Source organism: Bactrocera dorsalis, chromosome 3 (assembly GCF_023373825.1).
Source record: "Bactrocera dorsalis isolate Fly_Bdor chromosome 3, ASM2337382v1, whole genome shotgun sequence".
Taxonomy (NCBI): Eukaryota; Metazoa; Arthropoda; class Insecta; order Diptera; family Tephritidae; genus Bactrocera; species Bactrocera dorsalis.
The window spans coordinates 51,557,563-51,681,400 of NC_064305.1; the positions used below are offsets into that span (position 1 = coordinate 51,557,563).

At 36.2% G+C, this 123,838-nt stretch overlaps 3 protein-coding genes across 16 annotated transcripts; all 3 read left to right on the plus strand.

The window, feature by feature from the left end:
* Positions 1–9,930: 9,930 nt before the first annotated feature.
* On the plus strand, positions 9,931–22,103 carry LOC105231727 (putative phosphatidate phosphatase). Of its 9 annotated transcripts, XM_049452896.1 has the most exons (8): positions 10,014–10,172; positions 10,322–10,445; positions 10,940–11,353; positions 18,775–18,926; positions 20,368–20,586; positions 21,481–21,657; positions 21,723–21,899; positions 21,959–22,103. In XM_049452896.1, the coding sequence occupies exons 2-8, from the start codon at positions 10,385–10,387 to the stop codon at positions 21,974–21,976; spliced, it is 1,218 nt and encodes a 405-aa protein (XP_049308853.1). In that variant the 5' UTR covers positions 10,014–10,172; positions 10,322–10,384; the 3' UTR covers positions 21,977–22,103. The 9 variants fall into 9 exon arrangements, with proteins under 9 accessions (XP_049308856.1, XP_049308860.1, XP_049308858.1 ...); XM_049452899.1 differs by lacking the exon at positions 10,322–10,445 and having other exon boundaries at positions 9,931–10,081; XM_049452903.1 differs by lacking the exon at positions 10,322–10,445 and having other exon boundaries at positions 9,943–10,047.
* Positions 22,104–25,631: 3,528 nt separating this feature from the next.
* On the plus strand, positions 25,632–62,277 carry LOC105231008 (putative phosphatidate phosphatase). Of its 2 annotated transcripts, none has more exons than XM_011212091.4 (7): positions 25,632–25,742; positions 27,008–27,957; positions 52,208–52,359; positions 54,614–54,832; positions 58,807–58,986; positions 59,050–59,226; positions 59,565–59,830. In XM_011212091.4, exons 2-7 carry the CDS (start codon positions 27,579–27,581, stop codon positions 59,637–59,639), a joined length of 1,182 nt encoding a protein of 393 aa, XP_011210393.2. In that variant the 5' UTR covers positions 25,632–25,742; positions 27,008–27,578; the 3' UTR covers positions 59,640–59,830. The 2 variants fall into 2 exon arrangements, with proteins under 2 accessions (XP_011210393.2, XP_011210385.2); XM_011212083.4 differs by lacking the exon at positions 59,565–59,830 and adding an exon at positions 61,044–62,277 and having other exon boundaries at positions 25,633–25,742.
* A 10,771-nt stretch (positions 62,278–73,048) lies between these two features.
* Positions 73,049–113,305, plus strand: LOC105231026 (hillarin). 5 transcript variants are annotated; one of them, XM_029553124.2, is made up of 11 exons: positions 73,049–73,208; positions 90,714–91,357; positions 92,514–92,655; positions 92,978–93,171; positions 106,890–107,441; positions 107,525–107,967; positions 108,021–108,232; positions 108,309–108,583; positions 112,471–112,584; positions 112,703–112,866; positions 112,921–113,305. In XM_029553124.2, exons 2-11 carry the CDS (start codon positions 91,169–91,171, stop codon positions 113,069–113,071), a joined length of 2,436 nt encoding a protein of 811 aa, XP_029408984.1. In that variant the 5' UTR covers positions 73,049–73,208; positions 90,714–91,168; the 3' UTR covers positions 113,072–113,305. The 5 variants fall into 5 exon arrangements, with proteins under 5 accessions (XP_029408984.1, XP_011210413.1, XP_049308827.1 ...); XM_011212111.4 differs by having other exon boundaries at positions 108,024–108,232; XM_049452870.1 differs by having other exon boundaries at positions 73,097–73,489; positions 108,024–108,232.
* The last annotated feature ends 10,533 nt before the right edge of the window (positions 113,306–123,838 follow it).

Genomic DNA, 123,838 nt, shown 5'->3' on the forward strand with positions numbered 1-123,838 from the left:
TTTTCCATACAAATTTTTTTATTAAATTTTTTTGTTTTGTTTTTCAATTATTTAAATCTTTCAAATTTGGCGTTTGCTTCAAAAATTTTATAAAATTATTCAGTGAAAATGTTATGTGTTTTTCACACAAAGTGATCAATTACAGATTGAAATTTGTCACGATGCCATGAAGAGGTCGCGCTAATATCGGTCGGCGTTCTTTTTGGCATCAACATATATTAGCAGCCCAAGGCACATGAACGAGTACTCCCAGGATGCGATGATATACGTGCGGTATTATGGGTCGCGATCAATCAGAAAGCGATTGTCACGATGTCACAGCAAGACTTTTCAAGCAACAGCTTCGATGGACATTATCTTGAAGCAACGCATATATGGTGCTGTTAGGTGCTAGATGTACTCTGTTGAGTGGCAAAAGAGAGGTTTGCCGCACGCACACATTCTTCTTTGGATGGTGGAAGGTGGTTTCACCAGATCAAATTTATGAAATCATTCAATAATACGGCAATTCCTGATGCAAAGATATCCACTCTATCGGCGTCGCTCACCAGACGACAATGGCAGAACATTTAGCAATCAATTTAGAGGCGGGAGTATCGAAGTTGACAACACATGGATCGTACCATATTCGCCACTGTTGTCCAATTCACATTCAAAAGTCATGTCAATGTTGGTATTGCAGTTTGGTGTAATCGATAAAATACGTTTGTAAGTACGTCGCCAAAGGAAGCAGCTTGGCGATTATTGGTCTTGAACGATACGGTCGATACGTGAACTGCACGCTTTGTAGGATATTTACTTTTTCAATTCATGAACGTTTTCCGACTGTTGTGCGTCTTACAGTTAATTTGGAGAATGGCCAAAGAATGTATTTCAACCCAGAGAATACAGTATAGCCAGTGGAAAGACCGCCAGCAACAAAATTAACATTTACGAGTTTTTTCTCAACTTTCGTCAGTGATGCGTTTGTGAAAACAATGAATTTGAAAAGAAAGCAAGTCCAACCAGTAGATTGACATCCAGGTGTCTTATCAACTAATGCATTAGGACGAATTTACACAATCCACCCGAAAAACAACGATTGTTTTTACCTTCGGTTGCTATTGATTAATGTACGCGGTTCAACTTTATTTGAGTCATTGCTTACTGTGAATAAATGTAATAAAATTCGATGTGTGTTCAAGTTGTGGAGAAGTAAGCCAGCAATTACAAATGCTGGAACACGTTAATCACTGGAATGAAAATGAAGTTCGCATACTTTTCGATATAAACATCGACATTGTCAAAGACATTTTACATCGTCTTCGCTAAAAATTGGAAATGGTACAATTTCGGTTGATACTTCCGGTGGTTCGATATCAATTCCATCTTCCCTTTACCAATTCACGAAAGATGAACTCATCACAAATGTTCGGAAATTGGCCAAATTATCGTAACTACGATTCCTTAAGTGCACGCGCAATGTTAGCCGCCAAAAATACCGATGTTGTTGACTTCAACTGGAAGATTCAAAGTCAAATTCCAGGAGACTTGCGCTCATACAAATCGATCGATCGTCTTGACTATGAAGACGACGCCGTGAATTATCCAGTGGTATTCCTAAATTCTTTGGATAGGCTTGGTATGCCACCGCATCATTTGCGTCTCAAAGTAGCATCCCTCGTTATTATGTTTCCCAATCTTCACGCGCCGAAACTGTGCAATAGAACCCGACTGATTGTGACGCACCTATTGAATACAAGAATACAGAATGCTTGATCCAACGAATTCCTTTGAGTTCTAACGTTTTGCCATTTCAGTTCAAACGTATTCCGTTTCCAGTGAAAATTGAATTTGAGATGACAGTCAACAGGACCTAAAGATAGTCGCATAGTGTGAGGTATAAATTTGGAAATGCTATGTTTTTCACACGGCCGTAGCGTGCTCACGAGTTGGAAAACCATCTTTTCTGTACACCGGAACAGAAACCGAAAAATGTTGTTTATAAAGCTGCGTTACATTGAAAAAAAAAAAATGAAATGATACATTTAACTTTCTTTTCATTTCGAACTATATAATTTCACACAGGACAACGGCTGCGGGGTCAGCTAGCTTTTAATAAAATAGAAAAGATTTATCAGTATTGTAATACAATAAATAAAATTTTAATCAAAACTAGGTAAACTTAATCTTTATGAATTTAATAATCGAAATATTTTTGAAAATTTAACAAAAACGTACTTAAAGTAATAAATTGTGTAGCATAACACGGCAACACACTCTTACCTTTTTTAAGGAATTTGGCCTTTTTAGTAGTAGAATATTTAGGAAACCCTAATGAAGTGCCTAGCCTTTTACCCTGAGTCTCCCTCATTCTATGGCATTCTTAATGTAACTTCTGTCATTCTACGAGTATAAGCTTTCACTTGCGAATATGTGGGATAAAATCCTGCTTTTTACCTGCAAAATTTTCTTTTTTACCAGTAAAGGTATTTGCCGGTTTGGCTTTAGCTGACATTTCCTCAGCTTTTCCTACAGCAATCCACTAGTACTGGTGATACTCGGAAGTTCCTCAGGATTAGATCCCTCGGGGATTTCTCTTAATGTTCATAGGTCGTGGGTTGTGGGATCTATTGTTTTAATGGGAGGGAGAGAGAGAACATGCGCCATTTGTACAAAATAAATAAATATTTAAAATACTTATATTTATCACTCACGTCTTTTGATATGAGCATTGTGTTTTCGAGTACTTGGAAAAAAATTTTGCGATATGTATGTTGGGACCATAAGCAGAGCACCTGAAAAACACTTTACTTCACTTCATATGTATGTAAATACATATGTACGTTCGTGCCGTAATTTAATCACATCACATCGTAAATCACATATCTCGGGACCCTATCGACCGATTTTGTGTGTTAATGGCATTGCTCTTATATTCTTAAGGCACAGTGTGAAAATGGTCGAAATCGGAAAACAACCACCATTACTTGCCATATAACGCAATTTTAAATTTCGCTTGATATTCTGTCGGTCGGTGTATGAGTTATGTATGTATATATAAAATTACTTAGATCCCAATTCTTTTTTTTTTTTACTTTTTACATCTTAAGATATTATCCTGGCTTTGATTCTTGCAAGTTGCAAGATTATGAAATGTTCGATTGTACCCGAACTTAGCACTTTCTTACTTGTTAAACGTTCCTTTTACTTTAGTCGATATACGAATATATTGGTGATGATATGTGAGGTAACTTGAGAAACTCAGAGAGCATGTTCAAAATATGTAGTAACGCCAAAAATAAATATAATCGGTGTGATACTAATATAAGGTTTTCAAACTTCCGACTCTCTTTACACCGTCCAAATCGGTCAATACGTAAGATATATTTGTAAAATTAACTGAACGTATAATGACTGAGTGGAGTCATGTGTAGAAGTTCACGCAAGTGAGGAAAGTTCTCTGATTGCCATTCACTTGGGAGTGGCCAGAAACGATTCTTTTACATGTGACTCAAGCAGCTCACGACTTCCGGTCTTTGACCAAGTATCCTCTGGGTAGCCTAAGGACATCCGTTTGAAGGCGAGCTAACGTGAGAAGGCGAAACATCCCCTGCATAGGGTTGTGCGCTGGGTTTGGGACCCGCCACGTAAAAAACACCCCCCAGTGAATAGTCATAACCAGCCTCGGATGAGAGACCCCCCTTTTGATGACGACCATGGCAAAAGAAATAAGGACTATGATTTGAGGGCATACACCTGGAATGTCCGGTCCCTTAACTGGGAAGGTGCCACTGCCCAGCTGGTTGATGTCCTCGTGAAAACAAAGGCTGACATCACCGCCGTCCAAGAAATGCGATGGACGGGACAAGGACAGAGACGAGTAGGTCCTTGTGACATTTACTACAGTGGCCATATAAAGGAGCGCAGGTTTGGTGTGGGATTCGTGGTGGGAGAGAGACTCCGTCGCCGAGTACTATCATTCACTGCGGTGAATGAACGTCTAGCCACAATCCGCATCAAAGCGAGGTTCTTCAACATATCGCTGATTTGCGCCCACGCCCCGACGGAAGAGAAGGACGATGTGACCAAAGATGCCTTTTATGAGTGCTTGGAGCGCACCTATGTGAGATGCCCCCGTCACGATGTAAAAATCGTGCTTGGTGACTTCAAAGCCAGGGTGGGCAAAGAATGTATCTTTGGTACTACGGTCGGTAAATTCAGCCTCCACGAGGAAACTTCCCCAAATGGGTTGAGGCTGATCGACTTCGCCGGGGCACGAAATATGGTTATCTGTAGTACTAGATTCCAGCATAAGAAGATCCATCAAGCTACCTGGCTGTCTCCGGATCGAGAAACTACCAACCAGATCGATCATGTTGTGATAGACGGAAGGCACGTCTCCAGTGTTTTAGATGTGCGTGCGCTCCGAGGTCCTAACATCGACTCGGACCACTATCTTGTTGCAGCTAAGATAAAAAAAAAGCACGCCAACAAACACAAGGAAGGTTCGACGTCGAGAAGCTGCAATCGCAACAGACAGCCGAACGATTCTCTACTCGGCTTGCACTCCTGCTCACTGAGAGCACTCGTCAACAACTCGGTATAAGGGAACTGTGGGACGGCATTTCAAACTCCTTACGTACAGCTGCAACCGAAACCATTGGTTTTCGGAAAGTGCAAAAGAACAGCTGGTACGACGAGGAGTGCCGTGTCGCAGCGGAGAGAAAACAGGCTGCCTACCTCGCAACGTTACGATCGACCACAACACGTGCGGGATGGGATAGATACCGAGAGTTGAAGAGGGAAGCGAGACGCATTTGCAGACAGAAGAAGAGAGAGGCCGAAATGCGTGAGTACGAGCAGCTTGATAAGCTGGCCGACAGGGGTAATGCTCGAAAATTCTACGAAAAAATGCGGCGGCTTACAGAAGGTTTCAAGACCGGAGCATACTCCTAGAACCCTCCAAGGTGATCTAGCCACCGATGCCCAGAGCATACTTAAATTATGGAGGGAACACTTCTTCAACCTGCTGAATGGCAGTGAACGCACAACACCAGGAGAAGGCGAACCCGATACCCCAATCGATGACGATGGAGCAGACGTTCCATTGCCCGATCATGTAGAAGTTCGAATAGCAATTGTCCGCCTGAAAAACAACAAAGCGGCAGGGGCCGATGGATTGCCGGCCGAGCTATTCAAACACGGCGGCGAAGAACTGATAAGGAGCATGCATCAACTTCTTTGTAAAATATGGTCGGGCGAAAGCATGCCCAACGATTGGAATCGAAGTGTGCTCTGCCCAATCCATAAAAAAGGAGACCCCACAATCTGCGCCAACTACCGTGGGATAAGCCTTCTCAACATCGCATATAAGGTTCTATCGAGAGTATTGTGTGAGAGATTAAAGCCCACCGTCAACAAACTGAGTGGACCTTATCAGTGTGGCTTCAGACCTGGTAAATCAACAACCGACCAGATATTCACCATGCGCCAAATCTTGGAAAAGACCCGTGAAAGGAGAATCGACACTCACCACCTATTCGTCGATTTCAAAGCTGCTTTCGACAGCACGAAAAGGAGCTGCCTTTATGCCGCGATGTCTGAATTTGGTATCCCCGCAAAACTAATACGGCTGTGTAAACTGACGTTGAGCAACACGAAAAGCTCCGTCAGGATCGGGAAGGACCTCTCCGAGCCGTTCGATACCAAACGAGGTTTCAGACAAGGCGATTCCCTATCGTGCGACTTTTTCAACCTGCTTCTGGAGAAAATAGTTCGAGCTGCAGAACTCAACAGAGAAGGTACCATCTTCTATAAGAGTGTACAACTGCTGGCGTATGCGGATGATATTGATATCATCGGCCTCAACACCCGCGCCGTTAGTTCTGGACAAGGAAGCAAAAGAAATGGGTCTGGCAGTGAACGAGGGCAAGACGAAATATCTCCTGTCATCAAACAAACAGTCGTCGCACTCGCGACTTGGCACTCACGTCACTGTTGACAGTCATAACTTTGAAGTTGTAGATAATTTCGTCTATCTTGGAACCAGCGTAAACACCACCAACAATGTCAGCCTAGAAATCCAACGCAGGATAACTCTTGCCAACAGGTGCTACTTCGGACTAAGTAGGCAATTGAGAAGCAAAGTCCTCTCCCGACAAACAAAAACCAAACTCTATAAGTCACTCATAATTCCCATCCTGCTATATGGTGCAGAGGCCTGGACGATGTCAACAACAGATGAGTCGACGTTGCGAGTTTTCGAGAGAAAAGTTCTGCGAAAGATTTATGGTCCTTTGCGCGTTGGCCACGGCGAATATCGCATTCGATGGAACGATGAGCTGTACGAGATATACGACGACATTGACATAGTTCAGCGAATTAAAAGACAGCGGCTACGCTGGCTAGGTCATGTTGTCCGGATGGACGAAAACACTCCAGCTCTGAAAGTATTTGACGCAGTACCCGCCGCGGGAAGCAGAGGAAGAGGAAGACCTCCACTCCGTTGGAAGGACCAAGTGGAGAAGGACCTGGCCTCGCTTGGAATATCCAATTGGCGCCACGTTGCGAAAAGAAGAAACGACTGGCGCGCGGTTGTTAACTCGGCTATAATCGCATAAGCGGTGTCTACGCCAATTAAGAAGAAGATAATACTGAGTATATTATAATTTAATGCCGAAAATATCTGAAGTTATATTAAATGAGGAAGAGTATGAAATGTTCGGTTACACCCGAATTTAGCCCTTTCTTACTCTTTTTTGCGTTAAGTTGTCTACTCAAAAAAGCCTGGGGGATTTCCGGGACTACCAGTTAGATTTTCTGCATTTCAGATGTTACAGTTTTGCAATTTTCATTAAGAACAAAAAAGAATCGAGCAAAGTTGAAAAGAATTTTGCATTAATATTAAATATGAGTACATTATTTAGTTTTGTTCACCTAACGGTTGTTTGTACCACCTGAACTAAGTTGAATTCCGAATAAAAGTCTCGCAATCCATCCATGTAAGCGTTCGTGTAAGCAAAAGTTTACATAAAAAATTGAACACTTTTATGAATTTTGCTATACATGTTCCTTGACACTCTGAGAAGGTTGGTAAAGTATCGAGGTGCTATTTACCAAGTTCCTTGGTTTATAATTTTTTTTTGAATGACGATTTGATTTCTATATTACACTATTTTGATTTCCATTCAATTCTTTCAAGTTATCGTGTATAAATCATGAATCAACCAAAATATCAGGACTAAACAAAGGTTCAAATTAGTCCAAGTACCGAATATATAATAATTATTAAATTTAACTCTTTTTACACCTTAATTAGTTTTGGATATGTTAGCAGGAATGTTACGGAAAAATTTATTTTAATAAGGTAAGAATTTCGAACGATCTAAAATGTCGGCTGAACTTAACCTCAGTTGTTCATACGTGCAGTCGCAAATCTGAATTTTTTGTGCCACGGTTTTTCAGTTATTTAATAAGATATTATTTAAGTTTAAAAATAAAAATTGTAAAGAAACCTTCATATTATTTGATATTCCTGATTTTGGAGAATTAAATTGTGAAACTACTAATGTACATAGAGGTCAATCAGCATGGCACATAGATGGAGCCACTAGAATTACATCCATATGATTTTTAGTTAGCCCTAACATTCAAAACGCTCGTGTAAAAATTTGATAGCTGTCGGATCATTAGTTTGTGAATTAATAAAATAGAATTGCGCATGTTGATAAAATATTGATGACGAGTTTTCGGACACTGTCCGCGGAAAAACAACCATCAAGAAATTAGGACGTATTGAAATGAGCACTAAACACGGTGAACGCAGTGGAAGCCCAAAAGTGGTTGTTACCGACGAAAACATCAAAATAGTCCACAAAATAATTTTGAATGACCTTAAAGTTAAATTGTTTGAGAGCAGACACTCTAAAGATGTCAACTAAATATGTACATAGTATATTATATCATTAACGAATACTAGGGTATGAGAAAGCTCTGTGCAGAGTGGGTAATGTCTTTCCCGTTATTCTTCAAGTTTTGTTCGGTTATACCCGAACTCTATAATATTTTGTTTATTAATATATGTATCTTAGTTTACAATCTGTCGTAAAAAATTAAGTAAATGTAATTCAATATTGTGATCCACATTCATGCATTAAGTGCAATTTGGCCTTAATATAAGGTTATTTAGTAAATAGTAATGTAACTTTTTGAATTGGTTTTATTCATGGTTACTGAGTACTTTCTTACACTGGAAAGGTAGAAATGTTTATTAATGCTCTTCTGAGGCCACGTGGTCAAGGATGACCATCGTATAGAGGTGTCATCTCAAATTACTCCTACTATACCAATTTAAAGGAGACAGGAGAGGAATGTTCTTTATTACGACATCACCCATTTCCGCCGTGTGTCATCCCGGCAAAATTAGGTAGCGAAATCGGGCCATGAAGACTGCAAGTCATTAAGCTCTGCCCAGAACGCAAGGCTAAGAGACGAAATGTTTCACTTCTTTCAATAGTGTTTATACTTGTGACTAGATCGAATTATGTACCTATGTACATATGTATGTATGAACATTGTAACGTAGATATGTATGTATGAACATTGTGACGTATCTGTCGCAAAAATTCTTCAAATAAATGGGTACTGTTGTGGAGTAATTATAAATTTCGTAACATTCCAATGTATAATTTCTTTGATTCTTATAAAGAACATCGTGGCACGACTTGTTTGAGCCAATGCTCAGACCAGAGATAAAGAGATGTTTAACTTCAATTGCTAAACGTCAAAACCTACTGTACTTTGACAGCTAATCGAGTTCAGTAGGTTTTGACGTTTATCACTTTGAAACGAGCGATGGCCAGATTGAAATCTTGCCAAAAAAATATGTGAACGGAGGGACTTGTTGCATCGTTTAAGCCCACTTATATAAATGAAAAACAATGAAAATTAAATAAATTTGTGAAATTTAAAGGTATTTGATGAAAGGTTTTGTAGTTTGAAGCATCATAGTATTGTTTTCAATGGAAAATGATTAAAAACATTTAATGATTGAGAGCTAACAAGATTAAATCCTTTTATTGGGTATTGAAAGGTCAAAATTCAGTTCTTCTAATATACTTTAAAAAGATTTAAATAGTTTCTCCATATATTAAATAACCACTACATAGTAATTTTTATTCGTACTAAATGTTGGGTGTTTTAATTTAAATTGCCAAAAATTCTTATTTTGTTCGATCTGCCCATAATGGAAAATGTTATAAAAAACGTTTATTTTGAGGTGCTCTCACACTGGAATAAGTTGAACATCCCTTTATTCCTGGCTCAGACACCAACTGAAGCAGTTTGGCAACAAAAAAGAGTGTGCTGTCAACATTTTCTGTGGAGAGCATGTTGCAGAAAGATCTGTGGCAACAATCCCAGAGACTGAAGTGCTGAATACAATGCTGGCGACAGACGCCAAACGACATCTGTCAAATATTAAAATACACACGTTCTTATGGGCACTGTTATTTTGACAGCTGCACGACTACACGACTGCAGGCCGACGGTTCTCCTTCTCGCTAACTTCAATGTTCTCCCATATTTGACAACGACAGTAGGACGACAGTAGAGTTGACAGTAGAATGGAAGATAGAGAGATGAGGAAGAGTGGTGATGCCACTAATAAACTTGACGTTATTTTACAAATAAGAGCATAAAATAGCTCTATTATACCATTTGTAATAACAATTGATAATTTAAAACAAATAAATTTACTTATTTACTTATTTTTTGCATAAAAAATTTCACTTTGAACAAAATATTAAAATTTCATTGGAGTGCAAGGTATTAGTATGGCCACAACGAAATTGTGTACATGCGAAATGGACAACTGCGTTGTCTTGTGTACATGCGTTCATGTAGTAGGATGCACAACGCCGTTTTCAGTTTACTATCGTGTTGGCATGTCGTGTCGCGAGCATTGTATTCAGCATATGATCGTGCAGTCAGAACAGAAATATTCTTAATGAATTGGAATTTTGTGGTTGTTGAATAGCAGTGGTTATTTTGTGTTGTGGCAATACGGTTCGTTTATGTCTCTTGTGTCTTTACAGTTCTGGTTTGTAGTATTTTGAATGCGTACGGAAAAAATATATTTATCTGAAAATGAAGACGAAACAATGTGAAAACAGAAACTTAGAACAAGCATGGTACAATTTTCCATCATTTGAAAATAATTCTATTTCTTTATTCGTGCCAGCACCACCTGAGTGAAACACGAAGGCGTTTAAAAATTTGAAAAAAAAATAAAATTGTGCATACGTTTTGTTTATATTTACATACAGTCATATGTTTGTAGGTTTATTCGTTCTTGATGTTTGAAGATAACTCCATAAACAAATAAAAACAGCAAAAATAACTAATGACCACAGGCTTCGAAATACTTCCTGCCACAGTTTGGTTGCACATATCTACATACTCATGTATGTATATATGTATGTATGTACATATGTATGTGGAAATATAAATAAAGGAGTGTGTTAATCCAAAATAAATATTTACGTGCATTAAGAAAATATTTTGTTGTTAAAGGTGCAAAATTTCGAGTGCTTGATTTTTCTAGATTGACGTAGTGAAAACAAATTACTCTCCCCAAATTATTGCTTCATGAATTCAAAAAGTTTATTGATCTAATAATGCCTTGCTGAGTTTTAAATTTATTCCTAGCCGCATACAAGTTTCTGTATGTTTGTTTAAATTTACGCGATAGTGTAAAACCTTAAATCTTACATAATCATAAATTTACTTTAAATTAAATTAAAACTACTACCCCAAGTTAACACTACTCACATCACCTTAGTTCTCTGAAGAACTACGATATGACAATTATAATAATTTTTGTAGGACGGTCGAAAACACATACATATGTATAAAGCTCATCTAACGGTTATTTGGTCAAATATCAAATGAAATTTAGGCTTAATTGCGGGACTTGTGTTTATTGAGAGGGATTTGCTGATTCAAGAAAATAACATGAGTAGTTTAAGACCGACAAGCTTATCAGACGCCGCGTTATTACAGCGTCTGGATAGCTTAAGCAGTAACAGTGAGCCGTCGTCTCCGACTTCCCAGGTGGGGGTGGTACAAACCACTGTGACTTTTGCACCGGCTCCAACCAAAAACAATTTTTCGACAAAACCATTGCCAATTACAATCAGTAAATCTCAATATAAAAACAACAATAATAACGTGTCTCTGCCCTTTAATGGTTACTTAAATGGGAGCGATAATGCCCCGAGTGAGCCAGTAAATGCAGAAAATATGGATTCTAAAAATGGAATGAGTATAATTTGCTGTCGCATTATTTCGGACTTCCTCATTCTGGGTTGTGGTGAGTAATAATTACATATATACATATATGCACCTAATAATATTTAAAAATTTCGAGGCAACAGTGTAAAGAATTCACCGAAGCGACCTGTTTACTGTCCGATGATTAGAATCGGAGTTATGATCAAAGCAAAAAACAAAAAACAAAAGTATGCATATTTGATAGGCAGGGTTGATTTTCTTTCCAAAATCATATGAATGGTAAATACAACTGATTTCATAACGTTTGAGTAACATAATATATACATATGGTATTAGAGAGGGTAAATTTTTTACTATACGAGTATAATGCGTATGCGGGAAATGTTTTACGAATCATTCTGAATAACTTTGCTCAATGAATATACATAGGTCTAAAACTGGTTTCGAGCCTGCAATTTTTAAGGCGAAATTTAAAAGATCTGAATAATGGGTTGTACATATATAAGAAATGTAATATAGTCCGATTTTGACGACAAATAATCGATAGAATGTCAAAATTTAATTTGAATTTAAAATTTAATTTGTTTGGGGATGATGGTGATGGTGAATTCAATAGAGCAGGTCGTCCAAAATCAGTATTACGTAAACTATTGATGCTGTGCGCAAACTGATATTGCAAGATCGTCATCATCCCTCACAATTTGCCAATCGCTCAAAAAAGTAAGTCGTGTGCATTGATCGCGAAAAATGTTAAACAAATACGATAGCGGTGTTGCGAAACACGTTTATAACACCTATATACTATATAACGCAACGCCTGATGAATCGTAGAATTAAGCATATGAGTCCGAAAGTAAATAGCTGTCGATTATAGGCGTGTTTCCAGACTAGGCGACCATAAAAATTGCTCGTTCACGAAGAAGTTCCAAGCAAATGATTCCTCGTTTTTTTGGGAAAACTGGACATATCGCAACCATACAACTGATTAACGCAGAACAGTAAATTATGAGTGGTACACAACAATTTGCTTGCCTGTTGTCTTTCAAGAAGTCAGAAAAACCAACTGTGGAAGATGGATCACTCTTCACCATAATAAAACTAACTTTCACATATCGAGTGAAACAACGGTATTTTGAGCACTCAAAACATCGATTTAATGATTCATCCTCCGCATAGTTTTCACTTGGCACCACATGACTTTTTACCGTACGGAAAAAGTAAACTAAAACGCCAATCTTTTTCGTCACCTGAAGAGACGGTGGGAGCGTCCAGAACCCATGTTTTGTGTTGGTAAAAGTAAGCCCGTTCATACTGGAAAGATTGCCATTTGTCTGTGACGCAAAAATATTGAAGTGGCATTTTGTTTAATTTTATTTATTTGTTTATATATTTATTTTATTTAAATAATAAATTACAATAAAATTCACATTCCATTCGAAAATATTTATTCATAACTTGTTTTTATTATATAGTAATCATTATGTTACACCTGGAATATGAGTGCTTTTTAATAAAATAGCCTGAATAATTTTTAAAAATTATAAAATTGTTAAATTTTGTTGGTGCGCAAAATAGGCTTGCAAGGGGCGGAGAATTTGTCACTTGCCCAGGACTATAAATTGTCTCAAGCCGGCCCTGATTTTAATGGAGAGTATTTTTAAAGACATTAAAGAGATTTTCGCGCAGATATGTCTATGCTACAAATCAAGTATTGCCTATTGTCGCATTGTGTATAGGTGAGTATACATACCAAATTCTAAGTATGCATACAAGTATGAAAAAAATTGAAATCTTTCTGCAGTATGCTTACCGATCTCGTTCTTGTTAAAATTTTGTAGTGAAATGTTGTACGCACATCAGTCACATTAGTCATTTTTACGATTTTGCTTAATTTTTAAACTAAAAAAACACTAAGAAAATTCAAGTTTGAAAATATTTTTAAATAACATAAGGCATCGGCCAATTGCTTCCTAAAGGCAGAATATCAAAGATTTCGCATCTAAAAAAAAATTTCCGGATGATGTTTAAATATGTATATACATATCTATAAACCCTAGAAATTTCACTTTAATCAATTATTTCTTTCCCTCCCAAAATAATTATCAAAAAATCGATTTTTATAGCCTCTGAAGCAGGCGGCCCCTTAATGCCATGCGAAATTCCTATAGCTGAGAGTTGTGCAAAATTAAAAAATCTGAAATGTCTGGTGCTGGTGGAGAAGACATATATGTATGAGCCAACGCTTTGGTACTTTCACCATCTAGACATCCTTAGAGAACATGAAAAGGTAACAACAGGAATAAGTACGCTGGAAGACTCAAAAAGCGTTGCTTTCGTTTTGTTGCCTGTTTTGCTTCTCATTTTCCGCGCACACCGAAAATACAAGTAGCGCCAAAGTTTCCTCTTCTGAGGTCTTGTCCGTTCAGTTCAACGATTACAAGGAAATGATGTCTGAACAACGTGTCGCATAAGTGCAAAGTGTATTGACTTGCGACACGGTATGCATATAGTACAAGTGTAAAGTGAAGTAAAGTGATGATTTATTGAATACGAATATATGTTGGAACACACACATGTGCAGGTCCTATTCTGGTGGTGCACACGCATATGGATATTAACCTCTGTGTGCTCACATATATATAGGTAAGTTGGTTATATATTTCGGGATTAGAGAACAAAAACAAATATTAAACATCGAAAATCACTTTTTTGTTTTTCAAAATATGTATTTCTCATTAAGATCTACACACTTTCAGATGCGTTTCAACCAATTGTCGAAGCACTTTTCCCACTCTGATTGAGGTATCTCAAAAATATGCGTTTTGAACTTGTCAACGGCATCTTCAGTTTATTTTTTATAGGAATAAAAAGAAGTCATTCGGTCCAAAGTAAGGACTCTAAGTAGATGAGTCATCACATCGATGTTTTGAGTGCCCAAAAATGCATTTGTTTCAATCGATGTGTGAGAGCTAGCATTGTGTTGGTGATATGAAGAGTGGTGATCTGTCTTCGGCGGTAAGTTTTCCAGTTTTTTTGAAAGACAACTGGCAAAAAATTATTGTGCACTTCTCAGAAGTTCAAAAGCTTTAAGGCATCACATTTCAAACGACAACGACGCTAAGTTTGCTCCATTATTACTACAGATATTATTAAATCTCCAAGCATCATCCTATTTGAAACAAGTTCCATACAGTGTTGCCACTGACAAAATATTTTCTGTATCCAAAAGTGTAGCAAACCGAAACTTAATGTAGCCATACATTTTTTACACCTAAAAATTGTAAAAGACAGTTATTTTATAGAATTTCTTTATTCATATAATTTTATTTAACTCAAAAAAATAACCACTTTATGTTAACATTGTTTTTTATGTATTTAAAAATTATTGTATTAAACTTAAAGGAACACATTTGGTGATAAATATTATATAATTAAATATCATTGTTATTATAAAAATAATAAAAAAAACATTTCTTGTGTTTAATTGACAAAGTTGTAAAAATAATGAAAATCTTTTTTTTGCTGACCAAACAATATTTCTATTCGTTAGTTCTTTACAGGTCATTATCGCATGTAAAGTACTTACTTCCAACTTATTTCTAATGCTGGTTTTAATTAATTTAAGAGAAGAGAATTTTCTCTCTGCCACTGCAGAACTGTGAGGCAATGACAATAAATTAAATACAAAGCCACTTAGATCTGGAAATTTTAAGTCGCCCAGTCCATCTTTCATGGAAGCGACTTTCTCCCAAAATAAGTCTATATCCTAATTACTATTTAAATTGTGATTACTTAATTTAAATAAAGTCCATTGCGTAATGATTTTATCACAGCCACATTCAAATAAGTCTGCATATTCCAAAACTAAATCTAAAATATTATTGTCATTTGCTGACATCACCTCCTCAGGTGTTATTAATTTTAAAAGTTCTAAATCCTTCCTGGAGAAATCAAATCTTAATTTTATTTGATCTAAAAGCTCTATGTAAAATGCCAGGATGTTACCTTTTATTGATTTGTTTTATTATTTTCCATTTTTTCAGCCAATTGGTTTGATCGAATTGCATTGACTTCTAATTTTGCATATATAAACAAATTTTTAAGGCGTCCCATTGCTCATTTATTCGGGAAACAACTCCCTCTAAAGACAGCCGGGTATTTTTTTAGGGGCATAACTCACACACAAATGCAAAGAATGGCAAGTACATTTCAAATAAAAAATATTTGTTTCTGACTCCAGTAACGTTTTTACGCCAGATAAATGGCCAGCCATGACACTTGCACCATCTGTTGCCATACCTATAATATTTTTTAGCGGAATATTGTTGTCTAACAAAAACTTTTTTACAGTTCCAAATACTGAAGCTGACTCACACTTTGGTAGCTCAATAAGTGCTAAAAATCGATCCTTTGCAATAAAGTTCACAACGTATCTCACGACCATTACCAGACATTTTTTAATTGAGATATCCGTCGTTTCGTCAATGATTATTGAAAACTTACAGTTCTTTTGTTTTGCTAGCAATTTCCTTGGTTATGTTTGTTGCTTTAATTCTGGCAATTTGCAAACGTTTGGCCACTTCAGAGTCCGGACAACATTCAGCTAACAGAGCAGATAAAACAACCATTAATAAAAACGGCAAGTTGTGCGTTATAAGAAACATGACGAGTGTAAATTCTGCATATTGAACCTTTTTGCTCATCTGCTCTTTTTCGGTATCCAAAAATGTCTCCATCGATAATTGACTCTTTTTGGTTTCCATATTTTGTACATGAGAAGAACAACTGGCGTGTCTGTTAAGATGTGACAATATATTTAAAGAGTTCTTGTTGCACGCTTTGCAAAAAGCGAGACCATTTTTGTTTTCCAGCCACAGGAACTTTTTCAGCCACTCAGTTCTGAACTTTCTCGTTCTTTTGCTCTTTTTACTAAATAAACAAAACATTTTTAATAAAATTCTGGGATTGGCAAAATTCTAAACACATACGGCTCATTGTTATTTCCTTGTTCTTTTTCTTCAGTAATGTCTTCTTCAGTAAAGTTTTCTTCATTTTCCTTTTGTTTATCAATCCGTGACTTTTTTACTATAAATCTGAAATATAACATTTTTAATTATTCCTTCTTATAATTATTAACATTAAAATTAGCTTACCTAACCATCATCAATGTATCAGCAGCCAACAAACACTCAAAGCAAACTTCATCAAGCCACCATTTGCATGTAAATAAAGGGTGATTTTTTAAGAGCTTGATAACTTTTTTTAAAAAAAAAACGCATAAAATTTGCAAAATCTCATCGGTTCTTTATTTGAAACGTTAGATTGGTTCATGACATTTACTTTTTGAAGATAATTTCATTTAAATGTTGACCGCGGCTGCGTCTTAGGTGGTCCATTCGGAAAGTCCAATTTTGGGCAACTTTTTCGAGCATTTCGGCCGGAATAGCCCGAATTTCTTCGGAAATGTTGTCTTCCAAAGCTGGAATAGTTGCTGGCTTATTTCTGTAGACTTTAGACTTGACGTAGCCCCACAAAAAATAGTCTAAAGGCGTTAAATCGCATGATCTTGGTGGCCAACTTACGGGTCCATTTCTTGAGATGAATTGTTGTCCGAAGTTTTCCCTCAAAATGGCCATAGAATCGCGAGCTGTGTGGCATGTAGTGCCATCTTGTTGAAACCACATGTCAACCAAGTTCAGTTCTTCCATTTTTGGCAACAAAAAGTTTGTTAGCATCGAACGATAGCGATCGCCATTCACCGTAACGTTGCGTCCAACAGCATCTTTGAAAAAATACGGTCCAATGATTCCACCAGCGTACAAACCACACCAAACAGTGCATTTTTCGGGATGCATGGGCAGTTCTTGAACGGCTTCTGGTTGCTCTTCACCCCAAATGCGGCAATTTTGCTTATTTACGTAGCCATTCAACCAGAAATGAGCCTCATCGCTGAACAAAATTTGTCCGAAAAAAAAAAAAAACCGAACACTGATTTTGGTAATAAAATTCAATGATTTGCAAGCGTTGCTCGTTAGTAAGTCTATTCATGATGAAATGTCAAAGCATACTGAGCATCTTTCTCTTTGACACCATGTCTGAAATCCCACGTGATCTGTCAAATACTAATGCATGAAAATCCTAACCTCAAAAAAATCACCCGTTACTTGCGATGGTTTGCCAACCCTACTTTTACATTTGTGACATTTACACCTACCATGCATATATGTATATACAATGCAATTAAGGTATGATTACAATGTAATTGTGATATTTTCTTGTGGTATTGAGTAGTATGATGCGATTATTTAACAAAGAAGAAAAAAAAATTAAGTAAATTTGAAAATTTTAAGAAATAGTAGCCATTTAGGAAGCAGTGTAGCTTTGTAGCCTTATATTTTAAATGTAGCCAAATGGTTCCATATGATAGTTATTGCCCTAGTGTCGAGTCATACTTATTTAAAAGATCGTGTAGCATATGCGGCCTATATTTTCTTCATATAAAGCCACCATTCAACACAAACAATCACATAAAAACAAGAGTTGTTACCTATCGCAAAAATTCGCCCTCAAAGAATTGCGGCTAGACGTGCCCGAGAGAATTAATGAATGATGACGATGCTTTATGGATGGAAGAAGACGATGTTGATACGAAAGGTGTCCCTGACATCCAAATTCAGAAAGAAAATGAAGTGCCTGATTTACCAGTAATGCATGATATAAAGGAGTGGGTCAAAAGTCCATGGACACAAGATGATTAAGTTTTGTATTTTTAATTAGCATAATTAAGTGTATTATTTCTTGGCTTTCTTTCGTTGTTTCTGTACTTTAATATTTAACTAAATGTTGATTTTATTAAAGATTACTCAATAAATATAAGAATAAATAGAATAACCTTTTTTTATTTCTTTTTTGATAAATCCATAAAATGTGTGACGTCACCAAAGGGGGGGCGGGGTTGAGTTCAAAATGTGACAACTTATGACAAGGACGGGTTGAAGGGTTAAAAAATCCTTAAATTCGTGTGCCGTAAATACCTTGCAATATTAGTTTATTTAGTGTATTGTTTATGGTGGCGGTCAATTACTGCACATTTTCTCGCCAAAAGAGTGTTTTTTTTTTTATTATGCCCAGTTGATATCATCACCCTATTTTAATTGACTACTCAAATTTAAGACAATTACGACTGAACTTTAAGATCAATATTCTTTCAACTTTGCGAACTCATACGTTTCTTTGGCGCTTGAAGTTTGCATTATTTCAAAAACTTTTATTTGTAAACAATATGTGTGGGAAAAACAGACGTACTTATGTATGTAGCTCGATATTTTGTGAAGCTTTTGCTTTAAAGATAATTAACGAAAATATCAAGAAGCTTAGTAAATACAAAGAATAAGATATATTTCTTATTACTACATATGTGTATAACACTATATTGTATGAAGTTGCCTAAAATCTGACTTACAATCGAAATTAAAAAAAATCATATTTCTACATACATAGTTGCATTACCAGTATTGGCATTTCATCTTTGGGGCACATCATATAAACGCGGATTTTTCTGTGGCGATAAGTCTTTGAAACATCCATTCAAAAAAAATACTGTGGACAATTGGATGCTATTTCTGATGTGTTTCGTAATTCCAATATCATTAGTAAGTACACAAATGCATAAACTAAGGTTATAACTCACATACTTGTATATACTTATTTGGTTAGTTAGAGGTTTTTTTTACTTTTAGAAAAAAACCGAAAATATTGGAATAAGGGTTCAAGTAGGGCAATACTTTTAGGTTTTGAAAAATTTTTATTTCAAAAAATGGTAGGTACGGATTATTTAATTGTAAATGAGTTAGCCAAATCACTCCATTCATCACCATAGTGTCATTATTTGTACTAAAGAGAGATATAATATTGAAGTAAATATTCTCGCTTAATTTTGTTGAGACATATTCCATTGATGCTGGAGCAAATGGCCAACGAGAGGTACTTAACTTAAACGCTTTAAATTTTAACATAACTAATCAGGGGTGTTGTGGAATCTGATAGTTGTTGGAATCAGAATTAAAACCGATAAAAAAGTAGATAGGTGACATGAATTCAGATATTATTGGTTTGATGTTCGAAACAGAATATGTATCGGTTTTGGGTATCACGGTTGTTAATAACTTTCAAAGAAAAGAGTAAAATTCCAAAATTTTTTAAAACTGAAAAAAAGTGGTTGTTTAAACATATGTTCAAACCTAACTTTTCCTAGTTTTTTTTTTAGTTTGAATAGAAGATAATTTAATGCAAAATATAATAAACTTTGCCACAATTCCATAGGACGTTTAGTTTTCTATCCTGCCCGCCAATTAAGAAAAATCGTAAAAATGAGAAACCGAGAAGCCGAGGAATGACGCGTAAAGTTTTCACATTCTGCCCAAGCGCTTATACTTGTATACTTATAATATCTGCTAGACGTTCGGTCACTATTTCCCTTTTTGCTTTGAAAATATTTCGAATTTCCATCTGTAATTTTTGGGATATATTCTTAGATAATATTTAAAGAGATATAAGCAAAAAAATAGATTTTTTGAAGCTTCTAAAGCAGACTACCCCCTTAAAGAAGATTTACAAAACGTAATAAACGTAATTTAACATTCAAATGTGTCGTTCGATAAATGTTATCTTCTATTCAAACTAAAAAAAAAAATTCTTTAAAATCGGAACTCATTAAAAACTTTAATAGGATTGCTTCCAAATGTATTCATTTGCAAGTTTTGTCACATTAGTAAACCCACATAGGAAGTTGTGCTCGAAAAGGCCGTTTGTATTTATAGACAAGTATAGTATATTTCTAAGGATTTAAATAAAATGTGATACTTACATATATGATGTATATAAAGGTAAATAATTATTAACATTCTCTGCCATCGGAAATTACTTATTTAAAATTAGAACTCAAAGCATGACGATCGATGTGAAGCAAATGAGCCATCAAAATAAGCTCATATAGGAATACATATATTTTCACTTTGGTCTATGATATAACATGGAATTGTCTCATTGAAAATATAAATTCACGTAAATTATAATAATTACTTTTTATTTTAGATCACCACTGTCGAGTTTTTTCTCTCCCACTACAATAGAACCCGTGGACTCTGTAATGTGACCTTCCAGCGTTACTTTATTTGTCGGTTGGAAATTGCTGACTGGATCGTGGAGAGTTACAAAAAAATTGGGCTATTAATTTTTGGTTCCGGAGTGGGTCAATTGACTATGGATATTGCTAAGTATTCAATTGGACGTTTACGGCCACATTTCTTTGCAGTACGTATAAGTTGCGTCGAGCTTAATTTTCAAATGAAGGGGAATTTTTCAAGGTTTCACTGAACATAATAGCATACATATGTATATTCAAATAGAAGTACTACATAAATTTCTCATATATGTACAAGTATTGCTACTGTATCTATGTACGTACAAAACAGGGACATGTGCCCTTAATAGAGCGTCCATTTAATACAGTTTTCACTCTATTTCTTATTTATGAATTGCTTTGACTATCCTATCTTCTAAGTTGCTTCAAACTGGACACTGTGTGCTAAATTTTGCTAAAACCGGTTCAGTAGTTTAGGAGTCCATCGCGGACAAAGAACGTGACACGTAACTTTTATATATAACGTAACTTTATTATATACACAACGTCGTTAAGAGTTTTATAATATTTGCGCTCAGCAAATTTGGATATTATAGCTATACTCGTAGTAGTTTTAGAGATATGTACATTCAACATATAAGAGAGCGGGGCCATTCCCGATTTTTAAAAATGTCCTGCCCACAGTTGCCCCTTGCTACTGCGATTACGTGCACCAAATTACAGTTTTATATTTTAATTTAGTGCTTAGTTATGGCATTTTATAGGTTTTCGGTTAATGGCGATTTGTGGGTGTGGCAGTGGTTCGATTACGCCCATCAACGAACTCGTATTTTTTTTGTATTTGCATACCAAGTTTCATCAAAATCTCTCAATTTTTATTCAAGCTATAGCTTGCGCGGGCGGTTTTAGGTGATACATATAACCGTTAGACGAATAAAACTATAATACCCTGTAGCAGCAGGTTGCAAGAGTATAAAAATAATGAGTAATCGTCTTTTCTAATCTAATAAAAATTAACAATTCGTTCAAGTGTCTTATTGGTATGTCTATGCTTTTATTGTCAGGTATGTCAACCCGTCATGACCGATGGTACTACTTGCAATGACACTGTAAATGCTGACCGTTATATTGAGGAATTCATTTGCACTGGCAATGCCACACCCCGCATGCTTAAGCAAATGAGCTTATCTTTTCCCAGCGGTCATGCGAGCTTCGCCTGCTTCGCTATGGTATACATCACGGTAAAATGCATCGGCGGTAAAATTGAGTTTCCTTATGATGTTTGTATGTTTATGTATGTTAATAGGTTTATTTAGAAAAACGTATGACTTGGGAACGGTGCAAAATGGTGAAGCACTTCATTCAATTTTTACTTCTTATGTTCGCTTGGTATACGGGGTTAACACGTATCTCCGATAGTCAGCACCATACAACGGATGTACTTGCCGGATCTGCGATTGGGGCGTTTTACGCTATTGTGTTGGTACGTTTCCACAACAAGAAAGATATTGTCGCATTAACTAAACGCTAAGCTCTTTCTAGATACGAACATTGTGGTGACCAAAGAACCAAATACTCACCTCCGATGGAACGGAACTAGAAATGCCTAATATTTACAAAATAATTTATTTTAATACATACTTATATACATTTACATAAAATAAATAAAATAAAAATAATAGCGATACATCCGTTTTACTTTACTGGGGTCGACCTTTCGGCTCTTTGAAGATCAGAAAAAAAAAATTTCAAACATCCAGGTTTAAAAATTATTGAAAAAGAAAGCTGCGTAAAAAAAACGATGCAATCAAGTTTCCTCATATGGATATATCTTTGTCATACGGCGGCCGATGACAGACATCTGACCCAGTTGAATTGGCACGTGTGTACTACATTGTAAGTTTGGCTCTGGAAGTAAGTATTTGTTGTTGTCCATCGCTTTGTCAAGCGTTTCATCTTTGACCTGTTCTGTTCTGAAGCACATTATCTAATTATCTTGATACATATAATATGTTATCGGTTATATTTGATTCTCTTCAAGCAGTGGGAAGACAATTTTTAATTCATATCAAGTAAGAAGGGCTTAGTTTGAGTGAACTCGAACATTATATACTCTCGTAATTTATAAGGCTTGTTGACCGACATGAACCGTTTGAAATAAGGTTGATAGTCGAAAACCATTGTGTTGTCTATAATGAGGCTAGGGAATGTGTGGACTGATTCCATTAACTTTTGACACTATTCTGTTGTACTCGAGAACATGTTTAAACGTAAGTAAGTGTTTGAAGATAACTCACACACTGGTCTATATATAAGGCAGACGTTTCATCATTTACAGGATATTGAATATTCCAATTTCAATGATATAACGATAAAAAGTAGTTACAAAATTGAATCAGTTAATAATTGTACGACATCGTTGGTTGATTATTCCGCAATTTGAAGAAAGAAACAGTAAATAGATCTGGTGATGAATAATTTTGTGATATGAGTGTTCTCTTCCATTCGGAACTATGTCAAAGTCGCCGTACAGGCTCATCATTCCATCAACTGCGGTACTCGCCGTTGTCAATGCGCAATGGACTATAAATTTTCCTCAAAACCTTTTTCTCTCGAACACTCCTAAGACTGCCTCATCAGATTATGTCATTGTCCATGCCTGCGCACCATGTAGTAAGACGGGAATGATGAGAGACTTGTGGAGTTTAGTCTTTATTCGTCGAGAGAGGACTTTAGTTTTCTATTGCCTACTCAGTCCAAAGTATCACCTGTTGGCAATAGTGATTCTGCATTGGATTTCAAGTAGAGATGAGCCATATGGTGATTTTTCGATATCTGTGATTTCAGTGATTGCTATTTTTAAATCACTGTGATTTTATATTCCTATTGCGATCGCAACTAAGTCGACGTTAAAACGTCGTTGTTGTTGTTGTAGCGGCAGATTCTGCCAATTTGACACTGTTTGGCCGAATAAAAGTCCTGATCTGTTCCACTTACGTAGACCCGACTGTCGTGGAAACGACGAAAACATTTTGTCGTTATTGGCGGCAAATTCTCTTTTGGCTCCTGTAACTCGAGTCAAGTTTTTCCGCCTTTCTTTTCACTACATTTTTGCAAATGTTGGAGCGGTTCGGCTACCTGACACTTAGACCGTATAGCATAGTTCATTTGTATGTTGGTATGATGGTTTCACACATTTCTTAGAAGGAATTACCATTAGTGTGGTGATAATTTGTTTGTTTAGAATACCCGCTTTCAATATTTTCAAGACCTAATAATTAACGGGAGTTTCCTAATCTTTGGGAAAATATTAAAACCCCGTAATTTTTTTATTCCATAATTTTTTCTGAAATTAATTAGTTACAATTCTTGTTTTCATCACAAAAAGCTTTCATATTTGGTTTTAACAATAAGTAAAATTAAAAATTTAATTAAAACAAATTAAAATATTCCATAATTCCATTTTGCTTACATTTCATCTACCACTTCAAACATCTGCTATACTTCACTTCTTTTCCTTGATACATTTCCTGCCATTATTAAAAATTATAAGAGCGTTACACTCAAAACTTCAAACCGCTATGACGAAAAATAGCATATACGATATATATGTATATACAATACCCTGAAGAAAGTTGTTACTTTTCTGCTATTTGCTATTGTGATCGTAATTCACAGGTTCGAACTGCTATCGTAAATCACAGTTCGAACTGTGATCGCAATTCACTGGTTCGAACTGCGATCACAGTTTCGAACTCCGATCGCAATTCACAGGTTCGAACTGCGATCACAGTTTCGAACTGCGATCGCAATCGCAGTTCATAGAAGCGAACTGCTATTTATAAAATGTGATCGCAGTTGCGATTTGCGATTTTTCAATCACAGTGAAAAAATCACCGGTAGTGAAATATCGCTCATCACTAATTTCAAGGCTGATATCATTGTTGGTGTTTATGCTAGTTCCAAAATAGGCGAAATTATATACGACTTCAAAGTTATGACTGTCAACAGTGACGTGCTAGCCAAAGTGGAGAATGCGATGACTGTTTGTTTCATGACAGGACGACATACATATGTCGTTTTGTCCTCGTTCACAACCAGACCTATACGCTTTTCCTTATCCAGTCTGGAAAGAGCACAACTAACGGCGCTGTTGTTGAGGGCAATGATATCAATATCATCGTCACACGAAGGGATTATCCTTGTCTGAAACCTCGCTTGGTATCTAACGGCTCGGAGAGGTTCTTCTAGATCCTGATGGAGCTTTTGGTACTGCTCAACGTTAGCCTACACAGCCGCATTAGCTTTGCAAGAATACCAAGTTTAGACATAGCGGCATAGAGTGCTGTCGAAAGCGGCTTTAAAATTGACAAATAGCTGGTGTGTGTCGGTCTTCCTTTCACGGGTCTTTTCCAAGATTTGGCGCATGGTGAAAATCTAGTCGATAGTAGATTTTCCAGGTGGGCTTCAGTCTTTCACACACTACGCTCGATAAAACCTTATATGTGATATTAAGGAGACTTATTCCACGGTAATTGGCGCAGAATGTGAGGTCCCCCATGAGGTCATCATAGTTGAGCAATGGAACATCTATTCATTCGCCATCAGAAGTTTTACATCGTGTTCGTGGCAGTCATCATAAGCGCGCTCCATTCACTCATAAGAGGCATTTTTGGTCATATTGCCCCTATGTTAAAAATTAAGCTTCCTCTCTTTTAGCCATGACCCCAGGCTACCCCAGGGTTGGCTACCGCTTCTTACACAAGAGTTACTCACATTTCCAAGGTGCACGTCGAGGATGTAAGAGTAAGAATTGGGTATAGCTCTACAACTGCAACTGCTTACCCAGAAGCATGACTGCACCCCATTAAGCACAAAATTATCAACCATAAGGCAAAAACTAGTGTGTCGTTCCTCTCCATGCAGAAGTTATTTGTTAGTTTTTTTCTTGACCGAATTCATAACACAAGCAGAAAACGTAAAATTAATGTATGTACATGTGGTTATAACATAAATTACCATCTATTAATTAACTTGCATTTATCCATTTATTTGCTAACACACACATACATATGTAAGGATATAATAACAATAAAGTATTTGTCAGAGAGCTAACTAACAACCCACCAAATTTGAATGCGTTCTAAGCAACATGTTTCGCAACAAACCGATTGCCGAATCAACATTGGACTCTCTTGTTGTCTCTTGGCACTGATTTGAAGGGTGTGTTTTTCAGTTGTTGAATCATATTCATTGGTGTAAGTTGTAGTTATATTCGCTGCTCTGTGTGTGCTGTTAATACTAGCGTTGATGGCTATTCAGTAATGTGCGTACATTTTTCCTTTTAAAAATTGTCCGAATATTTACTTGAAACGCTAATTCGCAGATAATTTGGGTTTAAATTAAACGAATAAAATACGGATTTTGTGTAAAAATATAAGTATTCCGAGTTTAACATTGGCTGCAGTGCAGAATGAAGTCATGACACTTCGTTATCAGTTCTGCCAAAGCTTTCATAATACGCTTGTCATAGTTATTGGCATAAAATTACTGTCGGGTCGAAAATAAGACTGCAATATTTTGTTGGGAAACTTAGGAGTGTTACGTGCTGATATACATATGTATGTATGTATGTATGTACAAATGTAGGTCTGCATTTAGTTACGGTAGTTTATTCGAGGCCATTTCTGCAATGCTAGTAAAATCGCTGTCAATAACCTGAATGGCGAGGGTAGAAAAGCTGTTCAATTGTAAATATAAGAGCCAGAAATGGCTTGTCGAGATTTTTGAAAATAGTGAAATCAAATAAATACTCGCAATTTTAACTTCGGTTTATTGTTTACATTTTATTTGTGTATGTATGTATAGGTACATACATATGTTCGCACATTTTAATTGTTTATCTACCAACCAGAAGGGGCGTTAACAATATAATTTGTATATATACATACATATAAATATATACACATATTAATATAAATATATAAAACTCTGAGAAATCAATAATATCGTCTTGACGACCGCCTTGTGGGTCGTACAGACACGATGTGAAGGTCAAGGGCCTCGAACGCTACATATGGTATATTGAATATGCGGCATATTATTATAAGATATTAGTGTGTACATACATATGTATGTATGTATGTATATATGTAGAGTGTGTTCAAATAGCATCTTTAATCAGACAATAAATATATGTTTCAGTAAGTGCTTTTTTAACTATTATATGAAAGGCTTGCTTAAATATCGAATTTGCTACCTTGTTAAAGTGTCAACCTATTTACACAAAATTGGGAATTATACCTTTGTAAGGTCTAATTGGTTGAGGCTTCGCAATTCAAAAACTTTAGCATTCCTCCTTTAGCCCGGAATTCTACCACAATGATCCCAGCCAATTTCTGATTCTTTTAAGAATTTGCCTTAACACGCACTTTGACATCCTAATGTATTTATTTATTGTATATAATATTATATATCTAACATAATCTGTAAATTGAGCGAATTGGTATATAAAGTTCGGTTTTGCTAAAACGCATCTACGTATACATAATAATTAATAATAACATTGAACATATTTTACTCTCTTTGCAGAATATGTATTGGAAAATCGCATCATTTTGTAATTAAAACGTTATATTCCTTCTAATTTAAAAAACCATTCGGACGCTCAACTATACATTTTCGGAGGTGATTTCTTTGAGAGTAAAAAGAAAAAAGTTTACTTAGAGGAGTCTCAACGATTTACACTAAAAAAAAACTGCAAGTGTCCTAACTCTGAGTAAATCTTAGTGTGAATTAACAGAGTATGCGATGGAATAAACAACAAGAGCAATCGTTGTCAAAACGAAATTGATAAGCATTAAATATTTCTATGGTATATGTATAAAGTGAAAAACGTGTTCGCTTTCGGATATCTCATTGGTTTTTAGTGTATTCAAGCTTTTCAAAAGACGCGTTCGTTATTGCTCTTGCTCTCTAAATTCGTTCAGTGTTTGTGTACGATTTGAGTATTGGATAAGAAAACGCGGCGCAGACTAGCTTGGAGTGAGCTTTTTCGTAGCATATTCTCCCATCGATAATATAAGCAGAGAGTCTACATCGCGTCGGTAACGTTGGATGTCCGTCCATAGCTATTTTAAAGTACCACACAACTGCCAATGAAATGAGTAACGAATCAGCTGCTATTGAGGCAACACCGCTGCGTCGGCCGGAAAGACAAAATAGTGCAGACGTGTCGTCGTCTTCTTTGTTGTTGGTAAAATCGCGTGACGTGGAAAACAGCTATCAAAATCCGAATCACAATTGCAACGATATTGGTGGCATTAATTGCATCTGCAACAACGGCTATCACAGTAACACTAATGTTACCCCATCAACCACAGTGGCAATCGCAAATTTAAATAACAACAACGTGGAAGTACGCCTAGGCGCTGGGTTGACGTGGGAATCATCGAACGAGCACACTTCGAAAATAATCAAAATGGATCACAACAAACGCGTTTTATATCGTGTGGCATTGGATGTGTTCATACTGCTCTGCGGTAAGTCTTCACGAAACAGTATTTGGCCGCCAATTGCTCGGTGATAAATCGGTTTAGCCTTACGCATATGCGGGGTAATCGAAACAATGTGCACAATGAAGTAAATATTTTATATACATAAGCTGTGCACACACATAAGTACCTACAATAGCGTGTGCATACACACATAATTCGTAGTAGGATGTGTTAATTTAGTGTGTGCTCATTTCAAAGTCGCAAAAACAACCTGTTATAGCCAACAGTACAACAACGTGTACATACTTACATACTTGCATATCAACATTCTTACAAACTCGGTTATTCGAACGAATGCGTTTATGACTCAATTTGCGTCTAAATATAGGTGTGTGGTGACATATGCTCATTTCATTTGTATCTTCATTGATTGTGGCTGCATAAATTCGCCGGTTACTTTGAATTGCATGCGAAAACCCCGGTAATAGTACCCAAATTCAAAACTGCATATACATACATACATACATATCCATATGTACATATGTATGTACCCTGCCAACCATCAGCGGGTAAAAAACCAGATAATCAGTGGGTAACATGGGGGTAAACGTGGGGGTAAACATGTGGAGTTTGTCTTAGGCCGAGCGAATATTTAACCCAATCACGTACATATACAGAGAAAAAATGTGTAGTTGTATTGAAATATTTGTCACAAGCGGGTAGCCGTGGTTGGCTGGGTATGTATGTATATACAGCCATGGTCACGCAAATAGCACACTTAGTCGTAAGAAGCAATAAACGCTTATACAATGGACAAAGTTTGTTTAAAGAGTAAAAAGGGCTTAAAATATAATATGATTACTTGTTTAGAAATTTACCCATTTAAGTAAAAAACAGCAAATAGAAATTCACGAATAAATAGTATTAATTGAAAAACACTCCTTATAATTCTTTTGCAAACGAATTTTCACTTTCTAAAAAATGTGGTATTTGAGTGACCAAGACAAGAGGGAGTTCAAGTTTTTCAAATAATACTAAATATTTGTGAATCGCTATTTGGCTTTTTTTACTTAAATGGGTAAATTAATAACATGTAATCATATTTTAAACTCTTTTTACTTTTTTTTTTAAGATTTTTGTCCATTATATTAGCGCTTATTGCTTCCTATGACTAAGTGTGCTATTTGCGTGACCACGGCTGTATGTATTATTGTAATATTCTTACCTTCGTACATATTATACATACATTATACATACATTTGTATACAAATGTGATTAAACCAGCGAGAAATTGTACGCGAAAACGTTGCTAAGAATATTTGAAATGCTAGAAGCATTTTTCTTCCAATAAATAAAACGTTGTGCTCTTTAAAAGTTGAAATCTTAGTTCTTCACACTTTTAGTGAACAAACTATCCGTTCTTTGGTATGGGAGCAGAGATGACATTCTCCAGAGATATTTGCGTTTAAAGTTGACAATGTCAACTATTTAAAGTACATATTTTTCAGTTTATAATGTATTTTACATTTATATTTTATTTATTTATAGTTATTAGTCAATTCTGTATATTAACACAATAATTTCTTCTATCTTCCTATATCTATTTTATCACCGAAATCTTGGGACGGTATTCCAAAGTTTTCCCGTTCTTCTTTGCATACATATGTATGTATGTATGTACTTAAATAAATGACATGGCTCTAAGGGACATGTCTTGGCAATCACAATAGTTTCATTTAGTCGGAAAATTCGATAATATACACATAATCAGCGGTTTTCTATATTGTATTGGATTCTTTTTTACGTAAATATTTCTTAATACATATATGTACATACATACTTCTTTCGAGTTTTTAATGGGAAATTAATTGTTGAAGATTGATTTAAAACAAAAAATAAAACTAGGCATCAATTATAAACTTAAAGCAATTAGGGGGAGCCTGGTTTAGAGGCTTCAAAAAATCGATTTTTTTGAGTATTTTTATGGGAAGGAAAGAAATAAGTGATTAAAGCAAAACTTCTAGGGTTTATAGTTATATAAGTATTTAAACACCATTCACAATTTTTTTTGGGTACGAAATCAATTGCCTGATGCATTTCGCATGTTCATTTGTCGGACGGTGGGCAGGATGCAGGTCGCAATTTCTTTCGGAAACAAAAAATTCAAAAAGATTCATATTTTTTAATAATTTATCTTCTAGTTAAACTAAAAAAATTCCAAAAAAAAGTGTAAAATTTTAGAAATTTTTTTAAAAATTAAAAAAGTGGTTTTTGACCAAAAACATTTTACTTTATGTTGTTTAAAAATATGTTCAAACTTGACTTTTGTTAGTTTTTTTAGTTTAACTAGAAGATAAGTTAATACAAAAGATAATAAACTTTGCCCCAATTCCATACGACGCTTAGTTTATTTTTCTATTCTATTAAGAATTAAGAAAAATCGTAAAAATTAGTAACAGAGAAATCGTCAAAGTTTTCGCTTTCTGCCCAATGGTTCATATTTCTGCTAGACGCTCGGTCACTATTTTCCTTCTAGCTTCGAAAATATTTCAAATTCTCATCTAAAACTTTGAGGACATATTCTTAGATTATTTAGCAAAAAAAAATCGATTTTTTGAAGCATTTAAATCAGGCTCCCCCCTTAATGTACTATATAGAAGTCTAACCGGAATAGATAAGTAAAAAAATGATGCACCAGTCACCCATCATAGACTTGTTTTTTCATAGCCCAAAATAAAAAACAACCACACCTTACTCTTACCATTTGTATTATTCAAAAAATATTGCATGTTTTAAGGGGGTATTCTACTCTAGAAATCAAATTTTGGGCAGTTTTTTGAATTTTATTAAAAAAAAAAACCAAAAATATTTTTACTATCCATTTTTTATTGATATCTTAAGAATACAGAAAAAAATTTTACAAAAATATATTAAAAATTAAAATAATGGACGGGGGAGAGACAGGTGAAAAAAATGACGCATCTTGTTGACATTGATCCTGACTCTCCTGGTTTTCTGAAAAAAAAATCAAAAGAAATTCTTAATCAGTAAGGATGCTGTTATAGTCCCCACCTCAGGGAACACGAAATCTAATTTTTTACGTTTTTTTTAAATTCCTGATTTTTTTTTAAATATTAAAAACAAAGGATTAAGGATTATATAAAGATAAAGGATTATATAAAAAAGGTTCACACAAAATTTAAAGTAAATCGGTTGTATAGAACTTGAGATAATGCCAGTACCGCGTGAAAAAAAGATTCTACCTACCTACCGGGCTAGGTACTGCGTCACTAAAGTAACTGTAGCTCTTAAAATAATTTTAATTTTTAAAAATCCTTTGGAGGATATGTTCTTAAGGGTCTAAACTTTAAATATATGAAATTTTTTCGATTTTTTCAAAATTCTAAAGGAGAATACCCCTTTAATAATTTGTACAAGTTTCTGTGGTAAAAATTTGCACCGTTGAGTGTGTGTCTGTCTTCTAACTGATTTTTGGAATTTATTTAATACAGTAACAAAGTAAATGATTCATAAAATCGACTAAATTTTTTGCGAGAGCGTGTGCCGATTGAAATTTTTTTATAAATAAATGTAATATAATATATTATATATTACAGGTATAATTTTTGACACTAGTCATCAGTTTTTGAAATTATACCCATTTAAAATACGTAATTGTTATGTTTTACCTGAGAAATGAAATGTGTTACACTGATATCTTTGATAAGATTACGACTTATATGGATTTCTAATGCTGTATAAATAATAAGAAATAAAAATAAAATAAAGTTTTATACTTATACTACTTAAATATTGAGTTAAACTCAACTTCTACAGTGACCGCTTCACTCAAGTCAGGCAAGTTCTTACCTTGCACGCGGAATTTCTTTTCCAACTACGATTAGGGCAAAACCATTACTTTTTTACACTTTACAAAGTATGTACATGAAATTGAAATAAATTTGGTGATTTATCGAGGCTATGAAGTTATTCTGAGCAATTTTTCGTCTTATGCAAGTAGCACTGTGTTGCTAAGTATAAACCTATACATTTGCATGGCCAAACTTTCGTATTTGTACAATATTAGCTTTAAAATGTCTGACCAACCAATTTTTGTTTGGTATTCGTCACTCTTGGCAAAGAAATTAAACGCTCATCGTTGAGAAGCGTTGTACACTCTCGGCACATTTTGCCGACTTAACGTGCAACTTGTGAGTTCATATACATAAGTACTCGTGTAATGTTTTAATTCATGTGTCTTCTTTTTATTCTTGAAGTCAAACTGGTTTTCTCGCATTTTTCATTGCTTGAACGGCTGCCTTAGCATGTTGAGGAATCACAATCCTTACATGTAAAGTATTCGGACGATTAACAGTATGCGCATACTTACACTACTTTTCATATTTACAATTGGTTTTTGAGTACTAATTAGTATATGATTTAAAAATAAATATTTTAATCTTACCACTGATTTTATTTCGTATTCCCTATTTCATAACCACTTATACATATATTTTAAAATTGCCCTTATACATACTACTTATGTATATTTGATAAAAACTTTTGTGTTGACGTTGAATTCGCACATGCACCAAAAAATTTTGTTAAATAACATTTTCATTTTTTGTACCACTTTAATGAAATCGAATATTACTTTATCTCATGAAATCGACATTTGAGACTTGCTGAGAATTAGTGAATTTGTGTTCTAGTGTGTTTGATAGCTTTGTAGCAAGCAACGAAATATGAAAGCAATCTGACTTTCTTGCCAAAATTTATAACTATACATTTGAGAAGTAATTACGGTTTCTGTTTGCAGTTTTTACTATAAAGTCTGCTCTTAGTAGGCCTTATTTTTTACAAAAACTACTTTTGTCTTAAGTTTTTAGGATTAAACTCCGACGCTGAGTGACTAATCAAGGTGTTTTATAATTATGTAACTTTACAAATATGCATATGCTTAGGTTTCTTGGAATATATCCAGCGTCAATTTATTGCACAATAGGAGAGTCTTAAAATACATTTCAATTCAAGCCTTCGCATTCTTATTTAATTATATACACTTATTCGTGCGTGTAGCCTTGGTCAATTATGGTACCTAAATACCTATACGAAAATGATAATACTTACTATGTTTACCAACGTTACACATATTACCTTTTATTTGGAGTAGTTGCGTTCGAATTTTATAATTTTAGCACTTTATGTAGAATCTTAAGAATCCATTGCAGACATAACGAAGATGATCCGAATCGTAAGTTTCTTCGGCTTCTAGTTGGCAGTAAACAAAGGTGACATTAGTCATGCTTTATACGAGTACTAACAAGCTTATAGCTTTGTTGTTACATTGCATACATAACATACCATACGTATGCAAACCAACATCCATTCTCAAAACAGCAATGACAATACCTTTGTATTTATTTACATATGTACATGTGTTCGTGAGTATGACAAGGTGTGGAGATTGTGAATGAGTTATAACGCAGGTATATCGATGCATTCATCGGCAGATTGCTTTCTGAGTCATTCTGATTTAAGCAGAAAATTTATGGAGAAAAAAATCTAAACTTCAACCTTGATCAGTATCACAATAAAAATTGATTGCCAAAGACGCTGGCTTATGTTTGAAACTAAGACGTGATGTCTTGCCTAAGTCAAAGTACAAATTCTTAACAAACGCTATTCTAACTGATTAGCAAATATAAATTATACCAGTATCTTGTATATAGACGCGATAAGATAATTTTAGCGAAGCTTTCAGCGATCATTTTAGGGATCGTCGCAGTGTGAAATTTACGAGAAATCGATTTTTGCATTATCGGATAGTATACACTATAATAAACATTCTCTCAAATTTTGAAAACGAAATTCAAATTATTACGGTCGCTACAGGGTTTCTTGTAGAAAGGGCACAGAGTGGGGCACATAGCGACACCAATTTTTAAACGCGATTTTCTCAGAATTCTGTTTTTCAAAACGGTTTCCACTCTCAAAGAATGAGTTTTGAAGATATCTAGTTCCAACTTGGATTTTTTAAATCTTCCTATTTTTTCTTACGAAAAACTGTCGAAAAAAGGGCCAAATACGATACTTTTTGTTGAAAAGACTGCCATTTCGTCAAATTTCAAAAAAAACAAAAAAAAAATTGCGGTCGCAGTCGTGGACCCGACAGTACCTTTTTTTTAGTATAATTTCAACAAGTTATTTACCTATAAGTATTATACACCCAATAAATAAACATAAAAAAATCACTTTGTATTTGTCATGAATTATTTATGAAGAAAAAACCGGACCGATTAGTCAATTTCAAATTTAAAAAATCGCAAAAATCAGTGATTTTTCGGAGGGTCACACTGAGACGATCCCTTAATGATATTTCGGTGCAATTGCAGCTTTGTGTCGAGTGTGCAATTCATTTTCTAGCACATCCGAATGAATAGTCGTAAAACAAGTAATGTGTGAAGTTTCAGCGCGATGGCTTACGGTGATATTGGAAGACCATCTACCTTGCACTTTTTCTTAAAAGTGAAGGGAGTGGGTATTGCTGATACCGCTAGAGATATGATAGATAACAGTCGTGATCTCTACTACAGTGGTAATGTATTTATTACACCTACTCTAATAGAAAATGTTAACTTTCATTAATTCTGATGTAAAAAAAGTGATTTCTTCCATTTCAGCGAAAAAATTTAATTGATTCTCTTTTTTAACATGATGTAACAACTGTCATGTTTATCGATAGATTTTTTGCGCCACAATTAAAAACGATTTTTTTTCATAACCGTTTAACACCGCGCGGCTAAATTTACCGCACATTTACTCGATACATAGAAATATAAAATATAAAACAGGTGGGCTATCATAGAAAAAAATTTTTTTGATAAAATTTGATTTTATAACTCACTATATTTATATTTATATTCACCCCAATCGATGACGATGGAGCAGACGTTCCATTACCCGGCCATGAAGAAGTTCGAATAGCAATTGCCCGCCTGAAGAACAACAAGGCGGCAGGGGCCGACGGATTGCCGGCCGAGCTATTCAAACACGGCGGCGAAGAGCTGATAAGGAGTATGCATCAGCTTCTTTGTAAAATATGGTCGGACGAAAGCATGCCCAACGATTGGAATCTAAGTGTGCTCTGCCCAATCCATAAAAAAGGAGACCCCACAATCTGCGCCAACTACCGTGGGATTAGCCTCCTCAACATTGCATATAAGGTTCTATCGAGCGTATTGTGTGAAAGATTAAAGCCCACCGTCAACAAACTGATTGGGCCTTATCAGTGTGGCTTCAGACCTGGTAAATCAACAACCGACCAGATATTCACCATGCGCCAAATCTTGGAAAAGACCCGTGAAAGGAGAATCGACACTCACCACCTATTCGTCGATTTCAAAGCTGCTTTCGACAGCACGAAAAGGAGCTGCCTTTATGCCGCGATGTCTGAATTTGGTATCCCCGCAAAACTAATACGGCTGTGTAAACTGACGCTGACCAACACGAAAAGCTCCGTCAGGATCGGGAAGGACCTCTCCGAGCCGTTCGATACCAAACGAGGTTTCAGACAAGGCGACTCCCTATCGTGCGACTTCTTCAATCTGCTGCTGGAGAAAATTATTCGAGCTGCAGAACTGAATCGAGCAGGTACAATCTTTTATAAGAGTGTACAACTGCTGGCGTATGCCGATGATATTGATATCATCGGTCTTAACACCCGCGCCGTTAGTTCTGCTTTCTCCAGACTGAACAAGGAAGCAACGCAAATGGGTCTGGCAGTGAACGAGGGCAAGACGAAATATCTCCTGTCATCAAACAAACAGTCGACGCACTCGCGACTTGGCCCCCACGTCACTGTTGACAGTCATAACTTTGAAGTTGTAGATAATTTCGTCTATTTAGGAACCAGCGTAAACACCACCAACAATGTCAGCCTTGAAATCAAACGCAGGATTACTCTTGCCAACAGGTGCTACTTCGGACTGAGTAGGCAATTGAAAAGTAAAGTCCTCTCTCGACGAACAAAAACCAAACTCTATAAGACGCTCATAATTCCCGTCCTGCTATATGGTGCAGAGGCTTGGACGATGACAACAACCGATGAGTCGACGTTGCGAGTTTTCGAGAGAAAAGTTCTGCGAAAGATTTATGGTCCTTTGCGCGTTGGCCACGGCGAATATCGCATTCGATGGAACGATGAGCTGTACGAGATATACGACGACATTGACATAGTTCAGCGAATTAAAAGACAGCGGCTACGCTGGCTAGGTCATGTTGTCCGGATGGATGAAAACACTCCAGCTCTGAAAGTATTCGACGCAGTACCCGCCGCGGGAAGCAGAGGAAGAGGAAGACCTCCACTCCGTTGGAAGGACCAAGTGGAGAAGGACCTGGCCTCGCTTGGAATATCCAATTGGCGCCACGTAGCGAAGAGAAGAAACGACTGGCGCGCTGTTGTTGACTCGGCTATAATCGCGTAAGCGGTGTCTACGCCAGTAAAGAAGAAGAAGATATTTATATTCGATGGCGATATAACGATTAGTTATGAGTTAAAAAATTGCAATACCATTAAGCCATAGCTTCTGCGATTACCACTCATTGTTGCTAAATTTCTTTCCAGCGAGCATTCTCTTCAGGTCTGAGAGCAAGGAATAGTCCCTGGGGCCAGATTTGGAGAATATCCACCGTAGAAGCAATCCACCGCAGAAGCATTTCGAAGCCCAATTCATGAAGTTTTGACACCGACATCGTGTGATGTTGATGAAACAGAACTTTCGTCTCCTTCAAGTAAAGTCGTTTTTTCATGATTGTGCCCTTCAATTGCTCCCATAACATACTGTAATAGTCGCTGTTAATGGTATTTCCCTTTAGAAGATAGTCGATGAATATTTGCAGTCGGTTCATCATATGCAGTTCATACGACTGACTGTCAATTGGACTCCGGTGTGAAATAGTGGAGCTACGTTTTATCCATTCACATATCGACAGAAAAATTCGGATTTATTTCGATTAAAGAGTTTCAAACACTCCTCGGAATCAGCAATTCGTCGTTGTTTATGTTGGAGTGGTGCTTGCGCGGCACCCACCGCTTACCCAAATATTCATTCACTATATATCCAATATGTTCCTTTTATATCTTTCGCAGCTCTCTTGAAAAACTTAACTTTACGGGCATTCGAAATTGTATTGGCCTCATTCAAACTTACCAAATCTCTTTTCAACGGTTGATTTCCTTAGCGCAGAGTCCAAATAATGTTAATCAAACGAAACCAACAATATTTTCCCCCATTCCTCTGATCTACTTTTTGTAAACCAACACCCAAAATACTATATTTCATAAACTAATACTCGTAGTTCGACAGCTGTTAAATTTAGGTAGGGGCTAACTAAAAGTCGTATGGATTTAATATTGGTATTGATCTTCATATGCATCAGTCTACGAACCTTTTAACCCACCTTTTACATGTAAGGTCAGCCAAAATTAATGCAAATACAGGGTGTCCCAAAATCAACGCAATAATTAAATTTACCGCCATTTATGTAGTCAAGTGTTGACAACCTTAGTTGACTTAGTAAACATGGAATTGGTAAAAATAGCATGAATATGAAATTTGTATATTTTAATGGAATAATATTAGTAAACAGCAAAAAGAAGCAAGCTTCCTTTTCTTCCATAGCACAGAAAGAGAACTCTATGGATTAAGAGTTATGATCCTGAGCGTGTTCGTGGCCTAAGGCCGCAGGGCCGAACGTACAAAGGCACCTTTCATAAAATAAAGTTTTTTTTTAATTACTCAAATGAAAACCGAAATGTCCCTATCGATTAGTATCGATTAGGATTTTTTTTTGGGATCTAGGAACCATATAAACCATTTATTTTATAAAAATATCGTCTGTCTGTATTTCGAATTGTCAGCATTTTGATTCGTCGGTATTTTGATTTTTCGGTGTTTTAATTTGTCGGCGTTTTGATGTGCCGGCGTTTTGATGTGTCGGCATTTTGAATTTCGATATTTTAAGTGTATCCCCTTACGTTAATTTAGAAACACCCTGTACATATGTACATAAGTTGGTATTTAATAAAGGCGTTTCGTGCTATTTTTGCCTGTAAGAGATAACTTAATCCAGCGATAAAACCACTTCACGAGCACATGTACAAAGTTTTCGTGTACATCCGAGTAAGTGTTTTATTAATATCGCGTGTTACTTTGACGTTGGCGTACCATTTAGAAGGAAACTTTATTGCTTCTATAAATACCGTGCAAAATGATTATAGTATGTATTAAGGAGCTACGGTTCAAGTAAGTCTCACTCACTTTTTTGACATAATGTGACAACCATTTTCGGGTAGGCCCAAATTTATTCTAGTTGGAAAACTCGCAGTCTATTGCATTAAAATACTCTTGTGACAATCTCACTCCCTAATGGATTTTCCCAATAACACTTATGCAAGTATGCACACATATGTATGTAGATTCGTATATACATACATATGTACATATGTATATTTAAGGCATTTAGCAGTGAATCATGAACCCCCCAATAAAGAAACGACTGTCTGTCGTCAATTTTTAATTTATGTGATTTTTTTATTTGTGCTCTTCCAATTTCAGTATTTTGAGAGTGCACAATTCTGAGGGGCGTTAAATGTTTTACGTCATAAAAGCGGTATTGATCTTGGATTGTGTTGAGAGGTTTGGTGTATTCGTTTGCAAAAATTACGATTTTCTTCATACTCCTGTGTATATCACAATAGATTAAATACAAAACCTCATTTTGGTCAGTTTGTACGGCAGCTATCGGTAACGGTAGTTCTGACAAATGGGAAGTTTCTTGGGGAGAAAGGACTTGTGCAAAATACTAGATCGTTATCTTAAAAATGGAGGAACTTGTTCGTATATAAATACTTACGGACATAGCTAAATCGACTTAGCTCGTCATGCTGATCATTTAAATTTTATAGGCATTTTACAAACTTTGTGTAAAACTTAATATACCCTCTTTAGGGTATAATAAATGAAATGAAAGTGAAACCAAGTGATCACAACAAAATTCTGTTACAATATAAGCATAAAACAAAAAAGGTTTGAGAAAATTTTGTAAAATTTTTTTTATTAAACAAAAAAATTTTAGTATCGAAAATATTTACCGCGGATATTTTTTTAATGTACATATATTTTTATTATAATTTTATACACACCTCCTTGAACCTCACGAACAAGTTGTAAAATGTCTTTTGACTATTATGAACTCCAAGCTGAACTGATTTATTATTATTTTCTTTTACAAAGGGAAGTTCTCCGAGATGCAGTATTCGAAGCTTATCAGTCTCATACCAATGAGAATAACTTTTTTGTAATATTCAATCGAATAAATCATACCTAGTATGAACTAATTTTTTTATGCGGGATTGTTACACACACACATATTACTATGAGCAAAAAATAGTTCAACTTTGTTCATACTAATTTTAAAATTGTCTTATTTATTCTTCAAAATGGATATCGTCCACCTCGAAGTAGTCTCCCTTGGCACCAATATAGTACTTGTGCCAACGTTTTTTCCAATCTTCGGAACAGTTGTTAAAGTCAATTTCCAGAATAGTCTTCAATTCGCGTAGCGATTCACGTTTAATGTCTTCAATTGACTCAAAACTGTCAACATAATCTTGGTTTTCGACCTTCTTTGACGTGTTTTTTTCGGCTTCGGTTCATCTTTGCCACGATATTCGGCCGTATGTATCCGAGTCGTAAGCGTAAATCTAAGATTTAGCGCCAGTAATAATACTTTTCATGAAATCATGGTTTCCTAGGCGTTACCGCGACGCTATTTTTCGAAAAAATTTAGTGATTTTTGGAACCTATCGTGCTTTTACTTTTCTTAGGTCCAAATGATTTTTCAAAATGGTTTCAAATTATTATTCCGATATTTCGATGATGCCAGTAAGATTTCTGACGGTTAATCGTCGATTCTGAAGCACCAATTTCTTTATTTTTTGACGTGTTGATTATCAGTTGATGTGGATGGCCAACCTTGTTCGTAGTCAACGCATTCTCGACCCTCTTTGAATAAATTGTACCAATGAACAAGTACGTAAGGGCTAAGTTCGGGTGTCACCGAACATTTTATACTCTCGCATGATAAAGTGATAATCGAGATTTCATTATCCGTCATTTACATATTTTTTTTATTTTGCTGTAAAATTAATTAGATTAGTAGTTCCTGAGATATGGTTTTTGGTCCATAAGTGGGCGACGCCACGCCCATTTTCAATTAAAAAAAGCCTGGGTGCAGCTTCCTTCTGCCATTTCTTCCGTAAAATTTAGTGCTTCTGACGTTTTTTGTTAGTCGGTTAACGCACTTATAGTGATTTTCAACATAACCATGCCTGAAGGAAACGACTCTATAGAGTTTGCTTGACATAGCTATAGTAGTTTCCGAGATATGTACAAAAAACTTAGTAGGGGACGAGGCCACGCCCACTTTTCCAAAAAAATTACGTCCAAATATGCCCCTCCCTAATGCGATCCTTTGTGCCAAATTTCACTTTAATATCTTTATTTATGGCTTAGTTATGACACTTTATAGGTTTTCGGTTTCCGACATTGTGTGGGCGTGGCAGTGGGCCGATTTTACCCATCTTCGAACTTAACCTTCTTATGGAGCCAAGAAATACGTGTACCAGGTTTTATCATGATATCTCAATTTTTACTCAAGTTACAGCTCGCACGGACGGACGGACAGACAGACATCCGGATTTCAACTCTACTCGTCACCCTGATCACTTTGGTATATATAACCCTATATCTGACGCTTTTAGTTTTAGGACTTACAAACAACCGTTATGTGAACAAAACTATAATAGTCTCCTTAGCAACTTTGTTGCGAGAGTATAAAAACAGCCTACGTACTATGTTTCACATGCAATGTTTGTCTATGCAGTGCTGTACATATTATGTACGCATAACTGAACCTTTGCGCAACAAATTCTTACAAAATTAAAAAAATATTTCCACGATTATCATCCTTGCAAGTTGCGAGGGTTTAAAATGTTCGGTTACACATAAACTTACTTTCTTACTTGTGTTGATATATGTATGTATGTATGTACATATGTACATAGATAACTTTTGTTTTGTCTCCAAATATTTGATATAATATTAAGTTAACGTTTTCGGTAGTAGTTCTTTTGTACTACCGACGTTGGACAAACAATTATTGGACAGCAGCAAATATTTTCTATCTTAAAAGTACCGCTTTTGTTAATTTTTTTTTATTACCACATCGAGCTTTAGATCTGCCAACAATATATTGGTTGATATAAGTATACAATCTTCCTGTCCTTGTAACCAGATCAAAATAAATGTACCTACTATACATACATATGTACTTAGCAAATAAAATGCAAGATTATGTCACATATACAAAGAATTTTCACGTGTATGAATGGGGTCCACATTCACCGAAGTAGATTAACTACATATAAATAAATTATTGTTTTGGGAACAGAAAAGCAATAACCGAAAGTACAGGCATTTCAAAGTACAGTCCAATATAAACTAATATGGTCGTGTAAATGCTTTCATATGTATATTATGATATGAAATAATCTTCAGGCAAATATGTATGTATACAAACACCATTTTAATAGTATGTTATTTTCATAGAATTACTTACATAAGTACGTACATGCATATATCAATCCCAGATTATATTGCAACTGTTCCCACTTTTTTACGTCTGTCGCGAGGTGATCATGGTATACGCGGAATTGGCGGAGGTAAGCACCTTTGATGGTGCCAAGTTCGTTGCAATGAACGCGCAACTGACTTAAAAACAAAAACAAGATAAATAAGTGCTCACCCCAGTTTTTAACTAGCTCGATTATCGAATATAAGAGAAACGAACTCCCGCGCTTTGAAGAGCAATCTAGTACCCGACCCAGCCGCATAATTTACAATAGAAGTCGGGAAAAGACAAACACGTTGGTAAATAAACAATTTTTGTGTTGTGCAAACGTATTTATGTATGTATGTGCAGGCATATGAATGTTTACAAATGAGTACAACCCATTGCAATCATTTAAGTGGAATGCGTGACACGAGGGTTCATATCTTCTAAATAGCTGGCGCAACGTCGTACAACAAAGTTTATTAAATATTTACAGAGATTTGCGCTAAGCGTCCTTTATACATACATATGTATGTATGTATTTACTTGCAAAATATCAACAATGTCTATTATTTGTACATAGTATGTATGTATGTATGGTAACGCATAGTAACCGTGCCTCTTCACTTTAAAATTACAGGAAATACACATATTTAATCACTTGAATCAAGTAAATTATATATTAACTATTTTCTACCCTCTTACTACTGGCACAAATCTGCAACATACTATATGTATAATTTCGACCCGTCATTGGGTGATTGGTCAAAATGGCGTACATAAGTACATAGTATATTTTATGAGTAAACTCAGTATTACTTATTTATACTTACATACATACATATATGTACATACACATGTACATATATACATGTGCACATAAGTACATATGGGATGAGCATATCTAATACATAATTATATCGTCACCTCAAATGCAATATAAAGTATGATCAAAAAATTGTAGGCCTACATACATATATCCAGTAAACTGACATAGAATAGGTTCGATTCAGAATAGAACCAATATTTCTCTGGGAACACACTTGTGACATACCAAAATATTTTTCTGCAAGGTGCAAGACGATTGCTTGTGTGCAAGCATTCACAGGTCATCTCGTCCAATTTTGCCATTTTTCATCATCATCAGCACTCGCCTTTTTGTTTATTTGTTAGAATTCTCGCTGCAAATGGCTAAAACAGCCCCAGTAAACATGACGCGAGAGAAACCTGTGAATTCCTAGAAATATCCTCATTTGTTCGCAATGCCAATTAAAAGAAGAATGCCTGCGAACCGCAAAGGAATTCGAAACAAACAAACAAAATCTCATAGTGAACGCTACAACACACCATTTAATTGTACTGGTAAACCTTAACTGAAAATGCATGTACTACTGTGGTCAAATAATAGAAAGACTTTTTAATTTAAATTTCGCGCAAAAACCAATTCGTCGTAATTTTTTCTAGGTTTGTATGACTGTGTTGATAAGTTGAGAATGCCTTCGGCGGTAATTGTTTGTCGTAAGAAACTGTTTTTATACTCTCGCAACAAAGTTGCTAATAGTTATAGTTTTGTTCACATAACGGTTGTTTGTAAGCCCTAAAACTAAAAGAGTCAGATATAAGGTTATGTAAACCAAAGTGATCAGGGTGACGAGTAGAGTTGAAATCCGGATGTCTGTCTGTCCGTCCGTCCGTCTGTCCGTCAGTGCAAGCTGTAACTTGAGTAAAAATTTAGATATCATGATGAAACTTGGTACACGTATTTCTTGGCTCCATAAGAAGGTTAAGTTCGAAGATGGGCGGCCCACTGCCACGCCCACACAATGTCGGAAAACGAAAACCTATAAAGTGTCATAACTAAGCCATAAATAAAGATATTACATAGCTATGTCAAGCAAACTCTATAGAGTCGTTTCCTTCAGGCATGATTATGTTGAAAATCACTAAAAGTGCGTTAACCGACTAACAAAAAACGCCAGAAACACAAAATTTTACGGAAGAAATGGCAGAGGGAAGCTGCACCCAGGCTTTTTTTTAATTGAAAATGGGCGTGGCGTCGCCCACTTATGGACCAAAAACCATATCTCAGGAACTACTCGACCGATTTCAATGAAATTCGGTATATAATATTTTCTTAGCCAAAAGCCTATGATGCTAGCGCTGCGTACTTTAGTTTATATAATAATTTGTTTATTATGTAAGCTTTAATAAAATAAAAATATTTTCTTAACACCCTGATGAGATGTACGAAATATGGGTGAAATCGGTTCACAACCACGCCTTCTTCCAATATAACGCTATTTTGAATTCCATCTGATGCCTTCTTTGTAATAATATATATGTACATTAGGAACCAATGATGATAGCAAAATAAAACTTTACACAAATACGCTGTTGGAGCTGAGGTATCCCTTGTGGAAAAATTGTCGTGATCGGACTATAACTTTTCAAGGTCCCTTTTATCGAACACGAAGAACTCAGTGCCTAACCTAACCTAACCTAATTTTTACCGAAAATATCGGTAAATCTCTCAGAACTTAATTCTAATTAATTTTACAAAATAAAAAAATATGTAAATGACGGATAATGAAATCTCGATTATCACTTTATCATGCGAGAGTATAAAATGTTCGGTGACACCCGAACTTAGCCCTTCCTTACTTGTTATATATCAATTTTGCAATCTGGAAACTCACAATTTTTCGAAAAGTTCTCGTATGCATACTCAGAACGTTTTGACATACAATCGCTATTTGTGTTGTTTACAGTAACTTAACATACTACGTAGGTCAGCAACAGTGCTTTGATAAACTTAATTCAACTTTTTACTATAAAGCTCCAAACAAATGGTTCTCTGTTTTCTTTTGAAAAACTAGACATGTCGCAACCACACCACTCGAAAAACGCAGAGCAGTCTGAGTGCTACACAACCATTTTTTGCCAGTTGTCTTTCAAGAAATCAGGAAAACTATCAGCCGAAGATTCACCAACACAATGCTATCTTTCACACATCGACTGAAAGGATGGAATTTTTGAGCACTTAAAACATAAATGTGATGAGACATCTAGCGTAGAGTCCTTACCTGGCACCGAATGTGCTCCTTTTATTCTCGTTCGTAGAAAATAATGCGTTCAAGAGGTATGTTTTCGAGATACCTTAAGCAGAGTGGCAAAAATGCGTCGACAATTGGTTCAAACGTACGCAAAAAATTATAGATCTTAATGGAGAATATTTTGAAAACGAATATACTTGTTCTTTAATCCCGAAATATAAAAGGCAACCTACGTCCTCGAGTTATACTCGTACCTTACACAGCGCATAGAAATTAGGTGTTTTTCTAATGTATAGTATATGAGAGCCTGCAAATTGAAGGGCAGGGGTTTTCGCCCTAAATATAGGGGTTAAAATAATCTAATGGGATTTTTTAGAGGTGTTATATTTTTAGGGATATTTTCAGAGGTTATCCTCACCTGAATATTAATTTAAGATATATATGTATATTTATTTTAAATTTCTGAACGCTTGGTGCCAAAGTTTTATCCCGATAACTTCATTGGTGTTTCATATACATATATGTATGAGTATACTGCCTTTTTACAAATTAAGATATAATAAGGAAGGTTGGCGTGGATATAATTCTATTTCCCTCATATTTACAACTGGTCGGATATACCTTCAGATATTAGACTATTAGTCCTTTCGAATCATTTGGTTGGTTTTCACATTATTCTAAGAAGATGCTGGATGGATTTATCCTCAGCAAATTTGATTAATACAGTTTTTCACTTATGAGATAAGTATGTACATACCCATAACCTTGTAGGGAATTTCAAACCTGCTGCAGTTCTCTGTAACAACTTACACTTTTGTATTTTAAAATGGTTTTAACGAAATATATGAGCTAGTTAGTCTAAAAGATCACCTTTTGTTTAGGTTATATACATACATAAATATTTAAAAAATGACGTTGCATGACAGTTTCTTTCTGAGAGCTGAGTGCGTCGTGCCTAAATACTCAACTTGTTAAGACTCATACGGAAAAGTACCATCGAAAGTAAATACGTACATACATACATATATATAAAAATGATCATCGTGACGAACTGGATCGATTTAGAAATGTCCGTTTGCCCGTCCGTCTGTATAAGGAGCTACTCAGTTGAGGTGACATTTTGATGAAATTTTTCATGTGTTATTGTTGAAAGCAATGGCGCAATCTAGGAAGAAATTGTATAGATCGAATTGTTTTAGCATACGAAGTGTGTTCAAAAAGTATAGCGAATTTTGTGTTTTTTCAAAAATTATTTACTTATTCATGAATATCTATTTTGTCTCCTTCAAAGTAATCCCCATGAGATATTATACACTTGTGCCAACGGTTTTTCCAATCTTCGAAGTACTTCAAAAATCATTTTTTTTATCTTCTTCGGCTCCTCCTTCGATGCCGTCTTTATCTCGTCAAGAGAAGCGTAAGGTCGTCCTTTCATGGGCCTGTTCAGTTTAGGGAACAAGAAAAAGTCACAGGGGGGCAGATTTGGGGAATACGGTGGCTACGGCATCATTAGTGTGTTGTTTTTGGCCAAAAAGTCGCGCACAAGCAACGATGTGTGAGCAGGGGCGTTATCGTGGTGCAATTTTTTTGATAGGTAAAAATCGAAGACGATCCAAAACACGTGCAAGCAAAGCAGCTGTCAACAATTAAATGAACATTCAAAATGGCCGAGCTTGTCGGCATTAGTGAGTGACATGGTACCAACATAACGCCACAAAAAATTCGAAATTCGAATATATGTACGTAACCCGCGAAAATTTTTGGAAGGAATATTTTGTATTTATAAAGCGTATTACAGCCTCGGTACAACCAAAGTTATAATTTTTTTATATACCGTTTTAAGTGCTGAGTAATTTTCTCTATATATATGTATGTATATAAATATGTATATATAGCTCTATATAGCATAATTTTAATTTCAGTGCGGAGGCAGAATAAAAATATTAATGATGTTTCCAACATTTCAAACAAAGGATGTGTTTGGTCCCACTTTGATGTCAATCCCGATACTTTCTAGCTCTGAGGCATTGTTGTCTTACATATACATACTACATACCTATAAATGCCTGTAAATACCCAGTGGCTTTGTATTTCACCTGAAAACAACAGATACACACAGGTATAAAGATTTTACCGTGTCACGGATGGGATGCAATAAAAAATTTAAACCGAAATATAGATCACTTTTTGTACATAGCTTACTTTTATTGTCCATGTGCATACAAATGTAAAAATATACATGTACATACATACGTACATAAGTATGTACATACAGATGCGTGCAACTAATTAACAACGACGGCAAAACATACTGCGCGTGGTAAAACACAATGGTTTCAGGAAACCATGGTGCTTCTACATATTAGACTGGCTTTCATGCATCCCAGACTTAAACTTAATCGAAAATCTTTAGACACATTTGAAAAAAAGTATTCGTTCCCATAATGTTTGAAATTTCCAGGAATTATACTAAAAGGTCAAACAATAATGGAATAATACTGCAAAGGACATCTTGCCAAAGTTTAGTAGAGTCAATGCCTCTTAGATATCAAGCCGTGATTGACTGTAATGGGTTTGTAAATATTAACTTTTTTTTTCCAAAAAAAGGAAAGCGTTGTTAATTAGTTGCACGACCTATTTCTGACTTTGAAGTCATAAAATGCCTTTATTTTAAAAAACAAACAAATGCCTTTATTTTTTATAACAAAAAAAAAAATTAGCTAATTTACAATAACTAAATATGCACAATTTATCTTTAAAACACACAGTTGAAATTTTTTTTTCGAAAATGAAAATATCAACCGATTTGGATTTTTCCTACTAGCGTTGTTAATTAGTTGCACGCATCTGTACATATCTATTTTAATACAATAGCTTGACACTGCAAGATAAGTAGCTCGACTTAATACTTTTACTTCTTACTCATTACCTACTATGTATGAAGAATGGATGACTATAATCCCTTATGATCTATGGTACCAGTTTCTACTTTTTTGTTGTAATTTTTTGATATTTCTGCTTTCTTGTGGTAGCTTCTATGGATAAATTGTGCTCTTCTAATTCTCCATACAACCTAATATGTGAATATATGTACATACACTCAGAGATACATACATATGTATATACTCGTATATATCTCTGCTCATATGAGGCACTACTTCGCATAGACTTCTATGAACGCTGCCGATTAGGTACGCATTTGGTTGTCGCGACTTTTGTCATTATGGACATTACCTTTGTGACGACATTGGCGAATTTTCGATCCCTTCTGATCGCCTTAATTTTTGGCTATCATTTATTACACTGAAAATGAGTTTTAACAACTCATGAACACTTATTTTATATTTACGTTTTCTTGAATGAAATCTAACCCGTTGGGAGGAATCTTCTTCTTTACTGGCGTAGACACCGCTTACGCGATTATAGCCGAGTCAACAACAGCGCGCCAGTCGTTTCTTCTCTTCGCTACGTGGCGCCAATTGGATATTCCAAGCGAAGCCAGGTCCTTCTCCACTTGGTCCTTCCAACGGAGTGGAGGTCTTCCTCTTCCTCTGCTTCCCCCGGCGGGTACAGCGTCGAGTACTTTCAGAGCTGGAGTATTTTCGTCCATTCGGACAACATGACCTAGCCAGCGTAGCCGCTGTCTTTTAATTCGCTGAACTATGTCAATGTCGCCGTATATCTCGTACAGCTCATCGTTCCATCGAATGCGATATTCGCCGTGGCCAACGCGCAAAGGACCATAAATCTTTCGCAGAACTTTTCTCTCGAAAACTCGCAACGTCGACTCATCTGTTGTTGACATCGTCCAGGCCTCTGCACCATATAGCAGGACGGGAATTATGAGTGACTTATAGAGTTTGGTTTTTGTCTGTCGAGAGAGGACTTTGCTTCTCAATTGCCTACTTAGTCCGAAGTAGCACCTGTTGGCAAGAGTTATCCTGCGTTGGATTTCTAGGCTGACATTGTTGGTGGTGTTTACGCTGGTTCCAAGATAGACGAAATTATCTACAACTTCAAAGTTATGACTGTCAACAGTGACGTGAGTGCCAAGTCGCGAGTGCGACGACTGTTTGTTTGATGACAGGAGATATTTCGTCTTGCCCTCGTTCACTGCCAGACCCATTTGCGTTGCTTCCTTGTTCAGTCTGGAGAAAGCAGAACTAACGGCGCGGGTGTTGAGACCGATGATATCAATATCATCGGCATACGCCAGCAGCTGTACACTCTTATAAAAGATTGTACCTGCTCGATTAAGTTCTGCAGCTCGAACTATTTTCTCCAGAAGCAGATTGAAGAAATCGCACGATAGGGAGTCGCCTTGTCTGAAACCTCGTTTGGTATCGAACGGCTCGGAGAGGTCCTTCCCGATCCTGACGGAGCTTTTGGTCCCGCTCAATGTCAGTTTACACAGCCGTATTAGTTTTGCGGGGATACCAAATTCAGACATTGCGGCATAAAGGCAGCTCCTTTTCGTACTGTCGAAAGCAGCTTTAAAATCGACGAATAGGTGGTGAGTGTCGATTCTCCTTTCACGGGTCTTTTCCAAGATTTGGCGCATGGTGAATATCTGGTCGGTTGTTGATTTACCAGGTCTGAAGCCACACTGATAAGGTCCAATCAGTTTGTTGACGGTGGACTTTAATCTTTCACACAATACGCTCGATAGAACCTTATACGCGATATTAAGGAGGCTAATCCCACGGTAGTTGGCGCAGATTGTGGGGTCTCCTTTTTTATGGATTGGGCATAGCACACTTAAATTCCAATCGTTGGGCATGCTTTCGTCCGACCATATTTTACAAAGAAGCTGATGCATGCTCCTTATCAGTTCTTCGCCGCCGTGTTTGAATAGCTCGGCTGGCAATCCATCCGCCCCCGCCGCTTTGTTGTTCTTCAGGCGGGTAATTGCTATTCGAACTTCTTCTTGGTCGGGCAATGGAACGTCTTTTCCATCGTCATCGATTGGGGAATCGGGTTCGTCTTCTCCTGGCGTTGTGTGTTCACTGCCATTCAGCAGGCTGGAGAAGTGTTCCCTCCATAATTTAAGTATGCTCTGGGCATCGGTGACTAGATCACCTTGGGGGGTTCTACATGAGTATGCTCCGGTCTTGAAACCTTCTGTAAGCCGCCGCATCTTTTGGTAGAATTTTCGAGCATTACCCCTGTCGGCCAGCTTATCAAGCTCTTCGTACTCACGCATTTCGGCCTCTTTCTTTTTCTGTCTACAAATGCGTCTCGCTTCCCTCTTCAACTCTCGGTGTCTATCCCATCCCGCACGTGTTGTGGTCGATCGTAACGTTGCGAGGTAGGCAGCCTGTTTTCTCTCCGCTGCGACACGGCACTCCTCGTCGTACCAGCTGTTCTTTTGCACCTTCAGAAAACCAATTGTTTCGGTTGCAGCTGTACGTAAAGAGTTTGAAATGCCGTCCCACAGTTCCCTTATACCGAGTTGTTGACGAGTGCTCTCAGAGAGCAGGAGTGCAAGCCGAGTGGAAAATCGCTCGGCTGTCTGTTGTGATTGCAGCTTCTCGACGTCGAACCTTCCTTGTGTTTGTTGGCGTGCGTTTTTTGCTGCACAGAGGCGGGTGCGAATCTTAGCTGCAACAAGATAGTGGTCCGAGTCGATGTTAGGACCTCGGAGCGCACGCACATCTAAAACACTGGAGACGTGTCTTCCGTCTATCACAACATGATCGATCTGGTTGGTAGTTTTTCGATCCGGAGACAGCCAGGTAGCTTGATGAATCTTCTTATGCTGGAATCTAGTACTACAGATAACCATATTTCGGGCCCCGGCGAAGTCGATCAGCCTCAACCCATTTGGGGATGTTTCCTCGTGGAGGCTGAATTTACCGACCGTAGTGCCAAAGATACCTTCTTTGCCCACCCTGGCGTTGAAGTCGCCAAGCACGATTTTGACATCGTGGCGGGGGCAGCTCTCATAAGCGTTGGGAGGAATACCAATTCAAAATAGAGAGATCAAAACCGGTCAGATTTAAACAAATTATACAACGATTTATTCTTTTTCTATTCTCTATTTGAATTTATTTCACAGCAGGAAATATGTATATGCACTACATGAACTATAATTTCTATGCTCTTTTGAAAATTAATTAATTTTTTGTATTTATTGAGAAAATGTGATACAAATACATCATAGAGTGTTTCATTAAAGACTTTTTTATTTCTTGGCGGACATATACATTTTTTACGTTGAAAAATAATCCTTGAAAATTTGAGTACTTAAATTTGACTTTAAGTACTTTCTTTTTGATTTTTCATGTTTTTCAAAAACATATTTGAAAAAAACTGAGTGAACATCTGTTTTTAATAAAACTTACAAAGGAAAATTTATGGGAACTTAAATTTATGACAGAAAAGGTTTTAACATCAGTCTTAAAAGAGTTTTGTTACAGAGCTATAAGCAATTTAATAAATAACAGTAAAAACATATATACGTTTTGAAATCTATATATCTAAAGATCAATTAAATGACCTTGTATCAATTTTTTATTTAATAATAAAGAAAAAAGTTTGTAATAGATACGAGGCATGTTATCCGACCTGAACACTTTCTTCGGATATTGTATAACCCTTGCCAAATTTCGTGAAGATATCTCGTCAAATTCAAGAGTTTTCCATGCAAGCATTTGATTCCGTTCATTCAGTTTGTATGCCAACACATATGTACATACTTATATGCTACAGTTTTTGTTCCGACAGAAAACATTCCTAAAGTAAATTCGCAGAATGGTGCCGAGTTGATAGTATTTGTTTAGTTATAGTTCAGCTGACTGTCATCGAATAGTTATCCGATCTGAACCATTTCTTTGGAGATTGTAATATAACCTTTTTCAATAACTCACGTCGACCTTTTTGAAGATAAAAATAAAACAGTTTTCCATACAATCACTATATTCCGATTATTTAGATTGTATAGCATACATACATATATGTAGCTATAGAGATCCGATCTGAATAGTATCTTCGGAAACAAATCCGTGCGAAATTCTTCAACTTATCTCATACGTTTTCTGTGGCCAGAAGTCGACTTCATGTCTTAGACTTAATATCCTCTGTGTAGCCAAAAAAACATCCGTCCCCAGGGTTGTCCGCTGGGTTTGAGTCCCGCCACGTAAAAAAATCCCCCAATGAAATCTGGAAAACATCTTCGAATGAGAGAGATAAGATGAGGATGGTCCCCTTTTGATTCCGAACGCTAGTCAAACCATAGAAAAGATAAAACGGAAATTTTGTATGGCACAGTACATAAATAGTCTTTATCGAGGGTTTACATTTTTTAAATTAACCTAAACAAAAACTTTTCGAAAATATATGGTATGTAAAATCTGAGAACGGAAAGAGATTTGTGTAAGTATGGTCTCTGGTAAAAATTTCTTCAAAATTGAATACGTGTGTTTGCTGTTGTGCCGGTGCACCAAGAGGAAATATCTGCAATTCGTGCACCGTGCAAGGGTTTTGCAAGAGCAAAAGAATACCCCTAATTTGTTGTTTAAATCATAATCTTTGTAATATGGACCAACTTGTTTTTTTTATTTCAGTGGGCTTTCCGATCTTATGCTTTTATTTGTGGGGCACTGCATATCAGCGTGGATTCTTTTGTGACGACGAATCGCTGAAACATCCTTTCAAACCCTCAACAATTCGGAATTGGATGCTATATTTTATAGGACTGGTCCTTCCAATTGGATTGGTAAGTGATGGGAATCCCAAAGTTAAGCTCGGTAAAACTAAGAATGTTATTTTTACATCTACGTAAGGGTGTTTATCTATGTACGAGATAGAGGAAATATTTAGAATTTGAGTAATTCATCGCAACCGACGTCGATTCGAGTTGAATTGAGTTTATATGAAGCTACAAATATTGGCAGCCATTTGTTCTCAATTGAAGGCGAAATACTTACATTTGTTGCGCAACTTTGTATATGCTCAATAGACAAATAAAATGCCGACACTATTTTTGAGGGCAATTAAAGATGAGGAAAATGCTGAGAAGCAGATGTTCTAACACATTTGTTCGTACGTTCCGTTAAGTATGGCACATTGTTGAGGCGATCAAATCCAGTGTTTTCAATTTAATTCGCCTTCACAATTAGTTGACACATATTACCAAGTGTCACCAGCTGTCGATTTGTTACAATTCAAAATTCGTATAAGCAGAATCATAGAAAAGCATCTCGCCCATTTTTCACATTTTCAAAAGTACTTGTTATGCGCATCCATAAGTGCACGTATGCACTTACATTTTATTAAGTACATAAGTATGTATGTATATACAGACCATAATAATTTACAAACAACACAAGTTTTGTATTGAAAGTCGTGAGAAACACATGCTGCCATACACAAAACTAGACATCATTTAAATTTTAAAACAATTACGGATGAGCTAAGTTCAGGTGTAAGCGAAAATGTTATATTCAAGTGATTTTTGATACAAGCGCACATTATTACCAGTAAAATAAGTTCTCTGAATTTCAATAACACATCTCACAAATTGATTGCCGTATTCGGTATATGGGAATTGAAAAGTTTTTGTGCGACTTCAAAATTTCTTTGGCGTGAGATGGCAAGGCCTAAAGGTACTATTCTAGTTTTATTTCGAAAGTAAAAGAATCATACGGTACTTAAAGTTGTGATACATGGGAAGAAGGCGTGGTTGTTATCGGATAGTGTTATTTAAAAAATTTGGTCGAAATTAGTCGTGTAGGCTCTGGGACATAGGATTTCATCTAAACGTAGACGGTTTACGTCCAATTTGAATGGTTTCTGAATCGTGTAAGATCTGAAATTTAATGCTTCTCACGCATTTCTTTATTGAGATATTTATTTCAATATAATTATTGAGAAGTATTTTTTATAGTTTTCGCAACAACCGTTACATGGTGTTTTTGGCAACCCAGAGGATTTTTGGTCTAAGACTGGAAGTCGTGAGCTGCTTGAGATAATATGTAAAAGAATCGCTTCTAGCCACTTCCAAGTGAATGGCACATGAGAACTTTCCTCATTTGCGTCGAGGAAATGTTGCTGAAAACTTCAAAGCCAAACAGGTGACAATATTTTCATAAATATTTTTTATCTGGCAGACAATTCGCAGTTAAAGGAGAAGTTCATTCATTACATCGGGTCTAATTAACAGCAAAATATTTATGTAAAATAGATTGCTTTCACTTTAAGGTGTCCACCTTTTTTTTTGCCTGACCTCGCTTCATGTCACTATAGCGAAACAAGCTTAGAGTGGTTGAAACGAAATGGAGTGATTTTAGTACCTACAGAACCGAATCCACCTGACTGTTCAGAATTAAGGTCGATTGAGAGATTAAATTTAGTAAAAAGGGAGACGAAGGCAACAAAAAAGTGACCCAAATAAGACTTTAAAAGAGCTAGAAGAGGATCAAACACTACCATAAAAGCACTGATGGACGGGGTTCCAGAAAAATTAAAACTTCTAATTAATAAAACATAATTCTTAGTTTCTTCTACAATTTTTTCAAATCTAAAATAAAATATTATAGTTTATAAAAATCTGACTTTTGGTTTAAAAGATTTTATTATTTTTGTACAATTTTATTCGACACAGTCCTTCCTACTAGAAACGAAAAGGTTATGAGATACTTAGTGTTGAAGAAAACTCAATTTTGAACAACAACTTCCAAATGTGCTGATGAAATCCGACACCGAATTATCATTAAATATTATGAACGATGAATCAGCGATTAATTTCAATTTCGAATAATATAATTCTATAAGATTATTTTTGGGTTCAGGAGACTACTTTTTGACCGTTTTTTGTTTTAATGGTCAGACTATAGAAATATTTGGATAGGACTAGGAGGCGAATGCCTTGTAGAATAAGATTTGCCCCTCTCTAATATTATTTATATTCTTAATCTTCATTATCATTTTTAGAAACTCGTTTTTTACGAATTTTCTTACGACTTTTTCAGATTCTTATAGTTGAAATTGTGAAGGCGAATAATGCCAAGCCTTCAACGGACGATATTATTACACAACGTCAGTATGTCTTCATGGACTATGAAATTCCTGTTTGGATGGTGCAATGCTACAAAAGTATTGGAGTTTTCGGATTCGGAGCAGCTGTTTGTCAGCTAATGACTGACATTGCTAAATACTCTATAGGGCGACTGAGACCACATTTTTTTGCTGTAAGTAGAAGCTCCATTTTTGTCGTGCGTCTGTGCATGTGTGTAGTATTATAATAAAAATGGGAAATATTGAGCAATTTTAGAGGCAATTAATGCAATCAAATCATACGAGAGTGGTAATATATAGGCCAAAAGCCATATACAGATGTACATATTGTACGAATAAATGTGTGTTTCCATTTGTACCCATAAAACATGTGCAAATACTTACATACGAATAATGGCTTGGTTTTATGTATAGAGACGAACTCATTTCATTTTATGTTTCCAATGTTGAAAGGGGACTTCAAATCTGCATTTCTGTACATAACAAGTATTCTAAAAAAAATAATAATTTGTAACACATGTGGCGACAACAGCGCAGCAGCGACAATGTCGTAATTGAATGGTAGAAGCGCAATGAATTACGCTTTGAAGCCATTAAAGGGATAATTTTTCCATAAATACATATGTAAGTATGTATGTAGCTATCTACAATATTGCGTTATCAATAGTGATATTAAAATTTCAGAATTTCATAAACGCAACCATCTGAGGGTTTATGGCAGTGTCAGTTAAGAAAAGCTAATATCTATATCTTAAACACCCATACACGAGTACATAAGTACATACATACATATGTATGTAATTATGTTTTGATTGTATGTAGATTTTTAGTACATACGGATCGTTATTTATTATAATTCAAAATTACATGAAAAAATATATACTTATATATCAAAAGTTTTAGAATTTCTTACTTTAGAAGCTTGTAATAGAAGAGAATGGACAGATATTCCAGGGCGCTTGTAAAACTGATAATGGGTGGGGCGACCAATAGTGTTATGTCAAATAACTACAATGTTATTATATAGCTCTATTACCAATTAGATTATTAAAGAAAATTTCAGATGAACTTATATAATTAAATGCAGCAATTTCGAGAGTGGTACCTTATAGCCCTGACAGACGACAGCGCTAATATGCATTAGCGGGCTTAATTTACATTTATTTGCGCATTTGACCCATGTTAATGCAAGTTTGTAATGCACAAAAATTCCGTGCATTTGGTTGATTTTACTGAATTTGAGTAGGCAACACTGCTCAAAAATGGCCGATTTTTGCTATTTATTCACAGATGTCGCACTTTTGCTATCCATTTTTCCAATATTCTTATCTTTTTTGCACACTTTTTCCGCATTACAATCAATTATTGCTATTAATTTCACTCTATTATCTTTTAACGTAGATAATAATAAACGAATTTTTTCGTTCAATTTATATTGATTTTCCAAAATTACCAAAATTTCTTTTAATAATTTATCTTATTCATTTTTGTTTCACTTTTTTTTTTTTTAATAAAGAAACAAATTTCACTATCAGCAGTCTAAATGCACAAGCCGTCTGTCACCATAAAATTTCAATTCGCATTAGCGTTGCTTAAGGCGCATAAATTTTGCTCGTCTGTCAGGGCTATTAGAAATGAGGCTTCGCAGAACTTTTTTGAAACAATCCATATCACTCTCATACGTTCCGACGTCATGGGTGATGAAATGGAATACTTTTATACTATATAAAAGTTTCGAATTATTAAATAACAATATACAGTGACGGAAAAAAAGTCTGTATACACCCTTAGTCTTCGTGGTTCTGAAAGTTCAAAAACGATATAAGTACATACATACGTTCTCTGTAAGAAATGAAATTTCGTTAAGAATTCGCCAAAGAATGTAAAGAATGGGGGATGAATTTCTGGACCTCTGAAGTTGGCATTTTAGTTTTTGATGAGGGTAATATGGATCGTTACAAGTAAAAGACGCTGTGGAACATAAATTGATACCTTTAGTGGAAAATTGGCTCTCGGTTCCAGTTTAATCTCCCAACAGGATAAGAATAGGGTTTAAATTATTAAGGATTGACTGCTTTATTTATGTCTCAAACACTTAAACATATCATCTCAAACCCCAGTTTAAAATATTTTTGAAAATGTATAGGAAATTTTGGTGGGAAGCATTAGGAGAATCAGATTTTTACCGCTGTTGTACTCAAAAAACGCATATATGGAGCTACATATTAGCCAAATTTGGTAGAATCGACGTCAAAGCGGCTTCAAGCGGTTATAGGTGCCTACTAAATATCAATATATGTGACCTGGTCTACGAAAAGGGAGCTAACGTGCGAAAACTATTTTTTCTGGGAAACAGCTGTTAAAAATAAACAATCTCATCTTCCATCCGAATCAACTAAAAAGTGAAAATTGATTTTTTGACACCTAAGCCCCCTTTCCGTAGACCAGGTCACATATAACTAACTAAAATTTTTGCACTAAAATTTGTTATTTTTGTACAGTATGTAGACTTTTTTTTAGTTTATAGAAGATAAGAAAAATGCTGTATATCAATACATTCTCTAAAGCATTTTTGTACTTTCTGGCCAAAATTAAGTAAAAAATATTTGGAATATAAAAATAACAAAACACAAGTAAGAAAGGGCTAAGTTCGGGTGTAACCGAACATTTCATACTCTTTCAACTTACAAGACTCAAAGCCAGGAAAATACTTTAAGGTGCAAAACGTTCAAAAGGTGTTCGTTAGGAGCTAGGTGAAGTTTTCGCTCACATTTATCTATTTTAGCCACAGAGATAAACTGTTATGAGAATAGAGGCTTTTTCATTATCATTGACATAACTCACATATTGGCCGATATATGTGGCATAAAGTCAGCCGGAAGTTCGAAAATCTTTATATTAGGTATATAGGGACTAAGGGAAGTATTGGCCCGATTCAACCCATTTTTAAAAACATAATAACTCATTTTTTTGGCCAAAAGTCAACTAAAAGTACTGGGGTCCAAATATTCGGTATCTAGGGGCTTGAACAGTTTTTCTTGAATTTCGACAATTTTTGGTTATAAGACATTATTCGTGCAAAGTTCTATCCCGTTATATTAATTGTGAAAGAATCAAGTGGAATTTAAAATTATGCAATATGGAAAGTAGGTGTGGTTGTTGTCCGATTTCGTCCATTTTCACACTGTAACACGGGCATATAAAAGGAATGTCACGCACCAAATTTAGGCGGAACAGTTTTGGCGGGTTCCGAGATATGTAATTCCTCCAAAAAGTGTGCGGTGCCAGGCCTATCGTTCAATTTTCACACCATCTCGGAGGTAAAATTTAATGTCTTTAGCGTGATTAGTTAATGATTTATTTCGCTGTTAGTAGTTTTGAACAGCATCATTATATGGTAGTGAGTGGGGTCATCTTTCGATTTCATCCAATTCCACACTGTCGATAAGAGTTCTTGAATATTTGTCCTTAGCAAAGTTTGTTGGTGTAGCTTTAGTGGTTTAGGAGTTATGCATATTAAACGTATTCTTCGAATCAGTTTTTTATAGCTAAATATACATATGTATATAGATAGTATAATATAATTGAACAATCTATTGGTACCTTTTTAATTTCAATTAAACATTCAAATACATATGTATGTTGTTGAGTTCTTGCTAATTTTAATGTAAAAACATGCTTTCTCAAAAGGTCACAAAATCTTTAATTCTTGTGCCGTTCAGACGGTAGTTCGATAGTTTTTGAAAGTACCCAACAATCTCGGCTATTGAGAATATAAGAATGTAGAGAATATAGCTTCTCTGCAGGCGTTGACAAATCTATTTGAACATTTTTGGTAGCACTGTCAATTTCGAAAGCGTTGCGCCATCTATGTGTGAGTTTTCAAAGTGATGAGCTTTGCTATGGAAGCACTCTGGATATAGAGCAACAAGAGAACATCAAACAATTTGATATTCTCAGTAACAACGGTATACATTCTATATAATTAGGAAGGACCTTTTAAAACATAAAATGAATGAGTACTCTTACTATATCTCAATCCCATAAGTAACAATAAATTTGTAAGAAATATTTAATTTAAATGAGAACTATATGTATGTAAATAAAAAATGTAATCACGATAAACATTATACAATATGTAAAACAGGTCTGCCAGCCTATCATATCCGACGGCACCACTTGCGATGATGCTATCAATGTGGGAAGGTATATTGAAGATTTCAGCTGCAGAGGTGACGATTCCTCGAAGCGCATGCTAAAAGAAGTACGCCTCTCTTTCCCCAGTGGGCATTCAAGCTTTACATTCTATACAATGGTTTATACCGCGGTAAGTATGAAATATTATCATATTTTTTGGGTTATGAAGTAAAATTTGTCTCTTAATTTACAGTTATATCTACAATCGCGCATGAACTGGCATGGGTCGAAGCTGTTGCGACACTTTCTGCAATTCGTTTTCATTATGATCGCGTGGTACACGGCCTTGAGTAGGGTATCCGATTACAAACATCATTGGTCTGATGTGCTGGCAGGTTCTACAATAGGGGCTCTTACTGCCGTCATTGTGGTAAGTTTTCCTAATTTAATTCTGCCTTAAAATCAACGTGTTGTGAAGCCAAAATACATAAAATATGTATACCAATTAAAATTTTCACTTATTTTATTTCTAAAAAAGAAGATGTTTAACACATTAATTTCAGTTTGCATGTGGCTTTGCTTATATAAAAGTAGTTACGTTAGTTTTTCTTAATAGCGTTCACCACATTCTTATGTATTTACATATGTACACGTATGTGTGTTTAGGAAATGTAAAATTTTGTGTTTACATTTGTTTGTATGTATATATGTATGTACATATAAGAACACATCATATTCACTGATGCCATATCTCCTTAATTCTTCTAGCGTTACTTTGTTCCGAAGGATTGGTTCGATTGGAATACATTGGGACCCATTAAGCACTTAAAAAAAACAGATTAAAACTATTTACAATTTTATGCATAAAATATACGAATATATGTATATTACCAAACATACTGTAACCAACATTTACGCATTTGTCAACTTGATTTGGGATAATTATGGGGTAAAAAGAAAAGATAAAGCTTTTAAGCCGAAGTTCAAAAGCTGAGACTTGAAATAAAATACGAGAACTTTAAAGAGCAATAAAATTAGCAGTCGTTTTATTTTATTTGTCTCCAGTGTATTTCCTACAAGTCATTTCCTTTTCAAATCCGAAAGCCGAACTTTTTCGTCTTAAATCAAGAAAAATAACATTAACGTTATCTATATATAAAACTACCTAATTTAATAGCGCACTTCTGTAAGAGGACAACTGATACTTCACTTACAGATACCAACATAGACGTTAATCGATTGTCGTTTTTTTATATTTTGTGAGCAACTCAAACACGAAAATATAAAAATATATCAATTTTACATAAATTTATTTACATTCAAGTTTATATATTTCTCTAAATAATGAAATGTAAAAGCTGTTTAGACCTTTTCGTTTCCAATTGAGAGATTTTTGTGATTTTTGTACTGAATTGCGCAATCGACTCAAGTCTCAAAAATTGTCTCTAATTTAATTAGAGACTTGTGACTGTGACACAGTACAAACTTCCGGTATAATAAAAACTTAAAACTGAGTTGCCACTTTTACTAAGTATCGGAATAGGTTCAATTAAATAATAAGGTTTAATGGTTTTTATATATATTTTATATATACATATATTTTTTAATTTCGATTCAAACATAGAACCGGCTATCATTTACTTTTTTAACTAGCAAATTTAACATTTTAATAAAATATTCACATAAAATTTGTCATGCAGAAGTACTGGTCTAAAATTCAATTAGATTCTTATCTGCATATACTTGTAGTTTAAAAGTATTTCGATTTCCCGATTTTAATGCAGAAGATCTAGTACAAATTTTAAAAATTTGTTTGACAATTTATCCGTTTTGGTAAAATACATATGTATTTTCGAAACATTATCTGAAGTCAATAAACTTTCTACTCATTTTATGAATAGCATGACGAACTGATTTTCCTAAATAAGCATTAAAATTTGATGCGACTGAATAAGAACTTAAAAAATATTACGTATATCATCACATAAATTGTTTTTTATTGTTTGAAACTAAAACTTTGTTTCAATATGAGTGGTTTCTATTTTATCGTTTTTCCTTCGCCTGTAAACTTATGAAAAGTGATGTTACGTTATTTTGCAATTTATGTGACGATATTTCAAGAAATAGTGTATTGATTTCTGATTTTGATTTTAATACACACTAAGTTACCAATGAACAGTTGCATCAACTGCTTCCAAAATAAAGAAAATGTTTAACAAATATCTATCTTTTCTCTTTTCCTTGCAGGCGAAATACGTGTCCGATTTGTTTCAGCGAAGATCCTCTCAACAATACCTGCTACCTCGTACATCTCAAGACGCACAACCGCAGACGGTAGCCAATAACGGGCTTTAATTTTCGGATGTAAATAAAACAGTATTTCGCCTTTTATCCACAAACGTGTTTTAAACAAGTTAACAATATTACTAAAATTATGTGTGTATGTCTTGATATGCAAGTGATGATAGCGCCAATTCATTTAAAGCCTTTGTACTATTTATGTTATCTAATACGTAATAATTAAGAGCAGCAATAAATTTAAGTGAATATGTATGTGAACATATGGTAAATAGATTTAAGGACATAATAAGTTGAATATATACATGCTAATATACATACATATAAGTTATGTAACGATGCTACAATAACGTACACGTATCCCGAATTTTGGAACAAGGATCGAAGGATCTAATCGAGTGATGAATTAGTTAATGTGTGTCTTAAATGAATTTTACAGTAGCGATCAGCTGAAAACAATCATTAGCGTTCAATACGTAATAACAATAGTAATTGCTTTATAAGAAAAAAACCAAAAATTCAAAAGAAAAAACTGTGAAAGAAAAAATTGCATATGTATGGTATATTATATGTACGTACATATGAACCAATAATTAATGAATGGGCAATCGTAGCTTAAAGCTTTCATATCACATTCGCTGTTGAAGTACAAAAGTAAGCGTCGTTAGAATTTCGCTATTTTATTTAACAATTAGAAATAATAAAATATAAGTATTAATATGTACTAGAGATTTCATTGATGTTCTTTAATATATTATGGCCATTAAGTAGAATGCTTAAGTGTGGGGCTCCACTCAGATCTGAACTATTTTTAGAAAATTATTGTGCTCATAAAAAGTGATGGATTTCCGCTTAGTCCGTGAAGCCAAGACTTAGGACGGCATTAAAACTTTGCAGCTGAAGAAATATACCAATCGCGCTAACTGCTAAAACGGCTGTAGAAGCTAAAATAATGTGAATATCCTTCCAAAAATTTTACAGTATATTTTTAAAGGACCATACTTTCGAACTATCAAAAAAAATCGATTTTTTGAAAATTCTAGACCCCTTAATAGAAAAATCTTTGTTTGCAAAATACTACATACCTTTTTACCTTAGTATATTGATGCAATTGTTAATATTTTTTTCTTCGAACATAATGTTTAAAAATATAAATTAAGAATAAATTATTGAAAACTGCTAAGCGACTTTTTTTCAGCACAAGATACCAAAGAAGCACAATCAAATCCTTTTTTATTGCAAGATACAGAACTGAACGAAGCGCAATCAAATTTTTCTCAATCAGAATAAGAAGAAGAAACGTGGTCAACAATTGATATTTTACGGTACAATTAAGTAATTTCAACGAGGTTCTGTAATAATCGACTAACAGGATTAACCGGATATGGTATTATTCGAATAATACTCGTAATATTCTGTTTGCAGTGTATGGATAGTCGTAAGCCGTTGACTATTCGATTAACCGTTCATTTTCGACAATTGTTGACTATTCGAAAAGTAAGAGTTCATTCATTGGTATAATCAAATTTTTAAAATGATTCATTAAAATGGTTTTTCTTTGTAAATAAGTTTATACATATGTAGAAACTATTGGATGGATAGAGGAGGTCCTCAGGATTAAAAAATGTATACTCATATACCGTTCTCAGACTCATAGTTTTTGAGATATTTCACTTTAAGGTTCCACAATTTTAAATGGTACAAATGGTTTTTGTATCTTATGTTATTTTATAAATAAAGATAAAAATAATATTCCTTTGTGTCGAACAACTATCTGCAAAAGCGAAAGGTAGAAGAGCAGGCGGGAAAACGAATTTCGGTATAAATGGGGTATGTGCGGATAGGAAAATTTCTCCAGAGGAGGAATAAAATATTCCCGATTAAAAATTCAAAAATTTGTTGCAAGACTTCGTCATCAAAATCCAATCGCCAGCGGTTTGCGTCAACACTCTGACTATAGTCTTGGTAGATTTTAGCTCAAGATCTGTAGTGTGCGACTCTTCAGAGATCGGCCAACTACTCTTGTTCTCATGCAGATGTTGGCGACCTTGCCACCAAAGTTGATGTGCCCTTGAAGCGCAATCAGCGGGATTAGCAAAACATCTTCTACTTCAGCGACGCGATTGGCCACGAATACAGACCAGCGGTTAGGGTTGCCTTGTAATCACACCAATATAACCGTTAAGTACGGTCAGGCATATAATTTGGAGGTGTAGTACAGATTTGATTTTACTTGCTTCACTAGCTCTGGCCCGGAATAAGCCGCACAAAGCTCGAGTCGTGGAAACGAGGTAGTTTTCTGAGGTGATACTCTTGTTCGCGCTGCTACTAGTATGACCTTAATCGTACCGTCCGTAGATTGCTTGCGACAATAAAGTGCGTAGGCGACTTCTGTTGCATCGGTAAAAATGAGAAACTGCGAATCAGTAGTTTTGCTAGTCCCAAACCAGTTTAGTCTTAGCGTTGACGGTTGCGGTAACTCACAACGATGTGCCAACGCTTCGTTTGCAATTTCTAAGGGTCTTGGTTTATCTCAATCCATATTTGAGCGGCAAAGTTTTTGTAACCAAACCTTTAAGCGGATTGTATAAGGCGCAATAAAACTCAGTGGATCGAATGAATTGCTTCAGTCGGAGAGAAACGTTCATTTTATAAGATTATGAGGTAGGTCGTCAAAATTCACTGCTATAGAAAACCAATCAGAAACACTATTCAGTTATTGCTAAAGAAAAGAAGAATAATTAATAAATGGATAGATAGTTTTGAGTCACCATACCATAATAAAAATATTGGGTTTTGCCTGGCGCAGACTACAATATCTATGGTTGTTAAGGTTTTAAATATTATGCATATTTGCGAAGTAGATAACACACATATGACTTTAGAGGAAAAAACGCTCCAAAATTTTAATTTTACTCAAAAATATATTAGATTGTACAGACAATTTTTGTTCGCAACGCTTCCCACAGCTCCTTAATGTTATATTTGCTGTCTCTAAACACAGTAATGTTCAAAAACAACTGATTGGTAGCAGGGACAGAAATAACAGTTATGTAATAATTTTTGAGAATCAGTATGAAGAAAGTCGGATATATGATATAGTAATAGAAAATGGATGAATAATACAAAATGGAATGGAGGATGGTGTCATGTATAGAAGTTCACGGAAGTGAGGAAAGCTCTGATCGCCATTCATATAGAAGTGCCCAAAAACAACAACAAAGGCGAGAGGGCTAATGGATTGCCGGCAGAGCTTTTCAAACACAGCAGCGAAGAACTGAAAAACTGAACAGCCTCTTTGTAGAATATGGTCGGACGAAAACATCCCCAACGATTGGAATTTAAGTGTGCTCAATCCACAAAACGCAAGATCCCACGATTTGCGTCAACTACCGTAGGGTAAGCCTCCTCAACATTGCATATAAAGTTTTATCGAGCGTATTGAGAGAAGGTACCATCTTATATGTATATATTCTATAACAGTTTACTGCTGCTGGTGAGATATTAATTTATCCAGAATAGATAAGTAAGGGTAGCAAATTGGTCTGGTGGTGAACGAGGGCAAGACGAAATATCTCCTGTCATCAAACAAACAGTCCTCGCACTCGCGACTAGGCTTCCACATCACTGTTGACAGTCATAACTTCGAAGTCGTAGATAATTTTGTCTATCTTGGAACCAGTATTAACTGCAAAAACAATGTCACAACTCTTACCAACAGATGCTACTTTGGACTGAGTAGGCAATTGGGAAGTAAAGTCCTCTCTTGACGAACAAAAACCAAACTCTAAGAGGTATGGACGATAACAATATATGATGAGTTACGCGTTTTCGAGAGAAAGGTTGGGCCGAATATCGCATTCGATGGAACGATGAGCTGAGTGAGATATACGACGACATTGACATAGTTCAGCGAATTAAAAGACAGCGGCTACGCTGGCTAGGTCATATTGTCCGAATGGACGAAAGACTCTAGTTCTGAAAGTATGCGACGCTGTACACGCTGGGGGAAGCAGAGGAAGAGGAAGACCTCAAATTCGTTGGAAAGATCAGGTGAAGAAGGACCTGGCTTCGCTTGGAATCTCCAATTGAAGGCACATTGCAAAAAGAAGAAACGACGGGCGCGCTGTTGTTAACTCGGCTGTAACCGCGTAAGCTTTTTTTTACGAATCAAAAGGTAATTAACATAAGAAATACAACTTTGCACGAATAATGCCTTTAGAGTATGCTGCCTTATGACCAAAAATTGTCCAAATTCAACAAAAAATGGTCAAGTCCCTATGAGCCGAATATTTGGACTCTACTACCTATAGTTGACTTTTTACCTAAAGTATTGGTCCTTCATTTTCTTACAATACTATGTCTGTGTGTCAAAATGGGTTGAATCGGATCAATAGGGAAGTAATGAGTAGCTATATACCTGACACAAAGATTTCTGAATTTCTAGGTTCCTTGATATCGCATATATTTGCCGGCATGTGAGTTATCTCAATGAAAATGTGAGATGGAGTTTTACTCATAACTGAACATAATTGTTCGTGAAATAGGTAAAATCGAGGAAAAACTTGACCTAGCCCCCATATAACAAAAATATATAATCCGTGAGACTTAACTCCATATGATTAGTGATAGTATGTGAGGTACATCACTGAATCTCAGGGAACAATTTATTATATGTATAGTATGTGGTACTACCAAAAAAATAATGTATAAAATCCTGTCGATATTTTCCCAAATCCCATATAATGCATACATATGATCTATATATAATGATTTTAGTTTTTCTAAGAGACTTTATACCGAATATGTACCTAAGTATATAACTCACACACTGACCAGGGTTATATAGGTATATACAGAATATTTATATACAATATATAATTGCAGGAGTATAAAATGTTCAGTTTTTCTGACGCTGTGACTTTTCAGTTAGCGTTCTCCGCTAGCTACGGACACAGGTAGTGGTAGCAACACAAGTATTAATTCTTTTGAACAGATATAATTCGAAACGTCCAGTGGTGTAGTTTTATGACTAATTTTTCTCTAATAGCTTGTATTATTATATGTAAGTAAAAGTTTGCAGTTGATCAATTTAAATGCATCCAGAAGTTTTAGTAACTTGTTTCAGCTGATCGCATCTTTCATCGATTGAAAACAATGCGGTATAAATAATGGCAAAGAGTAGTAGTTTCTTAAAATTTTGCTTAGCGTCCCGAATTGGCTCATCTTCCCTCTTGAACTGCCGTTTCTAATCGAAACTACATACATATGTACATACTAATTAAATGAATACTTACAATCAACGCATAGCAACATATGTACGTCACACAACAACAACCACTTCTGCTATTAAAAAAATTGATAATACTCCTTTTGTTGTTATAATTTGTATTCGAATGCAAAAATATGAAACTATGACTTTTATATATAACTAGCTGACCCCGCATACGTTGTCCTGCGTGAAATTATGTGTTTTGAAATGAAAAGAAAGTTGAATTTACGTTGTGCTAAAAATATTTTATTTTCGATTTTTCTAAATTTGATAAACAACATTTTTTGGTTTCTATTCCGGAGCGTAAATGTACAGAGAAGATGGTTTTCCAACTCGGGAACACGTCACCTATAACTGGCGCGCACTCATTCCATCGTAGTTACGATAATTTGGCATAAACATTCGTGATGAGTTCATATTTCGTTAATGTGAATTGACAAAAGGCAGGTGGAATTGATATCAAATCTCTGGAACCGGAATTTTCCTATTTCCAATTCTTATCGAATACGATGTAAAATGTCTTCGGCAATGTAATTTTGTTCGTATTCCAAAATTGACGCGGATTTGAAGGCTGATATGTCGAAATGACCATCGCGAAAAGTGTGCGAACTTCAGTGGCATGCGAAGTAGCTATCGAATCGTCCATCGTTTGATTACATTTATTATCATGTTCCAGCAATTGTAATTACTTCTCAAAAAGTTACACACACTCTACCATTCACAGTGCGCAATGACTCAAATGAAATTGAACCACGTACATTTATCAATAGCAACCGAAGGTATTAGCAATCGTCGTTTTCCGGGTGGATTATGTAAATTCGTCCTAAGGAATTAGTTGAGAACACACCTGGATGTCAATCTACTGGTTGGCTTTGCTTTCTGCGAAACTATTTCTTCGACGATGCATTCCACGTATAATATCAAGGCATTTCCGAATAGAGCAATGTATTTGCAAACGAATCACTGACGCAAGTTGAGAAACAACTCGTCAATGTCTATGTCAATGTTGTTGGAAGTGTTTCCGCTGGCTGTACTGTATTCTCTGGGTTGAAAAACACTCTTTAGCCATTCTCCGAATGAACTGCGAGACGCACAACAGTTGAAAAACGTTCATGAATTGCAAAAGTAAATACCCTAAAAGCGCTTTATTGCAGTTCACGTATCGAGCGTATCGTTCAAGACCAATAACCGCCATATTGGTTCCTTTGGTGACGTACTTACAAACGTATTTTATAGATTACACCAAACTGCAATATTAAATAATGATATGAGTTTTGAATGTGGATTAGACAACAGTGGAGAATATAGTACGATCCATATGTTGTCAACTTCGATATTCACTACTCTAAGTTGTATGGTCGTCTGATGACCTACGACGATAGAGTGGATATCCATCATCTCCAGTTCGCGATTCCGAAAGAAAAGCAAGTGGATAGTGTTTCGTGCATTTATTGTTAGACATACAAACCGAAGTGGGATTGTGGTGTCCGCAAGGTCCATAAACCATATTGGTTTTCATCACTTCGTTTAATACTGGAACTTTCTCTGCATCAGGAATTTCCGCAGAAATGATTTCATCAATTTGATCTGGTAAAACCACTATCCACCATCTAAAGAAGAACATCGTAACTGTTGTTTGAAAAGTCGTGCTGTGACAACGTGACGATCGCTTGCTGATTGACCGCGACCCATAATTCCACACGCATGTCATCGCATCCTGGGAGTACTCGTTCATGTGCCTTGGCGTTGATGGCAAAAAGAACACCGACCGATATTAGCGGGACCTCTTCGGGGCTTCGTAACAAATTTCAATCTGTAATTGATCACTTCGTTTGAAACACACATAAAGTTTTCACTGAATAATTTTCAAAATTTTTTTTTTAAATAGCCGGAATAAAATAGCAAGCGACCGAAATTGAACGATTCAAATAATTTACAAATCAAAATATAGAAAAACAAAAGAAAAAAATAATTGTATGAAAAAAGTCAATTTTTGGAAATTTCCAATTTTTCGACTTTTTCTTATGAAAAGTTTTTTTTTATTTCTGAACCTTTCCAGATCCACAGCGAACAAATTCTGAAAAGTTCATGAAGATTGGTTTCGCCGTTCTCGAGCCTTAGCGTTACTAACAAACAAACATTCATTTTTACTTACATATGTATACATACATACATATGTACATACATACAAAATAAAACGTTTGTATGGGAAAAAGAAAAGGACTGTTTTTAGGCGTTTTCCGGCAACTTTCGTAATTTTTTTATACGATTTTATTAGCTTCACTTGTATGAATGTATGTACATATGTATGTATGTATGTATGTTTGTACATTTTTAAGTGGTACTGAAACGTAGAATATTTGAGCGACACTGTAGGGAGGCGATAGCAAGTTTAAGCAGCTCACTAAAACGATGCGCTTAAAAGTATGCAACATATACATAAAACTAGTTTTGGTGACATTTAAATAGCATACTGACTTGGGCGTCAACCGTTCATAAGATGGAAGGTTGTACAGTAGAGGATGCAGTAATTTATCTGGGCTCTCGACTGTTTGCTGCTGGACAAGCTTATGTAGCACTCAGTCGTTGTAGATCTTTGGACGGTATTCGAATTGAAGAACTAGACTGTTCAAAGTTGACAGGTAAAACCCCATGTAAGAGTGAAGCTTTAGAAGAAATGATTCCATTAAGAAGTAATAATTCGTAAAGTCGTCAATAGAACTTGGTCGCAAATAATGTAACAATTAGTCAATGAAAGGTTACAAGTAGATTTAAATGCTGCCTAATTATCGATTTACTTAACCAATACTAAAGGTGGGCCATCTAACGTTTTAAATTTAAATTATCGATATTTCGACATTGGAAACGTCAAATACCATTCGAAAAGTGACAGATATTCAGTAAAAAGTCTAAAATTTACGAATGTGTCGCTATTCACTAGAAGAAAACTGAGAAATATTGAAAAAAAAACCGAGGATGGTCAATTTTACCGAGAACTCATCTTTTCGGACGAGGCTCATTTCCACCTCGATGGTTACGTTAACAAGCAGAATTATCGCATTTGGGGCACAGGACGGCGCTACGTGCCATACAGCAAAGGCTACACTCAATCTTTTACGCCCTATCTTCGAAAATCGCATAATCAGCAAAAGAGGTGATGGGAATTGGCCTCCCAGAAGCTGCGATTTAACTCCGTTGGACTATTTTCTGTAGGGAGCTGTTAAAGATAAATGTTACGCCAACCATCCAAAAACAATTCAAGATCTAAAGTACGAGATTCAAGCTGCTGTAGCTGCCATAAGGCCTGAAACCATCGAGAAAATACTCCAAAATTGGGTGGATCAGATAAGCTACTGTAAACTTAGCCGAAATTGTTTTCCACAAATAAATTTCATAAAACAACCTTTTAAATAAATATTAGACCTTTGAAAAATATCAAGCCGTTTTTGTTTTATTGACTTTTTAAATTTAAAATTTTATATGGCCCACCCTATACATGTCATAGTTCATATTTTAACAAATTTGGGGTTCTCACATCAAACTAACAAATTAAAAATAAAGATATGTAGTTTAAAAAAACTAAAAAACACGCTTTTAAAGCATATCAAGCATGCTCGATATATGAAAAATATGTCACAAAGCACCCCACGCTTTTCTCACAATAATGCAGGAATTTTCCCTTCATTATTATTGTTAGTTTATACAAAGAATTATTTTTCACTTTTTAGTTTGATATGCTTTAAAAGCGTGTTTTTTAGTTTTTTTAAACTATATTTATTTACATAAGAACGTTCTCCTAATAATAAAAAACACAACAAAAAAAGAATTAGTGAAATCGGTCCAGCCATTCACGCGAGATGTCGTGACAACGGAAAACGGGTTTCATTTTTATATACATAATATAGATATTAATTGCAAATGATATAATTTTGTAAATTATTTTATATTTTATTTAATCAAAATTAAAATACAAAAAAAGAAATAAAATATGTGAAGAAATTTTGCCAAAATGTCGCCATAAAATTGTGTCCTATGCAATTGCCTAACTTGCCTATATGTGGCCGGCCTTGTTTTGGTGGTCAAAAAGGTTGGCGTATCAGACTGGACGTAGGGCAGTGAATCTAAATCCGCCGCTGCTAATGAAGTAAAATACAAAATTGGACCAGGCGACTATACTTCGACAGCACCAAAATTACAATTGGGGAAAGCTGCTGTCAGCAAGAAGAGAAGAATATATCAAGAACTGAGGGCCTAGTGCGCGTATATGCAGACGGACATGACTAAATCGACTGAACTCATCACACTGAACAATTATATATATACCTAATATGGTATCCGACATTTCCTTCTAGGTGTAGTTCCCTTCAAAGGTGATACAGTGATCAAAGCGACCCTTCAACTTTTCGATACAATTTTTTTAGTATGATTTGTCCTTACTTACAAAATAGGCCAGAGTTTCGAGATTACCTCTTCATTTGAAATTTATTCCCAGCGAGCATTTGAAGCCAATTCAGGGATTTCTGCCAACTTTTTTATTGCCTTTTGACACGGTGCATTACCTTGGGGAAACAGCTGTTTCTTTTTGTTTTATATGTAGCCCCTTTTTCGACGATTTGATACTTCAAACGGTCCAGTAGCCCTATGTAAAATCGCTGTTAACTTTTTTCAAGGAAGTCAATAAATATTATTTCATGTGCATTCCAAAAGAGAGCCGACTGTTGTCTTTTTAAATGCTTCGGAACGGGTTTATCGTGTGCAGTCCACTCGGATGACTGACGGTTGGTTAAAATTTTAAATAAAGACAAAAAATGATACACAACACATGCGAAGCTAGAGTAACAGGAGGAAGAGTTACGTATATTATTATTGTCTTATTATACTTAATTTCACAAAATGGGTCAAATATTTTATACGAAACAACAAATAAGAACTTCAGATACAATGAGGCTATTGAGCATTTACTTTTTTTGGCATTACCATATACCGGAAAAATACGAATTTAGAAACGAAACGCCGATAAGAACGACAACAACTTGGAAATGATAACATGAACAATAGAGCCGATTGTGTTGATTTCTCGCTATATTACATTTACGATTTTATGCCTTACTCCTTTGAAAAGTTGACAAAATTACTGTTATCAAGTTTTAAACTGGCTCCATTGCCAATTATTAGGAGTTGGTAATATGCACTAAATGTTTTACAATTAATTAATTATGATTACAATTATTAGTTATTTTATTAATTAAAAATGTTTGGAAAATACTTTTTCTTTGAATTGTATACATATATTAAGGAATTAAGTTTTGTATAAATACATATTAAATAATTAAATAAATATACATATGTATATGTATGTACATTATGTGGTTCAATAAATACTCTGCCTACAAAAGAAAAACGAAAACTTTGGAAGAGTGACAATTTATTTCTCAATAGTCTCCTTTACGCTTTTTGGAGAACTGCAAAGTAAGTAGGACGACGACAACTTTCTCGTTCGACTTAAGGGGGTATTCTAGTCTAGAGGCTCGAATTTCGAGCTTTTTTCAACAATTAATAAAAAAGAAGCACTAGATATTTTTACTATCCGTTTTTTTATCATTTGTTTATTAAGAAGAGTACACAAAATAAATTTCAAAAAAAAAAATTTCATCGAGTTATGCGTCCTTGAAGAAAAGGGGGAAAAAAAGAGGCCATGTCCTCCATGATTTCTCCCCTTGTCATCATCTGAAAAATAAAACAATGACAGATTCTTAATGAGTACTTATGCCGCTATGTCATGAAGCAGCAAACTAAAAAAAAAAAAATTTTTCATAAAATGGCGGCTACTCAAAAAAGGTCGATTTTTTCAATAATTTTTTGGATTTTTTTTTTTAATATTATATATTTCAAATTTTCATTTTTAAAGAATATTCATGCCAAATTTCAAATCAATCCACTGATTAGAACTTGCGATATTGTGGCTACCGCATCAAAAAAAGGAGTTTTGAGAAAAACGCGTTTAAAGTTTTACGTTATACAATACCGGTCTAGTTGCCACGTCACTAAAATGGCTATAACTTTGAAAATAATTTGAGTTTTAAAAAGTCCTTTTAGGGAGATATTTTTGAAAATCAAAACTGTCGAATTATAAAAATAAAATTTCGATTTTTTCAAATTTCTAGACTAGAATATTCCCTTAAGTTTCTGTTGATCTAGTGAATTTTCCAAGTTTGGAAACAAAAAAAGAATAGGATGGATAGGGCTCAATTTGGCCGAAATTTCGGCAGTATACGTAAGTGAGAATGTACTAGACGATCTTAAGTTTCTCCCCGATAATGGTACCCTTTATATTAGCCTGTATTTCGTTGCGAACACCAAAGAGTAACGTAACACCCATAATCTCATTTTCTATTTAGTCAATTATTTTAAATTGAACGTTTCAAAATTGTTAAATAGTGTTGATATGACTTTTTTATGGATGTCACTGTAGTATTAGATATACATATATACACAGTTGGCAACGCAAGTGACACATGCAAACGGTGATGTTCTCTGATCAGGCATTGTGGAGAGAGCGGATGATCTCACCGACTTCACGCGGCGATGGCAATGCCATTGTTGACCATGGCTCAAACGTTGCGCCGCCTCATCAGAGTATTCGTACTCAGTTAAAACTTTGGATTCGATTGACCAAATTGAGAATTGAAGCAGGTTTCGTGCTTGCCTTGAGCGCGAAAAAGATAGTTTCATTTGGGAAGTTGCGGTGTAAACGTCGCGAAGCGGACTGAACTGAATTCGTAAATAAAAACGAAATATTGTGGTGTGCCCTCTGCCGTTACTGTTGCAAAGATTTCAACTAAGTAATTATTTCAATAACCGTTTAAGCAATCGATTTATTTACCGTGTGTTTTATATTACTCTATTTGGTCGTTCGGTGATTGTGCGTACGAGTGGTGAATGTGTCAAGATTCTCCAATCCATTGATATTCTTCACACTAACCCAACTGAGAGTTCATGCACGAATACATGGACAGAAATGCACTAGTGCAGCAAAGAGGAGAAAGAAAACAAATGGTGTAGATAATAATTAAAAAAAACTGGGCAAAAAATCATAAGCCGAATTGAACACAAAACTCGAAAAGTCAGTTGAAAACAACATATAATACAAACAAACACGCGCATGTACATACATACATACGAAAGTACACCCACCATCAATAAATTACGTCGGCCCAAATACTGACTACATCGAAACGAATGGATATCAGATTTTAACTCGATACATACATGTTCGTTACGGTGTCTAGTCTTTGTGTATTATTATATATTAGAAACTGCTGGGATTGGAATATACCTGTTTATAGCTTTAACTAGTTGAATTTAACAAAAATTTCTGAATTGCCCAAATGGCTGAATGATCGTCAGAACCCACTAGTCTTTAGAAAGAACCACTGTCATAATTGTGTTCAAATAGTTCAGATGCCTATGGGTACCCCTCCATGTTAGTACCCAGTGCACTTGTCTGAGGACAGTACAATTTTCTGCTTGGTGCATAAATATGTATGGATGAAAGTACTCATAAAAACACGACATAGCTGTTGCACTTGTTGCATAGTGTGGTCTTATTATTACTAAGTAAATATATGTATGTACATACATATATGTATGTATATATGAACGCTCATACATATGTATTTTCGTTTATTATTTGTGAAAAACTCTTAATGAAGAAGAAACTGAAATTTGAACACAAAAAAGAAAAACAGGGAAAATAATGCAACTGATAAGCCGCACAAAGTTGCAATTATAATTGAGGTACTTGCTTCCACAAACTTTCGTCTGTCGTGTGAAATTTCTCAAGACTGCCAGTTGTCCTATATAATGCTATTTGCGTACGACAAATGCCTGTCCTGAGCTATACTTTTGCGCAAGGGTGGCCTGTCTTATGAGTGGAATATAAAGAAGAAAGAAAAACCAAAAAATTTTCACGACAGTGTAAAAATGTGTAAAGTTTAAGATTTGAATTGATGTTGTGCCTTGAGTTAAATTTAATTAGTTATGAACTACTTCACACTTAGTATGACTCAGAAGCCCACATTAGACAGCTGATTGTCTCTTCTCCATATAAGCAACGAGTATTTCTAAGTATCTGTGCCAAAGTCATGTTAGACAACTGTTTCTGTACATATACCCGTCTCAAACCATTTAAAGAATAATATACAAATGTTTAGGTCGATTAAGGAGCAAGACCAACTAGCCCCAAAGGAAGAAAATCGTTCAGTTGGTACAAATCTTTTTCTGTTTAGTTAGATTTTAAACTGGAATTTATATTTTCCCTCTGTAATGCTCTGATTTGAGTGGGGAAATCCTCGTCACCAACATCGAAAATGTATTTCGAAAATAATTCTAATTTTCCAAATCAAATATTGTTCATGATATTTTTTTAAACATACATATATTACCTACATATACATATGTATGTACATATATCCATACATATGCCAATGTGAGTTTAGAAATGTGTGAATATGAATCTCCCACTAATTCGAATTTTCGTACATACATACATACATAACAAATACGAATTCAGACCCGAATCAAAAGTAAACATTTTCCCAAAAGCAATACATGAAATAAATTATAATTACAACCAAACTCTGCAGAGATTGTTGTAATTTCTCATGATTAGCGGAGTCATCATCATCATCTTAATGCTGACTGTTTTTAGAGACATGAAAGCGCATACATCTGCACACTTAAAAATTCAAGTCGTTTTTTAACACATATACGTAGCAAAAGTGGAAAGCGTGGCATATGCACAACCCCATGTACACACACTATACATATGTCTCATGTATGTGTGTGCATACATATGTATATACATATGTATGTATATTTATATGTGTGGTAACTATGTATATGCGCATGAGTTTGCCATTGTTGTATGAAGTGCGCGCGAGTGTGCGCAAGATGATTTAGCTTGCGAATAAATACGTACAACCAAGCGCACACTTACACGTACAAATGTGTTAAAATGAAAATAAATAAAATTAAGAAAAAGTAGTCATGAAAATACACACATACAATATCATTTTGAAGTTGCTCCTCCTATGTAAATTATCAATGCCTTGCGAATGTCTACCGTGCTTATACAATATAGAGCCTGCCATACATACATACATATGGATGTTAAGTTCACAAGCGAAAATACGTACTTATGTACATACATACATATATGAAAACTGAACGGTTAAGGTTGAATTTGGGAATGTCGCGGCAGTTGCTCCCACAGCTGGAGCAAGATGTTATGCCTCGTGCGGTTGGCCACCACTTAGAGCTTCTAGAATACCGGGTTCTCATAACCGCTATGACTCCCGAACTCATTCACTACCATAAACATGTATGCACGAGTGTGTGTGCCTGCACTGATACAGAGAAATGGGCACACAAAAGTGAAAGATCGCAGCGAATGTTATTGCCCTGTTGTTGTTGTTGTTGTTGTTGTTGTTGTTATTATAGCTATTTCGGATTGCCTCGGTTTCGCAGTGGTAGTTGCACCTTAAGTTGTTGATACGATTATTTTTAAAATTATTTAATTCGTCAATGTCTATAACATCGGTTTGCTCCATACGGGTTTTCACAAATCAGTAAATCTCATGGATAATGTTCAATGAACGTAAGTAAATTACCAATACCTAACAGATTGATGTAATATTTATAGGATTTGAGTGAGTGATACTCCTTAAAATTTTATAAATTATGTTGGGCAAAGTCTTATAGTAAAGCTTACATTTCTTATTGACTTTTTCGTGGTGAGATCGACTGTCATATTGCTATTAAATAAATATATAAAATAACATCATAAAGGTTTGAATTGTTCGCAGATTCTTTGTAGTGATAATCTCCAAGCAAGCCTCTATGTTCACCCATTGTCACAAGAAAAGCTAAAGGTCTCCGACTCCTATTGTCAAATGTGTCTAGACTCAAATATACTTACAATTGGCTTGTCGACAGAAAATATATCGGAGAGGTCCAATTATAACATAATGAAATAGGGCCAGTTATCCCCTTTTACAAGATATTACAGTTGAACTTATACCCGCTCATATTATTTTGAATGTGTAAATTATTCATACATGTTCATGATAATGAACAATATGCAAAAAATATCGGTTGCCTGTTCATTTTGCGTTCGTTATTGTATGCACTTATAAGTATTAACTAAATCCGGACAATTCAATATCATTTATATGCCGACTTAGAAAGTTAGGTACAGTCGAAGAATACAAAAAATGCAAAATTAAAATCTTAGCATCATTAATTTAAGCTTTCGACTGGACTTGACAGAAATTTTAAATAGAATTAATAATTTTTAAAAGTAGCCGTGTTGATCCAATGCAAACCGAAGCTACTCAATATTGATTTGTATTCTGAAAAAGGAAAGAATCAAATAAAATTTAAAATTGTGTTAGATAGGAAGTAGAAGTGGCTGTATTCCGATTTCACACTGTCTGTAACATAAAAATAGTAGAGAAATATCCCGTACCAAATTTGATTGAAATCGGTTACGGTTGTCTTGAGATGTGTCAGGTCACCTAAAGGAGGGCGGTGTTACGCCCATCCTATAATTCTCGTTCTCACTTTTTTACCAAGGAACCCATGCACTACCTTAAGTTTCATAACGATATTTGGATTCAAGTTACAGCTTGTAATGACGAACAGACAGATGGACGGACAGTCAGTCACCCGGAATTCAACTCGTCTCGTAATTTTGATCATATATATAATTTGATCATATACATATGTATATAAAAATATCGATTACTTACTTCTTCTTCTTCTTTACTGGCGTAGACACCGCTTACGCGATTATAGCCGAGTCAACAACAGCGCGCCAGTCGTTTCTTCTCTTCGCTACGTGGCGCCAATTGGATATTCCAAGCGAAGCCAGGTCCTTCTCCACTTGGTCCTTCCAACGGAGTGGATGTTTTCCTCTTCCTCTGCTTCCAGCGGCGGGTACTGCGTCGAATACTTTCAGAGCTGGAGTGTTTTCATCCATCCGGCCAACATGACCTAGCCAGCGTAGCCGCTGTCTTTTAATTTGCTTAACTATGTCAATGTCGTCGTATATCTCGTACAGCTCATCGTTCCATTGAATGGATATTCGCCGTGGCCAACGCGCAAGGGACCATAAATCTTTCGCAGAAATTTTCGCTCGAAAACTGGCAACGTCGACAAGATTATAAAAGATTGTACCTGCTCGATTAAGCTCTGCAGCTCGAATAATTTTCTCCAGCAGCAGATTGAAGAAGTCGCACGATCGGCTTGGAGAGGTCCCTCCCGATCCTGACGGAGCTTTTGGTGCTGCTCAACGTCAGTTTACACAGCCGTATTAGTTTTGCGGGGATACCAAATTCAGACATCGCGGTATAAAGGCAGCTCCTTTTCGTGCTGTCGAAAGCAGCTTTGAAATCGACGAAGAGGTGGTGCGTGTCGATTCTCCTTTCACGGGTATTTTCCAAGATTTGGCGCATGGTGAATATCTGGTCGGTTGTTGATTTACCAGGTCTAAAGCCACACTGATAAGGTACAATCAGTTTGTTGACGGTGGGCTTTAATCTTTCACACAATACGCTCGACAGAACCTTATATGCGATTTTGAGGAGGCTTATCCCACGGTAGTTGGCGCAGATTGTGGGGTCTCCTTTTTATGGATTGGGCACACTTAAATTCGAATCGTTGGGCATACTTTCGTCCGACCATATTTTGCAAAGAAGCTGATGCATGCACCTTATCAGCTCTTCGCCGCCATGTTTGAATAGCTCGGCCGGCAATCCATCGGCCCCTGCCGCTTTGTTGTTTTTCAGGCGGGCAATTGCTATTCGAACTTCTTCATGGTCGGGCAATGGAACGCCTGCTTCATCGTCATCAATTGGGGTATCGGGTTCGCCTTCTTCTGGTATTGTGCGTTCACTGCCATTCAGCAGGCTGGAGAAGTGTTCCCTCCATAATTTAAGTATGCTCTGGGCATCGGTGGTTAGATCAGCTTGGGGGGTTCTACAAGAGTATGCTCCGGTCTTGAAACCTTCTGTAAGCCGGCGCATCTTTTCGTAGAATTTTGAGCATTACCCCTGTCGGCCAGCTTATCAAGCTCTTCGTACTCACGCATTTCGGCCTCTTTCTTTTTCTGTCTAAAAATGCGTCTCGCTTCCCTCTTCAACTCTCGGTACTATCCCATCCTGCACGTGTTGTGGTCGATCGTAACGTTGCGAGGTAGGCAGCCTGTTTTCTCTCCGCTGCGACACGGCACTCCTCGTCCTACCAGCTGTTCTTTTGCACTTTCCGAAAACCAATGGTTTCGGTTGCAGCTGTACGTAAGGAGTGTGAAATGCCGTCCCACAGTTCGGCTGTCTGTTGTGATTGCAGCTTCTCGACGTCGAACCTTCCTTGTGTTTGTTGGCGTGCGTTTTTTGCTGCACAGAGGCGGGTGCGAATTTTGGCTGCAACAATATAGTGGTCCGAGTCGATATTAGGACCTCGGAGCGCACGCACATCTAAAACACTGGAAACGTGTCTTCCGTCTATCACAACATGATCGATCTGGTTGGTGGTTTTTCGATCCGGAGACAGCCAGGTAGTTTGATGTATCTTCTTATGCTGGAATCTAGTACTACAGATAACCATATTTCGGGCCCCGGCGAAGTCAATCAGCCTCAACCCATTCGGGGATGTTTCCTCGTGGAGGCTGAACTTACCGACCGTAGTGCCAAAGATACCTTCTTTGCCCACCCTGGCTTTGAAGTCGCCAAGCACGATTTTGACATCGTGGCGGGGGCATCTCTCATAAGTGCGCTCCAAGTACTCATAAAGGGCATCTTTGGTCACATCGTCCTTCCCTTCCGTCGGGACGTGGGCGCAAATCAGCGATATGTTGAAGAACCTCGCTTTGATGCGGATTGTGGCTAGACGTTCATTCTCCGGTGTGAATGATAGTACTCGGCGACGGAGTCTCTCTCCCACCACGAATCCAACACCAAAATTGCGCTCCTTTATATGACCACTGTAGCAAATGTCACAAGGACCTACTCGTCTCTGTGCTTGTCCCGTCCATCGCATTTCTTGGACGGCGGTGATGTCAGCCTTTATTTTCACGAGGACATCAACCAGCTGGGCAGCGGCACCTTCCCAATTAAGGGACCGGACATTCCAGGTGTATACCCTCAAATCATAGTCCTTAATTCGTTTGCTATGGTCGTCATCAAAGGGGGGGTCTCTCATCCGAGGCTGTTGGTGGTTTTTCATTGGGGGTGTTTTTAACGTGGCGGGTCCCAAACCCAGCGCACAACCTTATGCAGGGGATGTTTTGCCTTCTCCCTTTAGCTCGCCTTCAAACGGATGTTCTTAGGCTACCCAGAGGGTACTTAGTCAAAGACCGGAAGTCGTGAGCTGCTTGAGTCATATGTAAAAGAATCGTTTCTGGCCACTCCCAATTGAATGGCGATCAGAGAACTTTCGTCACTTGCGTGAACTTCTGCACATGACTTCATCCTCCGATTACTTACTTACACTTTGAAATTCGATTGCTAATAAGTTTTAGTGTTGCTTGTAAAAAACCTATTGCTGTCTATTTACTTTGGACCAACCATGTTTGGATCCACCACCAATTCGAGTTAAAAACTGTTATTAACAGAAAATGCTTGTACGCGATAATTTGAGACTTTTGTTATAAGCAAAAAAGTAGTAAGACTTTATTCTTAATTTTAAAAATATGATTTATTCTTCAAAATCTATGTGGCGCCCTCAAAGTAATCCCCCTTGGTCTCATACATGTGTGCCAACGTTTTTTCCAAACATCAAAACAGATGTCAAAGTAAATTTCCGGAATACCCTCCAATGCGCCCAGATTCACACTAAATGTTTTCAATTAACTCGAAACGGCTTCCCCGGAGCGATCGTTTGAATTTAATGCATAGTCAGAAGTCACACGGAGCTAAGTAGGTGGTAGGCGAATACGGTGGTTGCGGCAAGAAATTGGTTGAAAATTTGTCGAAAAACTCAATCAACGCAGTACGCGAGGGTGCATTATGGTGGTGCAAAAACCAATAGTTGTCAGTCCATAATTCCGTCCTCTTATTACGAATAACTTCGCGCAGAAGACTTAAAGCACTCAGATAAGATTCCTGTTGACAATTTGACCGGTCGAAAAGAATTCCGAGTGTATACACCTTGATAATCGAAGAAAACTGTCAACATTACCTTGATTTTTGACCTACTTAGACGCGGGTTTTCGGCTTCTGCTCACCTTTGCCACGAAATTCGGGCGACTTTTCGTTGGTTTTCGGGTCGTAAGCACTGGCCCTTCCAATCTTCCAAAGAATCCAGTAAAATTTCGATTTTTAATGGTCGGTTCTCGAGCATCAATGCCTTTATTTTATTGACGTGTTGATCATCAGTTGATGTGGATGGCAGTCCTGGTAGTGGTTCGTCGTCAACGCGTGCTCGACCCTCTTTGAATAATTTGCACCAATCAAAAACACTTGCTCGAGACAAACAACCGAAGATGCTTCTAACAATCTGAACGTTTCGGCACCAGTAATTTGATTCCGAACAAAAATGGAATTTCTTTATTGAATAATTTCACTCATCGTATTATTTGCACTTCAGAAAGACACACGTATACTAAACACTAACGATTTTTATACTCTCGCAAAGAGTATTATAGTTTTGTTCACATAACGGTTGTTTGTAAGTCCTAAAACTAAAAGAGTGAGATATAGGGTTATATATACCAAAGTGATCAGGGTGGCGAGTAGAGTTGAAATCCGGATGTCTGTCTATCTGTCCGTCCGTCCGTCCGTTCGTGCAAGCTGTAACTTGAGTAAAAATTGAGATATCATGGTGAAACTTGGTACACGTATTTCCTGGCTCCATAAGAAGGTTAAGTTCGAAGATGTGCAAAATCGGCCCACTGCCACAAAATGGCGAAAACCGAAAACCTATAAAGTGTCATAACTAAGCCATAAATAAAGATATTAAAGTGAAATTTGGAATTAGGGAGGGGCGTGGCCTCGCCCCCTACTAAGTTTTTTGTACATATCTCGGAAACTACTATAGCTATGTCAACTAAACTCTATAGAGTCGTTTCCTTCAGGCATTTCCATACACAGTTCAAAAATGGAAAAAATCGGATAATAACCACACCCACCTCCCATACAAAGGTTATGTTGAAAATCACTAAAAGTGCGTTAACCGACTAACAAAAAACGTCAGAAACACTAAATTTGACGGAAGAAATGGCAGAAGGAAGCTGCACCCCGGCTTTTTTTAAAAATTGAAAATGGGCGTGGCGTCGTCCACTTATGGACCAAAAACCATATCTCAGGAACTACTAATCTAATTAATTTTACAGCAAAATAAAAAAATATGTAAATGACGGATAATGAAATCTCGATTATCACTTTATCATGCGAGAGTTTAAAATGTTCGGTGACACCCGAAATTAGCCCTTCCTTACATGTTTTGATATGAAATTTGGCACAGATATCACTAACCCTCATGCAAACCTAGGAAAAAAATATTTCGACAAATGGGTTTTCGCGCGAAATATAAATTATAAAGTCTAACTCTTTTTTGTCCACAGTAATATAATTTACGAATATGGTTAATTGATAGGACTGAGTACGCAATTGGGAAGTAAAGTCCGCTCTCGACAAGCAAAAACCTAATTATACAAGTCGCTCATCATCCTCAATGGTGCAGTGGTCTGAAAGATTAGAACATCTGATGAGTGTTTGGAGTTTTCCGCATCGGCGAATACCGCAGTCGGTGGAACGTGCTGTACGAGTTATACGGCGACATTGACCTAGTTCAGCGAATTAAGAGACAGCGGCTGCGCTGGCTAGGTCATGTCGTCCGGATGAATGAAGGCACTCCAGTTCTAAGAGTATTCAACGCAGTACCTGCCGGGGAAGGCAGAGGAAGACCTCCACTCCTTTGGAAAGACCAGGTGGAGAAAGACCTGGGTACACTTGAAATCTCCAATTTGCGCCAAACAGCGAAAAGTAAAAACGACTGTTGTAAATACGGCTATAACTCATCAACGCCTGGAGCAATTTGGCCAATTCTTTTTTTTAATGTTCGTTGAAATTCAAAGATGGCGAGAAAAATTCGAATAATTGCCGCAAAACCTCTAAAAACAGCTCTTTTCTTCAAAAGAAAAATTATTGAAAATTATTCAGTGAAAACGTTATGCGTGTTTGATTGAAATTTGTTACGATGACACGAAGAGGTCGCGCTTATATCGGCCGGTGTTCTTTTTGGCATCAACATACATATATTGGTAGCCCAAGGCACAAGACCGAGTACTCCCAGGATGCGCTGACATACGTGCGGAGTTATGGGTCGCGGTCAATCAGCAAGTGCTCGTCCCGATTTCACAGCACGACTTTACGATGTTTGATAGACTTTATCGTGCAGCAACGTATATACGGAGCTCTTAGACCTGGATGTACTCTGTTGAGTGGCAAAAAAGAAATTTGCCACACGCACACATTCTTCTTTAGATGATAAATGGTGGTTACACCAGATTAAACTGATGCAATCATTTCTGCGGAAAATCGTGATCCAGAGATTGATCCAAAATTATACGAAGTGGTGAAAACCAATATGGTTCATGGACCTTGCGGACACCACAATCCCACTTCGGTTTGTATGTCTGACAATAAATGAACGAAACAATATTCATGTTCTTTTCTTTCGGAAACGCAAACTGGAAACGATATCCACTGTATCGGTGTCACCAGACGACAATGGCAAACATTCAGCATTCAAATTAGAGGAGTGAATATCGAAGTTGACAACATATGGATCGTATCATATTCGCCATTATTGTCTAATTCACATTCAAAACTCATATGTACATATAAATGTTTAGTATTGCAGTTTGGAGAAATAGATAAATTACGTTTGCAAGTACTCCAGCAAAGGAAGCAACATCGCGGTTATTGGTCTTGAACGATACCGTCGACACGTGAACTGCAATAAAGCGCTTTGTAGGATATTTACTTTTGCAATTCATAAACGTTTTCTGACTGTTGTGCGTTTCGCAGTTAATTTCAGAATACATTACAGCCAGTGGCGTGTTTCCACCCAGCAGCCCGCAACAAAATTAACATTGACGATTGCTTCTACCTTCATTTGAGTCATTGCGTACTGTGAATACTATGGTGTGTGCAATTTTTTGACAAGCAAGCCAGCAATTACAATTGCTGGAACATGATAATCACTGGAATCAAACGATGGACGATGCGATTTCTACTTCGAATGCAAATGAAGTTCGCATACTTTTCGCGATTATCATTTCGACATATCACCCTTCAAATCCTCGTCAATTATGGGATACGCATAAAAATTACATTGCCGAAGACATTTTGCATCGTATTCGCTAAAAATTGGAAATGGGTCGATTCCGGTTGATACTTCCGGTGGTTTGATATCAGTTCCATCTGCCGTTTATCAATTCACGAAAGATCAACTCATCACGAATGTTGGGACATTGGCCAAATTATCGTAACAAAGATTCCTTGAGTGCACCCGCAATTTTAGCTGCCAAAAATACCGATGTTGTTGACTTAAACTGGAAGATTCAAAGTCAAATTCCGGGAGACTTGCGCTCATACAAATCGATCGATCGTCTTGACAATGAAGACGACGCCGTCAATTATTCAGTGCAATTTCTAAATTCTTTGGAGAGGCTTGGTATGCCACCGCATATCATTTGCGTCTCAAAGTTGGATCTGTCGTTATTATGTTTCTCAATCCTCATGCGCCGAAACTGTGCAATGGAACCCCACTGTTTGTGACGCAACTATCAAATATAAGAGGCAGAATGCTTGATTCGACGAATTTCTTTGAGTTCTAACGATTTGCCATTTTAGTTCAAACGTATTCCGTTTCCAGTGAAAATTGCATAGTGTGTGGCATAAATAGGGAATTGAGTTGGAAAACTATTTTTTCTGTACATTTATGCACCGGAACAGAAACCAAAAAATGTTGTTTATCAAGCTGCGTTACATTGAAAAAAATGAAGATAAATCGAAAATAAATGATTTTCAACAAAATATAAATTCAACTTTCTTTTCATTTCAAACACATAATTTGACGCAGGACAACGGCTGCGGGGTCAGCTTGTATGAAAATAAAATTTGTCTCAAATATCTTCATTAAGTTTTGATTTTAATATAGTATTTTAAATACATAGTTTACAGCAAAGACAAGGAAATCGTTTGATTTCATATAGCAACATTCCCAATGCTTAAAACTAGTGTATTGTATGAAAGTATTTCTTTAGAGTAAATAAGCAACTGGGAACGATAAGGATACACCACTAGATGATGCTGAAAATAGATACTTAATTTGGGATATTTACGTTAAGCTCCTGTATACACCATAAATAGCATGTAAAAACTTTTCTCAAGTTAGAAGAAATTTTACCACTGAGTGGTTTCATTTCATATCATACAAATAATTTTAAACTAGTTTGGAATATTCTTAACAGTTTTGTATTTTTATTACTTTTTATTGTGTTCGTTCAGTTACAAAACTGATAAATTATTATTTTTTGTTTCCACATAAACACAATCAGCGCATTGGAAATATGTAACCCAAATAAAAATTACTCAAAGAAAAAAATATTGAAATAAAAATCATACAAAACAAAAAAGTAAGCAATATCCTGCTGTTATGCCAATTGATAGGAAAAATGTAAGAAATCAGTCCAAAAATGTGTCCCAAAACGAAAGTTCAATATACATAAATTTATCTAATAGAGTTGTGAAAAGATCTAATTTGTTTTTTATTTTTTAAATAAGACGAACCTTCAAAATTACTTACAATTATTTCATATATCTCTTGAGATTTTCGCACTTTAAAAGCATTCTAAGACTCGACGATGCGCCGTAATTGATTATCTATGGCCTCAGATGGCTTTAATGTCAACAAATTTTATTTATTTTTGTATAAATGTATACATATATATGTATTTTAGTGCATAAATATGTAAGCATGTGCAAATTGAAAAGCAAAGTATAAATTGTTTTTGCAATAGCGACAACTTTCGTTTGGCGCTTTCATTATGCTTCTCTTTGACAGCGTTAATGGCATATTGAGTCGAGACGCCGCTAAACTTTAAACGCGCTTTTCACTTATTTCCCATTTGAAACACATTCACTTCATAAGTGAGCATGGTCACTTTCGATTTGGCGGATTCACAAATTTGCATACGGTTCTTCATCGAAATTCGGGTGAGCTATCTCAACTCCAAAGACGGATGGATTAATAATACATATCTAATATCTTCTTCTTCTTTACTGGCGTAGACACCGCTTACGCGATTATAGCCGAGTCAACAACAGCGCGCCAATCGTTTCTTCTCTTCGCTACGTGGCGCCAATTGGATATTCCTTTTTTTTTCGTGTTCAAAATGGGGGTCTCTCAACCGAGGCTGATTGTTGATTTTCATTGGGGGTATTTTTTTACGTGGCGGGTCCCAAACCCAGCGCACAACTCTAAGTAGGGGATAATTCGCCTTCTCACTTTAGCTCGCCTTCAAACGGATGTTCTTAGGCTACCCAGAGGATACTTAGTCAAAGACCGGAAGTCGTGAGCTGCTTGAGTCATATGTAAAAGAATCGTTTCTGGCCACTCCCAAGTGAAGGGCGATCAGAGAACTTTCCTCACTTGCGTGAACTTCTACACATGACTCCATCCTCCCCCATATCTAATATAATATAAATATAATATATTTAGCCAAGCTAAAATGTCTGATATTCAGGACACTCATTAAACTCATAAGTACTTAAGAACAATGGGTATCTATCGATCAATTCAAGAATCCTATTCCTTGAATTATTTCACTTCTATGAAGTACTTTTTATTTTAAACTTATCTATTAGGCAAGTACGAGTATACATAAGGTGGTAGTAAGGTTAATTCGAGCGAAAAACGTATATTTTCAATAAGTTTTTTAAAGATATAATCAATATTTATTTATTTGTAATTTGTAAATTATAACATAATTATATGATATTTAAAAAATATTCTGTAAAAGTTTCATAGAAAAATACTAAAAAATGAGCCGGGACCAGAGAATCTTCGCAGACGTTCCAAAAAAAAATTGATTCGCGGTGAACCGTATAGTATAACTCATGACTGGAATTAAAAAACCAAATTGATTTGTTTGTTGATAAGTTTCTTCAGGTTTTTTTTAATGTTTTTTAAATTTTTTATAACGCTCGGAACTCAAAATACTGATATTTCATCAAAAAAATCAGAAATGTTGTTGTTTAAAAATAAGTTAAAATTCAAATAATTTATGTAAAGAAAGACGGTGCAAAATTTCAAAAGGATCGGCTAAGTTGATTTTGAGCTACAGAGTTCACCGGCTTCGAAAAAGTGAAGTGTGAGAAAAACATGTTTAAAGTTTCACAGACGCTCACTATCAAATCGGAGGGCGGAGACTTACAAGTGTATATCTCTCAATTTTTCACAGAATAATCTTAAGATATTGTACATTATTATAAAATAAAAAAAATACCTTACTACCCCCTTAAGTATTTCTTAAAAACTCTCTCAGATATGGCTTTTCTCTTTGGACTATTTTATTTATTTATTTATACTAAAATTTAGTACTTTGAAAACGGGCAAAATTGCCCACTATTGTCTAAGTAAAAATTTTCGGTTGCGAGTATTGAAAGTATAACTTACTAAAGGAAATTGGGAAGTGAATGAAAGAAGAACATTGAAAACTAAGCAGTCTTACACACATAAAAATAAGCATGAAGGGCCAATAGACCTTAAAAGCCAAATATTCAATTTCGTTGGTATTCGTAAAAAGCTGGAAGATTCGTTAGCGCTCGCATTCTTTCTACGAAACATTTTTGACTAACTTGAAACCTGTTTTTATTGCTAAATACAAACGCGGCAGCAGCGAAATCGGCACTAGTAGTCACTATAACAACATTAAGAGTAACAGCAGCAGCAGCAGTATCAGCAATTACAATAACAACAGCAACAGCACAGCAGTAGTACGAGCTTTTGGAGTGCATATTGTAGCATAAATGATTCTGCGATGCCGGATTGCGAGACAAAGCAGTGCGGTAATGACCTCCGAATATGTGCCCATTCATTCACACACGAGATGCATGACTTACTCGCCATTCATACAAAATATGTACATTCCTACGTATCCACGTCTGAGCGTATGTGGGTCTGCAAATGTGGGTATTTGGTTGTTTACTTTCGTGTACCGTGCAGCTCTATATTTATACTAATAATCATCGCTTTTTGGTTGCTATGAAGGTATCTTAGACGACTAATTTGAGCACTTGAGCTTAAACAAACCCATTCGTTGTTCCATAAAAAAAACTATGAGAATGTGTGTGCGATGATATCCCTCTTTGGCTTGTCCTCATTTGAAATGTTTACCTATCACACATATTTTATTTGAAATTTTTTAAGCTGACTTGTCTTCATCTGAAAACAATGATTATGAATAGTTTGTAAGTTTGCTTCCTAAGTCTTTTGTTTATTCCATTTTTCTATTAACAAAGAAAAAAGAAAAAATTTCTTGACTCTCTAAAAATATAACGGGAAAAAAGTATTTTAATTGCATTATATATCAAGTTCGTTAGATTGATTTAAGGGCTTTCAAAGCCTTTGGTTGTCTCTAGCATTAAATGCTATGGAGAAGGACTTTTGAACTAAGGTAAAATTAAATAACAAGTAATTATTAGAAGTTTCAATATAATATCTCCAAATAATGTTTTAATAATAATACAGTGAGTACATAATAATTTGTCGTATAACAGCAGTCAAGTAAGCTTTGGAGGCTAGAGACCTCACAATTAGAATCGGAAATGCACATAGTTTCGTGTTATCTCTATTTAATTTCAATTGTTTTCATAATAGATATACATATCTTACTTGATGAGATTTGTTAAAGCAATTGAATATAATCTGTTAACTTTTCAATTACGGGAAAGTGATCAATCTTTCTTCACTTGGTATTAGGTATTTTAGAAACACAAATATTTATTAGTGTTGTAATTTGACACAATATTTTAGGGCAATTACGTCATCTTGGTGATCTCTTATAAGGCTTGTGCCTACAAAAGCTCATACAAGGCCATTTTACTCATACTCAACTAATGTTTTTTTTATTTAATAAAGAAAATATACATATATGCGAATTTATGTGGCCTTCAGAACTACTTTAAGTAGCCGCGTTTTCAGCGCTGATGTCAGCATTTCATTCATTTTTGAAAATTATCTTAAAAGAAGATGATGCCTAGATGCCGCTAGCTAATCGATATTGCTCTTTATAGTCATATATTTATGTACGAGTGTGTATACTCGAATCTCAAGTTATCTGGTTGGCCTACCACACATTTAGGTGAAATATGGTAAGAAATGGCCAGAAAACGGGCACGGATATATGTATTTTTATGCAAAACACATACATATGTACATAATTGTGTATATGTGTATTTATCCATATTAGAATATATTTACTTCGAAAAAGCTTGTTATCGACATCGCAAAAGGGCTGGTGATTATATAAGGTCGCGTTGATAGCCCAAAAACAACAATCCGTCGAAAGTGCTTTAATACATAATTAATCAAAATTAGCCGTTATGTTTAGTTTTTAGGGTACAAAATATTTTTTAAAATATTTCAAAAAGAATCCAAAATCATCAAAATGTAATCAGAAAATTCATGAGAAAAACAAAAGAAGTATTTTTGACATAATAGATTCAAAATTTGTTTCGCTCCAGAGTAATACAAAAAAAAACATTGTTTATTTACTTTTGGTTTAGCCTTTTGGTTCTCAAAACTAACTCCAGGGATATTTTTAATGAAAATTCTTTCCGTATACGAAATAAATTAGTCTTTTCATTGAATTTCTACTAAAAATTTAACTGAGTTTGGTAAATACATACATGTAAGTCGTCTTTGTTGTAATTCTTCTATTTCGAATTCTTTTGTTCGGAAACTACTTACGAGACAAAGTATGTACTTCTACATTTCGATAGAGATTATTAACCATACTGATGGCGAGCATCAGCTAGTACTTACCCCCTGATAACATCTCCATATAATAGGCAAGAGGGGGGATAGCCTTTTTTACATGTATGATAAGGCATAGTCTAAAATGAGGTCGCTACATATCACCTTCAGATATTGTATTTATTGATACGCAGTAAAAATATTATATGAAAATATCCGTATTGAGGAGTAGATTCTCATTTTGAAATTTAGCTAGAAACTCCAAATACGAAGACCTTTAGAAGAATATATGAGGTTTTAATCACCAATATCACAAATATATTTCGGAAAACTGGAAATTAAATCATTTTATTCTTCAATCAGGACCTGTTTTGAGGCAATTTTTCCTTTAAATTTGCCATTAACACTATAAATAGTCTTCATTTACACTTTCTTCCTTTTTTAATATAGTTCAAGATTATTTCATTCGCATTTCTATGCTTTGTATTTGGTTCGCCGCGTGCCGTCAATTGCTTTCGATTCGTTTCCAATCTGAAATTATCGAAGGAAACGAACTTTTCTAGTTACCTCGTATTTTCGTAGGTCATATCATATAAAGCAATAATCCATCTCAGATCAGCTGTTTACTGTTGTTTAAATCGAAACCAGGAATTTATCATTGCTTTCGAGATGAGAAGTTTAAATATTTCTGAATAAATCAAAAGAAATTTTGTATTACAATTTACTCTTAATTAAGTTAATCATTTTATAGCTGCCAAGTAGATATTACCAACTTAAGTCATTATTAGTTATTGTGACATCAGAGGAATCAATATAAAAATTGGATGACTACATTTACTCATCGTTATTTTTCATCATCCATTCAAACTGTGATTGGTTATAAAGAAAATAGCTGAATTACGTTTTAAAACTTAGTAAATTATGAGATATTCTGACATTAAAAATAAAAATCCGGTTGATATCCGGCTGTGACAAATAAGCTAATTGAAGCTATTTGAACCTACGCAAAATAGTACAAATACAAAAAACTCTACTGGCACATAATAATATAACAGCATTCGCCAAGTGAACGCCATCAAGAAAATTACAATTTCTAGGCGAATACTACTCAAGCCTTCCAAGCAATCAAGCGAAAAATATAAAATTCGATCCAAAAATGTATGTATGTATGAGTAGACATGTTTGCTTAGTGCGTTGTACAACTCATCTTACATTTACATATAATACATTTGAATGAATTAGTAAAATTTTAATGTTTCCTAGAAACCTATTTAAATGTTTACTGCTTTGAATTTTTGCAGTTGTGGCACATCACGTTTCATGAATAAGCAGCATCGCAAAACGAATCACGCGCAACCACACCAACTGAACTGAAACATCTTTATAAAAAGGAAAAGCGTGCAGTGCAATGCTACCCCATACCATAGTAGTAAAATACCTTCAATGAGTACGTCATATTACACGCTGGCGCCAGCTAAGTCAATCAAACAAAGAGAAGCACTGAAGACACCTATGACGCTGACCAAGAACAGCTGAAGTGAGAGGGCAGCATTTCAACAAAATTCTAGTGAGAAGAAACCAACGCCAAAAGCTCCAAACAGTGGAAATCGCAATCACAATCGAAGACTTACATATTACAAATACAAAAAGAAACATTGCCACAGATGTATCGATTTGAGGTCGATGTCCTTTATTTATGAATGTGTGTATATACGTATGAAACTGTCTTCTATTACAACACAAACTCGACAGAAAAATGTACCGCCCAAACTTCTATGAATCCACATGCCTGCGGTGCAACGAAATCGTCTACCAAGTGGATCGAGTGGGACCCCTCAAGGACTTCACATTTTTTCATTCTGGTTGCTTTAAGTGCGTCCATTGTGGCACAAAGTTAACACTTAAAACATATTTCAACAATCAGCACAAACAGGACGACAAGGAGGTAAGTATGAAGTGATACGAGGAGGATCAATTATGTCCACATTTTCTGGCCATTCACCATTTTTGATACTAAACATTAGCTTTGCTTCAGTCGACCAAGTAGACATTTGGACCATTCTTCAGACAAATATTTAGCATGTCGCATTTTCCATTAGTTTCCATTATTCATAGGCCGTGCTGGCCTACGACGGAGATTTTCGAAATTCGAAGCAAACTTTTGAAATGGGAGTGCGTTTCGTAAGTGAAATCCACTTTAGTCGCTCATTAACAAAATATTTACTGTTTTGCGAAATTGCTGAGCTAAAGCATTGCTTTGACTAAATGCCAAAGCAGAAGAATGTTGTTGAAAGCAAACACACAACTCGCTTAAAATTTGTATCCGGCGTCTGTCTTTGTCTGCAAATGTGTTGCTGCGTGTGTTAGTTTTCCATGCTGGCCTACGACGGGCTGCAAGTTTGCGAGTGTTTGTGCCTCCTCACATGTGCATAGGTGCATTTGGCTGCTCACCTACATATTATGCACGCTTCTACACACACTCACACTTGCACTCCTATGGCACATGACGCTCACCGTTGCCAGCTTACCTTGTAGGGAAAACCTGAACAAGCAAAATAAATTTCTGGTTTCCATTAGCTCTACACTTGTACACTTATGTACGTAAATAGCATTTAGGCTTACTTTTCTACTGGTGAGATCTACCCACTTCGGAACTAGTTCGTATCTGGCGATATGCTTTACTATATCCAGCCCATAAGTGTTGTGGATTACGAACTTTTCGAAGAGAATTTGGAACAAAGAGCTTATTTTTATTAAAAGTTGTCGAAAATAAGCTTGTTCTACTATTTTGTTTGAACAGTTCGATTTGGCCGCAAGAAAACCATTTGTGATCTCCATGCTTCTCCATGTTAGCGAAAAGGGTACAATCGCGAAAAATAATTAATTTCCTAAGTAATGCTAATATAATGTTACGAAGTTTCCCAACAAAGTTTTATAACCTTTTACAAATAAAATCGAATTAAGTTTTATTGAAAAAAAAGTAAAACTGAAACTCAAGACCATTGCTTATGGTATTTTACATATAAACAATCCGCAATTATTTATTGTATCAGTTGAGAATGAGTAATATGAATAATGTGAACTATATTCTTTTCGTTTAGGTTTACTGTAGTTCACATGTACCAAAGAGTGGTCCTGGTCATTTAGATCAAACGTCGGTAGGCATAAGGCAGGCTTTGAATGCGCCCCGCACCAACAAATACGTCAATGACCAAATTCGCGGAACACGCACAGAAGTTGACGGTAAGTACTGAATACAATATGCTAATAATTACTAATCATTTGTTGGAAATATGATAATGCACTACCAATCTAAGCAACCGTTGCCACTAAACAACCCACGTCACCATTCATTACTCCTAATGCAGGCGAAAATTAAAAATTATCATTTATAGAGCGCTTGTACATAAATGCCTCTGAACACTCTCAAATAGACATGTAAACACACATGTTAATGCATTTACGTAGATTAAGTTCACCATACAGTTTTGAAATGTGCAATTTGTGCGAGTGTTGTAGCAATTTAAATAAAAATTTTCATTTCATTTTCTTCGCATGCACTCAGGTGGATTGGGCTCACGTCAATCGACACCAAATGGTTACGGCAGCCGTGATGTTAGCTCCCCGTCACAAAACGATTCCGATTATAAATATGGCCGATTCGACGCCAGCGCACTCCACATTGCGCATGCGCTGAAGCAAACGGAAATACAGAAAGCCTACAACAAGATGAGAGAAAAACCGATAGATTTCTATCTGGTAAGTAAAGACAACGCCAGGTGCCCAATTATTTATTAGCAATAAATTAAATCCCGTAAAAAAATCCACGCTCCATATGTAAATGTGTATTTGTGCGTAATATGCATGCTTCATTCACCAGTGGAGAAAGTAAATGCGCGCTTTTACTAATGCACATTAAAATATACAATTCAATAAATATTTACTCCGAGCAGATTAAAAAAATCAATTTTTGTGGGCTTATGCAAAATTAAGACGCTAAAAAGGGATGTACTTTGACTACAAGATAAAAAATCCTTACTGTTAGGAAATTTTTGCTTTCATTTATAATTTTAGCTACCCAAATTTAGCAAGAAAGAACATCTAACATCATAGTCGCAAAATGACTAACTAGTGCAATTAATCAACATTCATGCATTTCATTCTTTGTTGTAAAATTTAATCACCAGTGAACAACAAAGAACAAAACAAACATAAACAATTTTAGTAGAAATATTTGTTTAAGTGGATTCTTTTGTGATTTTAGCAAGTATTTATAATATGTATCTAATGACAAAAGCTCTTAGTTATTATATTTCACTATTTTACTTTACAAAACTTTAATTCAATTGGGATTTTGTTTGATCTACATATGTTTAACTTATTGATTTCTCATTATTTGTTGTTGTTTTGTTGTCGTGTGGTTCAAAATATTATCCACAGTTTTCAGCATGTTCACACTCTACATCTTTTAAACTTCTCTTCAATGGATACAAATTTGGTTTATTTACTAGAAACAATAAATTAATTTTCTGCTTGAGAAATTTTAAAATTTGAGAAACAATTATTTTAGTCTACGAAAACATACATATACGAGTATACATATGTATGTTATGTGTACTTTATTAATGAGCCAATTTAGTATGTTTATTTATGTAGCTGAAGCAAATTACTTTAGCTACTTCATGCTGTTGATCACGTTGGTGAAAGCCTCTGGCTGTAGGCACGAATGTAGGTGTAACTAAGTAGTCCACGCCAAATATTCTCTCAGCTGGGAGGAGTTCGATGGACTCGGATTTAGACATTGACTTCAGCAAAAGTTAACAAAATGTGTTTGTCTATAAATGGTCGTCTTTCGTCTTGAAATATTTGCATAAGTATGTCCCTAAGACTTCGTGAAATTATACTTTTAAAAAGGAAAATCTTCTGCAGGTTGTGGACTCCATCTCTTATCTATGAGCTGATCGAAACAGCGCAATATTCCAGTCATAAAAGTCTTTCAGCATGGTATTTTAGTTCCAAAATATAGGGTGATTTTTTAAGAGCTTGATAACTTTTTTTAAAAAAAAAAACGCATAAAATTTGCAAAATCTCATCGGTTCTTTATTTGAAACGTTAGATTGGTTCATGACATTTACTTTTTGAAGATAATTTCATTTAAATGTTGACCGCGGCTGCGTCTTAGGTGGTCCATTCGGAAAGTCCAATTTTGGGCAACTTTTTCGAGCATTTCGGCCGGAATAGCCCGAATTTCTTCGGAAATGTTGTCTTCCAAAGCTGGAATAGTTGCTGGCTTATTTCTGTAGACTTTAGACTTGACGTAGCCCCACAAAAAATAGTCTAAAGGCGTTAAATCGCATGATCTTGGTGGCCAACTTACGGGTCCATTTCTTGAGATGAATTGTTGTCCGAAGTTTTCCCTCAAAATGGCCATAGAATCGCGAGCTGTGTGGCATGTAGCGCCATCTTGTTGAAACCACATGTCAACCAAGTTCAGTTCTTCCATTTTTGGCAACAAAAAGTTTGTTAGCATCGAACGATAGCGATCGCCATTCACCGTAACGTTGCGTCCAACAGCATCTTTGAAAAAATACGGTCCAATGATTCCACCAGCGTACAAACCACACCAAACAGTGCATTTTTCGGGATGCATGGGCAGTTCTTGAACGGCTTCTGGTTGCTCTTCACCCCAAATGCGGCAATTTTGCTTATTTACGTAGCCATTCAACCAGAAATGAGCCTCATCGCTGAACAAAATTTGTCGATAAAAAAACTTTCGAACCGAACACTGATTTTGGTAATAAAATTCAATGATTTGCAAGCGTTGCTCGTTAGTAAGTCTATTCATGATGAAATGTCAAAGCATACTGAGCATCTTTCTCTTTGACACCATGTCTGAAATCCCACGTGATCTGTCAAATACTAATGCATGAAAATCCTAACCTCAAAAAAATCACCCTTTACTTGATTCCACAGAGACAACGACTAGATGCCGAGTAATTTGAGTGTTTTATCACCATCAGTTTATACGCACAATCATGTAGTTGAGTCCATATTTTCTGTGTGGCTTTACTTAAAAATAATTAAATACATATACATATATGTACATATATGTGTACTTACATGTGATCGTGTTCATATGCAAGAGTGAAAGTGTGAGCAACTCAAGCGATCGGTGCCACAAAATGTTGGCGCGTGTGGCAAGTGGCTACTAGCTGTGGTTTTACGAGTCGTTGCAACTGCATTTATGCACAAATTATTGTAGTGATCGCTGTGTGTATCTTTGCCCCCCTTCGTCAGGCAATGCCCGCTTAATGCATTCGTTTTACTCGCATACTATTTATTTTCGTTTTTCGATACTTTCTACTTGACTTCATTTTCATTCATTTAAGTATTTCATCATTGTTTATCGCAGTTTTCTACCAAAGACCTCATACCACAACCTAGCAGTATTTATTTCTAAGTTGCTTTGCCCATTTTAGTGATCTCGGCGTTTCTATTTCAACTATTTGTGCGCAAACAGCAAAACTAAAGTTCGTAATTAAAACCGTGGTCTTTCCAACTACTAAAACGCCATTATGTCTTCCCGGTCACATAGCTTTGAACGCCTGCAATAAATCTAACAACTGAACACAAAAGTAGAAATGACTTATTAGGAAGCTATACTGATTCTAAATCCACTCCAAGTTACCACTTTTATCTGGTTCTGTTTTTTTTATTCACAGATGTTTTAAAAGTTTCAAATTTAAAGCTAGTGTAAAGATGAAAATTATGAAGTAACAATACTCGTAAGACTATCGCTGAGCAATTTCAAATACCATTGAATCAGAGTTCACTGAGCTCGAAGATTTTTGATAGCAAAACCCAAGACCATATTCAAAACATTTAAAAATTTTCATGTCAATAAGGACACCAATTGGTTTTTATTTTAATATTTAACTGAAAACATGGGTTCATAGTCGATTAAAAAAATTTATAGAACCAATCGTTACAATTCTTTAAAAACATTCAAAATAGCGCGATTTCCAAGCATTGAAGGTGTCACAAAAGACATTTTGCGGAAGCGTTGGAATGCCGGCCTTGGTTTGGTAGCTGTTCACAAGTTCGCAGTGTGAGCTGGGGCGTCCTGGTGAAACTTCCAATCGGCTGCAATGTCTTGTCGGACCCGATTGACCCTTCGTTTTACTCTCTTGAGGACTGAACCTCCGATTTTAATAATTTTAACATCTGGGCAATTAAACGAATGCTTTGTCGACGGTCTGAGTTCAAAACTTTGCGCACATGAGTCACATTGTCAGTTTTTGTCGAAGTCGCAGGTCTCCCAGCACGGTCTTCATCAACGACCTCTTTCCAGGCCCTCCGAAAATGCCTGGTGCCATCGAAAGACACCACTTCTTGCTAAAGTATCATCTGAGTAAACCTGCTTGATCATATCAATTCGCCACACAGAATTTAATCGCGTATCTCTGCTCTAACGAATGCTGCATTTTTGGCTTGCACCAGGTGCTTGGAGACAACGGACCAGCCACTCGTTCATAAGCTAGGAACGCCCTCTACCGAATCCAGTCAGTGCGCGCACGCTCCGAAGTACAGCCGCGGCGGAAGAAAATCAGTATTTTTACTTTCCAGACAAACCCTGTATTCAAACTCATACGTAATGTATTACAGCCTATATCAAAGAGATATGTAAAAACAACTGTCATATAGATTATAATAATTTGTTTTAGTTAGTTAGTTTTAGAGTTCATAAATATTTTTATTACAAAAATTATTGTATATAATGCTTGTGCAATGCATGAAAATAATAGTGGCACGAACATCTCTCTATAGTTTCAGTAAAAATAGTTTTAATTTGCGACAGCTTGTTGTCTAACTGTTCTTATAAGAAGGGGAGTATTTTAATATTTGACAGATCCTGCCCGTCGTTTTCCAACTTCGTTATATTTAATGCGTTCGTAACTCTCTGTCCCTTCCCATGACAGCAATATTAAAACCACTCGCTATCATTTTACATCAACTGAGACAAAAACCTGCAAAAAACTAATTTTTCATTTAAAACTTCTTCTGAAAGACAATGTAAAAGACTACTTACTCTTTGGATTGCGCAAAATGTCAAATAATTTAGACCACTGTCTCGAAATTTCATGGTGCCGTTTCAAGCATTTGCGAAAATAGTGAAATTTTATTTAAAAGATTTTAATATGGATTCTTGTACTTCTATATATGTAAGTATGTATATAGTAATGTATGCATACATACATACATACATACATACGTACATACATACATACATACATACATACATACATACATACATACATACATACATACATACATACAAATTATGTATGATGCTACAACAACATTAAATATAAGAGTATTAAGAGAACTTATCGTAACAGCATAATATTGAGTAATAAGAGAAATTAGAATAAGCTCTATGTTATTTATGCTTAGTGATAATATAAGAAAATAAAGAAAATCAGTTCTGAATGTGACACTGAAGATTGTGTTTCATTAAAGAATATTAATATATGTGATCGTGTGTATGGATCCGTGGGCAGTTTCCATATTTGATATTTTTGAACAGTTCATTGAATTCGGAGATCGCCGATCACTTTCGATTTCCCAGTTATGAGTTCAACTTCCGACTATGTCGCGTTGGTGTCACTGAGACAGAAAACGCATAATAACACTACTTTACAGCCATTTTGCGACTGTGATGTAAGAGGCTGTTTCTCGCTAATATTAGGTTGCTAAAACCGATGATAGTAAAAATTTCGTAACAAATGAGTTCAAACCACTACCATTTACTAAAATGCAAGCATAGGTTTACGTGATAGAAAATTTTTCCATTCAATTTCGTAATCAGGACACCTCAAATGTGGGTTACATACCTCTTAGCGCAGTCAGTCGCAAATTTTTCCTTCAGATTTGTTGAGTAGTGTAACCAACAGTAACTTGAACTACTTATGCCAATCGAATTATAAAATCAAAACAATTACGTTTAGCTTTTTGAACTTGAACTTGAAGTAATAACTTTTAAAAATATAATCAGAAATTGAAACGAATTGCTTCCGACAACCAAACGAGTAAAACAACACAAAATACTTCAATGATGAATTTCATTTTTATTTTATGGCGATTACAGTAGCGTATTTTTTTTTTTGTGTATAGTAAACATTTTTATTCAGAATGTGTCTTATTATTAAATGATAAAAACAAATGAGAAATGAACAATAAATGGAGGATCCTAGCGGAGGAAAGCTTTTTAGTCAACAGCAGTTGGATCGCAAGTGTATTATGAAGGTTCTCCAATCGGTAGGGGTAACGAATACTAAATTCTTCTATAGTTTCTTTTACAATGAGCTATTTTAAGTCTCGATGGAGGAAGTCATTTCTTTCATAAAAATATGCCCCCACAATAGTGCGAAGAACTTTATTTTGAATAGCTTGAATAAGTTTAAAAATTTTAATCGCCTTCGCTCCCTCAGATATTAATTCCATATGACCAGATAGGAGTTATAAGCAGCTTGTTCTTCAAACTGAGACAGGATCCTGAACTTAGGAACCTGTACAGCTCCGTAAACCTTAACATGAGCTGAGTTTTTCACCGCTTGTATGGGCTTTTCACTATTAATGTCAATGTTCCATTGGAACATGTTGTTTCTATTTGCCACGGTTCTAGACCTGTCAATTACGTTTGTAGAGTCCTGGAAACAGCAGTAGAATTGCTAGTGTCAGTGCAGTGCCATCAACATTGGTTGCCGTAATTGTGGAGTCAGAGCTAATCATTGCGAGCTCAGCCGTGAAAAGGAGCACAAGTACAAGAACGCTACCTTAAGGACAGCAGCGCGTATGGGTCTCAGAATCTTTCAAATATTTTCGAAATAATTACCAGTGGGTTAATTCGTCAATATGAATTGATTAGATACTCAGGCTTACCAGTTTAGGAATCAAAATTACCTCAGGACATTTTCATTGAGAAGAAAGAGCATACCATTAAAGAGCTTGATGATCATGTTGATTACATTTCCTGAGTGCGCTTTAAAGGCAAGGACATTAGTTCTGTCATATGTTGTTTTCCATCGAATTTATCTCCCCTCGTTCTTCTACATCATCTAATTCAGCGATTGGTAGCTCCATCTGACTTGCTGACTTTTGCATTGCTTTCTGCACTAAACTCGTTAGGAGTAAAGGATTTTGGAGATACTTGGCAAACTCATCGGCTTTTTCGCATTAGTTCGGCAACAGATACCTCTGCTGGTGATGGTTGACGGGCATCTAGATATAAGACTTTTCTTTTGCCTAGTCGCATTCCAAATATTATTTTCTGGATCTTTTCGCTCAACTTTGTCAAAACTTCACTATCCCGCTTGTGGTTGCTGTGTATGGATCTAGCCACAAGCGTTTTTACGTGGGCAGCATTGTGTATACTTCTGCTTAGGGCTTCCGTAACATACCTCAGAGCAAATTGTGACATTGAGGTCCAAACTGTTCTCTAGCCATGTGGTGCACTTTTAACACATTTAAAAGGATGGTTACAGAATCTCAGCATGTGTCCGAATTCTTGTCATTTATGACACTGGACTAAATCATAAAATTTTCTTGGCGGTTCGAAACTCACAACTGCAGAACAGAGCTTTGAGCAAAAATGCTATCGATTTCAAAGCTTGCTTGTGATCCGAATATGCGTAATGGATTGAATTTCATTTTTACTTTACATATGGCGATTACAGCAACGTAAATGAATATAAGAAAGATCTTCAACAATGCAAAGGAAAATTCAAACAAAATATATTAGAAAATTATTCAAACAGTTTCGATATGTATGTATAGCTCATATTATATTAGCAATGTAAAGAAGTTTGAACGTTATTTTATTTGATTTAAATAAGAACGATTATTACGATATTTCAATGATTTACATACATTTAAATATCCAAATTTGAATCACTTTAATTGAAAAGATGATGCAAATAAATTAGTCATACAATTTAGTCGTTTTGGAAAAATATAGGTAGGTAGGTAGGTAGGAGGGCAGCCCTGTTGTCTATCGAGCTCAATTAGCACTTGATGTGCCATTTTGATACACTATTCGTAGAACCTCCTGTATCTGCTATTACGTTTCACCTTCTCTCTCAAACCATTTTGAGGTTTCAATGAAACTACTTATGTCTGATATGCTTTTAGTAGAAATCCATTCAAGGTTTGGTGCTTGATGGATTCCAAGTGTTTAGTTTCGGATCTGTGCTAGAGCTGGGCATTCACAGAGAAAGTGGAAAATTGTTTCCTTGTCCCCTGCTACTCCGCATCCTCGGCAGATGTCGTTGTAGGGCATATCCATTTTAGACGCATGTTCCCGAAATGGCCAGTGCCCTGTTGTGGTAGCTGTTACTCTGTAGATACTTTTTCTTGACCTATTTAATAAATCGTTGGTTCTTTTCTTGTCATATGTTGGCCATAATAGTTTAGTTATGATGCATTTTGTAATGTTTTTCCACCTGTTATTTGCAACTTGTTGAAATTGTCTATTGATCTCTCTTTTGATCGGTCCAAGCGGGTTTGATATTAGCTCCGCCTCGGATTCGCTGAGGAAAGCTCCTGCCTTTGCCAACTCGTCTGCTTTTTCTATTCCGAAAACGTTCCTGTGACCGGTAACCCAGATCAAGTCTAAGTTAGTGCTTTCTTGCAGTTGTGAACTATACTGGGATTTGTCATGGGTGAAGACAAGGCCAGGATCGCCGCACCGTTTAGTTGGAGTAGTATTTCGTTTAGCGCTACAACCCATAGAAGCGGAGAGAGGACCCCTCCTTGAGGCGTCCCTCTACTCACATAACTTGTTTGTGTTACAGGGCCGTTTGAAGCTATAATCTTCCTATTCTCAAGCATCGATAGAAGCCATCTGCACACAGTGTCATCTATGCCACCATGTGTCAGAGAATTCATTATAGCATTTACTTCTATGTTATTGAAGGCGCCCTCTATGTCTAGAAAAGCAGCCATGATGTATACTTTGAGGTGTAGTGATTTTTCAATTACAATTATCACCTCGTGAAGGGCAGTTTCGGTTGATCGGTCCTTTATGTACGCATGTTAGGACTTCGATAACTTATCCGCCATTAGTATTCTTACATGTTAGTCTATTAGCCTTCAGCATAAAGGAAGTAAGGCTTATAGGTCTAAAATCCTTGGCATTCTGGTGTGTTCTTCTGCCTGGTTTTGGAAGGAACACAACTTTAATTCTTTTCCAACTTCTTGGGATGTTAGATAGTTGAATGCCAGCTTTGTATTTATTTTCAAGCCTTTGAACCATTGGTTCTACCAGTTTTTGAACCATTATAGGCATAATCCCGTCAGGGCCTGCCGCTTTAAATGGTGCAAAACTATTTATGGCATATTTGATTTTGCTTTTGTCTATTATTTGGCTTCGGTAATCAGCTGGGTTTAACAGTGGTTCTAGTTGAACCCTCGTTGCGTTGTAATTAGTACCTCTCGAGCTTCTTTTGCCGAGGGGGTCCAATCAATTCCCTCCGCCCTAATGTAGGCAGTATTATTATGGTCTTTGGATAGCATTTTGCTCAGCCTCGCGGTTTCTCTGCAACTTTCTATCGATATGCAGAAAGATCGCCATGAGTCGTTTTTAGCTTTACTGACTGCTTTTTTGTATCTTTTCATAAAATCTTTATATGGCTGCCAGATTTTGGTTCTAAAACTCTCATTGAAAGCTTTCCTTAGTTGTGTTCTCAAATTCTTGAGTTCACTGTTCCACCAAGGAAGAGACTTTCTCTTTTTCAAAACCGTTAGCGGAGTAGATTTATTAAAAGTTGTGGTTAAGATTTTTTCCAACTTCTCTACTTCTGAATCTAGTTCCTCAGGATTTCTGATACTCATATTGCCTCCCTTTTGAAGGTTTTTTGTTGCTAACTATACTGGTAAATTTTCCTCATGCCGTTCTTCTAGGGTTTCGGTATGTGAGAGGCGCACTGTACTTCTCGCGGATGCTGAAGAGTATCCAGGAGTGATCCGACATGGAAGACTCATCGGATACCCTCCAGTTATCCACAACGAGACTGTCTGTGTCTGTTGATAGCGTGAGGTCAAGCACTTCCTCCCACCCCGGAAACCTATCCGAGCTTGGGAAAATAAAAGTTGGCTTATCGCCCTTGTTGCATATACTTAGATTTCTATTCAGAATATACTGCAAAAGTGACTCACATTCTGGTGTTTATACTGGAGCTACCCCATACGGTGTGCCTTACGTTTGCATCACACCCTATTAGGACATCATCCTTCCTGTTCTCCTCTAATGGTCTGGTGAGCGGGGCCGGTGGTATGTCTTCGTCATGGGCCAAGTAGGCCGAGACCAAGAAGAAGGGCTTTTCCTTCTGTTCCACCTTTACCACTGTGATATCTGCTGTGCTGTAATTAGGACAAAGAAATTCATTTATACTTCTATTGATAAGAATGCATGCCCTAGGTTAACATTTGTTCCGTGTGTTGCTGCTGTTAGCCCTTTAATGACGTCTTTATTGACCCAGGGCTCCTGTATTATGCTGATGTCGATGCCCCCCAAGTTTATGGGGGTTGTCAGATTCGCTGTAGCACTCTTCGAGTTTATCTGTACGCATCTTAAGTTATTGGGCATATCGGGACTCATCGGAAATGGCCACCAGAATTGGTCTACTTGCTTTGTTCGGTTTTTCCTCCTTGCTCAGCTGCCACTCATGTTTACCAGGTATAGATTTGTTTTGCAGCTTGATGCACCTCAGGAGTTTTTCGCCTGGCTCCTCTAGAGTGGTAGCCAAATGCGAGCACGAGGTAGGTCCCTGGCGGGTATAAGTCTCAATTGGAGGCCTTCAAAGGCGTTGCTTATTTTGGCAACACTTCTTCTTCTTTACTGGCGTAGACACCGCTTACGCGATTATAGCCGAGTCAACAACAGCGCGCCAATCGTTTCTTCTCTTCGCTACGTGGCGCCAATTGGATATTCCAAGCGAGGCCAGGTCCTTCTCCACTTGGTCCTTCCACCGGAGTGGAGGTCTTCCTCTTCCTCTGCTTCCCGCGGCGGGTACTGCGTCGAATACTTTCAGAGCTGGAGTGTTTTCATCCATCCGGACAACATGACCTAGCCAGCGTAGCCGCTGTCTTTTAATTCGCTGAACTATGTCGATGTCGTCGTATATCTCGTACAGCTCATCGTTCCATCGGATGCGGTATTCGCCGTGGCCAACGCGCAAAGGACCATAAATCTTCCGCAGAACTTTTCTCTCGAAAACTCGCAACGTCGACTCATCGGTTGTTGTCATCGTCCAAGCCTCTGCACCATATAGCAGGACGGGAATTATGAGCGACCTATAGAGTTTGGTTTTTGTTCGTCGAGAGAGGACTTTACTTTGTAAATCCTGAGGTTCTCAGAGGAGTCAAACTCCGGATGAGGAGCCGCAGGATTGTCGAGGACAAAGCTTAGCACCATACTCGACAATCTGACGTCGATCTCCACCCATCTTTCCTGCATTGTACTCGGGGAGGAGGAATTCCCGTCTATGATGGCCACTTGCAGGCTATCCCTGGCTTCATCGCAGAAATGCCTTGCCGTTGTTGTACTGCTGAAGGTGAACTCACTCTGCCTAGGTTTTTGGGCAGAGTTTGTTGTATTTCTGTGATAGAGCGATTCCTTCTTTGTGTATTGCTCTCTTGTTTACTCTCTTCTACAGGTTCTGATTGCTTCCTTTTCAGGAAGCTTTCATATTCCTCTACTATTGTTTTGAGGCGCTTTGTTTCTGTCTCATCAACTGGGGTACGGGCTGCCTGGTCTTTGGCTATCTTTCCCAGTATGAAGACTGCCCTCTGGTACCGGTTTTTCCTCAGCTGATTCTGGGATTTCTTGCGTTTCTTTTTGTTTTCTCCTTTAGCCGCTAGTGCACTTTGGTTGGTGCTCATGGCAGCTTTGAAGGTGGGCGCTTCCTCCCTTATATTTTCTATTTTCGCTGCTGTATCTACCGGTATACTTTGGCTGGTATATCCGGCAGCCTCCTGGCTGAAGGAGAGTAATTCGTCCTCTTCGGACTCCGTAATAGGATTCCTGTTAGTCATGTCCTTAGTCGTCGCTGTTGTCGTCAATTTGGTTGTTGTTGTAGCTGTTGTTGGTTACGTTCATTTTGGTCCCACGAGTAAGACGAAAAGGGATGGTCACTCCTCTGCATAGAGAACCCGTGTGTTTTACGTGAGTACCTACTGTCGACAGCATACTTCACTGTGCTTTCTTCTAGAAGCTTGCTAGAAGCACGTAGATCAATACAATGCGTTGATCAGCGCCCCAAGGCATAAAGGCATTTTGCGCTCATACCTTGATTCCAATTTGTTCGGGTGGATAGGGACACCCTTAGCCACCTTGATCGGGTTCGAGGCCCATCTAAAACATCTGCCGTACTTTGTGTCCGGCACCCGGCCGCAGTGCGACTCCACATTGGACAAACTGTCTGACAAACTGTGGTTTAAACCACAGCCACCACGAATCTCCGACCTCGCCCGGGCATCGGAGGGGACCATTCATGATCAGCTATTTATTACCGCACGCTGACCATTCAGCCATCGGCACTGGTATCTCAACACCTGGCTTAGGGTGGGAATTATGAGGTGTGCCTCTTAGTTCGTAAGAGTAGAGTGCGTTTCCTTTGGGATGCACACTTTACTCTTACTTAAGCCCCTTCGCCACGACAAGGCGACCAACATCAAAGGTGTCTAAGCGGCTAAACTAAATTTAGTCGTTTTGGAAAAACATAACCTATGGAAAATCTGGCCTGAGGTTTCCAATAACATCAATGAAAATAAATAAACTTTTTCATAGATATTGCGATGTAGCAAATATCCACCATTACTTAAGCAATCCATGCCACTTTTGACATATTTAAAAAATATCGGCATAAAAGTTGTAATTGACCCGTTCTCAATAAGGTTTAGGTTAAAAAAATAAAGTATTGAAACTCCGACCAAAGTAGAATACAAACAAAATATCCTCGTCGATATTTTCATTCATATTTTCGATTCATATTTTCTATTTCTTTTAATAAATTAAATCTAAAACAGCGTATATACAAGTATGTATATTGGAAAGCTTCTGACACGTTAGAGCTTGGTTAACTGATATTTTGCTATAAAGTTATTTCGCATGTAAAAAAATATCCAGCAAAACTGTGCATGCGAAATTCTAGATTACTTAATTGCTGGCATACGCAAGCGCAGCGCACAGTTCACATTCGGAACGGTGTAGTTGGTTGCTGGTACCATTGAATACGTATATCGCTGACCGACGCAAAGTGGTTTGGGTGAACATAAAACTGCAGTTGAAGAGTCTGAATGCCCTAGGCAAACCGTTGCAGTTTCTCTACTGCAACTCACTCAAGCAAGAAATTATAATTAGCAAAGTTAACAATGCGAATCAACAAAAGCACTACGGAAGCCCAAAATCAATTTCATGGTACGAGATGAGGGGATGACCAGAAGTAATCTGAAATAACATATGTTTTCTTTCTCTATTGCAAAATTGATCTGCAGTACTAATTGTAGATATTTATTTGATAGCATCTTAATAATGGATTTCTAATATTTCGGATGTTTTCTTGTAAAACAATAAAAAAAATACGTAATTTTGACTACGTATGTATTTATATATTAGCCAATTTCCATCTGGTTTCTTACAATCTTGGTTAACCTCAAATATTTTCACACTCTTATTCTATTATTCATACCCTAAAAAATAAATCTAAGTCACATTTGAGATGCGGGATCAAATAAAGATGTGTTACATCTAACACGCACGTCTTTATTTCATGAGAACACGGAAAATCTTTAAATCAATCATTGTCTAATAATTTTAGATTAGAAAATAAATTTTAGGACTGGTCCGAAAAATGCCCCAGAGGCAAAGTCCAATTATGGAATTTTATGTTTTTAGTAGCAGTAAAGTAGCATTTTTTATATACACAAATTTCGTTTTAGCTTTTTCCACGACTTGCGTCATTCAAAATCCTACATTTCACTAACCAATTATCCGACTGCTGTGCGTATTTGGGAGAAAATACTTGTAGTACCTTAGTGCTTCCGAGTTTTTAAATATTTAATAAATATAAAATAATTTTTTCGTGTTGTGAGTTAATATTATTTTTACAAAAATAATAATAAAACAATAATAATTAATAATAAAAACATAAAACACAATCGTGGTTTTGGTATATATCCAATATACCAAGATGTTTTACGAAAAATATTATATCCTAAAATCTAAGGAAAATATGACTTTATCGCATATAAAAAGTATGTTGGTTGCGATCTGTTCCGTTACTATTATATTTTAATGATATTTTAGATATACATATTATATTTAGTTAACTTTTATATGTTTGTTTGACGTTAGCTCTTTGTTCACCTTCTATCACTTACCTTGACATGATGAATCTAATTAGTATCTATTAAAATAGGCCCGGGAGGAGCAAGCGCGCCTTGAAATGAAACATCGTAAAGAGGAAGATGATTTATACCGTAAATTTGCCCGTAAACGAGAGGAAGAAGATCGCAAAATACAATCCGAATTCCAAGACGAATGGGAACGGGAACTACAGCGCCTCACTCACAAATTCGAAAAAGAACTAGCAACTTCTCGGCGCAATCGAGACGACCAAAATATGCTCACGCTGCGGCATGAGCAGCAGAAGGAAGATCTGGAAAAAAACATGACACTGCGGCGTAGCAAAAAGAAAGAAAGCATCACACGTAAAATGCTAGAACATGAGCGATACGAAACAGCCGCTTTAGTGGATCGCCAGTCGAGTGAAATGTTGGAATTGATTAGTGCGCGGCGCTCGGAATACATGCAAAATGAGAGTATCTTTTTAGATGACGATTTCGATGAAGGCGCGGTCCCACTAGAATATCCGATGGTTGCTCCAATACCAGCTCCACCAGCCGTTAGCAAATTCCAAATATACACTGATCCTATTGAATTCGAAGATGTCGATCGCATTGCAATATCGGTGAGTTAATAAAATATCAAATTAATATTTTGTGCATAATTTTCAATAATGACATTTTATCATCTAATATTTTAATCATAAAGGTAGCACAAGAGGATCAGAAGACCTTCACGGACTTAGTGCGGCAGTTAGTCGGTCGTTGTACCACAGACATAGAAAAGGCTCGAACGATCTTCCGTTGGATAACTGTTAAAAACTTAAATGCAATGCATTTCGATGATGATTTGCGGGGTGACACACCCATGGGCCTGCTACGAGGCATCAAATACGGCACAGAGAGCTATCACGTACTATTCAAGCGACTTTGCAGCTATGCCGGCCTCCACTGTGTAGTAATTAAAGGTTATTCGAAGAGTGCTGGTTATCAGCCAGGTGTCAAATTCCAAGATTCTCGGTTCCGCAACTCTTGGAATGCGGTATATGTTGCGGGAGCTTGGCGTTTTGTACAATGCAATTGGGGCGCGCGTCATTTGGTCAACGCGAAGGAAGCACCTAAAACTGGACGCGGCAAAAATGACAGTTTAAGGTAATCCGTCAACACATTGACAACATTCAGAAAATCAACATAAAAATTCTTAGCAGATATGAATATGACGATCACTATTTCCTTACCGATCCTCGAGAGTTCATTTATGAATTTTATCCGTTACAAGAGGAATGGCAACTGCTTAAACGACCCATAACTCTACGGGAATTCGAGAACTTACCGTTTGTACGATCGCTTTTCTTCCGTTATGGGCTACATTTCGCGGATGAAGGTTATGGCGCCGTAGTCTTCACAGATGACACTGGTGAGTTCCACATATTATTCGTACGCCATATTACATACATATTTACTAATTTGTATGAAATTGTATTAATGCATAGGTGCCGCCACTGTTCGTATTGCCATGCCAACAGACATGCAAAGTTGCCTGATTTTCCACTACAATCTTAAATTTTACGATAGCGACGAAGACTCCTACGACGGTGTCTCCCTGAAGCGTTTCGTTATGCAATCAGTCATTGGAAACATTGTAGCTTTTCGTGTACATGCGCCGTGCTCAGGAGCATTTCTTCTCGATATATTTGCCAATGCTGTAACCCCACAGGAATACCTCACTGGCGAACCTATGAAATTTAAGTCCGTCTGCAAATTTAAGGTTCGTCAACCAATATTATTTCTAAAGTTTCATTTACCTCCATATCAAGGCAATTATACTAGTGACAAAAATAAATTTTAAGCAAAACAAATTTAGCATCACCAACCGAAAGTTCATTATAATAGGTTAGGTTAGATGGCTGATCTAGAGAGATCGTGAATTGCTATATGCAGTCTTTTGTGAAGCTATAGAAAAGAAGAACTTCTGTGTTCGATCTTTAAGTTAGCAAAGCGATTAGTGACCAATACAAATTTGCACAGACATTTAATATCCATTCCCATTAATTCGGTGGGATGTCTGAAGGTACGCGCTCCCTAGTTCTTAAACCTTGAAGGAAGTGTTAACATGTTTACACCTCGTCTTCTTCCATACAGCCAATATAATTTTGTGACAGCGCGTGTACTGATGGTAGCTCAGCGCTTCCCAAGCTCCCTCGGAGCCCAGCTAACTAGTAGTAGAACGCACGAGGATTCGGGAGCAACGACCCGTGATAGAGGTTCTAGAGTGCCTTTCCTTGCTAGCTCATCAGTATTACAGTTACCCATACTAGTCTTACCACAAAGTGACTCGATGCCATTGATAACGAGGTTAGGCATTCCTTCACCAACTCTGAATGCACTGTTAAAGGGTTCAAGGCTAGTATCGCCGCCCTATCTGAGTGGATGGTCACTTTTCTGAATGAGGATGCACTCTGGAGCAATAAATCTACTGCTACTTGGAAAACACCTCAATAGTCAGGAGTGTTCAGACATGCGTTCGTTTAGGAACCAAGATTATCTGAGTCTGAAAGCAACTTTTGCAGCCATACACCTTTCGTCGATATCCATGGATCTTAGTGGAGCACACAAGCTGATGATCGCCGCCCGTTGAGCACTCATGAGTTTCTTACAAGTGTGGTATATTCTAGAGCAATCCACAACAAAAATACTCCATATAACATAATGGGCCTGACTATGGTGTCGTATTGCCAGAAGACTTATTTTGGCGAGAGGACCCACCTTTTGCTAATGGCTCCACAGCAGTGCAGCAGTACAAGGCAATAATTACCTTTTTGGCTCTTTCTTCGATATTCGGTTTCCATGAAAACTTCCTATCCCCCGGGAACTTAAAAGGTTTGAATGAATTGATCGCCCAAGTCAAGTGTCATTCATCCAAAAGGTCGACAATGGCCGTGCAATCTTTTAACACCACCCCGAGAATTACCTCCCTAGGGGACGCATTGCTCGGCAAATGACGATCAAAGAGTATCCGAAGTGTACTTTCCTTACAAAGGTACGCCTGAACCTGGAGGACTCTTGGCAACTCGCCACTTTTTCGCACAATCTTTTCCATGAAGTCTCTTTGCCTTTCTATCTCGAACTTGTATATTACAAGTCCCGATTAATATAACGTCCAATTGTCAGTTGACTCACTCCTACGGGTCTTGTTGAATTAACGACTGCAAGATGCCCTGATTTCCGAGAGTTCTATAGTTCCTTCAGTGTTTTCAGTGGACAGGAGCTCTTCAGTGCAGTTTTACACTCAAAGTTAAAGACTTCTACCCACTAGTAATCAATGATTTCACCCCCGGTGCGAGTGGAAGAACTTGTCTGAGCCTTTTTGAGGCGCACTTCTCACTTTGTATTTCTATGAATTCTATAAGACTTTCTAGACGGGCATTCTCCGACTAGATTTAGCTCGATGTTCCTGTGATCAGATCAAAGAAGAAGTCATCGCCAAGGGCCCTCCAATTTCAGATCAGAGGTGCAATTCCGTTCGAGCGCAGGGTGAGTTCAAGAACCTTCTACCTACTTGTAGTCAAGAATGTAGGAGAATTTTCCCTGTTACAAATGAACAAGTTTTCGCTAACAATGAAATCAAAGAGCGACTCACCTCTGTTAATAATTTCCGAGCTGCCCCATATTGAATGCCGTGAATTCACGTCTGAAGCAATGATGACGCCGGTTCCTCTTCGTGACGCTTCAGTAAAGATTTTCCTCAACAGTAAGGGAGGTGGTTCCACTTCATCTTCATGCGGCATGTATACTGAGAATAGCAAGAAATCTCTGGCGTCGCATTTTTGCCCTAACCACATCAGCGTTGCTGAAATTTCGTAAAATAAATACCGTTAATTCATTTTAGACGAACATACTGGCTCTGGTTCTGCCTACATCGTTGGTCGCCAGCGTCCTCAACCTAGAGATGCAGCTACTAGTAAATTGACCTCGGCTACCTTTGCAAGTTGGACGTTAATCTGAAGGAATCTTATTCTTCAGACTCTCCTCTAGCTAGTTTAGTGCCCTCGTCGTGCTCTCTCTTCAAACAGCCGATTTAGGCTAAAGACAAAGTCGCCAATTGACGAACCGCTCCCAAAAATTCGGAAAGACACAGGTTTTTTTCCATGGTCGTTTAACCATCTCCTTCTGTTGTATCCACCCCATTTGAAGCCAGAACGCCATCAGCTTTGGCGTTCGTCAGGAGTATCCTAAGGACCACCTTTTCGAACCCATAGCTTATGGCTCCCTTGGTTTCGTTGAGAGTACCGACAAACTCCGCATTAAGTGGAATCAGCACTTGACGAGAGGATTTCTCGGTTCTCTCCAGCTTTATTACTCTCGTGTCATGCGTTGGTAGTGAGAGGATACAATATTTTACGATTTCCTAAATCTCACTTGCTGAGGAAGGTTCAGCTGGCAACCAGACACGAGCCTTAAGGCGAAGCGGAAGGTCCAGTTTGTTCACAGCCTCTAATCTGGATGCTTCCATACGTCTTCCACCCGAGAGGTTGCTTCCTTATATAGGACACTCGAACGTCGGCACATCTCATGAACCCCATTGTGTCATCCAGAACTCTCACACTTTCAGAATGGCCCAGGGTTTGCTATGACCAACTTTAAAAAGACTGAGGAGATAGCACCATCCTCCCTGCTGAGATTGAACACGTCAAGCTTTATAGAGCCAGCGTTTTGAGCAATTTTGCTAAAGGTTTGCCCTGTCCCAGTTCTTAGTCACGCCCTTATACGGCTTTGTGTTCAGAGCCGACTACTCCAACTTAATGACGACGGAGGGAGGGTACTCTAAGTACCCGGGACAGGGACGGTTGCGACATTAGCTTATCAGCCACTTTTGATAAGGGTCCCTCCATCATACTCAGGTGTCACAACGCCGCAATCCAGTTCCAAAATAAAAGTCAAGTCCAGGAGTTGAAAGGCCGTGAAGGCCACAGGTCATTTGGCGTTACCTAGGATACACCAACTTGGATGAAGTCCGTTAAAATAAAAATTTCCAGTAACGCGTTCGTTCTTGGATTGCTAATTATGTATATAAAGGAAAACATGACCGCTGTAATGTATGCACATGTTGTAACATTCAAACTATCGTTTGGTACAATTTCTGCTATTAGGTAGCCTCGAGCTTGTGAGCGAAGTCGTCCATTGAGGCGTTTTATTACGTATTTTGACCTCTTGAAATTTCTCTGAGACTCATTTTAATTGGTAATTATTATATTTATTCCCTGAACAAGGGATATTAAGTTTGCCAAATTTAAATAATAAGCATGTCCGTAAGTGTTTATATGTATATAAACAAGTCACTCCGTTTTAAAGATACCGATATCAGGCCACTATTGCATATAGCTGCCATATAAACTGAATAATCGGAATCAAGAGGTTGTATGGAAAATTTTTTTTTCGACGAGATAAAGGGAATTGTTAATTCGCCGTAGAAATTGTTCAGATCAAGTTACTGTAGCATATTGTTTCCATACAAATTGACGGATCAAAAACAAGTTCTTATAAGTAACATTTTGTATTTGTGAACAGACGTACTTAGTTCAAGATTTAGCTACTGTTATAAAGGGAAAACATACGACTCTACTTTTAAAAAACATATGTTTTTAATATATCTAGATATGTTGCGAAGAACTACAAACAGTCATGGTACCGTTGCCGGATTGCGCAAGTGGTGAATGGGGTCCTACAAAAGCGACTAGGCTGTTTGGATTAATACCCATAACGCACCAAGTAAGTACAGTTTTGAATTCGTATACTACTTAGAAGAGAATCGTTCACAACAGCTGTTTATCTGCAATATAGACATTGTCTTTAGAATAATATTATAAACAATCATCAATTATTGTAGGATCCACTTATATTTGCTGGACGAAGTTTAGACCTTCAATTCCGCATGTCGAGGCCTTTGACAGACTTCATGGCCACGCTGCACAAGAACGGTGTTGAAGAAAAGAAACTTTCTAAATATGTGACGCACAACACATTAGACGACATTGTGACATTCATAATAAAGTAAGTGGTACAAAATCTTAAATTCCAACATGTCTGATAACGATTTTTTTACAGTTTTCCTGAGGAGGGTCAGTACGGCTTAGACATATATACTCGTGAAGCTGGAACCATGGCTTCGCACCATAGTCACTCTGCGTCAACGGGTGAGAAACACTTGCTCACCCACTGCTGTAAATACTTAATCAATTCATCGAAGCGGAATTAAATAGGCAGAAATGCATAAAAGATATAACTGTATGAAATTGTTACAATATTTTTAGTGAAATGCAATAATTACCAATTAGTTGTAAAAGTTTTGTATGATTAATACCGATTATGTTTTAAAAGTAATTTCATGCATATTAATACATTTTACATATTAAAATCCAAATAATATTGAACTGTGTACAATTTTACAAATGCATATGAACAATAAATATACATACCATATATACTATAATTATAATTAATTGAAATATTGACATTGAATCGTTGGCCCTAGGCATTAAATCTCTCTGATTCTGCAAAGATTAATTCAAGGAATACCAGTAATATAATTGTTTAGATAATACGCAAGTCGGTGAAATTAGGCACCAGCGACGTACGAAGAAATAAATTTCGGTGGGGTTTTTTAATAAATGCATTTTTTACATGATTTATTCTCTTTTTGTACGTTTATAATTTAGATCGATAGTTTTTGCTATCAAACTCATCTGTGAGAGTATTAATAAGCACTATTTCGCACATTTTTATGCTTGAAAATGCAAATGCATGTGCATTTTCATGCGCACCAGACTTTATCTGCTTTAGAATGTGCCTTTCCATTGTGGCATTTAAAATGGACTTACGTCCAAGAGTGTTTTCTATCATGAAGGGCTTATTGAATGTCTTATTTTTGAAATCAAAGCCAAATTTAAGAAAATAATCAAGAAAAAGAATAGAAACGTTTCACTAAACAGAAACCGAAATATTCCACCACAACTATTTATAGAATAAAAAGAAAAACCTAAATAGCAGAGCAATATTTCGGCGACCCTTACTTCTCTAAAATATTGTACGAGGTGTCTTCAAAAAGTATCGCGCATTTTGAATTTTCGCTGGTTACGTATATTCGAATTTCGAATTTTTTGTGGCGTTATGTTGGTACTCATGTCACTCACTTATGCCGACAAGCTCGGCCATTTTGAATGTTCATTTAATTGTTGACAGCTGCTTTGCTTGCACGTGTTTTGGATCGTCTTCGATTTTTACCTATCAAAAAAATTGCACCACGATAACGCCCCTGCTCACACATCGTTGCTTGTGCGCGACTTTTTGTCCAAAAACAACACACTAATGATGCCGCAGCCATCGTATTCCCCAGATCTGGCCCCCTAAACTGAAGAGGCCCATGAAAGGACGACGTTACGCTTCTCTTGACGAGATAAAGACGGCATCGACGGAGGAGCTGAAGAAGATAAAAAAATGATTTTTTGAAGTGCTTCGAAGATTGAAAAACCGTTGGCACAAGTGTATAATATCTCAAGGGGACAAAATAGATATTCATGAATAAATAAATAATTTTTGAAAAAACACAAAATTCGAGATACTTTTTGAACACACCTCGTATATGTGATCAAATAGTACAATACAAAACAGTATATTTCAAGTATAATGTCATTGACGATTTTCCTTCTTTATTTTTTAGCGATGTCGCTAGGCATGTCTCACTAGATTTTCAAATTTTTTGCACAACGTCAATTTGCGAATGTGACAAGAACTATTAGATATTATTCAGTACTAGTGTAGAAGGTCTACTGTACTGTTTTATTTTACAAATGACTGTAATACTGACTTCGAAAACAATTGTAATGTATAAGAAAAAAGTATAATATTCTGTAATCTTCCGACATTTCATCACGTGTTATTATGTTTTATTATTTTTTCAAAAATTTGCATTTAATTAAGATATTATGGCAAAAAATGTAATTTTGTTGGCAGCAATATATCTATTATGGGTTTCAACTCCACGCGGGTCAAAATAATTGAATTTATTTATTACTCATTTATTGCTTTTCGTTATTGCTCACGAAAAGGTAAACAATTACACTGTGATAGCTTTTTTCAAAAAAAAAAAAAGACAAGACCAAATTCGACGGTTTCCCCCTATTTCGGGTCCTATGAATCGAACTGCATCATTACTGTTTTGAGTTACAATCATGGTTTCATACAAAAAATTTGTTGAAGTTTTTCATCAAAGTGGCCTATTGTAAGAGAAAGGCACATTTTTCTTCGGTCTCTAACTTTTTTAATGTTGACTTTTTTGGTAAACTTTCTTTGGCAAAGCTTCTCAGAATAAGTCCGTCTTCAGCCGAAAGCCTATGATGCTAGTGCTGCGTACTATAGTTTATATAATAATTTGTTTATTATGTAAGCTTTAATAAAATAAAAAAAAAGTCCGTCTTTAAGTTCTTAGATGACTCTTGACTTTTTTGGTAAACTTTTTTTGGCAAAGCTTCTCAGAATAAGTCCGTCTTTAAGTTCTTAGATGACCCCAAAATCAATGTTTTTTGTGTCCTTATAGCCAATATGTCGAAAAAACTGAGATTTAATCCATTTTTTTAATGTTTTTTCCTCCCGTTTCGTCAATATTTTAATTTACTCAATGATACTTATACATTAAGTGACATCTTGTAATAGTAAGAAACTTAAGCAAAGACAACGTTCTGAGCAAACTAACCATTAGAAAAAAACTTAACAAAATTTGTTTTTTTTTTTAAAGCTACACTAACTATGTTTGTGTGCTGTTTTATTTTTTTTTTTTTTGTATCTTATAAGTGTTATCAATAAGTATCATAAATTTGTACACAATATTTAAATTAAATTTAATAAGACTCATCGAGTCAAGCTTTTTGCCGCTGTACCAATGCTCAAGGGGGCGGCGACTTGGTGAAATCTTTCTCCATGCTCATCGGATTCAGTCGGAACTTGCTGTTCAAAATGGTCCTTGTGATGGTGAAGGAAATGAATTTTTAAGGACATATTCACACCTATTTCTTCAAAAGCGTCTACCATGTCATCCACATATTTTTTCCAATCTTCAGACCGGTGCACTCCTAAGCAATGGTTTATAACGGAGTTCCAGGCAATTTTTTCATTTGGCCTTAGAAGTTCTCCGAATTTTGCGTTTCTTATATCGGGGCAATTGAGAACACCTGAAAATAATGTATCAACATAACATTCGTTCTATTAAAAGACTTAAAATACCTTATTTTATTTTCGCAACACTTAGTCTTGGAAATATTTCTGTCAAACATTTAAAAGCTTCGGCATCTCGATTTATTGCTTTTATGAAATTTTTGACAATTCCCAATTTTATGTGCAGTGGTGGTAGCAAAATGTTATTAGCTGGTATCAGCGGAATATGGATAACATTTGCCACATTTAAATGAAATTCTGTGCGAAGCTTCCAATCAATCATTCTATATTGGATTCCGCGGTACCTTGTGTCCCAATGACAAATGAAGCACATATTTTTTGTGTATCCTGTCTGCAAACCAGTAAGCAAGGCGATAACTTTTAAATCCGCACATATCTTCCATTGATGCTGCTGATACTGAACTCTGTCCAAAATTAATTTCATTGCTTCGTATGTTTCCTTTGTGTTGGAGCTTATGGCGATTGGAACCGGATTTTTTGTGTTATCCACATACATCAATACTGCTTTTAAACTATTTTTCGACGGGTCAATAAACAATCGCCATTGCTCTGGTTTGTACTCACAGTTCATGTATTGTATAAGACCAGGAATATTTTTACAATACGAAAAAGTTTTGTCGCCATTAACCTCAAAGAAATCTAAAAGCTCCTCCTGTCTTTTGCGGTATCCATACACCTTCACATCTTTAGACAATATATTTACCGAACGAAGATGATGTGCTAGGCAAATCGCTTGTCTTTGCGATAATTTCAGCTGTCGTACCATCGTATTCAAACGGGCTTGGGAAATCTCCAAGTGACGACATGGGCTTTCAACGTCGGTTGGGTTATACATTGTGAGTAGATCTGTAGGCTCGGTGGAAAATGTTGGCGAAATATATCTGTCAGTTGGACTTGGACATCTTGATATCGGAACATTTTCTGAGTGAGATACTGGTAGCTGTGCAGATTGAATACTTTTGTAAACTGTGTTTTTTTTTTTGTTGAGTCTTGCAAATTTGTTCTTGCACGCGTAGCAGTTACCAGTATGATGCCCTTATGCAGGTTGTTGTTGCATTGCGTGCAAAGGGTATTTGTCACCCAATCTACATCTCTTATAACGGGCAAATCGAAATATTCCTCGTAGATGCTGGCAGTTCCCGAAGATATTTTGCGTCTACTCCGAGGGCTTGTAAATTTTCCACATACGTAGCAGAACAACGATAGGCCAATTGGACACTTATTCATTTTAATTTATTTTCTTAATATACAGTAAAACCTGTCTATGTTGGACGCCTGCGGTTCATCACTTTTTGTCCAACTTAAGCGAGTGTCCATGTTATAAAGAAATGATTCTTTTCTTATTTTATTGACTTTATTTTAAAAAATAGTTTAAAAAACGTACATTGAATTCAATATATACAGTGGTGGTCATTTACTTAGCACATTCGTACTTTTAAGAAAAAATGTTCCATAAAATTCATTTCTTTACTAAAAACTTAAAAATTTTCACATATATTCATATTTCACAGATAGATTAACTTAAATAATAACATAAAGGACGATGTAATCAAAACCTACAAAAAAAAAGTAAGAATAAATAATTACTACGTTGGACACATACTTAGCACATTTCAGGTTTACCTACAAAAACTTTGGCAATCCGCTCCGAACCAAATTTTACTTCAATATTTCGTTGGAAAACCCTTATTTTTGATCACTTCAGAACATCTTTTAGGCAAACTCTCCACCAAACGTCTACATTGTTCCACAGGTATATTCAACCATGCACTTTTGATGTTCTGCCACAATTCTTCTAAATTTTTGGGTTTTTTGCCCTCAAGCCTTCTCTCAACTTCACTCCACAAATTCTCAATTGGATTGAGATCAGGTGACTGAGCTGGCCACTGCAGAATGGGAACGCATTGCTCCTCCAAGAAATTTTTCACCAAACGCGAAGTATGTTTGGGGTCATTATCATGCATGAAGTGCCACCTTAGAGGCATATGGTCGTCGACAAATGGAATCATGTGTTCTGTTAACATGTTCTTGTAAACAAATTGATCCATTTTTGACGTTATCCTAACGATAGGTCCAACACCGTGCCAATAAAAGGCCGCCCACACCATAATATTTCCTCCTCCATGTTTCACTGTTTTTTGTGTACACCTAGAATTGTGCTGCTGGTTACTGGGTCGCCAGACGTAACGTTTCCCGTCAGATCCAAATCTACAAAACTTAGATTCATCACTCCAGAGAACGTTCTTCCAAAAAGAAAGTGGTTTGTTGATGTGGGCTCGTGCGAATGAAAGGCGTGCCTCCAAGTTCTTCTTAGAAACAAACGGTTTCTTCTGTGAAATGCATCCACGCAGTCCGCTTTCATTCAAACGACGTCTGATCGTTTTAGATGAAACCTCTATTCCGTATACTGCATAAACTTGGGTTTTAATTTCTTTAGAGCTCTTGAATGGGTCGTTTTTTGAAATCCAACGAATTAGATTGTCTTCTTTGGAGGTGGTTTTGCGAGGCCTAGGAGCTCGCACTGCGGATTTAACTGTCCCAAATTCGTCAAAATGTTTAATTGCGTTATAAATGAGCTTCCTTGAACACCCAAGCGTTTTTGCAACCACAGTTTTTATAATAATCTCTCACCAACAAAATTTTTTGTATTCGAAAATAAATTTTTCTTAAAACTTTAAAAAACTTCGACAGTCTAAGAAGTGTGCTAAATATGTGTCCACTCACAAAAGCTGCTGATCGTTAAATAATCCTTCTATTTACAACAGTAGCAAAACAAAGCGACGAAACTTTGCGGTATCTTACCTTGGCGCCTTGATCATGTCTAGACAAAGTGGCGCCTTTGAATTTTGTAACATTACGAAGAAAACACCGTTTGCATTTAGGTAGAGTGATGTGTGCTAAGTATATGACCACCACTGTAAGTGTGTAATAGAAAAACATAAATTATCACATTTTAGAATACGGATATACAATATGTACAACTTATGTTTTAGTAAAAATATGCATTGTTTTTGATCTATATTTTGTTTTTACATTTTGAATAATTCCTTGGTCGAGAGGTTGTATTTCTGCCGTTAGGTTTGGTGGCAAAAATTTTACAAACACATTTGAATATTCATTTATTAAACTGTGGCTTGTAGCGTTGTCAATGAACAAAATAATTTTTCTATTTTGCTTCTTCATTTGGTCATTGATAGAACTAAGCTAATACTGCAAAATTACACTTGTCATCCAAGCCTTTTTATTGTGAACCCATTGCACAATAAAATTTTGAGTGTCGATTTTATTTCGGTGAAATGCTCGCGGCTTCGCAGCGTTACCTAACTATAACCAACGGCATTAACTTTTCTTCTGTACTACTGCAGCAAAACAATACGCTCATTCTTTCTTTTGCCAGTTTACCTCCTTTACAAACTGCGCCTTTTGCAACGAGACTTCGAGTAGGTAATTGACGATAAAACAATCCAGTTTCATTCGCATTAAACTGATTCTAAAGTAAATAATTTTTGAAAAGTAGGAAGTTTTTCTTTCCAAACTGAGGCAGCTTTAAGATCTACATTCGCTCCTTCACCACTTAAAGCTGTAAATTTAATGTTATATCTCAAGTGGAAAGATTATAACCACCCATTGCTTGCTTTAAAGTTCTCTATTTGTAACTCAGAAGCCAATAGCTTAGCCTTTTCTTGAATTATTGGGCCACTGATCGGAATATTCTTAGACCTGCATTTTTCAAAAAACGATTTCACTCCCTCATTTATTTTTTCAAAATCAGTAATACTTTTATAATACGTATATGTTCCTTTTTATTTTTAATATTAGCGATTGTCGATTTGGAAACTCCATATTTTTCTGCCAATTTCCTTATAGATAGGCTTTTATTAGCCGGTTCATTCAATATCTCACTTTTAATTTTCAGAGATAACTCCACTGGGTGTTTTCTTTTTGACATGATTGCAACAACAGATCAAATATGCATAATTGTGTCAATAGCTAATCCATGAAATTTGATACATATCGTTTGAAAAATTTCATTGATGCCGAAATACAATTATGTACATTTGTGTGTAATATACATAGGTGTAGTACATAAGTAAATAGCATACAAATATGCATACATATTAAATGTATTCTCCAAGATATAAAGGGATTTTAATGCTTTCTGTTTAAAAATTGAGACAAATTTTGTCCAACTTCCAAGATAGACAGTGTCCAAATTAAGCAGTGAATATATGGATATTTTGTACGATATTATTTTGGTACAGAACTTTTTGTCCAATTTGAGCGAGTGTCCAAGTTATAAGGGTGTCCAACTTTACAGGTTTTACTGTACAAGGCACTAAAACAATGTTCTTTCCGCGAAGTCAAAGTCAAATTAACTACTGCAATCTATGCTTAAATTTTGACTCTTAGGCAAGCATTTAACGTTTCTTCCAAACGTTACTTGTTGTTATTTATTATCAGTGCAGTGGTTAAAAGCTTGACTCGTTGCTTGCTGATTTGTGTTGGACATTGATAGACGAGTCTTGTTAAATTTAATTTAAATATTGTGTACAAATTTATGAAACTTATTGATAACACTTATAAGATACAAAAACAAAAATAAAACAGCACACAAACATAGTTGTGTAGCTTTTTTAAGAAATACAAATTTTGTTAGGTTTTTTTTTAATGGTTAATTTGCTCAGAACGTTGTCTTTGCTTAAGTTTCTTACTATTACAAGATGTCACTTAATGTATAAGTATCAAAGGGTAAATTAAAATATTGACGAAACGTGAGGGAAAAACATTAAAAAAAATGAATTAAATTTCAGTTTTTTCGACATATTGGCTATAAGGACACAAAAAACATTGATTTTGGGGTTTACAGTCATCTAAGAACTTAAAGACGGACTTATTCTGAGAAGCTTTGCCAAAGAAAGTTTACCAAAAAAGTCAACATTAAAAAAGTTAGAGACCGAAGAAAAATGTGCCTTTCTCTTACAATAGGCCACTTTGATGAAAAACTTCAACAAAAATTTTTGTATGAAACCATGATTGTAACTCAAAAAAGTAATGATGCAGTTCGATTCATAGGACCCGAAATAGGGGGAAACCGTCGAATTTGGTCTTGTCTTTTTTTTGACTATCACAGTGTTATTAAAATGGACATTCGTTTTGATTTATGTATATTATCATGATAAAATATTTAGGGCCAAACATGAAATGCTTCGCATAAGTAAAGACTTAAAAATTCATAAGACTAATCACTTTTTTTTTACCAAACGATGAGGGAACGTTTCATAAATCCTCCAGTTCCTTGCTGACGATAGTTATGAAGAATGCATTTTAAATGATTTTATCTTTGGGCTGAAGAAACCTACGATATCTATGGTTGTTCCAAACCTGCTTCTAAATATTATGAACACCATATTTGTGCGCTGCGACTAAAAATCCAATGACTGTGGCTTCAAAATTTTAATTTTACGAAAAAATCATATTTCTAGGAGTGGTAGATTGCATTCAGTTTTTATGTTCGAAACACTTCCCACGACCCTTTAATTTTTCCAATGTTTCCAAATTTTGGCTTGTCTCGTACGAGTACACATTTTTCACTTTTACATGCATTTGTACGTAACTGATTAAAATACGCATGCAGCCAGAAGATGGTCAAAAGTAGTAGCTAGCGACGGCCAATATCTTGAATAACATTTTGTAACCGTTTTTATACAATAAAGCCGCTTGCAGTCTGTCGTGCTCTATGTTTTCAGCACATAACACTTGAAAATTTTGAATGGTAAGTTATGCGTAACCGCAAGTCTATTTATAATTACACTATTTGCTTTTCATTTTATCATTTTTCATCTTTATACGTTCGCAAAAACAGAAGAGCGAAAGTAAACTTAGCAGTAAAAATTTCTATAACGTCAAATTATACAACAACGCATCATGCTCTGAACACAAAACGACGACAGACGACAAACGACAAACGACAAACGACATCTGTCAAATATTACACGTTCTTATGGACACTTATTTTGACGACGACACGAATACACGACTGTAGGCCGACAGTTGTCATTCTCGCTAACTCCTATTTGCCAACGACAGTAGAATGGAAGATAGAGAGATGAGGAAGAGTGGTGATGCCACTAATATATAAAATGTAAAATTATTCACAGCTCTTACAAACTTGACGTTATTTTACAAATAAAAGCATAAAATAGCTCTATTATACCATTTGTAATAACAATTGATAGTTTAAAACAAATAAATTTACCTATTCACTTATTTTTTGCATAAAAAATTTCACTTTGAACAAAATATTAAAATTTCATTGAAGTGCAAGGTATTAGTATGGCCACAACGAAATTGTGTACATGCAAAATGGACAGCTGCGTTGTTTTGTGTACATGCGTTGTTTTGTTTTCATTTCACTTTCGTACTGTCGTTTGTCGTCTGTCGTCGTTTTGTGTTCAGCATATCATTTAGCATTGTTATTTAGCGTTGCTTGTCGACGATGTACAAATATTGCAGTCATACTGTATCGGTATTTTGCAGTGGTACAGGCTTTTTCGGTAATGTAAGTAGTAAATACTGGCAGCACTGCGCAGTTTATACTGCTGATTTTTTGCTGGCTGATGGATGCCGTGATATATACATAACTGTTAAAACTACGCGTTTGAAAATTCCATTTCCAAACATAAAAATGTGCGAACGATTTCTTATTTATACTTTCACTTACCAGTTGGACAGCGAAAATTATCGTTTTCAATTATAAAGGTAGAAAAAAAGAATGAAAGAAATTTATTATTCGCGAATAGCTGAACTTTTAATTTTGGCAAAGATGTCAGATTTGCTTTTTCGAACTGGTTGCATCATGTGCTGAACACATAGAAAGCGATAGACTTCAAGCGACTTCTGTCAAATACACACGTTCTTAAGGACACAGTCATTTAGACAGCTGCCCGACTGCATAAGTGTCTCCATAAGAACGTGTGTAATATGTCGATAATAAATATTAAATTTTCTATAACATAGTCCAAAAAACATAATTACCGATAAAAATAAAGATATGTACATATATGATTATATGTTGACTTTGATTCATAATATTTACTAAATTTATGTAAAATTGATTTATTTTTACCTTTTTTTGTTTGAGTTGCTTACAAAATATAAAAAAAAACGACAATCGAGTAATATCTATAATGATCTTTATTCAGTATATTCAAAATGGCAAACATGAGTGGCCTGCTAACTATCAGATCTCAAATTTTAGTTAATATTTTGAGACTAACGCTAGAGACTGTTAAGTGAATAGTAATTAGTCACAAATTGAGACTCTACCTGAAAATGCCTCAAATAGAGACTACAGACTGCTTACAGAATCGCACTATTAGAAACTTGTGGCTGTACCACGGTACATAAACGCGCTGTAAATGGAGGTGTTTACAAAAATTAAATAATTTCTATGATTTTAGAAAATATGAAAATTCAATGAATTTGTAAAAAAAGATAATTTTTGGCAAAGTTGCAGACAAAACTGTATGATATTAAGTCTAATTTTTAATACAAATTTCTTTGAAAAAATTAAGTATTATCGAAAAACAAAAATTTTTTCGATCAATCTCAAAGCCATCCTATTTGTAGACCTATGAACAATTTCAATAAGATCGATTTACTAGCTTCTCCAAAATCGTGACATCCGACTATGAGAACGATATTTCGAAAAAAAACCGATCAAAGATTAAAGTAAGCGACTGGTCTAGGAAGAGTGCCACTCTCCCAAAGGTTTTATCTCTAACACTTTTATTAC

Bases quoted from the DNA above. Each gene is read 5' to 3' on its own strand.
- LOC105231727 (XM_049452896.1), top strand. From the start codon at position 10,385: ATGACCACAGGCTTCGAAATACTTCCTGCCACAGTTTGGTTGCACATA. The intron at 18,927-20,367 runs GTAAGTACACAA...TTTTTATTTTAG, and splicing joins TCGTAATTCCAATATCATTA to ATCACCACTGTCGAGTTTTT. The intron at 21,658-21,722 runs GTAAAATGCATC...GTATGTTAATAG, and splicing joins TCGCTATGGTATACATCACG to GTTTATTTAGAAAAACGTAT.
- LOC105231008 (XM_011212083.4), top strand. From the start codon at position 27,579: ATGAGTAACGAATCAGCTGCTATTGAGGCAACACCGCTGCGTCGGCCG. The intron at 27,958-52,207 runs GTAAGTCTTCAC...TTTTTATTTCAG, and splicing joins TGTGTTCATACTGCTCTGCG to TGGGCTTTCCGATCTTATGC. The intron at 52,360-54,613 runs GTAAGTGATGGG...CGACTTTTTCAG, and splicing joins TGGTCCTTCCAATTGGATTG to ATTCTTATAGTTGAAATTGT.
- LOC105231026 (XM_029553124.2), top strand. From the start codon at position 91,169: ATGTACCGCCCAAACTTCTATGAATCCACATGCCTGCGGTGCAACGAA. The intron at 92,656-92,977 runs GTAAGTACTGAA...GCATGCACTCAG, and splicing joins AACACGCACAGAAGTTGACG to GTGGATTGGGCTCACGTCAA. The intron at 108,584-112,470 runs GTTCGTCAACCA...TAATATATCTAG, and splicing joins AGTCCGTCTGCAAATTTAAG to ATATGTTGCGAAGAACTACA.